Here is a 144,179-nt window from a genome sequence, read left to right as displayed (position 1 = left end):
GAGCCAGTTGGGGAGCTGCAGCGACGAGACAAGATTGAAATTGTGGCGCAAAAGGGGGTAAAATACAATATATATATATATATATATATAACAAGCTTACCATGCACTGAGGAAAGACCTTCATGCCATTTTGAGAGTCTCATTTTCATTCTCATACTGGCTCCTCCTCTAAACACAACACAACTTATTTTTCAGAGGATCATCTGAAGTGAATGAATAACAGGTATTCCCAAAGTATTTGGTTTCCATATTGATAATATTCTGGTGTATATGTGTATAGAATTTCCCCTATTATGCTAAATGTGTTTTTACTTACTCTAAATACAGTTGTTAGCACAATAGGGAGCTGTATATCCTGTTGTCACTGTAAGCTTTGGGGCATTTGTTTTTGAGCACCCAGTGTTTCGTGAGTGCATTAAATAGCACAGTATTGAACTCTCTGTTTCCTGCGTCTGACTCCACACCAACGACACCTGGAGCGTTACAGAATCACGCACCTGAAAATGAAGTCAGCAGGAGCAGCGGCCAACCCTCTCCCATCGATGGAGGAACGGGTTCTCCACTATACCATCGTCCTCCATCGGATCGGATCGGCTATTGATCAAATGATGGAGAAAATGAACCGATGGGAGAGGAGTGGTCTCCTCTCTGCACCTTCGGCACCCCCGGCTCCGGACTCCCCATCTCCTGACTCCAGCACTCTCCGTCTGACGCTCCCAAGGGCTTATGATGGAGTCGCGGCCGGGTGCCAGGGGTTTTTACTCCAACTGGAGCTATACCTGGCCACCGTTAGACCCACTCCCTCAGGAGCGGAGAGGGTGAGTGTCCTCATCTCCTGCCTCACGGGTCATGCTCTGGAGTGGGCAAACGCAGTCTGGAATGGCCCAGACTCAGCGAAGGAACACTACCCAGAGAGAACGACTATTTCATCTCAGGCAGGAGAAGAGGAGCGCCCAGGATTACGCGCTGGAGTTCCGGACCTTGGCAGCATGATCTGGGTGGAACAACAGGGCCCTTATCGACCACTACAAGTGTAGTCTCCGGGAGGACGTCCGCAGGGAGCTAGCATGTCGGGACACCGCTCTTTCCCTGGAAAGGACAATCTACTGGCTGCCTGCGGGGGTTCGGAGAGGGGCCTGTGAGTTCCACCACCCAGCCCCTCCTCTCCCATTCCGATGGAGTTGGGAGGGGTCGTGCTGAGGGGTACCGGAGTAGGAGGCCCCCCTGCACCAGCTGTGGTCGGAGAAGACACACGGCCAATCGGTGCTGGGGGGATCCGTCTGGGAGTAGAGATGGCAGGCGGAACGCTTCTCGATCACCCCAGGTGAGTCAGCATCAAACTCACCCAGAACCCCCTGTTGGCCACATGTTTGTCTTAACTTTTTTCCCTCTTCCCAGCATAGGGCGCTAGTCGATTCAGGCGCAGCTGGGAACTTTATGGATCGCGGACTCACCCATAAGTTAGGGGTTCCGCTGGTGCCGATAGATTCTCCCTTTCCCGTGCACTCCCTAGATAGCCGGCCATTAGGGTCAGGGATGGTCAGGGAGGCCACGGTTCCACTGGACATGGTGACGCAGGGGAATCATAGGGAGCGTATCAGTCTTTATATTATTGATTCGCCTGCGTTTCCAGTGGTGCTAGGGATTCCCTGGCTGGCCCGGCACAATCCTAAAATTTCGTGGAGACAGGGGGTTCTCCAGGGGTGGTCAGATGAGTGTTCTGGAAGGTGTCTGGGAGTTTCCATCGGTGCCACGTTGGTGGAAAGTCCAGACCAGGGTTCCACGGTGTGCATTCCCCCCGAGTATGCCGATTTGGCAATCGCTTTCAGTAAAAAGAAAGTGACTAAATTACCACCTTACCGACCGGGAAGAGATTGTACGATAGATCTCCAGCGATGAGAGGTAGTGGGTAACTATACCCCACTGTGATGGCATTTAGACCTCTGTAATCAATACACGGACGTAAACCTCCCTCCTTTCTCGTTGGCGATGGAGACATATGTCACGGAGTCGCTGGGACAGGGGTACATTCGGCCCTCCATCTCACCCGTCTCCTCGAGTTTATTTTTTGTGAAGAAAAAGGAGGGAGGTTTGGTTCCGTGTATTGATTACAGAGGTCTAAACGCCATCACAGTGGGGTATAGTTACACACTACCTCTCATCGCTATGGCGGTGGAATCATTTCACGGAGCGCAGTTCTTCACAAAACTGGATCTCAGGAGCGCGTATAGTCTGGTGCGTATTCGGAAGGGAGACGAGTGGAAAACCGCATTTAGTAACAAATTGGGCCACTATGAGTACCTTGTCATGCCGTATGGGTTAAAGAATGCTCCAGACGTTTTTCAATCCTTTGTAGATGAGTTTCTCAGGGACCTGTGCGGGCAGGGAGTGGTTGTTTATATCGATGACATTCTGATCTACTCAGCCACTCACACCGCGCATGTGTCTCTGGTACGCAAGGTGTTTGGTAGACTGCTGGAGCATGACCTATACGTCAAGGCTGAGAAATGTGTGTTCTCTAAACAAGCCGTCTCCTTCCTGGGTTATCGCATTTCCCACTCGGGGGTGGTGATGGAGTGTGACCGCATTAGGGCCGTGCATAATTGGCCGACTCCGACCATGGTAAAAGAGGTGCAGTGGTTTTGGGGTTTTGCCAACTACTCCCGGAGGTTTATCCCGGGTTTTGGCCAGGTAGCGGCTTCCATTACCTCACTGCTGAAGGGGGGCCCGGTGCGGTTACAGTGGTCAGCAGAGGCGGACGTAGCTTTCAACAGGTTGAAGGCGCTGTTCACGGATGCATCCGTGTTGGCGCATCCGGACCCCTCTCTAGCATTCATAGTGGAGGTGGACGCCTCCGAGGCTGGGGTGGGTGCCGTGCTATCACAGCACTCGGGTACGCCACCATAACTGCGTCCCTGCGCTTTCTTCTCAAGGAAGCTCAGCCCAGCGGAGCGTAACTATAATGTGGGGGACCGGGAGTTGCTAGCGGTGGTCAGGGCTATGAAGGTTTGGAGACACTGGCTTGGGGGGGCTAAGCACCCCTTTCTCATCTGGACCGACCACCAGAATCTGGAGTATATTCAGGCAGCTATGAGACTGAACCCACGTCAGGCAAGGTGGGCCATGTTCTTCACCCGGTTCCGGTTTACATTGTCTTATAGACCGGGCTCCCAGAACGTAAAGGCTGACGCACTGTCCAGCCTTTACGACACGGAGGATAGGTCCACCGAACCTACTCCCATCCTTCCCGCCTCGAGGCTGATAGAACCAGTCATTTGGGAGGTGGACTCAGACATAGAGCGGGTGTTACGGGTGGAACCCGCGCCTTCTCAATGTCCGGCGGAGCGAAAGTACGTGCCGCTTGGTGTTCGGGAACAACTGATTCGGTGGGCTCACATCCTACCCTCCTCGGATCACCCTGGGGTGGGGAGGACAGTGGGGAGCCTTTGGGGGAGGTATTGGTGGCCCACCTTGGCTAGGGACATTAAGGTGTATGTCTCCTCCTGTTCAGTGTGCTCCCAGAGTAAGGCTCCTAGGCACCTTCCTAGAGGGAAGTTACAACCCCTCCCTGTTCCACAACGGCCATGGTCGCATCTATCCATAGATTTCCTGACCGATCTTCCCCCGTCTAAGGGGAACACCGCGGTTCTGGTGATTTAGATCGGTTCTTGTAGTATTTCCGTCTCCTCCCGATGCCCGGTATCCCTACAGCCCTACAGACTGTGAAGGCATTATTCACCCACGTCTTTCGGCACTACGGGGTGCCAGAGGACATCGTTTCTGATCGGGGCCCCCAATTTACGTCCCGAGTATGGAGGGCGTTCATGGAGCGTTTGGGGGTCTCGGTCAGCCTGACCTCCGGTTATCACCCCGAGAGTAATGGGCAGGTGGAGAGAGTGAACCAGGAGGTGGGTAGGTTTCTGCGGTCGTATTGCCAGGATCGGCCAGGGGAGTGGGCGAGATAAATTCCCTGGGCTGAAATGGCCCAGAACTCACTACGCCACTCCTCTACTAACGTGTCCCCTTTTCAGTATGTGTTGGGGTACCAGCCGGTCCTGGCACCATGGCATCCGAGCCAGACCGAGGCTCCTGCGGTGGAGGAATGGGTACAGCGCTCCAAGGAGACCTGGAGGGCCGTCCAGGAATCTCTCCAACAAGCAAGTGGACGGCAGAAGAGGAGTGCTGACCGCCACCACAGTGAGGCCCCCGTGTGTGTACCGGGGGACAGGGTCTGGCTCTCGACCCGAAACCTGCCCCTCCGCTTGCCCTGCCGGAAGCTGGGTCCGCAGTGTGTAGGGCTCTCTAAAGTCCTGAGGAGAATGAACGAGATGTGTTATCGATTACAACTCCCTTCCTATTATCGTATTAACCCCTCGTTTTGTGTGTCTCTCCTCAGGCCGGTGGTAGCTGGTCCCCTGCAGGACAGTGAGGTGCCGGAGGTCTCCCCCGGACATCGAGGGGTCCCCGGCATATACGATACAGGCCATTCTGGACTCAAGACGCCTGCAGTACCTCGTGGACTGGGAAGGGTACGGTCCGGAGGAGAGGTGCTGGGTACCGGTGGGGAACATCTTGGATCCATCAATGTTGAGGGATTGCCATCGCCTCCATCCGGATTACCCTGCACCTCGTCCTCCGGGTCGACCTCGAGGCCCCTCCTTGTATGTTTATTGTTAGCACCTGTTAGTTTGTAATTAGTTGGGCTTTATTAGACAGCCGGCCCGCCTGTTTCTTTGTGCGGGATTAATTATTGTAACCTTCGTGTATGAAGTAGACGAACGTGTTTGTTCTTGGTCGTGTATTCTTCTGTACTGTTTTCGTCCCCCGTGTTTGTGGCATTTGTTTTTGAGCACCCAGTGTTTCGTGAGTGCATTAAATAGCACAGTATTGAACTCTCTGTTTCCTGCATCTGACTCCACACCCACGACACCGGAGAGTTACAACAGCAGAGTCAGACAGCGGGAACCTCTGGATCATCAAGGGGACTGATTTTAATACTGATGTAAATGTAATTAAATTGAGATGGGCATCGAATCTCCCCAGGAATTCAATGGTATTAACTGATCCAAAAGTCACCTGCCTCTGCATATACTTTGGGAAGTCATTAGCTCCCTGCTTGTACCAGAACAGGTACGGGTTTGTATCAAGAGTATCAAATTGACAATCCATTGTGACATGTTCTCCCTCAGTAGCGATCACATCTCCTGGTGGCTGAATGACTGAGTCTTCTTCTCTGCATTCTGGAAAATAATGTAATACACATTAGTATTAGGAGTGAATAAAAAAGTATGAAATTAATAGTATAACTATTGTACTAAAAAATATATGTTTGATAAAAGAAAGGAATGGGAGCAAAGGCAGTAAAATAATATTGTACTAAAAAATATATGTTTGATAAAAGAAAGGAATGGGAGCAAAGGCAGTAAAAGAATAAGAAAAATATTATAATACCATAACAAAATGCAGCAAGAATCAGTACATTCCTCAGCCAGGTTTCCATGTCTGTTACTGTGAGATCCGTGGGAGAAGAGTAATACCACTCTGATGTAACTAGACAATGATGAGATGATGAAATCCTTGTCTCCTCCTCTTTCTGTGTGTCGTCAAACATTGAGAAGCTTGTGGCGTTGTCTGAACAACACTGTAGCCTGAGTGTTTGTACAGTGACGGAATCTCCTGTTGTCACAGTGGGCTTCAGAGCACAGTAGTACACAGCAGAGTCAGACAGCTGCAACCTCTGAATCGTCAAGGGGACAGAGCTAGATGTGAAATTCAGCCTGGAATCAAACCTCTTCTTGAACTCATCACTATTGCTCCCTTCTGAATAACAATCTCTTCTCAGGACATACTGAGGAGAGTCCCTAGTTAACTATATGTACCAGAAGAGATCAGGAGATGTACTACTGGTAGTGTAGTTACAGCTGAGTGTTATCAGTCCTCCTTCAAGGGCAGTAACATGTCCACTCTGCTGGTCAACAGCCTCACCTTTGCATTCTGAAAAATTATATCTTCTGGTTTTATAATACATAATAGGCTAAGGTTATGAGAATGTAGAAATGACAAGCACTATACCGTACCAAAATAGCATGCAGCCAGGATAAGTAAAGTATTCCTAAGCCAAAGTTCCATTATGATTCGTGTATAGAGGAAGAATAGACTGTTATAGACTTTATGTTCCATCCACTGTAGCTGAGAAGTCTCATAATTGCGGGGTTCTGCAGTATGGGAGGAGCTTATTGAATATTCAATTGTTTAGTTTAACTGCTAGAGGGATTCCTTGTTAAATGCTGCCTTTCTCCGGTTGATTTAGTTTGATATAATATATCATTATAAGATCACATTCTAAAAAAATTAGACATGCTTCCAATTCCATTACTTGGAAGCATGATTAGAAGCATGATTAGAAGCATGATTAGAAGCATGATTAGAAGCATGATTAGAAGCATGATTAGAAGCATGAAATATCACATTTTTTAATGTTTTTTTCTCCGTGTCATTTGAAAGTTCAAATTTTCAGTTGTTTTGGGCCTTGGAGAAAAATATTTTATGTTTAGGGCAAAATTGAGCTCATCTGACAAATAAAATGAAATCATACATCCACTCATTTGAGGATTTGCAACAAAATCAGGAAGAAGGCCACAGACCACAGTAGCCTGCTATTGGGCTATGCTGCCCAATACCACAATGAGTTAACTTTAAGATGCATTTAAAACAGTAGTCAAGTCAACTGATGATCGGTTTTATGATTGAAACTAAAGATTGACAGGGGATGCAACCATGATCATCATTCCTGTCATCACAGTGTACATTAACATTAATGATGGTCAATAGCACCCCCATGTAGCCTATTACAACATGGGTTGTTGTCTCTCCATTTGGTCCATAAAATAAACCTCTCACTCCTGTCTGGAGTTAATCAAGTAGAAAACTGCCTGCCTCATAATCCTGCGTCTCCTAATGTATTTTATTATCTCCTGAAGGTGAACCTCTGAGGGCGCACTTTACTGTATCATATTAAACCGTCACTGGACAAGTGTAACATCAAAAAAGTGGCGCGCAGAATCCAGGGCAATCACAAGTGGTCGACAAAGAGTGGGGGGTGGGACCACTGACTTAACAGGACTGCGCACACCAGAACTCTGTAGGAGAGAAGTTCTTCACAAAGGTCCAGCGTTTGGGCGCAAAAGGATGGATTCTTTCAGATCGGGCTCTAGCATAGGACTGTCTCCCTCTCCCAGAGATCGACAATCACCCATGAGTTTTGATCAGGAGCACTCACAACCGGGAACAATGGCCGGAGTTCCGGCGGGAACACTTGGCTTCCCATCTGAATCGCTGTGCGTAAAGTACGGAGAATTTTTAAAACACACCGCTGCCGCCGCAGCAGCCGCGGAGAGCAGTGGCGGGGAGCAGAGTCAGGATGATGACAGTGATGGCATTGGCAGGAGTGACATGGTGCTTTTTCCTGAGGAAAGGCTCATGGCATCAATGGCCAAATGTGACGCAGGTAAGAAACACAAAGAGCAGAAAGTGCTGCGGCTGAACATTAACGCCCGTGAGAGGAGGAGGATGCATGACCTGAACGACGCGCTCGATGAACTGAGGTCGGTGATCCCCTACGCGCACAGCCCGTCCGTACGGAAGTTATCCAAAATAGCCACTTTGCTCCTCGCCAAAAACTACATCCTCATGCAAGCGCAAGCACTTGAAGAGATGAGAAGACTTGTCACTTATCTTAACCATGGACCCGGTGTTACCGCGGCGAATACATCTGGTGCACCCGGATTAGGGCTCTATGACCAGCAGACAGGATACCCGTTCTCTGCTGGGACTCCAGACCCTTTCCATAGCAATGCAAATCTCTTTAATAAACACTTCAACCATAAACCTTGAACAGTTGTGGCCGACGACACTAACAGGGGACTTCAAGCTTCATGCACACAACTGAATTGATGAATTGATGGGACCAGCGTGACTGACTGAGAAGTAACCACATTACCAAAATATGGATTCTTACTGTATATGATGTTATACATTTCATGGTGATTATGTATCGAAATAGCTGTTGTTTTTGCAACGCCAAACGAAATGACAGCTCCATAACATGGTCAAAATGGTGAGGCTAATTTGTCTTTAACAAATTACAATGCAAGTCCAGTCTATTTATTTGACCATTATGTAGGCCTTTATTCATTTTATTCAGTTTGATTCGATGATGTTCGATGAATAAATTGTATTGGTGATATAGAGATGTTATGGTCTATATTTCTGCATTATATTCCAAGTCGTGTATGTACAACCACACTTAAAATCTGAAAGTCACAATTTATCAACAATTTATTTCCATCCATTTAAGATTGTTATTAATTGTCTGGTTTAAATTCCCCCTAAATACTAAAACTCAGCCATATAGCCTAACAAACATAAATGGGGTCTTTTCAGTAGCAAGGAAGACAACATGCTCAAACAAGGATCAGCAAGTCATCGCCACAGTGAGCTTGTCAAACAAAACAATTAGTCTTTGATCATAGTTGATAACCTTGCAGACTCCAATGACCCCATTAAAAGAATATAGGTCACTTTTAGATGTAAAAAAATGTATGAATACAATTACAGCCATGTGCAGGACTGGTTTGTTTAGTTTTAATTTATTTGATTTCATGAATAGTAAATAGTAAGTATCCTGTTAGTGTCTTGAAATAGGAAAGACATTTGAATGTATAACTTTTAAAATGGTCAGTTATTGTTATTATACGAATAAATATGTCATCAGAAATGTTTCGGGACACCACCATCTAATACATAAAGCTATAATCACATTGTGCTTTACCCTGTAAAATAGTTTAACTATTTTATTCAACTACTGTACTGTAGGATACAGCTTATGTAATAATATAAGCAAGGCATAATAATAAACATTTGTATTTTATTTTAATAAAAGATATGGTAATCGTTTTTAACAGCAAAAACGGGTAACTATATCTAATTATTGGCTCATTATGTCCTATGGAATAAAACAACAAAAGGTTCCTAGCTAGCAGATTCACTAGTCTTACCCACAGCTGGAGCTTGCCTATATAATACATTGACAAATTAGCAAGTCGATAACTTATCGTGTGAATAACCATAGAGTTAACATCAGTCTATGAGAAAATAGTCAAATACATGGGTGCGTCTCAAATGGCACCCTATTCCCAATATAGAGCAGTACTTATGACCCTATGGGCCCTGGTCTAAAATAGTGCACTATGTGGGGAATAAATAGGGTACCGTTTGGGACGCAACCTATGAGAAAATAGTACAATTCCATATGAGCTGCATGGGGCTCAGCCCTCTATTCTTCCTTTATACAAAGGTCCCCCTCTTCCTCTCTGGCCTGACGTGGTCTGTAGTGGATCTGGACGTCTGTGGCAGGGAGCAGGATACCCAGGCCAGCACGGCTAGAGTCCAGGGAACACGGCTCCTGCCCCTCCACCACCTCCATGTCAAAATGAAGCAGCAGCAGAGACAGGAACTGCTTTATCTCATTCACAGCAAAGTATCTTCCTGGGCACTTAGTGGAGCCCGAGCCAAATGGCATCCGGTAGTACTTCAGCTTCTGGCCGTCCTTATAGAAGTCCGTCTTTTCCTTTCCGTCTTCGACGTATCGGTCAAACCTGTACATCTGTTGGACGGGTAATAAATAATATGTTTCTAGTGCATTATTTTCGGGATTATTATTATTTGCCTGATCCCAGATCTTGTTATGGTCTTGCCAACTCCATTGATGTCATTGTCAAGCCAAACCAAGTTCATGTTTGGCATGACAAGGAGTGACAAGGAGTTGGCATGATAACACAGACTGGCACTCAGGCTATTCTTATTTTCAACCTCCTATATTTTAAAGCTCCTTCACCCCAAAGGGGTGATATAACAACGGGTAATATTTCCTGTTTATTGCATATTCCAGGAAAGATTCCATTTTGTTCAGTCACCGATCATGGCAAGATTATCACCCATCACACCCTGATTACATTAGCATGCATGTTGTGACCTTCTGAAGGCCAGTGAGTGGATTCAATCACTCACAGTCCATGCATGCTTCTCATTAATCTAACCTGGGGACAAACACACACACATGCACGCACACACACAAATAGCAGGTGGTGTGGGTGGTGGAGGGAGGCACTACAGTAGAACATATACAACTCCCAGACTAGACTAGGCACAGTGAAGAAAGCCTACAGCTTTTCTAGAACGCCCACAGAATTCTGAGGTCTTCTTTACCTCTGGATTCTCATAGATCTCGGTGTCCATGTGCATGCTCTGGGGATACAGGGAGATGATATCTCCTTTCCTCACTCCGATGGAGCGCTCTCCCTCCAGCCGCAAGCTGAAGTCCTCCTGGGCCACACGGATGTTCATGGAGGCTGAAGACAGCCGCAGACTCTCGTTTATGGAGCTCTCTGAAAACAGAACACAGAATGGTTCAGTTAGTCACCATGGGTTTTTGTTTTATTGCTACCAACATTGGCCAGAATAAAACCCATGGCAATCTATTCTTTTTTTTTACCTTGAGTAGCCACAATACTACTGGCTCACTACATACATGTACTCACACAGAAGAGAAAGCTTGGAGACTTGAAGGCTATTAGTTAGCAATATGAACTGCTCTAGCAAAATGGCTATGGCTAAAGCACAAGCTGAGTAACCAAGTCATACATAGCTTTGTTTCCACATGTATCCATCAAGGAATCCTGACTAGCAGTGTTTCATTAAAACCATTACAATCTTAACCGAGACAAGACACTATAGGTCAAAAAAGAGAGAAGATTCCAAAATGTAACTAAGGACTCATCCATCCCCCTATCACTTATAAAAACAAACAGATGTGAAATGGATATTTGACTGTCTTCCCCTGAGGAGATGAAATTGTCAGTAGTGTGTGTGTGAGAGAGAGAGAGAGAGAGCCACAGCCAGCCTAGACTAGTGGCATTTGTCCCTGAGCATGCAGTTGTCAGAAGAGATGAGGCTACAGTCAGCATGGTGGGTGCAGCAGTGTGATCTAATGTGACAGGTACAGAGTCTGGAGGGATCCTTTGAAACTGGCTTCATTACTACAATCACAGACACTGGTTTGTTGGGGGGTGGGACAGGACGAATTGCCCTAAATTGTACACAGAGCCACACATAGAACACCTGCCACTATACAGTAGAAGTGTGATAAGAAGACATATGGGTATATATGTATGCATAGTCAGCTATACAGAGGATTGGAAGGCCCTCAAAGCCACACTACCATAGACAACTGAACTATGTCTATACTAGTTGGGGCTGAGCCAAAAAGACCACTTAGTCAACTCAAGGAGGAATACATTTATACATTCTATCAGTCATAAAATGCTGAGGACAAATTGGAAAATACGCAGACAGACCGAACAACAATACACCACAATTATAATCTACCGAGATAAAGTAGGCAACAATGATGAGCCAGATATAGCAGAATACAAGGAAACCCTACCAAGATACAGTAGGCTGTCCAGCTGTTCTCGGGTGAAGGTGACGTCTCGGTCGTGATCTGCTTCTAGTCCGGAGATCTTCAGGACACCATGGATCTCCTCACGCACTACTGCAAGGGCCTCTGGGTGTGTCAACAGGTAATACATGGCCCAGAAGGTGGCTGGGACTGTGTTTCCCACCGACGCCCATAGAATGGCAAAATGATGAGCTGTGGCAGGTACAGAGGAGAGTGTCTATTAGTTAGGTTGGGAGGTTCTGGTTGAAGTCAAAGTAGCACATGTTATGTTGTAGGTGTATAGAGATACAGCTACATGGTAATACCATATTGTTCCTACAGTTATTACTGTGTAGGTATAAGTGTATATGGTAAAGTTAAGGGTAATGTCGGTATACACTACACAATTTCGCCACAATCTTTCTGTCCCAGACAAATTTTCATGATCGGGGTGAAATCCTATGAACTTGGGCTAGGATCAGTACGTCGGCAATAATTTCCTTTATTTTAGGGAATCAGACCTGCCTAATTATTACTTGAACATCTGTTTTGTGTTTAATAGGCTAAACTACACATTCTGTTAACATATGACCCCAAAGTGATCTGTCTTGCAATTTGAGGTCTACGACATTTCAGATTTACAAATGATAATTTTTTACAAAGAAGTTTGGATGTAGTGAACTACTTTTTCAAAGTAATTTCATGTTTCTTAAGGGTAGCATTAGTGTAGCTTAACCAGTGTTGTGTATTCATGGATGACAAGGGATGCCAGGCTTCACCAAAACATTTACCAAAAAAAACAAACAAAGAAACTAACTACTAAAATAATGTATCTTTCATCTCTCTGTGTTTCGTAAATGTACTTCAATTCCCAAGACGCTGAATGTATCTCACTGGAATTAGCATCAAAACAGCACCCCTCTGTCTCAGTATGCGTAACACATCTGTCTGATGCTTTCTGGTCAAAAAGAGTATGACATTGTTGCCGCCGTAGCATTGAATGCAAGGGAAGCCAACAAGCATTTGGCCTCCTTTGATTAATTTTTTTATTTTTTATTATAGCCAATCAGCATTGAGGTAAACTGAGTGAGCGCAGCTGTGAATGGTCCTGGTGTACAAAAAAAAGTGTCAAAGGAAGCCATTTTGGATTTCTCTTCACACCAATCACATCACATCAAAAGCAAAATGTCATTGTCCCTTTCCTAAATTAGCCATGGATGTGGATAGGGATTTGGACTTGTGGTTTTACTTAATTCTCCGTACTGACCAATGATTATAACAGCAATTCTGAACCAACCATAAATTCATACATTGTGCCCCTGGTCTGAGAGGATGGAAGTTCAACATCTAGCTAGATATAGTAGCTTAATGTTAACAAGCTGGCCTGGCGCATCGTTGTCTATGAAGGGAAGTTAGGCTAGCGAGCAAGCATTTTAGCCAGGTAGCCTAGTACAACAAAAACTAAGAGCGTATACTGTACGACAGAGTCATAGACCGTTTAAGCAACATGAAAGACGAGGATGGCATTGGCGTTTTTCTACCAGTAGGGTGAGTCAACATGTTTTTTCTACTTGAAAGGGAGATACCTGAACACACACACACAGAAATCAGTGCCATGGACAGCCACATCCGAAATCAGTGCCATGGACAGCCATATCCTATTAAGCTTACGTTGAATGGACTAAAACATTTTTTTAACCATCTTTTGGTTGTCACTTTTTAGACTAATTATAGGTGAATAGATGATGTTGAAATCTTGTAGTCGAAATGGTTCTCGAATAGTGAAGACAGCGCCTGTTTTCTTTGAGACTTGCGGTAACTCTCCATGGTTCTAAATCAATAGTTGTTTAGTAGTCTGAAAATGTCAGAATCATTAACTTGCTGGACCATGCTGTAGGTCATGTAACTGTTTGTTACATGCAATATGTTTTGTGGACTTCACCGGATAGATGTTGCTCTCCAGCTTTGTGATGAAACAAAGTTTTGGTTAAATTTGCTCTGCCATTATGTCTTCTTATTGTCTCGGCCTTAGGCCTATATATCATGGTGGCAAGGCATATTACCGAGATGGATTAACATATTCAAATGTAGGAAGTAAGGTAAAGTACATCACAGAAACATAGAAATAAGCCTAGGTACGACAGTGTATCGGCTGTGTATACCTGCTTTATCTACGTCTCCCATGCAGTCATACTGTTCAAACAGTGCTGCTCTTTCCTTTATGAATCCAGACGTGTTGGACCATGTAGACATCCTCTGAGGGTGGAAGTAGTTGATGAGTTTATCCCGGATGGTCTTGGTTCCTCCCAGCAAAGAGATGGGGATCCTGGCGATGAGGAGGGGGAACATGTTGTCGAACTTGACAAAGTCCTGTCGGAGCGTCACCATTCCTCTGTGTCTGTTGGTGTGGGCAGGTTTGCCATACATGGTCAGGAAAGTAGCCTCAAACATGACCGAATTGCAGAACTGGTACATACTTTCAGTCCTCCACTCGCTCTCCCCATCCAGGTAGTCTTTATGGAACACAAGCATGAGATTTCCCATCATGCTCTCTGTCAGGTTATCGAGGTTGTCGCCCTGCAGAAGGCGGAAGGACCTCTGGATGTGCTCGTCCATTCCGGGGAACTTGCCGCTCCTGACAGGGGGGTAGCCGAACGTCACGGGGGCCACTTGGTCAGAAAACTCATGGAAGTCCAGCTGTTTGCCATGTTTGATGACGTACGGATACAGCAACGGGTTCATTATAAACGTCATGTATTTACCTGAGTGGAAATACGAGGACAGGATTGTATTTCAATAGACATGAAACACGTGTACTGTGTAAAACTTTACTGTTTTAAAAGAGCATTATCCCATAAGTCATAAGCACAATAGAATAGATAGATTTTGTCCACCATTTCAGTAACAACAAGAACATTGCTTATTTTTTAGAACTACACTATTTTAAAATGTATAATAAAACATTAGTATCCCTCACCAGCAATCAGCACAGTAAATACATCTCCATGTTTCTCCTTATGTGCTGCAAGAAATCCATGTGCATTCTTTCGAAACTCCAAAGCTTTCCCAAGGAATGGAATCCAACCATTTACAAGTGGAGGCTCCCCATCTCTCCTATAAAAAGAGATTAACAACATGTCATATCATCAACAAATATATGCATCGAAAATCTTTCAAATGAAATAAGAGATAAAGCATTGATCTACCGGTTTCAGATACAAATGAGATCTTATGGACAAAGGAACTGGTAACAGATACAAGGCGTAGGCATGTGATTGAGCGTCTCCCAAACCTTCAAGCTGGACTCGTATCAGCTATCCCCAACATCTATTCTCTTTTAAAACATACAGTATACAGTGTAACAGACAAATACAGCAGATGCTGGGTGGCAAGGTTTAAAGGAAGAATTTAAAGACAGAGAATTGAGCACAGACACGACACCATAAAATGTATTTATAAAGCCCTTTTTACATCAGCCGATGTCACAGAGTGCTATACAGAAACCCAGCCTAAAACAACAAACAGATGTACTGTAGAAGCACAGTGGCTAGGAAAAACTCCCCAAGAAAGGCAGGAACCTAGGAAGAAACCTAGAGAGGAACCAGGCTCTGAGGGGTGGCCAGTCCTCTTCTGGCTGTGCCGAGTTGAGATTATAACACAGAGCATCATCTCAGGCAAAATTTGATGACAGAGCATGAATCCCTCCCTTACAAATTGAATCCAACTCAAACAGCTATAAATAGCTGTAGGGTTGCAAAATTATTACAAATTCTGTGGTTTTCCAGAAATCCTGGTTGGATGATGCCAGATTTCCTGCTTATTCCCCCCTGATTCCAGGAAAACTCCAACTGGGATCTCGGAAAAACCAGTGATTTTGCAACCCTTAAGTGAATACAGATGGAAGACAATTACAAAGAAGGCAACATGGGAGTTCTGCATAGCAATATAATCGCTTAGTGATTACAGGAAGAGTAGGCTGGTTATTTTCCCAGGGAAATGTAACACTGTACATCTAACACTGCTCTGTTCTCTCACTGTCCATCCTACAGATCGAAATTAAATATTACCTTCTAATCCATGCGTGTGTGTGTGTGTGTGTGTGTGTGTGTGTGTGTGTGTGTGTGTGTGTGTGTGTGTGTGTGTGTGTGTGTGTGTGTGTGTGTGTGTGTGTGTGTGTGTGTGCATGCACGGGTGTGCAGTAAAAATCATCCATGCGTTAGCTTAAAGAAAGGAAGGGGCCATTTTGACCCTGTCAACAGGACAGCAACACACACACTGGGCCCTTAAAACAAACACACACACACACAGGTCCTTCAGAACACATCAAATCAAAGTGTATTGGTCACATACACAGTTAGCAGGTGTTATAGCGGTGCAGGGCAACATTTATGTACTAGCTCCTAACAATGCAGTCAAATGTACAAAACAAATACGCAGAAAAATGGCAAGAAATCAAGAATGGTGGGCAAATTAACAACCCCAATTGCACTCTAGCAGTATCAAAACGCAATCTATACATATGTACACCGGGGGAATTTACACAAGATGAACTAAGAATGACATGTACAGCAGTACATATATTAGTTTGAGCTATGTCAAGAATCCAGTATATAAATAAATATGAAGTGTGAATAAACAGTGTGACTAAAATACAAATGTACAGTATTAGATATATTATCATAAGCAATATCAGGGATAGAGTGTTTAAATACTGTGTAGCAGGATTACAAGATGTTATATTTATCAAATCGTATTAGTCACACGTGCCGAATACAACAACAGTAGACCTTACAGTGAAATGCTTACTTACAAGCCCCTAACCATGTCACGCTCGTTGTTAGAATAAACGGACCAAGGCACAGCGTGTGTAGAGTTCCACATGTTTCATTATTGAAATTCACCAAAACAATACAGACACAAACGAAACGTGAAGTAATGAGTGCTCACAGGCACTGCACAAAAACAAGATCCCACAAACAACAGGTGGGAAAAGGCTGCCTAAATATGATCCCCAATCAGAGACAACGATAGACAGCTGCCTCTGATTGGGAACCATACCAGGCCAACATAGAAACGAAAAACTAGAATGCCTACCCTAATCACACCCTGACCTAACCAAATAGAGAAATAAAAGGATCTCTAAAGGTCAAGGTGTGACAAACCAACAATGCAGTTTAAAAAACATGAATGAGAAATAAAAGTAACAAGTAGTTAAAGAGCTACAAAATAACAATAGCGAGACTATATACAAGGAGTACCGGTACAGAGTCAATGTGCGGGGGCACCGGTTAGTCAAAGTAATTGAGGTAATATGTACATGTAGGTAGAGTTATTAAAGTGACTATGCATAGATAATAAGAGACTAGCAGCGGCGTAAAAAAAAGGGCGGGCGGGATGCAAATAGTCTTGTGGCTTGGGGGTAGAAGCTGTTTTAGAAGCCTCTTGGACCTAGACTTGGCACTCCGGTACCGCTTGCCGTGCAGTAGAAGAGAGAACAGTCTATGACTAGGGTGGCTGGAGTCTTTGACAATTTTTAGGGCCTTCCTCTGACACCGCCTGGTATAGAGGTCCTGGATGGCAGGAAGCTTGGCCCCAGTGACGTACTGGACCGTACGCACTACCCTTTGTAGTGCCTTGCGGTCCGAGACCGAGCAGTTGCCGTAACAGGCAGTGATGCAACCAGTCAGGATGCTCTCGATGGTGCAGCTGTGGAACCTTTTGAGGATCTGAGGACTCATGCCAAATATTTTCAGTCTCCTGAGGGGGAATAGGTTTTGCCGTGCCTTCTTGCTTGGACCATGTTAGTTTGTTGGTGATGTGGACACCAAGGAAATTTAAGCTCTCAACCTGCTCCACTACAGCCCCGTCGATGAGAATGGGGGCGTGCTCGGTCCTCCGCTCGGTCCTCCTTTTCCTGTAGTCCACAATCATGAGGGGGCCCTGTGTTGAGGATCAGCGTGGCGGATGTGTTGTTACCTACCCTTACCACCTGGGGGCAGCCCATCAGGATCAGTCCAGGATCCAGTTGCAGAGGGAGGTGTTTAGTCCCAGGGTCCTTAGCTTATTGATGAGCTTTGAGGGCACTATGGTGTTGAATGCTGAGCTGTAGTCAATGAATAGCATTCTCACATAGGTGGTCCTTTTGTCCAGGTGGGAAAGGGCATCAAATGGTTGTTTTATGAAATATATTAAGGTTCTTAGGACTCTCTCGCTCCCTTTCTGAGTTAACTGAGAGGAGTCTTTTGAAGCTTGGGCTGGCAACTGTTAAAGAGATGGTTTCCACTCTAGCTTCCTGCAGTTAGTCTGGGCGTAGGGTGAAGGAAAATGGGTTTTGCTAGAGATAGCATGAGCTGACAATGACTTGATCGATAAAAACCTAAAAGCTGGCATTCCATAGACAAACTAAGCCGGGTTGTGGGTAAAACACCAACCTGTATAGATAACCAAGGTGGCTTATGAGAGTTGGAACCAGTCTGACTAAGCATGTTTAGGTCCTATATAACAATCGGCTTTTTCCTTATCAGTTAAGCACTCGGCAACGCACTTCAGAGTGTGGGGTCGACGGTTTCATTATTGCAATAATGAATCGATATTAAATAAAGATGATTGTTTGAAGAAATGACCAAGTCTCTCTCAGTACTGAATTTCCACAACAATACAGTGTGAAATGGGAAGTGACCAGTGGTTCAATGCCTTTACAACATCGGGGTGTGTATGTGTGTTACATTACAGACACACACTGGACACCCTTACATTATAATAACTCCACTCAAACGCTAAGCAAAGAACATCCTCTCTCCTTTTTTTGTGGAAGATCTTGCAGTAGTGGACAGAAAACTGTAATACAAACTGAGCAGATTCAGAAAGCTATTATCAAATATTTGTTCAATGATTTTTGAAGCTTAAGGATATGGTTACCAGTCAGGGTTTATTTGACCAGTTCGAGGTTGAGCTGGCGAGACATTTGCTTATATAGTCTATAGCCACGGCGTGTGTACACAAGACTATTAGCATACAGTAACTGAGTTAGGGGCACAATGTTACCCGTCATCTTCTCCCATATTTACCCTATAGACACACAATGTCAGTGGGTCATTATACTGATAAAATAGAGGCAGCATTGTAAGGTGCAGTATACAACAAAGTATTGTGTCATTGAAAACAAATACATAGACTGACTGTTACCATAGATTTCAACATCATTCCTGTCCTGTACTTGTTTTTGGAGACACAAAACGTCTTATGCAGGAAAATACTGCATCTAGAGCTGACGTGGTGCAGCACGCAGCACAGTGTCCTCTGTCACAAAAGAATGCATGAGAATCAACAAAACAATACTAATCTGTCCAATGTCAATGCTAAACTAACTCATGTGTGTGCTTATCCATCCAAGGGATACTATTCCATTTCTCCTGCTAGTGTGTGGAGAGCGCTGGTCATGAGAGACTATCTGCTATTTGTGAGGCCTCAAACTGACAAGTCTCAGCCCAGGCTTGCTTGTTGTTGTGCTTGTGCCCCCACCTAGTCCACACTGCCTGCCTGCCTGCCTGCCTGCCTGTCTGCCAGCCTCTTGTCAGAAGCAATCAGGGAGGCTGATAGTGTCTGCCAGCAGTGAGCACATTTGGAGAGGACAGCATCAGAATAAGGGCCCCATGCGTCAGTAACAATATAACAACAGATGCCCACACTGCAGCAATGAGTGTTTATCAATTAGACCTGTCATTTGTTATACTTCACATTAAACAAAATAGGATGATACTGTATGTAGAATATGGAATCCCATTTACCTTTACTGTTGAGGCCCTATTTGCTAGGAAGTTGCAACCCATTACTAAGTAATGTTGCAATCAGCTTGCAGGGACAACAAAATGCAATCCATAACATGTTCCTCTTACTCAAGATTATCAACAGCAAGGTACTTACTTCCCTTTTGCATAGATAAGAAGAGCGTGGTGGGGTGGGGAACACTGGGGATGATGACTATACTGGGTTCAAATACTAAATCATTTTAAATACTTTATCTGTGCTTGAATGAGCTTGTCTGGCACAATGTAACCAATAGAATAGTCCCAAAACTGTAAACCCCACCATCTGGCACTACAGGCAGTCTAGACTCTAGAGCAAATGCTCAAATAATTCAAAAGATTTCAAATAGTATTTGAACCCACCAGGTCTGATCCTCATTAACTGCCTCTCTGGGAGTTGACCAGCCATTGCAAACACTGCTGAAGGAAATTCCTTTAGAGACTGTGTTTGTGGCTGACCTACTTCTCACAGAAAACACAGTAGGTTTGCAGTCCTAAATGGCACCCTATTCCGTTTATTGTGCAATACTTTTGACAGGGCTCTGGTCAAAAGTAGTGCACTATAGGGGATAGGGAGCCATTTGGGACGAACGCGGAGTTTGCAGTCCCACGAACTCGCAGTAACAGCAGCAAATGGAACTTAACAAGACATTCATAAAGGTATTTAAGATCATGAAAACTATGTTTATAGAGCAAACAACACTGAAGAAAAGGTAAAGGACTGTTTGTTTGGATATAGCTAAACTCAGTGCATACATAGGCTACACTGTCATCGTATTTTTTAACAATGTAAGCCTTCAGTCTAATTGGGAAAACATTTCTCACTTATTTTGTTGCCCCTGCAAGCTGATTTTATCATTCCTAAAATAACGCATTTCATTTCAGCAAATTTGTACACGTCACATTTATGGTTGCTACATTGTTACAACATTGTCAAAACTTTTCACATGAAGATGCAGGTTATAATTTGTTGGCTACTGTAGCTGAAACTCAAATGAAGCAACAACAAGACGCTCACTCAAATCTTCATGTTCTTACACAACAGTTTGATAACCTTTGTGCAAATAATCTCCTGCATTGAACGCTACACAAATAATGTTTGTGGTTTTAAGGACCTTGAACAACTATCAGCTCAATGTGTTTAGGCGAAAGTTATATTCCTAAACAGTAACGCGAACACCACAAACTTCAAATAAACTCGGAATTCATCCACCACTTGCCTTGTTCTGCTGAACCGCACGCTGATTAAGTAGAGTGCCAAAAAGCCAAACAACAAAGGTAAAACAAACTCTAACATTTCCTAGGGAGATGAAAAGACGTTCCACAATAGGGAAAACTTCGGAAAGTTGTAATCGATAGTCGAAGTCAACTGCTCTCCTTCATATTGCCACAGTTCGGGTTTGGTCATGTGGGCGCTGTTTCTGACATGACCACTATCTAATTCTAACCAGACCTGGACGATGTGGCCTTTATTACAGGAAGTACATTAGTCCAAAGAGTTGAGTAATGAAGCAATGCTGTTGAGCAACAGTGTGAGAAAATAAATCAAACGTGACATTCAAAGCGCAGTTCAAGACATGTTCCAGATGAACTGTTTTTTGCAGTCTCTAATTGGTAGCATTCATTCCATGCACACACACCCTTCTATCTTGTTGCTGCATATGCTCAAACAATGTCTAAATAATTGTGGCTTAGGGCCCCTAACCTACCTGCCTTGCCTACTAATGTAAACAAATTTAAAAATGAGCCATAACAGAAATGTCACCATCTATGCACAGTTACTGGAGGCTTGCTATCTGATTAAAATATCCCTTCCATTTGACTCAGATGTATCTTAACTTTATATATGCTTTACTCTCGATTAACCCATAACTAAAATATTTCCTAGTTTGGTCAGATCTGTCCACAAGAGATTATACAGGCTTCAACCCTTCAACAAATACCATTGATTCACCACATACTGTGCAGTATCTCATCATTGATGTCTAAGTAATTTGTGTTGTGCTGCATGTAAAATTCTAATATCCGTTTCTCTATGAAGAAAGAATTACAGAGAATACAGAAGTGATGTCAACACCATACAGTTCAATGTATGATTAATGCATTTTGTGGCTAATACAAATAGAGAAGTATTTGCTGGAAAGGATGAGTGTATTGATGAATAGTGGAAGTCATAGTGGAATTCATAGGACAGAGACAGAGGCCATTACATTTTCCAAGACAACTAACAGAATGAACCTCCAACTGACTAAAGGCCATGGTAAACTGTAAGGGCATAAACTGTTCATTTTAACAAAGTCCACACACACCTTCCTGAAATGCTTCTCTGAAATGCTTCTCTTCTCTAGACAAACATCCTTGAAAACCTGAGAAAGAATGCTTTCCGTGCCGAAAACATAAACATATTTATTTATAACCTTTATTTAACTAGGCAAGTAAGTTAAGAACAAATTCTTATTTTCAATGACAACAGTGGGTTAACTGCCTGTTCTGGGGCAGAACGACAGATGTGTACCTTGTCAGCTCGGGGGTTTGAACTTGCAACCTTCCGGTTACTAGTCCAACACTCTAATCACTAAGCTACCCTGCCGCCCATATCAAAAGAGCCTGTTCTCCATTGTCTCAAACAAACACCTCGATACAGATTATTAGGCCAACTAATATGGCCTACTAACTACTGTAACTAATCAGGGCAGGAGGTATGTCATCAGCACACCTCATATGATTAATATAATTCAGATTAAGGTTGCAAATAGGTTGCAATAAAGAAATTCACTGGTTTCCAAGAAATCATGGTTGAAAGATTCAGGATTTCCAGTTTATTCCCTCCTAATTCTGGAAACCCAGGGAATTCATTGAAAAACTAATTGCGACCCTAATCTAGATACCCAGTCTGCCCTACAGGCTCTATATTAGCATTATAATGAAGAGCATTGATTTCAGACCATGTGCATTTATATAGTCTTATTAGAGTTAACATTTCTGTGTCCCAAATGGCACCCTATTCCCTTTGTAGGTCACTACTTTTGACTAGGACTTTGTGTCCCACTTATCATGCTGTTTCCAGTTTCCAGGAAAGTGTCTTCTGTGCTGAGGGTGGTGAGGAGGGGTGTTGATGATTTATTTCTTTTAAGAATACATTTCTCCTCATTACAATCATCAGTGATCTCGTCTCTCTAAATATAAATTATTCAATAATAGTCCTGTACAAACGTAAAACGATTGTGCAGATTCAATTTACATCTCTCTCTGTTTGCCATTTGCACAGTAGATTAAGTTAATACAAGAATAGCATGGAACATGTCCTGGCAAACAACATGACAAATCAGAACACATTCAAACACTGTTCATGTTGTTAGTGAGTAGTAATCTCTCGTCTAGTGGACAAATTCTCGTTGCCAGTGAAATGGCAAGAATCCGTCAAGAAAAAAACTATTTTTACACAACTTCAATACTGACAAAGTTACTTTATCATGGCAGGTTAGGAGAATTAGGTTAAGGTTAGGAAAAGAGTTAACATGCTGCCCCCCCGTCATGCCAACGAGCGCCTGCGTTGCCAAGCGCTAAAATAGAAGTCAGTTCTATTTGTGACGCTGAATGCGATGCAAGTCTCCTCATTGGTTTATAGAAGCAGATACCCACGTGCCATCTCCTCATTGGTTATACCCACGTGGGTGATTGAAAGATTAACTGAGTTTGGTCAGTTGTCATGGTAACTATGAAAGTTAAATGCCAATTACCATATAAAGTCCAAAGAAGAAAAAGCATGGAAGGAGGAGAGATGACTAGAAACGATTTGGTTGACCGTTTTATGTGTGGATTAATTGTCGAGTAGAGGACCTTGTGCATTTCAGGTCAAATAACAACTCAACGTTTATATCCCAAGACAAATTAGCAAGCAACTGCAAGCAAGCTAGCTAAATTGCCACAAATGTGTAATGCTTTTTGACCTGTACCCAAATTAATATAATTGGTTCAGAGTTTGTTTTGATATTTCAACCTGCGTGTCATGATCGAGTTTGGTGTTGGGGGACAAAATCAATTTGCGCACGATGGCGCACGCACGCGGCCGGTTTGGGTACGGTGTTATTAGGGTTAGCGAAAATGCACTCCAAATCTACTACGAAAATCACTTCCGGACATAGCTGTATCGAAGTGGCGTGAAAAGAGTATGTCCCAGTCTGTCAAGGCTCACATAGAATTTGAAGTCTTTTTAGAGAGTCTGAAACACAATGTTCTCTCTCGTAAAATGAGTCAGGTGTTAATAACTCTGATACCTAAGCCTAAAAAAGAAGTGCTGCTCATCGATAACTGGCGTCCAATTTGTCTTCTTAATAATGACTATAAGATATTAGCCTTACTACTTGCAAAAATAATTAAAGAAGTCCTGGATGCAATCATTGACGAAACACAGTCTGGCTTTATGAGGAACAGACATATTTCTAACAATATCAGAATAGTATTAGACATACTTGACTACTCAGACCTAATAACTGAGGATAGCTTCATATAATTTTTTGATTTTTATAAAACATTTGACACAGTAGAGCATCAGTTCTTCTTCCACTCCCTTGAGAGACTTGGCTTTGGGGGATTTTTCTGTAAGACTATACTCTCTATACAAATGGTAACAGCTCTATCAAATTGAAATATGGCACCTCACCTAGATTTGAGTTAAAGAGAGGAATTAGGCAAGGTTGTCCTATCTCTCCGTGCCTGTTTTTATTAATCACCCAACTTCTTACAAATTATTTAAATAATAGTCCTGTACAAGGTATTTCCATAGCTGGTAAAGAAATTATTATAAGTCAGCTGGCAGACGATACTACACTTTTTCTGAAAGATGCTAACCAAATTCCCATATCGATAAATGTGATACAATCCTTTTCCAGAGCATCTGGTCTATATCTTAACATTAATAAATGTGAACTCATGACTGTCAAAGATTGTGTGACACCTTCATATTATGGTATTCCAGTAAAAGAATAACTTACATATTTAGGCATAACCATTACAAATGATCAGAAATCAAGAGACTTACTAAATTTTAACCCTCATGTTTAAAAAATTCCAGAAGAAGCTAAATCAATAACTACAGAGGGACTTATCTTTAAAAGGAAGAGTCCTAATAACCAAGGCTGAAGGTATCTCTAGACTAACATATGGTGCTCTATCTTTATATCTTGACAGTAAAATAAGCACGTAGATATATCAGATGATTTTCAACTTTCTGTGGAGAAACCGTACCCATTACATTAGGAAAACTGTTGTATTGAACACTTATCAGAATGGTGGACTGAATTTTCTGGACTTTACTACCGTAAATAATACTTTTAAGCTCAATTGGATAAAACAATTCCTAAGAAGACCCACTTCTATGTGGATTTTTATTCCTCATCATGTCTTCTTTACTTTTGGTGGCCTTAACGTCATGTTTGTTTGCAATTCTAATATTGACAAAGATCCAGTGAAACTTTCTGCTTTTCATCGGCAGGTTTTCTTGTCAAGGTCCTTAATTTATAAGCATAATTTTGCTCCACACAAATATTATATATGGAATAATCGGGATATATTGTATAAAAATACTTCTTTGTTTACAGAATATTGGTTCCGAAGTAATATCCTATTGGTGAGCCAACTGGTAAATGCAGAGGGTCTTTTACTCAGTTGTAAGGTATTCTTATCACTTTACAAGGTCCCTGTAACACCTAAAGATTTTGCAATTGTTTTAGATGCCATTCCCTCAGGTGTTGCTTTATTATTCAGGAATGTGTCAAGACCTGACCCTCAGAGGCTACCTCCCGTTGTCCATTCAACAACAAAGCAATATGAACCTTGTTTCAACAGGATGTTTTATCTACACCTTATGTCATGCCTCATTGGAATGGATTTATTGATAATATCTGTTGGAAAAAAAGTTTGGATGTTGCCACACACATACCTACTTGTTAACAAAATTAGGTAAGTTTCCTTTAAAATGATTCAGAAATATTATCCTGCCAACCACTATATGAACAAGTTTAACGTTTTTGGGATAGGGGGCAGCATTTTCACTTTTGGATGAATAGCGTGCCCAGAGTGAACTGCCTCCTACTCTGTCCCAGATGCTAATATATGCACATTAGTAGTATTGGATAAAAAACACTCTGAAGTTTCTAAAACTGTTTGAATGATGTCTGTGCAAATAACAGAACTCATATGGCAGGTGAAAACCTAAGAAAAATCCAACCAGGAAGTGGGACATCTGAGGTTTGTAGTTTTTCAAAGCTTAGCCTACCGAATACACATTGAGATATGGATGAGGTTGCACTTCCTATCCTAGGGCTTCCACTAGATGTCAACCGTCTTTAGAAACTGTTTTGAGGATTCTACTATAAAGGAGGGGCTCATGAGACCTCTTTGAGTCAGTGGTCTGGCAGAGTGCCTCGGTCTCATGACGCGCGCTCCTGACAGAGTTACCTCTCGTTCCAATGCTTTTCTGAAGACAAAGGAATTCTCCGGTTGGAACATTATTGATGTTTTATGTTAAAAACATCCTAACGATTGATTCCATACATGGTTTGACATGTTTCTAAAGGACTGTAATCAAATCAAATCAAATGTATTTATATAGCCCTTCGTACATCAGCTGATATCTCAAAGTGTTGTACAGAAACCCAGCCTAAAACCCCAAACAGCAAGCAATGCAGGTGTAGAAGCACGGTGGCTAGGAAAAACTCCCTAGAAAGGCCAAAACCTAGGAAGAAACCTAGAGAGGAACCAGGCTATGTGGGGTGGCCAGTCCTCTTCTGGCTGTGCCAGGTGGAGAGTATAACAGAACATGGCAAAAATGTTCAAATGTTCATAAATGACCAGCATGGTCAAATAATAATAATCACAGGCAGAACAGTTGAAACTGGAGCAGCAGCACAGCCAGGTGGACTGGGGACAGCAAGGAGTCATCATGTCAGGTAATCCTGAGGCATGATCCTTGGGCTCAGGTCCTCCGAGACAGAGAAAGAAAGAGAGAAAGAGAGAATTAGAGAGAACATACTTAAAGTCACAAAGGACACCGGATAGGACAGGACAAGTACTCCAGATATAACAAACTGACCCTAGCCCCCCGACACATAAACTACTGCAGCATAAATACTGGAGGCTGAGACAGGAGGGGTCAGGAGACACTGTGGCCACCCCCGGACAGGGCCAAACAGGAAGCATATAACACCACCCACTTTGCCAAAGCACAGCCCCCACATCACTAGAGGGATATCTTCAACCACCAACTTACCATCCTGAGATAAGGCCGAGTATAGCCCACAAAGATCTCCGCCACGGCACAACCCAAGGGGGGGGCGCCAACCCAATGGAACTTTTCGGGGTTTTTTTCTGGACGAAATGCTCGCGCCTCATGAAGATGGATTACTGGGCTGAACACGCAAACAACATGCACACATGACTGTAAGTCGCTTTGGATAAAAGCGTCTGCTAAATGGCATATATTATTATTATTATATTATTATTTGGACATAAATGATGGAACTTTATGGAACAAATCAGTAATTTTTTGCCGAACTGGGATTCCTGGGAGTGCCTTCTGATGAAGATCATCAAAGGTAAGTGAATATTTATGGTGTTGTTTCTAACTTTGTTGATTCCAATATGGCAGATTTTCCTCTGGCTGTTTTGGGCTCTGAGCGCCGTTCTCAGATTATGATTTTTCCGTAAGGTTTTTTGAAATCTGACATAGTAGTTGCATTAAAACATCAACTCTAATTGCTCCTTTTGTAATGACCACCCAGAAACAGTGTTGCATCTTATTTGGCATTGTATTCATGTAAGAAAACTGTGACAAGACATCAGTATATTTATAATTGAACACATTTATGAAGATCTTACACTATTGTGGAGAGATGTTCTGCTTGGATTCTTTACCTATGATAGAAATAAGCTGAAACATGTTTATGTAATTAATTTCATTATTCTTTTGGCCAAATTTCATAATGTGATATTGTACCCCCTAGCCCAATTGTCTTTTGTATATTATTTATATATACTTGTGTTCCCACATGTACTTCATGTATTGATTTGTTGTTAATAAAAAATGAAAATAAAATGTAAAAGGCTCACAGAATTATGTGATTACGCGCAGCAGTAGTTCCTAGTTTGGAGTTTTCTTAATTTATTATTTGGACGAATATCTATTGGGAGAAGGTGGTGCTTAATCTGGTGCTGTGATTTTCAAGACCATGTGCTAGTTTCCACTAGATTCCACAGCCACAATGTCAAAATTGGCTATATCGTAAAAATGTATGAATGCAAAAATGTCCTTTTTGTCCATGATAAACACGGTGAAATTAGCGGAAGGGAGGGGTTTGGCCAATAGTTTCCATTTACCACGGAGGATACTTTGCTTCATTCCTTTGCAAAGGAAATGACAAACTTTCGCCAGATAATGCTACTTTTGGGTCACCGAGATTAGTGAGAGGGTAGTAAAATGAAAGTAAAAATGGTTTTCTCCAATGATGATCATAGCTTTCAGAACATGTCACATCTTTTGGTTAGAACATTCTGTCCTGATACCCCTATACATTGTTCACTGAAGTCACTAGCAGTGGGCGTGGCTTGATAGCCTTGTTCACCAGCCAGGTCCACACTGGCATAGTGTCTAGAACCACATGAGGCTTCTGGCTCCTAAATATCTTATCCAAAAAGTATAACAACATTCAGAGGGGATACCATTGCTTATTTAGTATTACATTGGGTGCCAGTGTTTGTATGTGTAAACCAACCCATAAATGGATGTGATCTCATATACAGAATAGCTGAAATCAAACAGTATAATTTGCTCCTCACATCTTCGGGCATAATTGAAAAATACATGAAGCTCACAGTTTTGACGCCAGACGTCAGATTATTCTGATTACAAAATTTCACTCAGTCAGAGATCTGACAAGATGCTCATGTCTCCGCCATAACAATGGGGGTAGTTTTCCAAAAGACGGGAAGGCAGGCGACAAGCTTAGGTCTGCCTATTAAGCCAATAGAAATGAATTGGGCTTATTCTTGTGAGATTTTGGCGAGAGTGAGCCCTCTCACTTTGCCTCTTCCTCTCTAACACAGTGCCATGTTTTGATCACTATGAAATGTTGAAGTCCGTTCTCTCCACCCCAGAAAAGTATCTGACTACAAGTTATAAGTCATTATTATGAGATTTGTAAATCATAATTATTACATAGTAAGTCTGGATCAGGGACATGGAAAAGGTCATTTTACATTTTATCATGGTTGGATGACTTACAATAGTGAAGTATTAAATTATCTCAGGGTACAGTACCAGAGACTGTAAGGATGTTGCCTGACTAGAAGTTTTCAGAAGTTATTTTTAAAATATATTATTTTCTATTAGTTTAGGGTTCATCTAATCCCAACCTGACAGTGTTCCTTTTCAACTAATCTATTTTGTTTTCCAACCCTCAGGAGACTATGAGAAGGGAGTGGGCCACCTGACCAACACCATTGCTGTGTGTGGTTAACTCCGGCCGCTCCTTTAGGTGCTCCGCAGACATAATCCTGTCTTTTAGATCCTGCTGAAACGGTCCACTGTCAGCCAGGTGAGTCTGCTCTCACATGGAAAGAAAGGGCTGTTGTGGCACCTGACAGATTGTAAATTACTGTTTTGTATTACTGTTTTATGTAGTTACTATACAAGCATAAATTGTACAGATTCAATTTACATCTCTCTCTGTTTGCTATTTGTACAATAGATTATCATTCTATCCTCTTAATTTGAATATATTGTTTATATATATTTAGAGTTTGAAAGTAGTGTTAGGTTAAAGCTCTTTGTGCATGAGAACAGTACAGTTAAAAAAGACAAATTGTTACTGGCAGCCGTCAGAATGTATGTTCCTTTTTCCTTCTTCCTTTTTGTCGGAATAGAACAGGATATAATGAGGACTAGATGAAATATGTCTCTCTGCCGATAGGCAGAGTGCATGTAATGGACAAAAATAACTGGTCTTGTGATATTTATAGGTATTTTTCTTTTCATTTCTTAAATGAGCATGAATTTATAATATTGTGCTGTTATTATTTCCTTTAATATTATCTATTATTGTTGTTAATATATATTTTTGTCTGACTTTTCCATGGTATTTGTTTGGTTCTCTCTTAAAATGCAGCCCCATAGATATACAATAGAGCTATGGGGCTTTGAATGTGTGGTGGCAGGACTTAATTATGTCATCATGGGACTGCCCATATTTCCCTCTGGCCTGCGCCAACTGGCAGACAGGGGTTGGCCTTAGGAAGCAAGTGTGCATCATGAGTCAGGGAGATGGTCTGATGGTCTTAGTGACAACAGACCTAGATATGGGGGTGGGTTAGTGGGTGGAATATTAGGACAATTGAAGGTTTACACAGTTGCAGCTACAGTATGTTTAACAGTGAAAATATTATGGTACAGCTATGTGGACACTTAATCATCATGGTACTTTTTGATGGTAGGTTTACAAACATTGGTTGTGGTAAGTATAATTGAAACTTGGGTATCATTATGGTAAGTGGTGAAATAAGAATAGCCATTTACAATTGTAATGGCTTAGCAGATCATAAAAAATATACATTTTTACCTATCTGAAAGATAAGGAATATAATATTGTTTACAATAGAAGAAGTTGGGTAGAAAAAAGGACTGAGGGAGAAATATATTTCTGTCATGGGCAAGGAAACTCAAAAGGAGTGATTATATTAATTATCAACTATTTTAATCCAATTGTGCAAACAGATCCTCAAGGAAGATGGATCCTTTTAAATATGCTATTGGACCAAAAAACAGATCTGGCTAATTCATCTGTATATGGGCCAAATAAAGACGATCGACACTCCTTTGAAAATATATAATCTATTGAGCTCACAAGCAACGAATGAATCTATTATGGTGGGAGATAATATGGTTTTAAGTACCTCATTCTTGCTGGCATCAAAAGTTTGAGTATTAATAGGAAACCGAATGATCAGACCATCATCTAATTGGCCTCCATGTAACTCTTACAGAATTTCCACGTGGATGGGGATATTGGAAATTTAATCAAAGCCTACTAGATTTGTCGATTTGTTCTTAACTAAGACTAAATCATTCATAATTGACTTTCTTCTGCATAACATAGGTACAGCATATCCCCTTATTGTATGTGACACTTTTAAATGTGCCTTTAGAGGCCATGCAATGAAATACTCATCTTTAAAGCAAAAGCAATTTAAGTCAAAGGAGATTAGACTAATAAAGGATATAGAGGAAATAACAGTGCAGGTAGATAGTAATGGAAACTGTACTATAGAGGCACAAAATAGGTTAGAGGAAAAACAAAAAGGATTGCAGGAACTTATACAAACACGATGAAGTGTAATGTTTATTTTTTAATAGAGCGAAAATTCTCCTTAATAAATAAACAGAAATGCTACCACAAATTTACAGAAACTAGTTACAAATGACAGAGTCATCCATGGTTCACCAAATTATATTTTGAAAGAGGAAGCAAAATATTTCAAACATATGTATTCTTTTAAGTCTCCTCCATCTCCATTGAATGATGTTAACTGTAAGGATTTATTTCCTAATAATAATCATGTAAAATTAACACATTTACAGAAAGACCTGTGTGAAGGCCTACTTACAGAGGAGGAACTTTTTGAGGCAATTAAATATTTTCAGTCTGGAAAAACATACAGACATACTTGGTATTCATATTTAAAAAATATAAATTAACTTACTACAATCAATTTCAATAGAAAGTTTGCAAAAATAGATAAGATTATGCAACCATGGAGAAGTAAGTACTTGCCTATTTATGCAAAAATCACATTGATTATCTCTTTGGTCCTATCACAGTTTACTTACTAATGGCACAGCCTACACCAGACAACTCATTCTTTAAATCATATGAGCAAAGCATATTTCACGTTATTTAGAATGCTAAGCCTGACAAACTCAAACATGCCTATTTATATCATGAATATGAGTTTGGGGGGCTAAAATGATTACATATTAAAGTATTAAACCTCTCACGAAAAGCTTCACTCATACATAAGTTATACTTAAACCCCAAATGGTTCTCCAGTAGATTATTAAGTAAGGTTCATCCTTTGTTTAAAAAAATGACTTTTTGTCTTTATACTGATAACAACTGCTCATTTCCGACTAATTGAAAATGACATTTTATTTAAATTATCGGCCTTACTTAAACAAACCATACAAAGCTGGTCACAATTTCAGTTTTATCTTCCAGAAGAAATAGAACAAATATTACAACAAATAGTATGGTTAAACTCAAAAATACTGATTAATTAAAAAAATTATGAAAAAAATTATGGATAAAAAAATGGTATTATAGTCATTAATGATATTATGAATTGAAACGGTGGAGTTGTGTCACATATGCAGCTATCGAAAATATATGGGAACATCTGCTCAATACAAACTTACAACCAAATGACTGCAGCATTACCACAAAAATGGAGGAGGCAAGTGGAAGAGGGAGAAGGTAGGGAATTTGTTTGTCTGCCATATATTATAGACCAAAACAGGCTGAAAGAAATTGGCATAAATAGAGAAATATATCCGTTTCAATTGAGGGCAAAAATGTTGACAGCTGCTCCATACTGTCCGGTCCTCTGGCAGTCTCTATGGGGGTGCCATAGGGTTCAATTCTCGGGCCGACTCTTTTCTCTGTATATATCAATGACGTTGCTCTTGCTGCGGGCGATTCCCTGATCCACCTCTACGCAGACGATACCATTCTGTATACTTCCGGCCCGTCCTTGGACACTGTGCTATCTAACCTCCAAACGAGCTTCAATGCCATACAACACTCCTTCCGTGGCCTCCAACTGCTCTTAAACGCTAGTAAAACCAAATGCATGCTTTTCAACCGTTCGCTGCCTGCACCGCATGCCCGACTAGCATCAACACCCTGGATGGTTCCGACCTAGAATATGTGGACATCTATAAGTACCTAGGTGTCTGGCTAGACTGTAAACTCTCCTTCCAGACTCATATCAAACATCTCCAATCTAAAATCAAATCTAGAGTTGGCTTTCTATTCCGCAACAAAGCCTCCTTCACTCACGCCGCCAAACTTACCCTAGTAAAACTGACTATCCTACCGAACCTCGACTTCGGCGATGTCATCTACAAAATAGCTTCCAACACTCTACTCAGCAAACTGGATGCAGTTTATCACAGTGCCATCCGTTTTGTTACTAAAGCACCTTATACCACCCACCACTGCGACCTGTATGCTCTAGTCGGCTGGCCCTCGCTACATATTTGTCGCCAGACCCACTGGCTCCAGGTCATCTACAAGTCCATGCTAGGTAAAGCTCCGCCTTATCTCAGTTCACTGGTCACGATGGCAACACCCACCCGTAGCACACGCTCCAGCAGGTGTATCTCACTGATCCTCCCTAAAGCCAACACCTCATTTGACCGCCTTTTGGCCGTCACAGGCAGCAGAGAACTGGAACGAATTGCAAAAATCGCTGAAGTTGGAGACTTTTATCTCCCTCACCAACTTCAAACATCTGCTATCAGAGCAACTAACAGATCGCTGCAGCTGTACATAGTCTATCGGTAAATAGCCCACCCAATTTTATCTACCTCTTCCCATACTGTTTATATTTATTTACTTTTCTGCTCTTTTGCACACCAATATCTCTACCTGTACATGACCATCTGATCATTTATCACTCCAATGTTAATCTGCAAAATTGTAATTATTCGCCTACCTCCTCATGCCTTTTGCACACAATGTATATAGACTCTCTTTTTTTTCTTTTTTTCTATTTTTTCTACTGTGTTATTGACTTGTTAATTGTTTACTCCATGTGTAACTCTGTGTTGTCTGTTCACACTGCTATGCTTTATCTTGGCCAGGTCGCAGTTGCAAATGAGAACTTGTTCTCAACTAGCCTACCTGGTTAAATAAAGGTGAAATAAAAATGTTTAAAAAAATAAAATAAACAGGTAGCAAAATACATGTGAAGAGATTTTTGATGTACCGATTCCATGGCACATGGTTTATGAACTGATAAAAAAACAACACTTGATTCAACACTTATATTTTTTTATTTTTTATTATTACACAAAATTCTTGCCACCAACAGAATGCTATACTGTATATATGGGGCATACAACAATCTCAGCTCTATAGATTGTGCTGCGAAGAAACAGAATCACTAGATCCTTAATCTGGCACTGACCCTATGTAGCTGGTTTCAGATCACAAGTTCAGAAATGGTTAAAAAAAATCATTAACTTCAAATTAACCTTACCAATAGCAGTGTTGGGCAATTTGGAAAGCCATAGTCAATCAATCAATAATATAATAATACTCATAGGAAAGGTTTTCATCTTTAGCTCACAATCTGTGGATTCTATGCGATTTAGAAAGGTTAAAAATGTAAAACATCACAGCACAATTGAAAAATATGGAAACCAAACGAGTGTGGTCTATGGTGATAGGTGGGATGGGCTGAGAGTGTCTGAGGGGTGGGATTAAAGATCTTATGTTTGGTAATGTATTACTGTTATGTGATGCTGTATATAAAAGTTACATATATGTCAAAGTATGTATATGTAGCTGAAAAGCTGTAAAAACAAAAAAAAAGTGTCCTTCGAAGAGGGATGTTAGGGCAGTGCGGGGAACAGGGACGTGACCATGGCACTTGGGTCCAAGAAAAAAAGCTGTCGGTCCAAACTACAAATGTCTGAGCTGCAGAGCTCTGGTTAGAGCTAACTACAATCTTGTGTCTGTCCCAATATAGTTTGCCCTGCATTCATGGTTGTCGGCTATCGTTGTTTTTGTAGTTTTTGCCCCAAGCACTACTCCACGTGCTTCCCTTGCTTGGTTTGATGGTGACTTCGGTAAGATATTTATTATGATTATGAAATGTAAAGTAAAGTAACTTAATGCTTTGTAGTCCAAGCTATTTAAAGTATTGATTGAGTGAAGCGCAAGCCACCATCTGGGTAGTCTTGGAAAACCAGACCAAGGCAACAGCAGTGATTCGGTTTGGGATTAATGACAGACTCTTTCAGTAACTTCAAAAAATTGTTCTGGGGAGGGTCCTCCTCAGACAGACAACTCTCCTAACAAATCACACGTTTGGGTGGGAGGGGCTTAAAATGCCGTCAGGAATTGAGGGGATTTGATTATCTGGCCCGGGTTACTCCGATGGGGAGAGTTTGCACCGAGTGAAAAGTGATTGCATTTCTTTTGGATTTGCCTCTTGGACGTAAGCCAGGTGCCCCATTCAAAGCCCATTGCAAAGTTGGCTCAAAACACAAGTGACGTAGCCTAGGCTAAATTAAGCATGTGGAGTATTGAGTAAGATTCTGTGTTTTCACATGCAAAAGTGATTGCTTTAGATAAAAACACTTTAGCTGCCTTCCCAATGAAAATGAGTTTGAACATTTTAACATATTTTATTTAATATACAGTACCAGTCAAAAGTTTGGACACACCTGCTCATTCAAGGGTTTTTCTTTCGTTTTACTATTTTCTACATTGTAGAACAATATTGAAGATATCAAAACTATGAAAGAACATATATGAAATCATGTGGTAACCAAAAATGGTTATTTATGTTATATTTGAGATTATTCAAAGTAGCCACCCTTTTGCCTTGATGACAGTTTGGCACACTCTAAATATATACAATATATTTGTATGTGTTTAACACTTTTTTGGTTACTACATGATTCCATATGTGTTATTTCATAGTTTTGATGTCTTCACTATTATCCTACAATGTAGAAAAGGGTACAAATGAAGAAAAACCCTTGAATGAGTAGGTGTGTCCAAACTTTGACCGGTACTGTAGGTATGCTTCTGGATGATGCACCATGCTGCCTTGTTGACAACATGACAGAGCAGCCCAGATTATTGTTCGATCTGAGAAGGGCACTCCTCCCTCACCATGTTTGCCTGTTAACGCCACGGGCCATAGACCCGGGCACCACAGCTCATGTTAATAGTACTCCCTCATTGTGCTGGGAAAGTGTTTCTAAACTCCGGTCCTCCAGTACCCCCAACCATACTAATGTACGTTGTAGCCCCGGACAAACACACCTCATTCAACTCATCAAGGGCTTGATGATTAGTTTACAAGTGAAACCAGGTGTGCTTGTCTGGGGCTACAATACAAATGTGTACTGTTGGGGGTACTCGAGGATTGGAGTTGGGAAACGCTTTGCTAGGACAATTGGATAAGGCAGTGACGTAGGAAGGTCAGATGTCCCAACTCCGCCCTTTCCAAACTGACGTTCTTTACGTACAGACATGTAAGCCGAAATATTGGTTAATTGTGGGAGTCAACCTGTCTGTCTAGAGCAGCCTTTCCCAAATTCGGTCCTGGGGACCCCAGAAGGTGCTCGTTTTTTGCCCTAGCACTACACAGCTGATTCAAATAATTCAAGCTTAATGATGAGTTGATCATTTGAATCAGCTGTGTAGTGCTTGGGCAAAAACTAAATGTGCACTCATTGGAGTCCCCAGGATTAAGTTTGGGAAACGCTGTTCTAGAGACTACCATGCGGGTATGTATTATTGATTGATAACTGTTGGTGCTGGCTCACAAACAAACAAAAGGTGACAGTGATTTTAATCTTGTAACTTAAAGAGAAACTTACACTGAGTGTACAAAACATTAAGGACACCTGCTCTTTCCATGACAGACTAACCAGGTGAATCCAGGTGAAAGCTATGATCCCTTATTGATGTCACTTGTTAAATCCACTTCAATCAGTGTAGATGAAGGGGCGGACACAGGTTAAAGAAGGATTTTTAAGCCTTGACAATTTCTCGGATTGTGTACTGTTTTTCATGCTCAACAGTTTCCCGTGTGCATCAAGAATGGTCCACCACCCAAAGGATATCCAGCCAACTTGACACAACTATGGTAGGCATTGGTGTCTACATGAGCCAGTGTCTCATGTAGAGTCCATGCTAAGATGAATTGATGTTGTTCTGAAAGCAAAAGGTTGGGTTGCACCTCAATATTAGGAAGGTGTTCTCAGGGTATATATTTTATGAAACATACAAATTATAACCTGTTTCTTGACCACAGGGGCTTTTTCTAGGACAATAATTACTATAACATTTAGGACAATTTCTCCATCACAGGTCCCCATGTGTACAGTAAGGGTATATAGTTAACATAACTTGTGAAGGTTTAAATGTTCTGATTAGGCATGACAAATCAATGACCTATTTACATTGTACTTCACACAAACATTTCATATGCATTGAATGTAGGATTTTCACCATTGTGTAGTAAGAAAAGTAAGAAAAGAAAAAGAAAAAGAAAAGAAAATAAAAAGTATTGACTCGAGCAAATATGATGTAACAATACTGGATGAGTAGCGCAAGCAGGTGAGCTTCCTCTATCTTTAAGGGAAACACTGAGGGTGGAATTTCAGAGTCTCCGACTAGGTCGGGGTGAAGTCAAGGATAGTACACTTAGGCTGTTTACCATTTGTCTACTTAAGAGGGTGGATCTCCCATAGACACTCAATGTGATTTCAGCTGGGTCTGGTCTACTTAGTTCATTGACATCCACTGAAACAGAAAAAATGAGGGAGTGGTATGTCCTAGGGTGCCACGTCAGTTGCTACTTAAAGGGATACTTTGGGATTTTGGCAATGAGGCCCTTTATCTACTTCCCCAGAGTCAGATGAACTCATGGATACCATTTTTCTGTCTCTGCCTGCAGTTTGAAGGAAGTTGCTAGCTAGCGCAATTGCTAACTAGCCTTAGTGCAATGACTGGAGGCTAACATTAGTTAGCATTGGCTAGCGAAACTACCTCTTAACTTTCTTCATACTTAACACCGAGACACAAAATTCATCCACAACTTCATCTGACTCTGGGTAAGTAGTTCAATTAGTTGAAAGTAACCCTTTAAAGCATAGTCTACCTTGGTCAGTAGAGCATTACTTGGCTTCTACTTTGGCGACATCACTCCCTGACCTTAGGGAACCGTTTTATTTCTCAATTTGGTTAGGTCAGTGTGTGATTTGAGTGGGCATTCTATGTTTTCAATTTCTTTGTTTTTGGCCGAGTGTGGTTCCCAATCAGAGGCAGCTAGCTGTCTATTGTTGTCTCTGATTGGGAATCATACTTAGGCAGCCTTTTTCCCACCTAATGTTGTGGGTAATTATTTATTTTCTCTGTGTGTTTGTGTGCACCACGGTTGCGTCAAGTTCGGTTTCTGTTTACCTGTTTTTTCGTGAAGGTTTCACTTTATTAAAGATGTGGAATTACATGCACGCTGCGCCTTGGCTCATCTATGACAGGGAGTTTGAAGACAGTGAACGTGATAGGCTGGCAAGACTTCTTCCTGGCCTCAGCAATGGTTGCCCCAAAGGCTGCCCCAAGAGGTGAAGGAGAGCAGTGGGATCTGATGGGTGCTCACCGCTCCTGCAATAGAAGTGTTGAATACAGAATAAAGCATCTCTCATGGTGATTGGATGTCAAAAAAATCCTTGCCAATAGTTTAGAAGAGCTTATGTTGCTAGGCTAGTCCCAAATATGTGTGTCCAATCACCCACATCTACTAATCATAGACCAGTGGGTCAATCTGAAGTTACAGAAAGGATCACTTTTTATAGCTACTGTTTACAGGCCTCCTGGGCCATATACAGCGTTTCTCACTGAGTTCCCTGAATTCCTATCAGACCTTGTAGTCATTGCAGATAATATTCTAATCTTTGGTGACTTTAATATTCACATGGAAAAGTCCACAGACCCACTCCAAAAGGCTTTTGGAGCCATCATCGACTCAGTGGGTTTTGTCCAACATGTCTCTGGACCCACTCACTCTCAGTCATACGCTGGACCTAGTTTTGTCCCATGGAATAAATGTTGTGGATCTTAATGTTTTTCCTCATAATCCTGGACTATCAGACCACCATTTTATTACGTTTGCAATTGCAACAAATAATCTGCTCAGACCCCAACCAAGGAACATCAAAAGTCGTGCTATAAATTCACAGACAACACAAAGATTCCTTGATGCCCTTCCAGACTCCCTCTGCCTACCCAAGGACGCCAGAGGACAAAAATCCGTTAACCACCTAACTGAGGATCTCAATTTAACCTTGCGCAATACCCTAGATGCAGTTGCACCCCTAAAAACTAAAAAAATGTCTCATAAGAAACTAGCTCCATGGTACACAGAAAATACCCGAGCTCTGAAGCAAGCTTCCAGAAAATTGGAACGGAAATGGCGCCACACCAAACTGGAAGTCTTCCGACTAGCTTGGAAGGATGGTACCGTGCAGTACCGAAGAGCCCTTACTGCTGCTCGATCGTCCTATTTTTCTAACTTAATTGAGGAAAATAAGAACAATCCGAAATTCCTTTTTGATACTGTGGCAAAGCTAACTAAAAAGCAGCATTCCCCAAGAGAGGATGACTTGCACTTTAGCAGTGATAAATTCATGAACTTCTTTGAGGAAAAGATTATGATTATTAGAAAGCAAATTACGGACTCCTCTTTAAACCTGCGTATTCCTCCAAACCTCAGTTGTCCTGAGTCTGCACAACTCTGCCAGGACCTAGGATCAAGAGAGACGCTCAAGTGTTTTAGTACTATATCTCTTGACACAATGATGAAAATAATCATGGCCTCTAAACCTTCAAGCTGTATACTGGACCCTATTCCAACTAAACTACTGAAAGAGCTGCTTCCTGTGCTTGGCCCTCCTATGTTGAACATAATAAACGGCTCTCTATCCACTGGATGTGTACCAAACTCACTAAAAGTGGCAGTAATAAAGCCTCTCTTGAAAAAGCCAAACCTTGACCCAGAAAATATAAAAAACTATCGGCCTATATCGAATCTTCCATTCCTCTCAAAGATTTTAGAGAAGGCTGTTGCGCAGCAACTCACTGCCTTCCTGAAGACAAACAATGTATACGAAATGCTTCAGTCTGGTTTTAGACCCCATCATAGCACTGAGACGGCACTTGTGAAGGTGGTAAATGACATTTTGATGGCATCGGACCGAGGCTCTGCATCTGTCCTCGTGCTCCTAGACCTTAGTGCTGCTTTTGATACCATCGATCACCACATTCTTTTGGAGAGATTGGAAACCCAAATTGGTCTACACGGACATGTTCTGGCCTGGTTTAGGTCTTATCTGTCGGAAAGATATCAGTTTGTCTCTGTGAATGGTTTGTCCTCTGACAAATCAACTGTACATTTCGGTGTTCCTCAAGGTTCTGTTTTAGGACCACTATTGTTTTCACTATATATTTTACCTCTTGGGGATGTTATTCGAAAACATAATGTAAACTTTCACTGCTATGCGGATGACACACAGCTGTACATTTCAATGAAACATGGTGAAGCACCAAAATTGCCCTCGCTAGAAGCATGTGTTTCAGACATAAGGAAGTGGATGGCTGCAAACTTTCTACTATTAAACTCGGACAAAACAGAGATGCTTGTTCTAGGTCCCAAGAAACAAAGAGATCTTCTGTTGAATCTGACAATTAATCTTAATGGTTGTACAGTCGTCTCAAATAAAACTGTGAAGGACCTCGGCGTTACTCTGGACCCTGATCTCTCTTTTGAAGAACATATCAAGACCATTTCGAGGACAGCTTTTTTCCATCTACGTAACATTGCAAAAATCAGAAACTTTCTGTCCAAAAATGATGCAGAAAAATTAATCCATGCTTTTGTCACTTCTAGGTTAGACTACTGCAATGCTCTATTTTCCGGCTACCCGGATAAAGCACTAAATAAACTTCAGTTAGTGCTAAATACGGCTGCTAGAATCCTGACTAGAACCAAAAAATTTGATCATATTACTCCAGTGCTAGCCTCTCTACACTGGCTTCCTGTCAAAGCAAGGGCTGATTTCAAGGTTTTACTGCTAACCTACAAAGCATTACATGGGCTTGCTCCTACCTACCTCTCTGATTTGGTCCTGCCGTACATACCTATACGTACGCTACGGTCACAAGACGCAGGCCTCCTAATTGTCCCTAGAATTTCTAAGCAAACAGCTGGAGGCAGGGCTTTCTCCTATAGAGCTCCATTTTTATGGAACGGTCTGCCTACCCATGTCAGAGACGCAAACTCGGTCTCAACCTTTAAGTCTTTACTGAAGACTCATCTCTTCAGTGGGTCATATGATTGAGTGTAGTCTGGCCCAGGAGTGGGAAGGTGAACGGAAAGGCTCTGGAGCAACGAACCGCCCTTGCTGTCTCTGCCTGGCCGGTTCCCCTTTTCCACTGGGATTCTCTGCCTCTAACCCTGTTACGGGGCTGAGTCACTGGCTTGCTGGGGCTCTCTCGTGCCGTCCCTGGGGGGATGCGTCACCTGGGTGGGTTGATTCACTGTTGTGGTCGGCCTGTCTGGGTTCCCCCCAACCGTGTCGGAGATCTTTGTGGGCTATACTCGGCCTTGTCTCAGGATGGTAAGTTGGTGGTTGAAGATTTCCCTCTAGTGGTGTGGGGGCTGTGCTTTGGCAAAGTGGGTGGGGTTATATCCTTCCTGTTTGGCCCTGTCCGGGGGTGTCCTCGGATGGGGCCACAGTGTCTCCTGACCCCTCCTGTCTCAGCCTCCAGTATTTATGCTGCAGTAGTTTGTGTCGGGGGGCTAGGGTCAGTTTGTTTATCTGGAGTACTTCTCCTGTCCTATTCGGTGTCCTGTGTAAATCTAAGTGTGCGTTCTCTAATTCTCTCCTTCTCTCTTTCTTTCTCTCTCTCGGAGGACCTGAGCCCTAGAACCATGCCCCAGGACTACCTGACATGATGACTCCTTGCTGTCCCCAGTCCACCTGGCCATGCTGCTGCTCCAGTTTCAACTGGCCTGGGCCCTAGGACCATGTCCCAGGACTACCTGACATGAGGACTCCTTGCTGTCCCCAGTCCACCTGGCCATGCTCCTGCTCCAGTTTCAACTGTTCTGCCTTACTATTATTCAACCATGCTGGTCATTTATGAACATTTGAACATCTTGGCCACGTTCTGTTATAATCTCCACCTGGCACAGCCAGAAGAGGACTGGCCACCCCACATATGCTCTCTCTAATTCTCTCTTTCTTTCTCTCTCTCGGAGGACCTGAGCCCTAGGACCGTGCCCCAGGACTACCTGACATGATGGCTCCTTGCTGTCCCCAGTCCATCTGACTGTGCTGCTGCTCCAGTTTCAACTGTTCTGCCTTATTATTATTTGACCATGCTGGTCATTTATGAACATTTGAACATCTTGGTCATGTTCTGTTATAATCTCTACCCGGCACAGCCAGAAGAGGACTGGCCACCCCACATAGCCCGGTTCCTCTCTAGGTTTCTTCCTAGGTTTTGGCCTTTCTAGGGAGTTTTTCCTAGCCACCGTGCTTTTACACCTGCATTGTTTGCTGTTTGGGGTTTTAGGCTGGGTTTCTGTACAGCACTTTGAGATATCAGCTGATGTACGAAGGGCTATATAAATAAATTTGATTTGATGAGGGGGATTGGTCATTTGTCATCAGAGTCGGGGGGGCTGATCTAGGATCAGGTCCACTCTGTCTATATAATAGTATTGTAGTATTCATTATGATCCTACCTTTTACAAATGCTTAGTCTGGATTGTTGTCTTGGGTCAAATTGGACCCTGTATATTAATAAAATATTATTAGTACTGTAAATCCATATGTACATGTACTAGCTATCATTGTAATAGTATCTAATATAGGATACATGTATTAACTGTATAGATTCATTTCATGACCATGAGCTCCTACATGCGCTCCAGTATTAAAGTTGCCATCCAGCGGTCACCACTATTCCTCCAGCCACATCTGGAACTCCAAGAAAGACAGGCTGGCGGACAGACACACGCAAAGGGCCAGCTCTAGCGTTTTGGGGACCCAAAGCGAGATTTGGTTGGAGGAGGGATCCACCCCCCCCCCACACACACACACACACACACCTCCCCACCACCAAGCGGGGGGAATTGGCCGGTCGCCAGCTGGACGGTGTTTCCTCCGACACATTGGTTCGGCCAGCTTCTGGGTTAAGCGAGCAGTGTGTCAAGAAGCAGTGCGGCTTGGCAGGGTTGTGTTTCGGAGGACACGTGGCTCTCGACCTTCTCCTCTCCCAAGTCCATAGGGGAGTTGCAGCGATGGGACAAGACTGTGACTACCAATTGGATACCAAGAAAAAGGGGTAAAAGGACAGAAAAATTAATTGCATAACCATGCTAGTTAATTGTTTCAATGGACCTTCCAAAGGTGAAATTACAAGTCCTATTGATTGTGAAGGTAAGGTAGCTAGCTAGCTAATCTCGATCCCACTCCATGGGGGTCTAGAATTTTATGAAGTAGACAACTGACTGTATTTTGGGTCACCAAAATCCCGCTTGGATGCATTTAAGATGCATTAGTTTGTATCCATGAAGCTTCCCATGTCAGCCCAATTGATCAATAAGGAATAACCCTATGTCATGATATAACCCTATGTCTTGATTCATTTGTTTTGTATGTAGAGCCTTGAAGAACACAATTATCTGCAATGTACGTATAAACACCATTTATATTGCTCAATGACACTAATAAAATATATTTCTCATCATAACGGATTATTTAGTAATAATAATAACAACTTTCTCGTTATGAACGTGATCTTTCTCATAATAACGAGGTAATGGATTATTTTGTTATACCAAGTTATTTAAATGTTTTGTAATAATGTGATCTTATCTTGTAATAAAATAATATTCAGCAATACACCACTATACTCATAACTCATTTTCAGATTATTCTTTTTTTTGGGGGGGGGGCAGGAACGGGCTTCCGTAGATCACACATCTCATCCACGATTCCTTCTACAAGAAGAAAAAAAGTCATCTTTTGAAGGGGGCCAAGGACCCATGATGCCAGTCAGAGTTTAATGAAGGTGAATTTGGTCTCCTTGGTGAGGCCGCAAGCAGCAGCGTTGCCATCTGTCACCATAATTGCATGGCAGCCGGCATCTCTGGAGAGTCATGATGGTACAGATTGGGCTCTGGCCTCCAGTCGGACCACATGCACGGAGCCAGATGGTGGTGGGCACACACACGCACACACACTCGCTTATTTTGAGTCTTTAGAGTGTACAACCATACCCCTTAGGAGCCTCACTCCTCCGTACACCCAAGCTGTTCCTCCTCCTACATACACAGACAGACAGGCCTCCTAGCTGGCACGGGTTCTGCCATGAAAGATGATTCACACATCGCTGTAATCAACGTTGTTGTTTGCTTTGCATTTCTCCCAAGGCCTGGATGTACTGAATATTTAATCTGTTGTTTATTTAATGTGAGTTTCAAATCATTTTAAATGATTGTGACTTGTTTACTACTACCTACAGATGTACACTGAGTGTACAAAACATTATGAACACCTGCTCTTTCCATGACATAGACTGACCAGGGGAATCCAGCTGAAAGCTATGATCCCTTGTTGATTTCACTTGTTAAATCCACTTCACTCAAGTGCAGATGAAGGGGAGGAGATAGGATAAAGATGATTTTTTTAAGCCTTGAGACATTTGATAAATTAACGGGGTATGGTAGTAGGTTTGTGTCAAGAACTGCGACACTGCTGGGTTTTTCACACTCAACAGTTTCCCTTGTGTATCAAGAATGGTCCACCACCCAAAGGGCATCCAGCCAACTTGGCACAACTGTGGGAAGCTTTGGAGTCAACATGGGCCAGCATCCCTGTGGAGGGAGGGTGTTCTTAATGTTTTTAAGGAAGGTGTTCTTAATGATTTGTACACTCAGTGTATACCTTCACAATAGGAGAACGCTCCGGTCATCATGTCCTAGACATTGTGTTGGAATGTGTTTGTGAGTGAAAAGGCCAAGATGTTCATATTTAACGTTGGCATTTTTTATTACAGTTCTATATGCGTCATCCCATTGTGTGAATTTAATTCATCTTAATTAATTTGAGATTTTAAGAGTTAAGTCAGTCAACTGCCTTAATGTTGCTGGACACCAGGAAGAGTAACTGCTGCCTGTCATTGTAAATAAGAATTTGTTCTTGACTGACTTGCCTAGTTAAATCAAAATAAATAATAAATAGAGAGGTGATATGTGAGAGCTGTGTTTGTTTTGATTCATATTGTTGTATTGACATTGTTTTTTTACATTTAGTTGTATTACATGTTATTGTGTAAGTTCATGTTGTAAGTTAGACCCTGGTCTCAATGGTGACCCACCCTGTATAAATAAAAGTTATTATCTGGAATGTGAAACATGTTGACAATGGCCACGGAAAGATACAGAAATCCTGGAATAGTGTCAAAAACCCTCCACACCTCTATTAGTCAGTCACAGGCTGTTAGAAAACAGCTGGCCATCACTGACAATAACTGCTTTCGAATGACTCCCACCCAAAACTACATCTTGGCTTGGCTCGTGTCCAATGACACTTATGGCCAAATTGATGAGGTTGAGAGGTATAAAGATTCTGGCCTCTAGTAAAATGGCCATGGGGGGTGGCTAGCTCTTGGAACAAAATGTAAATGTATACAAGTGATGCAATTTAATGCACAGTTTTACAGTACCATCTGCAAATATTTGCATTCCATTGTACTCTGGGTGAAATGAAGCATCAGCTTCACTAAGGCTATTCTAAGTAAGCCAAAACCAATATGTTAACTATGAACTGCCTGGATGATGGCATGGTACTATAGTCCATTAACACGCACTTACTGTAGTCACCTCAGCAGAGTCCACACTCTCTCTATAGCCTATTGACTGTCTTTGGTTCAGACACAGTAATGACTAAATAAACACACTCTGCAAGACCTGAATGGTAATCGTGTGTGTGTGTGTGTGTGTGTGTGTGTGTGTGTGTGTGTGTGTGTGTGTGTGTGTGTGTGTGTGTGTGTGTGTGTGTGTGTGTGTGTGTGTGTGTGTGTGTGTGTGTGTGTGTGTGTGTGTGTGTGTGTGTGTGTGTGCGTGCGTGCGTGCGTGCGTGTTCCATGCATGTTGCAGTGTGTTGCCGCCACACATGGCGAGCCCAGCTGGTTGTGGGAGGAGTGCCATATGGGTTGGGACTTCATTGGTCTGTTCTCTCTGCTTCTTCTACATAGGCTCCCCTCAAGATGAAACCAGGCATGAATGACCTTCAATGTGTCATGATCCTCAGTTTACAACATTAGCGTCCAACAGACAAGCTACAAAAAAAGACCTGTATGTAAATGTGGATGAATCTGCCCAACACAATAGAGGCCGGTGTTCAGTATTTGGACGTTTTGTCTCGCTTGACGTTCAGATACAGGATCGCATGTTGATCTTATCACTCAGATCTAAATGATTGTTGTAAAGAATTAACTTCGGGGGGAAAGATGTAATACTCTGAAAAACGGTTTATCGCAACAAATCTGGAGTGCAGGAGATTAAATATACAGCAAAGCTAATGAGCCATTCATTTTCCAAATAGCGATAATTACCTAATTACCTCAACTAATGATAATGACTTTAATGATTCAACATTTTGGTTAATTGATCTTGATTGATTGCATACCACCAAACATGGAAAGGGATAAACAAGGTAATTTAAGGAAGTGCAGGTCAGGGCTATGATGGCATTCATAGCATTGCTAAAACATAAATATTTCACATTTTAGGCTACTCCACCCCCTCTCATATTTGCATGGTGATATATTATTTAGATACTCTGAGCTATGTGCTCCCCATACTCTAGCCCCTCTTGAAGGACACACTTGCTGTGTCAGCAACAAATCATCTACAACCTCTATTGAGATTTCAGTATGGCCATTATAATTTGCTTGTTCCACCCACAGCAAGTTCAGACAGGCTCTGAGAGTTAATACCAATAATAGTGTTAGTGGTTCTCATTCAAAATAATGTTGCATGTACTCACGGTAAGTACTATTCTATTTAGCATAGCTATATCAACGTCCTGTGGCCTCTCTCATGCCACCTCCCTCTTGTCCCTAAAACCCCCCTGTGGTAGTTTCTGTGTTGCTAGGTAACAGCTTTCAGTAGGTCTTGGCACTGGTCTCTCTTATGCCCCTCTGATGACAAAAGTCTTCTCCTCTAGTAACTATGAATAGAGGGTACTAAGAGGAAGCCTAATACATAACAGCATTCATGCACCCAACATATTGTATTGTATGGGAATAGCTATTGTCAGGGGGTAAATTGCCACCTTCTTTAACATATCATGGCTCTGCATGTTTCTTTCTGCTCTTTTTACTGTAATATCACAAGATTAACTGAAGTATTATATTCTATTTTTATTGATGGATCATTTTGGATGACTTTTAAAACAAAATGTATTAACGTTACAAAATAAAAGAGAATATATATAGGCACAGTCTATATGATCAAGCATTTCTCAGTTCATTCACCTCAAGCGGCTTGGTGGCAAACTGCAGTGGTGATGCAACACTGACACCTTATGTCTATTTCATTGTATTTCAGACGAAGAGGTACGGTCCTGAATACAAGGGTAAAAAGCAGAGGCTTCCTTTTTGATTGTTCTTACAGTTTGCATGGAGTGTGCTGCTGAATCGTTTGCCCATTGTTGCAATGTGAATAAAAGGGTCGCTATGGGGACGACAGCAGGCAGATTCCCAAAGGGAATCCCATTGATGCTGTCACATGGGACTTTGCTTTCCTCTGCATTTCCATTGGGATTGTCAGTCAGTTACAGTCTGCCAAGACGACGACAGCATTGCTCTTTTCTGTCTGTCTTGCAACCGTTTCACATCTACTTCAATAAACTACCAACCCAACAACATCAAGACTTGTTGTGTGGACATAGCTGTCTGGAAGTGCAAGTTGAAACACGTTTGTCTTCCAGTTGAGCAGCTTCCATGAGCGCTGGGATTGCAGCAAGTCAGTGGCGAGAGCTGTAGTCTAAATCTATAAATGAGGCCCTTGGCCAAGACAGACAATAGCATAATCCTCAGTTCTGTTCTCCTATGCAGGGCCCCTCTAGTTTCAGATGTGGGAGGTTGGACATTTGCCAAGCCTATTGGGTCCAAAGTAAAAGCAAGAAGAACATGCATTATGGGGAAGGAGCTCTAAGACAAGGCCCTTTTAGTAATGTCCCAGGGGACCAACATTCTGTTTCTCTCCACTTTTATGGGAATGCAATCACAAGTGAATTATACTGTACAGTACATTAGAGGGAAGCCAAGTCAGTTGGTTTGACTCTCTTTCGATACTGATAAGAGCATTACTATACAGAACACTAACACTATATTAAAGTGATAGACACTTCTCAGAGGACACCAGTTGTCAGTAAAAGGGACATTTCATTCATTGAAACCAAACATGGTCAACATCTTACATCGTTTATTTTGTTGAATAAACGGTCATGTCCTCCATTTGAGGCAGTACCCTATCCCATCAGTGTCAATAAAATGAACAATTACATATTTCATATAATAACATTGTTTTTTAATATTATTTGATGTAACTCTTAGGAATCATAACTCACATCAAAAACACAATGGCCCACAACCCTACAGACAAACTGACAGGCAGCAAACATACCTGTGATGCACATACATACAGTACATAACATTCCTGTGTGATAGGTGTTCATTCTGTATTGGTGGAAAGAAACAACTCCAGCATAAATAGGTTGTAATGTTAAAAGAGCAATTCACTTTTCAACCTCATTCATTATCTCCAGCACCAAACCAGTGTCTACATGTCTGATAACAGTGTTTCTATTATCTGTGGTTAAAAAGATAAGGTCCTATAAAATGCTTCTTTGTGACATCACAGTGCAGGATAAAAAGGTTTTATTTATTATTTTAAGTGATTTTCAAAATCTGCAATGAGTTTCTAGCCAGAGGGAGAATATTTTATTGCCGGTAGACACTGGTACTGTGCTGGAGATAATCAAAATGAGGTTGAAAAGTAGTGGAATTACCCATTAATAGTCAGAAGGGAAAGGAAATATTTAATGTTTGGGGGTTCATTTAAAATACATGGATTATGTGATAGAAATGTCACCTGAGTCAAATAAAGCTGACAAACAAAAGACTGACTTAAATCATGATAGTTTACCTAATAATGGTTTCTGAACAAAAAGCATGTCAATGACAAGACAAATATATTTACATATTTCTTTGTGAATGACTTCATTGGCAACCAATGCACAGTATTGATGAGTGTGAACTATAGAGTATTCGCAAATAAGATGCATGCTGCCCTGGCATGATGAACACAATCTAGACAGGTGTGATTGTACGAGATGGGAGTCTTTACAGGATGAAACACAAATACATGAGTGGACAACAGGACATTGCTTGACAATTCTATACAAAGATCCCCCCCCCCTCCACAAAGGTAACCTCTTTTGAAAGTTCTCCCACTGAGAAGTTGTTAGCTGTAAAATAGGTGGTCCAAACTGAATACTTCTTACGCTGAGATTTACTTTGAACAGTAATAAGCTCATAATAATAAACATTTCCCATTCATACACTAACATGCACTGATAGCATAGCTATTTCAGAGGCTGGGCAATTGATCCACTATATAGACTGAACCAAAATATTCAGAATTCTATACTTACAGACAACCCTAAACTATGGCAGCATCCACTTGAGCTCCCTTTAATGACAGGTTAAGGACACTGCTGGCCAATCCATCTCCAATTAAATCTAACCATGTTTGTTTCCATCAACATATATTCAGAGATGATTAATGTTAGGCTTAGCCTAATCTTGGTTACACCAGAACTTAAATCTCATGTAATTTGGTCAGATGCTTAACCATTTATGTTTATGTAGTCTGTCCACGAGAGATTACGTTTAGCCTTGTATTATTTTTAACGCTGTTAAATCATACAAGACATTGGGGAAATGGCAGAGGCTGTTCCTAAAAGAGGAACAATGCTCTTCCTTAGGAAAGATATTCTAATATTGTCCTTCGAATGAGTAATACTTAACATGAAACAAGCTAATAATGCATGACACCACGTTGTTAGAGAATACCACGGTGGTCAGACTAAAATCCCCATGCTGTTTCTGGAGAGAAAACGGTCTCCACCAGCCACCCAGTCCTGTAAACATATCTCATAACTCACGACAGATTCCATTAATGATTTCAGTAGGCATTGGAATTGAAGAGTACCTAGATTGGAGTTTATCCAATGTCTACATCAGTAACCTTTGGAATATATCAAAGCAGGGAGTCTTACAGGCAGAATACATTTCAGATCTAAAGCTGACAGTCAGTCACAAGGGTCTAGATGTAAACAGAATGAAACGAAAGGCACGATAACTGAACACACGTTGATTACTGCATATTCTGGAACACCCATTGCTAAAAAAGGGGAGGATGAGTCAGTTCTTGGTCTAAAAAGTCAGATAAAAAGGTAGGGACAAAAAGACCCTTAATGCAAACACGCTTTCAGATCCTTAAAAAAAAGTGCTCTAAATACAGGAAATTATTTTTGTGGTAACGTTTGGACCCTTTCTGATGGATCAAGTCGTAATGCTGCCACAATAATGCTCCTCACAACAAGACAATTTGGTTTTCAAAACATTTACATGAAAAGAATAGTCTAGCTCTCAATCAGAACCCTAAAAATAAGAAATAAAAATCAATTCCGGAAGCCAGTCCTCTCCCTTAATGGCTTGGTGATTCTGTATGGTGCAAGGTGGGTGTGAGATTGTGAGTTTGTTGTTACACATTGCCTTTGGCAGTCCAGCTCTTTGACAGCTGGGAGCCTGATTCTGTATCTGTAGTATCTGAAGAGGTGTGGGTGATCTGGGAGTGTCACCAGTAGAACGAGCGGGACAGGAAGTTAGCTGCAGTGCCTAGCCAGCTTGCTCCATCCTGCCCTGTGCCCACACAGGTCACAGCCTTGTCTGGCTCATGGGACGGGCTCTCCTCCTCTGGAAGGTAGTCTGGAAGAGCCACATTCTGCTCCACTGCTACCGAACCAACCTCTGGGAATGGGATGATTACCTGAACAGCAAAAGGAAGTGTTCAATTCAATGTGCAGCATAACGTAGATGACATTCCTGCATACAAGGTCAAAGAGCATGGTATTTGAATTTAGATTCGAATTAGATACCCAACTCCTTTCCGTAAGCTTTATCCTTGAGATAAGATAATTCCTTGATAATATTTGTAGACCAAAACAGATCTACTCGGGGAAATCCATTGCAACAGAAAGTATATAAAACATTGATTCAACCAAGGCTGTTGTTAAGACAACAGAAACAAAACACTGGGAGTTCATTCAGAAATACAAACCTCTTCTCCATCCTCTCCCCTGACCACCTGTTGAGCTTTCATTACTTCAGTTGAGGCGATGGCAGAACCCAGAGCCTACAGAGGACGCAGAGGTTTAAATGAATACCAACAACACATCAGCCATTATTCCCTCGTCCATCCCCTCTCCAGAATGTTCTAACAGAACAGCAGGTTGTCTACCACCTTAATCTCTCGTGGACTAATCTAACGAAGCAAGCGTAAAAAAAACGCATCAGCAAAGTTGAATTCTTACTGGTCCTGGCGAGAGAAAAATAACTGTCGGGAGAGGTTCTCTTCTGCACTGTTCAACAATCCAGGAAATGTGGAGGAGTTAAGATGGAGTGTCGCCTTGTTAACGCAGAAATACTGGTTCAGGTCCAAAAGCAAAGGCACATCACAGGCTCTCTTTCATTTCCCCTGAAAACCGGATGCGTCAGGTTTCCGAGCACGCTGAGGGTGCACGTGGACAGGCATTTAACGAGGAGCAACTGCTGGATATATAATTTGGACAAATCAAGACTTTGCGGGTGTGAACCTACACCTGGCATCTTCCAGAAGGGGACTTTTGGCCCAGACACCTGCCCAAGACTTGCAGAGAGAGTTGGGTTGACCTACCAAAGGGGATCCATTCTGGTTCTGCCACTCACTCAAGGTTTATGTCTTTTTTATTGAACCTTTATTTCGACAGGGAGTCATGCTGAGACCAAGGTCTGTTTCTCAGATGAGCCCTGTATACACATCAAAACATCTATATACCCTGTGCACATCAATATATACATTAATACACTAAAAGCAAAACACAATCATAGAAAACATACATTCTTCAGTAAAAAGGTCCTCCATCAGTCTTGTTGAATTGCCCTAGAAGCACCAACTCATCCAATTTTAGAGAGCCTTGAAGATTTTTCCATAAGTAAGGTGCAAAAAAAATCTAAAAGCAGATTTACCTAACTCAGTGGAGTTCGAAGGGATCTCCAGAGTTAGCCATCCCTGAGACTGGTTCTGGTATCTCGTACGTCTATAAGTTAACAATGAAGTAAGGTACTGCGGAAGTTCATGCAGAAGGGCTTTATAAGCTAAAAGAGTACAATGCATCTATCTACGTGACTTCAAGGAAGGTGAGCCTACTTCCTGATACAGAATGCAGTGATGTGCCTTCATACCTCTCCCCCCAGAACCTAAAAGAGTAGCTGCGAGATTTTGGTTCTGGGTTGCCGAGATTAGACAGACACGCCTCTGGCCTCCATTGCCTCCCTAGAACATGCTGTTGGCTAATAGGACAGTCAGGATGCGACTCACCTCTGCCTTCAGGTCTGAGCGGATTCTGACGATGCACCGCTTAATGCCCATCTGGAATGTAAAGCTGATGACGCCTCGGATCTTCAACAAGGACTCTTCACAAAGGCTCTTCCGGCTCTGGAGGAGATTAATGGGAATAACTGTATAAACACACTTTACCCCTTATAGTGGACTACAAGAACTGTCACCTGAGCTAATAGCTACTTATTGACGCATGATGTATTACAGAACCCATAATGCTCTGTGTAACATATCCGGTTTTATCTTAGTAAATATGTTACTGGATCTAACATGACAGTGTCCCGTCTCCTTATTGATACACTTATTGGTCAGTTTTGGGGCACTCACAGAGTCATCCAAGCCATGTATGTGGAGGACCACTGTTTTGGCCCGCTTGTTGGTGGATCCCAGGAAGAACTGGTCCTTGCGTCTGCAAAAGGGCCCCTCCTCAGGCTTGTCTGTATCCTCACCGTTAGAAGCCTGGAGGAGTTCATAGATTTCTGAGGCCAGCATTTTAGTCTCTCCTGGGGTGGTTGTCCTAAAGGGGGGGGGGGGGTTTAGATGACTAAAATCTTTAGTCTCAACAGTATTAATGTACAGGAACTGAATTGTGAGACCCAATTAAATTACAAATACAGTTTTGCAGCACTTACAAAAATACCTTCTGGCTCAGAATGTTTGTTTCTCTACTTATTATTTATTTAACCTTTATTTGACTAGGCAATTCCGTTAAGAACAAATTCTTATTTATAATGACGGAAGCAAAAGGCCTCCTGCAGGGTCGGGATTAAAAATATATATATAGAACAAAACACATCACGACAAGAGTGACACCACAACAGTACATAAAGAGAGACCCAAGACGATAACATAGCGTGGCAGCAACACATGACATCACAGCATGGTAGCAACACCACATGACAACACGGTAGCAACCCAACTGGGTCTAAGAAGATGAGCTATGTAGTGTTTGACATGAGTTTAGGACCAGTTGGATTTTTGCAAAGAATAACAGTTGCAAAGAATACCAAATATGTTCTATTTGACAAAGATATCAACAGACAAGATGAGTGAGACTACACAATCATGATCTGGGCTTTAGCAAGGGTCAAATACTCACTTTTGCATGACATTCTGAAGACTTAACATCATCCCCAGCTCTGCCTTCATTTTCTCCCTGTTTTGACGACATTCTGCGAGGTAGCGAACAGCCTGAAGGGGACACAAGAAACACAAGAGAATACATTCACCAACAGCAAAATGACATCCTCACTTACAAGGTTAAGGAGCATGGTATTTGAATTAAGATTACGATTAGACACCCAACAACCATGTATTTGTTGTTGGGTGTAAGTAGCTAGTACACAGACTTCAAAGCAGCCCAGTCACTTCAGTAACCAGGTGCATTGACTTTTAGAATGCAATGCATCCACTACAGGGGGGCTTTACCAGGAGTGCTGAGTAGACAACCTGGGGATTGGGATGGTCCAGAAAAAGGATGAGTCCCGGTAAGCAACCTTGGTCTTGAACAATAGCTCTTCTGTTCATAGGATCTGCAGCAAGATCCCTCAACTGGTTCACCACAGCCAAAGCGTCTGGCTCCCGACTCATGATGTCTCTTACAGACCCACACAAGACAATCGACAGAGAGAGAGAAGATATGGAGGGGATGACATTCAGAAACATGTCATCAACTTTCGCTATTAAATGTATTAGCTAGCTCAATAGTAAGTGCAATACTATACTGTAAACACAGTATGTAGCTAACGTTAGCTAGCAACACAGCCGTTTACCTTCAAATAAATGCCTCTTCAGACCTGCACAATGTGCACACAGCGGGCAAGAAAGACAGCATGAACAAAATCCAACGGGTAAAATAACACAAATGTAGCTAGACGCTTTTATTTTCTGTTATTATTACATTACAAAATGTGGTATTCAGTTACCGACAAACTGGACAGGACTGTTCCAAGCGGCCACTCTGCAATATAAACGTCTCCGATTGGACGTTGGGGGCGACATGCCCACTTCACAAACCATTCAGCTGTATTGTTCTTAGACCTGGTGCGTGATGTCAGATGATGTCCCGGCATGCTGATTTAAGATCAGTTTTACGGTTTATATTGTAACACGGATCCTCAATGCACTGATCCTAGATCTGTATTAATGTCAGACCTCTACAAAGTGATATTTTTAAACAAAACACAGATCAGAGAGAAAGCTTAGTTATCTGTGATGTAATCATTAGTCCAAATAGTTGCAAAACGTTCTCAACTATAACGAGTTTCTTTTGGACAAATTCAGGTAGGTCCCATAGATATCTATTAAATTACTAACATTTAATTATGTTTAGGTCCCTTCTGATTTAGTTCCGTTTGATTTTGTTGAAACGTTTTGTAACAGAGTTGGCCTAATGAATACGCCCCAACATCTTTAATAAAACAAATATTTTCTCGAATTTGCAAAACACCACAGAGAATATAACATTATTTGTAGAACTGTAAAGAACGACTGAGACTGCTTAAAAGAGAGGAAAAGAAAGCAAGCACGTGTGACAAGTTGTTTTAATGAAAATGTAACTGCAACTGGCAAGTATCAAAATATCAATTTGGCAAAGCTTTTCACAAAATAGTTTGCCACGCAAGTTTCTAGCCAAAAACGTCTTACATCAAAATGGTAAACAGTTATATCAAACAGTCTTTCAGTTACCAGAAAATACATTTTTTTTTTGCCATAATGAAAAGCACCGGTTTTCATTCAATGTACTGAACGTCCAACCAGAGACACGATCGTGCCGTGTATAGAATCAAAAAAACAATACCAAAAATAAATTAAATATGGAATGTTTCATGTTGACTGAGTCACTGACCAATCTACTAATGCCTAGTAATTTCCTTCCACATCAGAGGCAAACAGTCGGACAATGCATTGAGAATACATGATCCACCTTATTAAAAAACAACTGGTTTGGTCACTTAGTTTTGTGCATAGCTTAAAAGGCATCCGTTGCCAGTCTTAAATGTTGCCTGTTTGCATTTTAGAAAGGGCTTCAACTCTCTAAAATAGCATTGTATGTCATGGCGCAGCTCTACCAGAAGCAGACCTCCCAATTTCTCTTAATAAGTAGTCATGCTGTTTATACCTTCAACACACGTAACTCTGGTCATCCGTTACTAATATGGAAGAGTGGTTATTCAAGTGTTGAAAGAATGTTAAGGTCATAGAAATAGAATCTATATTCTATTTCTATGGTTAAGGCCACACGCATGCCCCCTTTCCCCCCCCCTAACAAAACATCAGACTATGGTTAAATCCCCAACACCATATAGGTAAAGAAAGAAATTGATTTCATACCACATCCAATATACTTTTTTTTCACACAATTAGTCTCTGAGCTGACCGAGTCTTGGGTCATAAGACATGTTATAGTTCACAGTGCAAGTAGCAACAAACGGACCAAAACAGTCGTTTCAGGGCATTTGGTGTGTTGATCTGCAATCAGATGTTTGTTCAGTGTGTACAGGACAACTATTTCATGTGAGTGGTTATTCACATACAGTATGTACTTTTTTTTTTTTTTTTTTTTTTTTACAGAACCAATGTTTAATTTGTAAAATACAACACAAAGTAGATGCTTGTAAAGAGGCAGCAGTGAAGTGGGCTCTTCACATTATTTATTGTACGAGGAAGTATTACTAAGTCTGAAATAGAGAAACCCACAGAAGCTGGTCTCAATCACTCAACATGAACCTCTCTCTGAATACAAGGTTTCCTCACTTTAAAAACATTAAAACAATTTTTTTGCAGATGGCACTATAATCAGAAGGGTATTTTTAAATAATTCCCTTCAGGTCTCTATTCAATGGGTGGCATGTCAAATTAGGGATGTCAGAGCAGAACTACGCTAAAAATAAATAAAATATGAAAAGAAAATGGAAAAAAATACAGCAGAAGCAACATGAGGTATCTATGTATTGCTCTATGTTGTTAAAGTAAAGGGTCCAAATGCAATAAATTAAGTTAAATTATGTGAAAAACAAAAACAGTGGTTAACCTAGATGGGGAGCATGTGGCTGAGGTGCTGTGGTGTGGGGAGTGATGGGTAATGTAGTTTTTGTCCGGTGAGGAGATTCTCTTCGCTTCCTGACGCTTCACTTTCTTGGCGAGTCATGACAGTTTACTTCCCTGAGGTAATTCTTTGGAGTTTGAGTCCTTGGCAGCAGAAGTCCTCTGTTCCTCTGAGGCCCTACTAGTGTTAGCCTCCTGCTTGTCTCTACCCTCCTTCCAGCCTTGCTTGTTCAGGCTCAGGTGGCCCATCATGGTCTGGGACAGCCGTGTGTCGGAGAAGCGTGACCATTCCACAAACAGAGGCTCCACCACATACGTCATAAAGCCTGCAGGGGAAGGAGACATGTCTCATTCAGAGCAAGTTCTGACTAATAAATCACAAAATGCTGCTAAAGTCAGGAGGAGAAAAACCCAACCACAAGCAAATGTACAAATATTAAGTAGGACACATTTTAAATCATTACAAGTACAGTAAATAGCCTTGTCCGAGCCAGAATGGCCCAGAGGGCAGGAAGATCTATTGTTTCTGTAGCGTGAGTCAGCTTGACGTACACCCCCTGGACAGGAAACCAAATCATAATCAAATCTAAATTAATCATATGCTTATAGTGGACTTAGATTAAGAGGGGTAACTTTACCGATCTGTATATTGGCAACTGAGTTGGATTGCCTGTCACAGAGTGGGGTTACTTCAAGATGATGTTTCCTCTCAATGTCACCTGATGAAAAGAAGTATTGGTTAATACTCATTATATAAACCATACGGTCACACATAGGTGCACTCTTAATAAACACCTGGATTAATATTAAATGGGATTAGCCCAGTACAGGGTTTCATGATATAGTACCTTGATGGAAGAACTCCTCTGTCACTTTCTCGCTCCACAGTTTGCTGAGTTTCCACGGTCGGCAGGGGTTGCAGATGTCCGCACACTTCAGAGCTATCTTTACAGGGTCAATGGGGAAAACAGAGCGGAGACTCAGGAAAAGGACAACATATCGCTCAGTCTGTCTCGCTCGCTCCCTTTCCTCCATCAGCCTCAACCGCGTGGACGATTCACTTTTAGCAACACTTCATTGCCTCTGAGAGGATCTCAATGCCACACCAGTGGAAAAGGGTGATGGATAACACAGTTATGAATGCTCTTTTTGTTATTTGGCACACATTGCTCACCTGAAGGATAAAGTGACGATGTCTTCCGTTAGTGAGGCAGAGGTCTCTCTTGTCCAAGTGTGTCCTGAACTCTGACAGATAGTTATTCTGCCTGCTGATGTCCGTGGCCAGAATCAGGGATCCAAGCCGCTCCTCCATGTTCAATCTAAATGACAACAGCATCCAATCAATATTCATTAGCACATACTAATGAAGCCGAGTCATTTTCATAAACATAAAAGGTAAAGCCTTTTTATACTGCAATGTTACAATGGCAATGGGTGATTACACTGAAGTCTGAAGATGCATTTAAATGAGCTAAAATCGGGGGACTCCATAGTTAGTATTTCATGAACTAAATTTCTTAGTGGATGTAGATGTAGTTAAATATAGACGAGATCTGACAGCGAACAAGGGTTATGCCTAATGAATGGATGAAATTATACTTCGGAAAGAACCCTAGCTCTTCACTAATATACCTCACTAGATAAAATCAATGTAATAAAGTGAAAGAAAACATGATGAAAAACTCCAAGGACTTAAACCTATTCATATTTTTCTACCAAGTTGTGGCAAATGAACTGCTGCAAGAAGTACCAAACACAACAATAAGTCTATGCTAGCAGTAATCACATGGATCTGATAAAACAAAAATCAACCGCGTTACATAAAGATCCTAATCCAATCAAAATGTTTTCATGGCATGCAACAAAAAAAATCCAGAGTCACAGAGGATGTCCTGTCATTCTCCTTCTCCAGTAACAAAACAAAAACATCTCTCCTACAGGTGCAATATATACAGTGCTTTCGGAAAAACAGGTTTCTCGAAAACAGGTTTTTAGAAACTTTTCCAAATGTATTAAAAGTAAAAACAAAAATACCTTTTACATAAGTATTCAGACCCTTTGCTATGACACTCAAAATTAAGCTCAGGTGCATTCTGTTTCCATTGATCATCCTTGAGATGTTTCTACAACTTGATTGGAGTCCACCTGTGGTAAATTCAATTGATTAGAAATACTTTGGAAAAGCACATAGCTGTCTTGATAAGGTCCCACAGTTGACAGTGCATGTCAGAGGAAAAACCAAGCCAAGAAAGAATTGTCCATAGACCTCAGATACAGGACCGTGGGTCCGCAAGAACGAAGTGGCCTCCATCATTCTTAAATGGAAGAAGTTCGGAAACACAAACTATTCCTAGAGCTGGCCGCCCGTCCAAACTGAGCAATCGGGGGAGAAGGGCCTTGGTCAGGGAGGTGACCAAGAACCTGATGGCCACTCTGACAGAGCTCTAGAGTTCCTCTGTGGAGATGGGATAATCTTCCAGAAGGACAACCATCTCTGCAGCACTCCACCAATCAGGGCTTTATGGTAGTGACCAGATGTAAGCCACTCCTCAGTAAAAAGCACATGACAGCCCACATGGAGTTTGCCAAAAGGCACCTAAAGACTCTCAGACCATGAGACACAATATTCTCTGGTCTGAAGAAGATTGAACTCTTGAGCTTGAATTACCATGTGTCACATCTGGAGGAAACCTGGCACCATCCCTACGGTGAAGCATGGTGGTGTCAGCATCATTCGGTGGGGATGATTTTCAGCAACAGGGACTGGGAGACTAGTCAGGATCGAGGGAAAGATGAACAGAGCAAAGTCCAGAGATCATTGATGAAAACCTGCTCCAGAGAGGTCAGGACCTCAGATTGGAGCAAAGGTTCACCTTCCAACAGGACAACAACTCTAAGCACACAGCCAAGACATTGCAGGAGTGGCTTCGGGACAAGTCTCGGAATGTCCCGGACTCGAACATCTCTGGAGAGACCTGAAAATTGCTGTGCAGCAACGTTCCCCATTTAACCTGACAAACCTTGAGGATCTGCAGAGAAAAATGGGATAAATTCCCAAATAAATCAAATGCAATTTTATTGGTCACGTACACATACAGTACCAGTCAAAAGTTTGGACACACCTACTCATACAATGATTTTTCTTTATTTTGACTATTTTCTACATTGTAGAATAATAGTGAAGACATCAAAACTATGAAATAACACAAAAGTATTCAACAAATCAAAATATATTTTAAACTCTTCAAAGTAGCTTCCCTTTGCCTGGATGACAGGTTCAATGTCCATTGCTCGTGTTTCTTGGCCAAAGCAAGTGGTTTTATTGGTGTCCTTTAGTAGTGGTTTCTTTGCAGAAATTCAACCATGAAGGCCTGATTCAAGCGGCCTCCTCTGAACAGTTGATGTTGAGATGTGTCTGTTACTTGTATTAATGAGATAGGGTGCAGGCCAGGCAGCAGGCTGTAAGCCTGTCAGCTTAGTGGAGTCTGCCACTAGCACAGTCAGTGTAGTCAGCTCAGCTATCCCCATTGAGACCGTGGCTGTGCCTCTATTTAGGTTGGGCAAAACTAAACATGGCGGTGTTCGCCTTAGCAATCTCACTGGAATAAAGACCCCCTCCATTCCTGTCATTATTGAAAGAGATTGTGATATCTCACATCTCAAAATAGGGCTACTTAATGTTAGATCCTTCACTTCCAAGGCAGTTAAAGTCAATGAACTAATGACTGATCATAATCTTGATGTGATTGGCCTGACTGAAACATGGCTTAAACCTGATGAATTTACTGTGGTAAATGCGGCCTCTCCTCCTGGTTACACTAGTGACCATATTCCCCGCGCATCCCGCAAAGGTGGAGGTGTTGCTAACATTACGATAGCAAATTTCAATTTACCAAAAAAAAAAACGACTGCATTTTCATCTTTTGAGCTTCTAGTCATGAAATCTATGCAGCCTACTCAATCACTTTTTATAGCTACTGTTTACAGGCCTCCTGGGTCGTATACAGCGTTCCTCGCAGAGTTCTCTGAATTCTTATCGGATCTTGTAGTCATGGCAGATATTCACATTTTTGTTGACTTTAATATTCACATGGAAAAGTCCCACAGACCCACTCCAAAAGGCTTTTGGAGCCATCATCGACTCAGTGGGTTGTCCAACATGTCTCCGACCTACTCACTGCCACAGCCATACCTAGTTTTGTCCCGTGGACTAAATATTGTGGATCTTAATGTTTTCCTCATAATCCTGGACTATCGGGCCACCATTTTATTACGTTTGCAATTGCAACAAATAATCTGCTCAGACCCCAACCAAGGATCATCAACAGCTGTGCTATAAATTCTCAGACAACCCAAAGATTCCTAGATGCCCTTCCAGACTCCCTCCACCTACCCAAGGACGTTTAACCTTGCATAATACCCTAGATGCTGTCGCACCCCTAAAAACATTTGTCATAAGAAACTAGCTCCATGGTATACAGAAAATACCCGAGCCCTGAAGCAAGCTTCCAGAAAATTGGAACGGAAATGGCAAGACACCAAACTGGAAGACTTCCGACTAGCTTGGAAAGACAGTACCGTCCAGTATCGAAGAGCCCTCACTGCTGCTCAATCATCCTATTTTTCCAACTTAATTGAGGAAAATAAGAACAATCCAAAATGTATTTTTGATACTGTCGCAAAGCTAACTAAAAAGCAGCATTCCCCAAGAGAGGATGGCTTTCACTTCAGCAGTGATACATTTATTTACTAATTTGAAGAAAAGATCATGATCATTAGAAGGCAAATTACGGACTCGTCTTTAAATCTACGTATTTCTCCCAAGCTCAGTTGTCCTGAGTCTGCACAACACTGCCAGGACCCAGGATCAAGGGAGAGACTCAAGTGTTTTAATACAACATCTCTTGACACATTGATGAAAATACAGTTGAAGTCTGAAGTTTATTTACACCTTAGCCAAATACATTTAAAAACTCAGTTTTTCCTTATTCCTGATATTTAATCCTAGTAAAAATGCCCTGTCTTAGGATCACCACTTCATTTTAAGAATGTGAAATGTCAAAATAATAGTTTAGAGAATGATTTATTTCAGCTATTTTCACAGATATACATACAATTGGTAGATTTGGATAGAAGACAGTCTAGCGTTTCTAAAACTGTTTGAATAAAGTGAGTATAACAGAACTGATTTGGCAGGCGAAATCCCGTGCACAATCCATCTTGGGAAAACATTTGGAGGTCAATCTGTTTTCCATTGGTTTTCTATGGCAAGGCCGTTTTAATAGAAATATGCTTGCAGTTCCTATAGCTTCCACTAGATGTCAACAGTCTTTAGAAATTGGTTGATGTTTTTCTTTAGAGAAATGAAGTAGCCCTGTTATTTTCCTGTGTCACTCCAGGTGCACTCTAATAATTTTGTGCGCACGACTTGGAACATGCCTTCTTTGTTTTCGTCCGGTATTGAACACAGTTTATCCCGTCTTAAATGTTATTGATTATTTATGTTAAGGAATACCTACAGTTGTCTTACGAAAGTTGTTTGAAATATTTGGACAAAGATTACAGGTAATTTATGTGAGATTTTCTAGTCATGTAGCGCGAGTTGGAACCGGTGTTATTCTGGATCAAACGCGCCAAATAAATTGACATTTTGGATATATAACGACGGAATTAATCGAACAAAAGGACCATTTGTGATGTTTATGGGACATAATGGAGTGCCAACAGAAGAAGCTCATCAAAGGTAAGGCATGAATTCTATCTTTAATTCTGAGTTTTGTGTCACGCCTGGCAGGTTGAATTTTGATTGCCTGTCTTTGTTTGATGGAGTACTGTCCTCAGATAATAGCAGTTTGCTTTCGCCGTAAAGCCTTTTTTAAATCTGACACTGCCGATTAACAAGTGTAGTTTTAATTTGGTGCATTGCATGTGTGATTTCATGAAAGTTTCATATTTATAGTAATTCAATTTGAATTTTGCGCTCTGCCATTTCACCGGATGTTGTCAAACCGATTGGTCTTTTACCAAATAATGTGATCTTCTGTATACCACCCCTACCTTGTCACAACACAACTGATTTTCTCAAACGCCTTAAGAAAATAATTTCCACAAATTACCTTTTAACAAGGCACACCTGTTAATTTAAATGCATTCCAGGTGACTACCTCATGAAGCTGGTTTAGAGAAAGCCAAGAGTGTGCAAAGCTGTCATCAAGGCAAAGGGTGGCTACTTTGAAGAATATCAAATATAAAATATATTTTGATTTGTTTAACACTTTTTTGGTTACTACATGATTCCATATGTGTTATTTCATAGTTTTGATGTCTTCACTATCATTCTACCATGTAGAAAATAGTAAAAAGAAAAGAAAAACCCTTGAATGAGTAGGTGTTCAAACTTTTGGTTGGTACTGTATTTAGGTGATGTTATTGCGAGTGTAGAGATATTCTTGGGTTCCAAGCTGCAACATTGCAGTATTATCTAACAATTCACAACAATACACACAAATCTAAAAGTAAATTAATGGAATTGAAATATATATAAATATATAGAATATATATAGAATATATATAGAAATATTAGGATGAGCCATGTCGGGGTGGCATTGGACTAAAATACAGTAGAATATAATACAATATATACACATGAGATGAGTAAAGCAGTATGTAAACATTATTAAAGTGACGAGTGTTCCATTATTAACATGGCCAGTGATTTCATGTATATAGGGCAGTTGCCTCAAAGGTGCAGGGTTGAGTAACCGGGTGGAAGCCGGCTTGTGTTGGCTATTTAACAGTCTGATGGCCTTGCGATAGAAGCTGTTTTTCAATCTCTTGGTCCAAGCTTTGATGCACCTGTACTGACCTCGCCTTCTGGATGATAAGAAGGTGTACAGGCTGTGGCACGAGCGGTTGATGTCCTTGATGATCCTTTTGGCCTTCCTGTGACATCGGGTGCTGTAGGTGTCCTGGAGGGCAGGCAGTGTGCCACTGGTGAGGCGTTAGGCTTACCAAACCACCCTCTAGAGAGCGCTGCAGGTTGCTGGCGATGCAGTTGCCGTTCCAGGCGATGATACAGCCCAACAGGATGCTCTCAATTGTGCATCTGTAAAAGTTTGTGAGGGTTTTAGGTGACAAGCCACATTTCTTCAGCCTCTTGACGTTAAATAGGGGCTGTAGCGCCTTCTTCAACAAACTGTATGTATGGGTGGACCATTTCTGATTGTTAGCGATGTGTACGCTGAGGAACTTCTCCGCTTCGGTCCCGTCGATGTGGATAGGGATGTGCTCCCTCTGCTGTTTCCTGAAATCCACTATCAGCTCCTTTGTTTTGTTGATGTTGAGAGGTTATTTTCCAGAGCCTTCACCTCCTCCCTGTAGGCTGTCTCATCATTGTTGGTAATCAGGCCTACTACTGTTGTGTCTGCAAACTTGATTATTGATTTAGAGGCGTGCATGGCCACACTGTCATGGGTGAACAGGGACTACAGGAGGGGGCTGAGCACGCACCTTTGTGGGGCCCCAGTGTTGAGGATCAGCAAAGTGGAGTTGTCCAAGACCCAGTTACTTGGGGCAGGGTTCAGGCCCAGGGCCCCGAGCGTAATGATGAGCTTGGAGGGTACTATGGTGTTGAAGGCTGAGCTATAGTCAAGGAACAGCATTCTTACATAGGTATTCCTCCAGATGGGATAGGGCAGTGTGCAGTGCAATGGTGATTGCATCATCTGTGGATCTATTGGCACGGTAAGCAAACTGGGACTAGAGTGTCAGGTAAGGTAGAGGTGATATGATGCTTAACTTGCCTCTCAACGCACTTCATGATGCCAGAAGTGAGTGCTACGGGGCAATAGTCATTTAGTTCAGTTACCTTTGCTCTCTTGGGTACAGGAACAATGGTTGACATCTTGAAGCAAGTGGAGACAGCAGACTGGGATAGGGAGAGATTGAATATATCTGTAAACACTCCAACCAGCTGGTCTGCGCATGCTCTGAGGATGCAGCTAGGGATGGGCCCACAGCCTTGCGAGGGTTAACGCTTAAATGTCTTACTCACATCGGCCATGGAGAACGAGAGCCCACAGTCCTTCAGAGCGGGCTGCGTCGTTGGCAGTGTGTTATCCTCAGGGTGAAAAAGAGCAGGACGTCGGTGTCCGTGACGTGGATGGTTTCCCCTTTGTAATCCGTGATTGTCTGTAGACCCTACTACATACGTCTCGTGTCTGAGCTGTTGATTTTCGACTCTACTTCGTCTCTATACTGACGTTTTGCCTGATTGATTGCCTTAAGGAGGAAATAATTATATGGTTTGTATTCAATCATATTCCCAGTCACCTTGCCATGGTTAAATGCGGTGGTTCACACTTTCAGTTTTGCGCGAATGCTGCCATCTATCCACGGTTTCTGATTTGGATAGGTTTTTATAGTCACATTGGGAACAACATCCCCATACACTTCCTGATGAACTCAGTCACCTTGTCCATGTATACGTCAAAGTTATTCTCAGAGGCTACCCAAAATGCATTCCGATTGGTCAGACCAGTGTTAAATAGACCTTAGCACAAGTACTTCCTGTTTGAGTTTCTGCCTATAGGAAGGGAAGAGCAAAATGGAGTCGTCATCTGATTTTCCGAAGAGAGGGCGGGGAAGGGCCTTGTAGGCATCTCAAAGGGGGGAGTAGCAGTGGTCAAGTGTTTTTTCAGAGCAGGTACTACAGTCAATGTGTTGATAGAACTTCGGTAGCACTCTCCTCAAATTTGCTTGGTTAAAATCCCCAGCTACAATAAATGCGGCATAAAGTCTTTGCATAAAGTCCAGTGTAGTTCCTTGAGGGCCATCGTGGTATCGGCTTGAGGGAAAATATACATGGCTGACTATAACCAAAGAGAATTCTCTTGGGAGGTAATACGATCGCATTTGATTGTGAGGTACTCTAGGTCAGGTGAACAAAAGTACTTGAGTTTCTGTATGTTATCAATCACACCATGAGTAGTTAATCATGATACATACACCGCCGCCTTTCTTCTTCCCGGAGAGTTCTTTATTCCTGTCTGCACGATGTACTGAGAACCCAGCTGACTATATGGACGGGGACAGTATATACTGAGAGCCATGATTCCATTAAACAGAGTATGTTACAGTTCCTGATGTGTCCCGGGAAGGAGATCCTCGCCCTGAGCACATCTACTTTATTGTTCAGAGACTGAACATTAGAGAGAAATACACTCGGAAGCGGTGGATGGTGTGCACACTTCCTGAGTCTGACTAGAAGTCCACTCCAAATACCTCTCTCCGCTGGCGGTGTCTTGGAGCAGCGTCTGGGATAAGTTCTATTGCCCTGGGAGCTACGAATAAAGAATCAAATTCGGGAAAGTCATGTTCCTGGTCGTAATGCTGGTGAGTTACCACCGTTCTGATATCCAACAGTTCTTGTTGGGTTCCCGAGTGGCGCAGCAGTCTAAGGCACTGCATCTCAGTGCAAGAGGGGTCACTACATTTACATTTCCGGCTTTATGTAATAACACGTAAAAATGTTCTATGCTAATATTGTAAGAAGAAAAATACTGCAAAATTGCTGAGGAGCAAGAAGCAGTGTTGCCATGTCTGTCGGTGCCATATTGCTTGTCCAAGCATGTAGCGTTATACCCCAGAAGACTTGAGGCTTTAATCGCTGCCAAAGGTGCGTCAACAAAGTACTGAGTAAAGGCTCTGAATACTTATGTAAATGAGATATCAGGTTTTTATTTTTTATCAAATTAGCAAACATTTCGAAAAACCTGTTTTTGCTTTGTTATTATGGGGTATTGTGTGTAGATTGATGAGGGGAAAATATTTTAGAATAAGGCTGTAACCTAACAAAATGTGGAAAAAAATGTGGAAAAAGCCAAAGGGTCTGAATACTGTCCAAAGGCACTGTATAGAATGTTATAGAAGATGCCCTGTCTCTGAACTGACCTGTCTTCAGTGGGAAGGTGGGACAAGAGTGCTGACTCTCGGAGCAGGCCCACAGCAGACTTCCAGTGGTGATTCTCCAAAACTGAGCTATTCTACAATGGAAAACACAACCCAGAAAATACTCAGAGTATTAAAGAGGTAATTATATTGTACATGGGCTAGATGATGTCTGATGCCAACCATTAACATGTATTTTAAAGTCATTCAACATTTTATGGACAACTATATCAGCATCTTATCCATCAAAGAGACTAAAATAATGATGAGTAGAGAGTAGGGCTAACCACATTTAGCCGACTGGTCGATTGTTTGGTCGATAGGCTGATGGTCGGCCGAGATTTCTTTAGTCGAGCAGTCACAATGAATACATTTTTTCATGGTGCACAAGACACCCGTCTGAGTGGTCTAATAAATTGCGGAGGCCACAGGGATGGCACAGTCCATCACTCTAAGACATGTGATACTGCAATTGTATATGTCAAAATAATGGTGCAATCTAAATCAAATATAATTATTTTTTAAATGCACTTTCTTCCGGGTTAGATATGGTAGCTGCCCGCCGCTCTGAAACAGAATCTTTAGTGCGCTGTAGAATTGGCGCCTTTCCCTATGTTGCTATGTGCATAACAGCAAAATTAGCATATTGGGATTGAGACCAATGCAGCAGGGGTAGCAGCAGAGGCGAGGAAACAGCCCTTGCCTTAAGCCCTATTCGGACAGGATTAGTTTTACTGGGGTTGGTCGGGTAATGTAATTATGTGCACAAAACATCTGTTATTTTAGTCCCGCCGAATCTGCCATGTCAGTAATTTGTACATGGTAGGAGAGTAACAATTCCAACCAGAATAACCTACTGTTTTTTGGCAAACTCCAAGGTCCACTGATAATACTAGTGCCGTGTGAATCAACATCCCTGTGTGTTGCTCACGGTTTGAGCAAGAAAACAATAACTGATTTCATAAATTGAACATAGTGCTGTGTATAGCCTAAATATGAAGGGCCTACATGTATCAACGTTCACAGTGAATGACTTTGTTTATATGTTTTGTGCGTATGAATTGAATATTGCCAAATGTATCAGTAAAAAATATTGTGCCTATTTAAAATGTAACCCTTGCTGGAAATGATAAGTTCACATTCTCATCCATGGCCTTAGAACGCATCTCAAGTGCTGTAGGCTGGGGGGCATTTTGGACGTCTACTGCGGATCGCTAAAATATCCTAATGATTATGATCACACTTCCTCTATTCAAATATTATTGCGACGCTACTGTATACCAAAGACGGTTTGGTATGGTTTAGAAACTTGGGAACCAAGCTCAAGTTATCAGTGTAGCCCAATTATTGCCTAACACAGCGTGACCATCGGGCTCTTCCTTGAGTCATTTGTGTGTCTTAATTATTTAATTAATAAACAGTGTGCTTAAAGCGTCAGACAAGCTCAGCGCATATGTATGTCAAAAGAACAGGACGACTATCGTGGAGTGGAGTAGTACGTTATTGATCCCAGTTTGGAAAATTGGTTTTATCACCACAAGCGTCAACATTGAGCCCAGAGGCTATTTTCAGTATAGAGCCTTACCTTGTACAGTGCTGCTAGATAATGGTTTGTTTTTATGAGGAAAGGCTGGTTGACACCTGGATGGTCCAGATCATGGGTGGCAGCAGCCAGCAGACCCAGCAGGAGATCACAGGAAGTCATCGTCTCAGCAAGCTGCAAAACACAGAACCCTCCTCAGACTCCTCATGAAGAGGTAAAGTTGGAACAAACTTCTCCAGGTGTACTTGTAGGTTATACTTCTTTTGGTCCACACATTTTGAAGGCTACAGCACTTACAAAAACCTACACATCTTTCTACAAAATAAAACACTACAAAAAATAAACACAATTTCAAAAGAAATGTGAAAAGCTTAAGAGTATTGATCTGTTTTGAGGACATTCAGTTGTAGATGAGTTATTTGTTAGTGGTTAACAGTGTAATTTCCTCTCACCTTGGGCTCCTGCAGGTAACAATACATGGCCTGAGTCACGTCCGCAGCGTGGACTGCATTGTGGTAGGGGTTCAGGCTGCGGTAGTCCTCTTGAATCATGACTAACAACAACAACAACATTACGTATTCATTTCACTTGGGGAGAGTTTCAACTATGCATTACCACTTCATTCAAGTATACAATATTTGGTTTAAATAAACCCATGTCCCAGTGCAATACGGTGTATTTAATTTAAATACCTAAAAATCTTCTAAGTTTAACCATGTCCAACTGAAAGAGCTCAATTAACCCATAACTGTTGAATAAGTGAAAGGTCAGGTTGACGAGGCTGTTCCCTGTAAGTAAGCAGAACAGAAACAATTAATCAACAAATGCATAATAACACTGCAGTTTGTAATAACAGATAAAGGGACACATGATGTAATAGTCCTCCTTAATCTAAAGCTGAACTCTAGCCACATCTACTTAGTCTGACTAGCAAAACACCATCCACAATAAAATCACGTCATTCTCCACCCACATTTATAGAAAACTATTATGTGATTGAACATTTTCCAAATGAAAATAGAGCAATACATTTCAGGGTGAGAAAATAAAGCAGGCATGCATTGCATTTACAATTCTTAAACAGTAGAGGGCAACAATCACCTAGGAAACCACCTTACCGTTTGTAAGCCTATCAAAAAGGAACATGTCAAAGTTCCAGTTTCCAACCTTCTCCAGCATTAACTGAAATACATGAAGAATTATATTGGTTTACAATTATCACCTGACCAATTTTTACTCAGTGATACTACAATACTTACATATTTAGGAAGTATTGTGCTGGATAGATTGCCACTAACCTTGGCTTGACCTGTGTAGTCATCATCAAGGATGTAGCCTAGTGGGTTGGAGGCTGGGATGCCGCGGATGAACCGTGACGAGTGGAGGTACCGCTGAAAGCTCAGCAGCCTGCGGACATTCCTGGCAGACACAGGCCCCGCAGACTGGGGTCGGGCTGTGGAAACAAAAGCACAGGATGATTAGCTATGGTTGAAATGTACTCACTTTGCTCTAAAGCTAAGAAGAGTTTATATAGCTAACAGCTTAATTCATTTCCAGGTAAGAGTAACATGATGCTTTGTTGCATTATTTTTCAAGTAGCTTTCAAGAGATGTCCTTCTCCACAACCGCCAGAAGTTCGCTTACCACCTTTTTTTCCCATAGCTAAGTAATATTTAAAGTTGCAGTTGGCTAGCTAACTACTTCACATGCGTTGGTGTTATGATTTTAAAAATATTTTTAAAAACGAAATCAGTTGGCTTTTGGAGCTCTAGAACACTGAAAGGTTTTCAAACAGTTCTATTACAGAATTCCATTCTCCGTATGTGCACACAACTCTAATCTACACTCTGTACTAAAAGCAGAGCACAGCATATCATTCAGGACAAAGTAAAAAAACACGTAAAAAAAGTCAATAACATTAGGGTTAATACTGTATTGTAATAACCTCAATATAAAACAGATGCATTCCACGAAAGTTAGAATAAATAACCTGTTAACTGTGAAACGTTTTGAAAAGACGTGGGTAGTGTCAAGAGTCCCAAGTCAATTCAAACAGTGAGTAGCATTGACAGAGGACAAACACAAGAGAGGATTTGAGCCCGCCATGCCGTGGCCACCCCCACCACTGTGACTAGTGCAAAGAGGTGCGAGTGTGCAGACATGCTGCTGACACAGCAGCCCATTCTCCAGCCAGCTGGCAGCCCACCAGTCCGGAGTACTGCATTGTCAACGCACACTCACCAACCATGGCAGACTAGCAAGCCTCAAACGGCCTTTTGCAGCAAACCTGCATTCTAGAAAACTCTTGGAAAGATCAAGGCATTAACAAACAAAGCCAGGATTAATGTCTAATGTCTAATAGGCGATGGTCCCAAAACATTCTAAAATGCAATATTGATTGCTGGAAAGTTTTACACAGTCAGCAAACACAACACATATGATCATGTCAATAGGACAGCCAGCTGGATGGCTTCCATTGATCAATTTGTTAGAGAGACTTTGTACAATGGTCTTTTCACAGACCTTTTCAGAAGATCCAATTTGACAAGTGAATAATATCAAATGCTTTAATTTCATTAATTCAAGCACATGACCGTTTTAAATGTCATATTAGTTGAAATGATATAATCATATCCACTACAGTATGTGGATGTGAATCGTGCCTACATTTAGAGGAGGGATTGTTGAGTGTCCACTTCACATCTGCCATTTAATTCATAAGTCAAGTTATCATACAGGGTTACTTCAAATCATAAGAGTTACAAGCAACACATCATGGGTTGTAAAATGGTTCAGCTTCTTTATTGATAGAAGGGGTTTAAGTGGTGGTCACACAATGAATGGGAGTTTTTGGTTAATACTTACAGTGCAAAGTTCGGAAATCGACATACAAGTAAGGATGGGACCCTCTTGGTTCCGGTTCAAACCCCACTTGGCTTCTGACTCTCACATCTCCTAGAAGGAATGGGAAAACACGGTCCTCAAGGTACTGGCAATAAAGAGATGTTTCATTTAATAAAGCATTGGGCCTGCAGAGACTGAACTGTGTCTCAAATAACTCCTTATTCCTGGGACCCATAGGGCTCTGGTCAAAAGTAGTGCACAACATAGGGGATAGGGTGCCCTTTGGGGGGCTGAGGCAACACAGACACAGCTGAAGAGGAAGCATGGCTGTGACACATTAGTATTCACACTGGTGTCCGTGAGCTGAATAGAGAGACAGGCTTCTCTATTCAGACTAGATCAAAACAGACTCTGCAGTTATATTAGATAGAGTTGGGTAGTTATCTAGTTGGGAGACATCTTACATTCCTCGCCTGTGATATAAAACATCTTAAGAACTGTTAGCCATACTGACTAAGAAAGAGTACGTGTTAAAGATCCTGTATTCATAAGAGACAGGATCGTAAAACAGAAACGCATACCCTTTCTTAGTATATCTAAAGTACTATTAGACCTTATATTTACATTTTTAGAAGACGCTCTTGTCCAGAGCAACTTTCAGGAGCAATTAGGGTTAAGTGCCTTGCTCAAGGGCACATCGACAGAGCATTGTCGGCTCGGGGATTCTAACCAGCAACCTTTCAGTTACTGGCCCAATGCTCTAACCACTAGGCTACCAGCCACCTTGCTGGGTAAGATTACCCATAGATGTACATTACAAGATTAGACATGGGACAGCAATAGAGCTATTGCTTATCTACTAATTAACAAACATGCATCAAAACATTACTTAAATCATATGGGTGGTGAAAAGGGTCATATGATATGTTTCAATATATATATGGATTGAGAAAAATCAAGTGAATATCATACCATACGTACCGAGCATCCGAATGTAGAGAGCCGTTTGATTCTCACTATCATAAGAGATCGCCCCTCGTCTCTGAAAGGACACAAGGAAGGGATCATTAAGGCCTCAGACACACCAATAGAGTTTGCTGGCCGAGTGCGCACCGATTTTACATGTAGAATCGTGTGAAGAATTTCGCAGTCAGGCGTAAACAGTGGGTGGTCTTACAAAAGCATTTACGACACACATTTCACAGAGTTGGTTACATAATACGCAGTAAAAACAGGAACATTGAACGAACCGCCTCTCCTCCCCTAGTGACTGCTCTGCGGCACTTCTACTGTAACAGTCAGGGGAGGTGAGGGGTGCCCTTCTGCTGTGTCACATGCAGCTGTAGCCATGTGACAGTGGAGGACATTAAATCCCTCTGCAGGACCCAGTCATTCTTTACACTTCAGGGGTCATGCAGAGCTCCCTGCAGTGAGAGAGAGGACCCTGGAGCACACAGTTTCTTCCAAACACCAGCAAGTTTGGTAAATGAACAGAAATGCACTGTTATTCCTTGTTACTATTTCTTCCAACTCAACAAAACATTCAGATATTTTATTTCAACTCTGTTGTCCCAATTCAGTTATCCTTCTCGTCAAACTCTCAAGACAAACTCACAATTAAATGTGCCTCTTCTTGGTAAAGTACATATTTAAAAGGATATGTGATAGATTCCCAGTACTATTGTCCAAACCCTTGCCCAAGCTCAGTTTCAGCTAATGAAGCTAAACCACAGCTGGCCTGTTGGAAAATGCTCACCCAGAGAATGCTGTCTAATTAGCAGCAACAGGGTGGGTTTCAGTATTGGCCACTGGAAGAAAATAAATAAAATCACACAAACCACATTGAGCAAAGACAACCACTCCAATGTCACCACTCACTTTCCCACCACCCAAAGACACCTCAATGATTTTGGACATAGTCTTTAATGATAAAAGCTCTCAAATGATGGAACCCTAACATGTCCCCACTGGTGTCCTAAACCATAAACATCAAAAACTACAACATTTGACAAAACTTTTAACAGTATTTATTTATTTATGCTCCTCTCCTCCCCCTCCCCTCCTCTATTTTTCTGCTCTTCCCCTCGCCCTCTGATGCAAATGCTCTCTCAGCTCACCGGGGTGTCCCCAGATGGCATAAAATTCTAACTATGACGTCAATCTGCTCAACATATTTGCATAATTGATATTCCTCCATCAGCCAAGCCCTAGCCGCATAAGCGCTGTTGAATGCAAAGGCAGCGTAGCCTAGTGGTTAGAGCATTGGACTAGTAACCGGAAGGTTGCAAGTTCAAACCCCCGAGCTGACAAGGTACAAATCTGTCGTTCTGCCCCTGAACAGGCAGTTAACCCACTGTTCCTAGGCCGTCATTGACAATAAGAATTTGTTCTTAACTGACTTGCCTAGTTAAATAAAGGTTAAAAAAAAAAAATAATAATAATTTTTAATTAAGACATATGCTATACCGGCTTCTCTGGCCAGTGGCTGTACTTATACAGTCTTGCATGTGACTTTGCACTGAGTTTAGATTACAAGACCTGAAATGTGTGGTACTTGTAGACAATGTTCCCTAGTTTTTTTCAGCACTGAAGGTTATAAAAATTCTATGCAACTTCTGGCGTGCATTTTATGTGAACACAGACTGTACCCGCTTTAAGTTACAGTTATAACCGTGGCCAAGTAGGCTACTGTGGCTATTGGATCATAATGTAGGCCTATCAGAGTGCCCTAACATTTTTTTTAAAATGGAGAAAATGCATCCCATAACATTTTACCATGGAAATAGCTGTTCAATCATTCAGCCTACAGTAGCAGCCAATGTGTGGTGTTCAATGTAGGCCTCGATTCCGTGAGACTTTTGGAAAAAATATGCAGGGCTTGACAACCTGTTTATCCACTTGTCTTTTAGACAAGGAAGTGACTGAAGATTTGTTGTTTGATGAAAGAAACCATTTTACAAGTTAATAATAATAATAATAATAATAATAATAATAATAATATTATTCCCATAGCATTATTACAGTGAATCAGACAAACTATGCTACCCCCTGCCTATTGGCTACTTAGCTTATTCAAGCCTGTCTCAAAATACAACACTGCCCTTTTAAGACAGGTAAAGAAATGTTTTTCTAACTCGCTTTTTAAAGATGGCTAGAAATGCACACGTTAAGTGCTCTGTTCGGAAGCAACCACTCCCCCATTTATGACTAGAAATTATCTATAACTGGGCTACTAACTCACTTATTAGCAAAGAATATAAACAAATGTGCACACGTGGCTACATGCAGATCTCAAATCAAGCGCATCTACTTGTGACCACTCATGCTGTAAACACAGTCCAGTTCAAAGGAATGGCACAGATCCATATACTGTATGGCAATGGTCTATTTGCATATAGAGATACTGCAGCTCTGATTGGTTATGCTGCACTGGTCTGTAGAATCATGCCTGTCAATGCAATAGAATCCTTCTCCGGTGCGTTCAGCCTACAAGAAAATCCCTTGCATACTAACTAAGTCTTGCATAGTTAATTTTGTTTGTGTGTTTTATTGAAAGTGGCTAATGTTGGCAATTCCCACAGTAGAAGAAAACATTGTTAGGTGTTAACTAAAGGGGAAATTTAGAAGGTTGAGTGAAGTTCAATCTTGTGCAGAGCGGCCGTGGGTACTTTAAAGATATGTACATATATTTTTTAGTATCCATTAATGAATGTACAGAAATTGTATTCTTTCTCTAAACAGTACGTACAGTCCAGAGCACACAGTAAGTTTCAAATGAGACCAAAGACTGGTTTTGTAGCATCTACAGACTCATCATTGTAGTGTCTTAAAGAAGGCCTGGGTAAGGCCAAAATCGCATTTCCCAACTTTAATTTGTTATTTTTCAATAGTTATTTTGGATTCAGATTTTAAATAGGTATGCCAAATGAATCTTTCCACCAAATGACCTTTCTATGGATTTCATTTCAGGAAGATCCTAAACATCATAAATATCTTTGGGCCAACCTCGTTTGGAATGGCCCAGCTGACAGACACAAAACTGTGGTGGTGGGTCATCAAGCGCTTCTACGCTATATGAAACCAACTGACCATGAGTAGCAGGCAACCAGCACAGCAATGAACTAGAATCAACCATGTTAGTGCACGTATGGACAAGCCTGTGTTGTATGCTTAGTTTAGGGCATCACACTTACTGTAATTTGTTACTTTAACCCTTTATACTCGTGGGAATTGGCCTATATGGATAGGGCCAAATTGAAAGTATGAAAAGTATATGCATAACCATGGTAGCAATTAAAAGGCAACAGTTTGGATATAATTGGGAAATGATTAGATCAAAAGGTGAGAACACAACAGTTCAACTGACAAGACTGAATCCAAACATTAAACTGTTGATTTTATGTGCATTTTACATTTACTGTACTTTGTTGATAACGAAATCTGAGAATACTCTGGATACATTCAGTAACACGATAAGACTACACATGTAAAATGTGATCTAGGTATAACATAAGACAAAAACACGACAAGGGTTGGAGTGTGCTAAGATCCTAAGCAATTTAAATACATTTCTATGACACAAAGAAAAGTCTTCAACTATATTTTACCAAATGGGGCTCTCTTCTGTATACCACCCCCTACCTTGTCACAACACAACTGATGGTCTCAAACACATTAAGGAAAGAAAATCCACAAATTAACTTTCAACAAGGTACACCTGTTAAGTGAAAAGTACCTCATGAAGCTGGTTGAGAGAATGCCAAGTGTGTGCAAAGCTGTGATCAAATATAAAATATATTTTGATTTGTTGAACACTTTTTGGGTCACTACATGATTCCATGTGTTATTTCATAGTTTTGATGTCTTCACTATTATTCTTCATCACGCAAACACACACAGTGCATTTGGAAAGTATTCAGACCCATTGACCTGTTTCCACATTTTGTTACGTTACAGCCTTACTCTAAAAGTTATTAAATAGTTTTTTCCCTTTATCAATCTACACACAATAGCCCAGAATGACAAAGCAAAAACTGTTTCTTGAATTTTGTGCAATAAAATTAAACTGAAATACCTTATTTACATAAGTATTCAGAGCCGTTACTCAGTACTTTGTTGAAGCACCGTTGGCAGCGATTACAGCCTCCAGTCGTCTTGGGTATGACACTACAAGCTTGGCACACCTGTATTTGGAGAGTTTCTCCCATTCTGATCTGCAGATCCTCTCAAGCTCTGTGAGGTTAGATGGGGAGCGTCAATGCACAGCTATTTTCAGGTCTCTGCAGAGATGTTCGATCGGGCTCTGGCTGGGCCACTCAAGGACATTGAGACTTTTCCCGAAGCCACTCCTGCATTGTCTTGGCTGTGTGCTTAGGGTTGTTGTCCTGTCGGAAGATGCCACTGAAAAACATCACCAAATGTATGATTTTACCACCACCATGGGATGGTGCAAGGATTCCTCCAGACATGACATTCAGGCCAAAGACTTCAATCTTGTTTTCATCAGACCTGAATATTGTTTCTCATGGTCAGAGTCCTTTAGGTGCCTTTTGACTATGAAGGCCTGATTGGTGCTGAAGAGATGGTTGTCCTTCTGGAAGATTCTCCCATCTCCACAGAGGAACTCTAAAGCTCTGTCAAGAGTGACCATCGCATTCTTTGTCACCTCCCTGACAAAGGCCCTTCTTCCCCGATTGCTCAGTTTGGCAGGCAGCAGCTCTAGGAAGAGTCTTGGTGGATCCAAACTTATTCTATTTAAGTATGATGGTGGCCACTGTGTTCTTGGGGACCTTCAATGCTGCAAAACGTTTTTGGTACCCTTCCCCAGATGTGTGCCTCGACACAATCCTGTCTCTGAGCTCTATGGACAATTCCTTCGACCTCATGGCTTGGTTGTTGCTCTGACAGGCACGGTCAACTGTGGGACCTTACATAGCCTGGTGTGTTCCTTTCCAAATCATGTCCAATCAATTGAATTTACCACAGGTGGACCTATCAAGTTGTAGAAACATCTCAAGTATGATCAATGGAAACAGGATGCACCTGAGCTCAATTTCAAGTTTCATAGCAAAGGGTTTGAATACTTATGTAAATAAGGTATTTCGGATTTAATACATTTGCTAAAAATTCTAAAAACTTGTTTTTGCTTTGTTATTATGGGGTATTGTGTGTAGATTGGAGGAAAAACATTTATAAAATACATTACATTACATTTAAGTCATTTAGCAGACGCTCTTATCCAGTGGAACAGTCACTTTACAATAGTGCATCTAAAACTTAAGGGGGGGGGGTGAGAGGGATTACTTATCCTATCCTAGGTATTCATTTTATAATAAGGCTGTAACGTAACAAAATGCTGAAAAAATCTAAGGGTCTGAATACTTTCCGAAGGCACTGTGTGCGCATGTATACAGTGGGGCAAAAAAGTATTTAGTCGGCCACCAATTGTGCAAGTTCTCCTACTTAAAAAGATGAGAGAGGCCTGTAATTTTCATCATAAGGAAGCTAACTATGACAGACAAAATGATAAAGAAAAATCCAGAAAATCACATTGTAGGATTTTTTATGAATTTATTTGCAAAATATGGTGGAAAATAAGTATTTGGTCAATAACAAAAGTTTCTCAATACTTTGTTATATACCCTTTGTTGGCAATGACAGAGGTCAAACATTTTCTCTAAGTCTTCACAAGGTTTTCACACACTGGTGCTGGTATTTTGGCCCATTCCTCCATGCAGATCTCCTCTGGAGCAGTGATGTTTTGGGGCTGTTGCTGGGCAACACAGACTTTCAACTCCCTCCAAAGATTTTCTATGGGGTTGAGATCTGGAGACTGGCTAGGCCACTCCAGGACCTTGAAATGCTTCTTACGAAGCCACTCCTTCGTTGCCCGGGCGGTGTGTTTGGGATCATTGTCATGCTGAAAGACCCAGTCAAGGTTCATCTTCAATGCTCTAGCTGATGGAAGGAGGTTTTGACTCAAAATCTCACGATACATGGCCCCATTCATTCTTTCCTTTACACGGATCAGTCGCCCTGGTCCCTTTGCAGAAAAACAGCCCCAAAGCATGATGTTTCCACCCCCATGCTTCACAATAGGTATGGTGTTCTTTGGATGCAACTCAGCATTCTTTGTCCTCCAAACACAACGAGTTGAGTTTTTACCAGAAAGTTCTATTTTGGTTTCATCTGACATTCTCCCAATCATCTTCTGGATCATCCAAATGCTCTCTAGCAAATTTCAGACGGGCCTGGACATGTACTGGCTTAAGCAGGGGGACACGTCTGGCACTGCAGGATTTGAGTCCCTGGCGGCGTAGTGTGTTACTGATGGTAGGCTTTGTTACTTTGGTCCCAGCTCTCTGCAGGTCATTCACTAGGTCCCCCTGTGTGGTTCTGGGATTTTTGCTCACTGTTCTTGTGATCATTTTCACCCCACGGGGTGAGATCTTGCGTGGAGCCCAAGATCGAGGGAGATTATCAGTGGTCTTGTATGTCTTCCATTTCCTAATAATTGTTCCCACAGTTGATTTCTTCAAACCAAGCTGCTTACCGATTGCAGTTCAAACAGGTGCCATTAATACAGGTAACGAGTGGAGGACAGAGGAGCCTCTTAAAGAAGAAGTTACAGGTCTGTGAGAGCCAGAAATCTTGCTTGTTTGTAGGTGACCAAATACTTATTTTCCACCATAATTTGCAAATAAATTTATTAAAAATCCTACAATGTGATTTTCTGGATTTTTTTCTTCTCATTTTGTCTGTCATAGTTGAAGTGTACCTATGATGAAAATTACAGGACTCATCTTTTTAAGTGGGAGAACTTGCACAATTGGTGGCTGACCAAATACTTTTTTGCCCCACTGTATTCATGGCTTCATAACAATCGGTAATCTGCCTTTTTGGATGCCGATTATGGCCGATTACATTGCAATCCATGAGGAAACTGCGTGGCAGGCTGACCACCTGTTACGCGAGTGCAACGTCAAAAGGACCTTGTGGTTGCAAGGAGCCAAGGTAAGTTGCTAGCTAGCATTAAACTTATCTTACAAAAATGTTCACATAATCCCATGTTAAATACACATGGTTGATGATATTAATAGGTTAACTAGCTTGTCCTGCGTTGCATATGATCAATGCGGTGCCTGTAAATTTATCATTGAATCACAGCCTACTTCAACTTCGCCAAATGGATGATGATTTAACAAAAGCGCATTTGCAAAAAAGCACAATCGTTGCACAAATGTACCCAACCAGAAACATCAATGCCTTTCTTAAAATCAATACACAGAAGTCTATTTTTTTAAACCTGCATATTTAGTTGAAATAAATTCATGTTAGCAGGCAAAATTAACTAGGGAAATTGTGTCACTTCTCTTGCTTTCACTGCAAGCAGAGTCAGGGTATATGCAACAGTTTGGGCTGCCTGGCCCTTTGCTAACTGTGTGACCGTAATTCATTTGCCTGAATTTTACATAATTATGACATAACATTGACGGTTGTACAATGTAACAGCAATATTTAGACTTATGGATGCCACCAGTTTGATGAAATACGGAACGGTTCCATATTTCACTGAAAGAATAAAACGTTTTGTTTTCGAAATGATAGTTTCTGGATTTGACCATATTAATGATTAACGTATTTCTGTGTTTATTATAATTAAGTCTATGATTTGATATTTAATAGAGCAGTCTGACTGAGCGGTGGTAGGTAGCATGGCATATATAACATGCTCGTAAGCATTCATTCAAACAGCACTTTATTGCGTTTACCAGCAGCTCGTAGCAATGCCTGATTCACAGCGCTGTTTATGACTTCAAGCCTATCAACTCCCAAGATTAGGCTGGCAATACTAAAGTGCCTATAAGAACATCCAATAGTCAAAGGTATATGAAATACAAATGGTAGAGAGAGAAATAGTTGACGCGTCAGAATTCCTATAACTACAACGTCTTAACTGGGAATATTGAACCACCAGCTTTCATATGTTCTGAGCAAGGAACTAAACATTTGCCTTTTTACATGGCACATATTGCACTTTTACACACACACTTATTTTGTTTAACTCTCCTGGCTGAGACATTGATGAAATTGCGCAAGCACATTTGTAGTGGATTCATTTGGAGCACAACCCTGCATCCTCGCCAATCACGCAATTACTGTTGTTCATGCAATCCAAAAACAGCCCATGATAAATTGCAATCTGGGTCAGGTGGGCATGGTTTGAAAGCTTATTCTATTGCCAACATAACTAGCTAAGTTATAAAATACGATCTTACAGTGTTAGGCTTTCAAAAGGCAATTCTGACAAATAGATCATAATTATGGTGCTCATAGAAAGGGGTCATGAGTGCATTCAGTTGTGCCGCGGCACATTTTCTTCACAACAACCCATGGTATTTATGGACGCCATGTCATCTTGTAACTAACTGTATACCACACATAGTGATCATAAACATTGACACTGTATATGACATGAGTTTTATGATATGAAATGTGAAGTGCACATTTTGACTCATGGATGTTTGGCTTGCTTGTATGACATATCAAAGAGGTATTCAAGCCTCAACGTCTCTTCTTACAAAATACATAGTGATCTTAATTTATAGCATTTCCCTCATTCCCATTTAACAGAAGGGATGGTGCAAATCAGAACGGATGTCAGTCAAAACCCATACAGCGTATAGCATGTTACTGTACAGCCACCACATTCCACTTAGTACCCCAATCTTCCATTTTCAACCTGTATATGGGTAGCAGTGTAAAGGGTTCAAGTCAGTTGTATGAACTATGAGACAAGAAAACATGCCAAAGATTTTGTTGACACATCAAAGCACGTCTATTCTGCTTGATTATCTTTGAGAAGAGAAGCCTTGCCAAAGTTTGACAGTGTTATTGTTAATACTGGCTGCTCCCTGTGTCTGTTAGCGGAGTGTTATCCAATTGTGTTTATGTGGCAGCTAATGATACAGTATGCAGACACAGATTGGACATTGTACTACTTCACTATTCTTTTATTGAGTGAGAGTAATCTATTCCATCATAATGTATGAGGCTGAATCAGTGTCAAATCAAATCCAATTGTATATTTTCCACATACACATGGTTAGCAGATGTTAATGTGAGTGTAGCGAAATGCTTGTGCTTCTAGTTCCCACAGTGCAGTAATATCTAACAAGTAATCTAACAAATTCACAACGACTACCTTATATATTTTACACACACACACACACACACACACACACAATGCAAGGGGATAGAATAAGAATATGTACATATAATTATATGGATGTGTGATGGCCGTGCGGCATAGGCAAGATGCAATAGATGATATAAAATACAGTATATACACATGAGATAAGTAATGTAGGACATGTAAACATTATTAAAGTGGCATTATCTAAAGTGACTAGTGATACCATTATTAAAAACATTTATTGAAGCGGCCAGTGATTTGAGTCTACGTTAGTGATGGCTGTTTAACAGTCTGATGGCCTTGAGATAGAAGCTGTTTTTCAGTCTCTTGGTCCCAGCTTCGATGTACCTGTACTGGATGATAGCAGGGTTCACAGTGAGGGTTTTAGGTGACAAGTCATATTTCTTCAGCCTCCTGAGGTTGAAGAGGAGCTGCTGTGCCTTCTTCACCACGCTGTCTGTGTGGGTGGACCATTTCAGTTTGTCCATGATGTGTACACCGAGGAACTTAAAATGTTCCACCTTCTCCAGGACTGTCCCGTCGATGTGGATAGGGGGGGGGTGCTCACTCTGCTGGTTCCTGAAGTCCACAATCATCTCCTTTGTTTTGTTGACGTTGAGTGAGAGGTTATTTTCCTGACACCACACTCCGGAGGGCCCTCACCTCCTCCCTGTAGGCAGTCTTGTCGTTGTTGGTAATCAAGCCTACTGCTGTAGTGTAATCTGCAAACTTGATGATTGAGTTGGAGACGTGCATGGCCACGCAGTCATGGGTGACAGGGATTACAGGAGAGGGCTGAGAACACACCCTTGTGGGGCCCCAGTGTTGAGTATCAGCGGGGTGGAGATGTTGTTTCCTACCTTCACCACCTGGGGGTGGCCTGTCAGGAAGTCCAGGCCCCAGCTGCACAGGGCCGGGTCAAGACCCAGGGTCTCAAGCTTAATGATGAGTTTGGAGGGTACTATGGTGTTGAATGCTGAGCTGTAGTCAATGAACAGCATTCTTACATAGTTATTCCTCCTGTCCAGATGGGATAGGGCAGTGTGAAGTGTGACGGCGATTGCATAGTCTGTGAACCTATTGGGGCGGTAAGCAAATTGGAGTGGGTCTATGGTATCAGGTAAGGTGGAGGTGATATGATCCTTGACTATTCTCTCAAAGCACTTCATGATGACAGAAGTGAGTGCTACAGGGCGATAGTCATTTAGTTTCCTTAGTTTTCTTGGGAACAGGAACAATGGTGGCCATCTTGAAGCATGTGGGAACAGCAGACTGGGATAGGGATTCATTGAATATGTCCATAAATGCACCAGCCAGCTGGTCTGCGGATGCTCTGAGGACGCGGCTAGGGATGCCATCTGGGCCAGCAGCTTTGCAAGGGTTAACATGTTTAAATGTTTTACTCACGTCAGCCGCGTTGCAGGAGAGCCCACAGTCTTTGGAAGTGGGCCATGTCGGCGGCACTGTATTGTCCTCAAAGTGCGCAAAGAAGTTGTTTAATTTGTCTGGGATGGAGACATAGGATGAGTCGGACATCGACCTCTAGTTTATCATCCTCAATTCAAGCCAGATACTGGCAATTGCACAAACAGCAGAGTCGTAGTTTATGGGCAGACACAATACTACTACATTACATACAGCCTAGGCTTTTGTTTAAAAAAGCTAATCTAATATGAACTAAACAGACAAAGCAGTATATTAAAACCTTGGTTTGAAGGCGCCAGTGTTTACACAAACAACGCCAGTGTTCACACAAATCAGTTCTGTTTATGGCAGCCAGAGCCGGGGTCTCACAGGGAAGGAGGCTGTTAGACAACCAACCTTACCATGCCCATATGTGCTTCACACAAGCTATCCAGACAAGCAACTGGCATCTTGTCACATGGAGCTATGAGGGCTGTGTCAGGCCCAGCGTGCGTCACTACCGGCTTGCCTCGCTGCACTCCAAACACTGTGGCGTCTGTCAGGCTGGGACGGACATATGCCTCCATCCCTCATGCCACTCGCTCCTATTAAAATGCTTGACATTCAATGCTACATTCACAAGTCAACACATGACTGCTGCTCACGATTCTGGGCCCGTATCCACAAAGCATCTCAGAAAAGGTCCTATAATATTACCGTTAAATCAACACACTCGTCACTAACATTTAACAACGCTTTGGCAGTTTGGCATCCAAAACGTGCCGATAATGTTGCATAAAACATTTGAAGGGTCTATAATTTTCATTCAACACAAAGTTAACATTGGCACCTAGACGCTTTTAATTTCCCAACTTCTAGGCATATTTTTTAACAACCTGTTGTTGTGCTCCAAAGGCATAACGTATGTTCACTTGTGAATTAAATAACATGTTGGTTAATTAAATAACTGAACAAAATGTGTGGTTATAAGTATTTCGGCATATCCTGTGAAATAGGGCTAATGTGAAATCATTGTCAAAAGCATGTAGGTCGAGATTATATATGGATTGATCATATATAAAATATCAAAGCAACTGCATGTGACACAGTAGCCACTGACACCTCATGAGATCTCCTAAATATCTGTCAACTAGGTGGGACTCTTATAACCAAAGAGGCTTCATGCATAGCTTTTATTTTTACCCATAAGAGTAGGAATAAAATACTTTCTGCTCAGACGATTGCCCTCAATGAAAGTGGACTGGCTTCAGAATTCAGTAAATCTCAGCATGATCGATTCCATGGTTGTCAAAATTAAACTCAGACATTTGGTATGGATACAACATCCTTTAAAACATCACACAGTGGTACAGTGTTGTGAAAACCCAGCAAGTTTGGTGAATGAACAGAAATGCAATGGTATTCCTTGTTACCCATAATTTCTTCCAACTCAACATCACATTCAGATATTTTATTTCAACTCTGTTCCATCCATCACAAAACTCCTAAGACAAGCTACAAATGGCCTGTGCTATCAAGACCTCATCTTTTAAGCCACCAATAAAATAAGCCAAAAAAGAACTGCAATGTACACTATGTGCAGTATATGTTATGTCTTGTGAAATGGATGATATGTTTATGATTCTACTCTACTGCTAAATCCAATAAACCTATAAACCAACTACTACTTCTGCTACTGAAATTACAATAGGGTAAATCCATTTGAATTCAATAACATCTTCACAGCATCCCTTTTGATATAAACAAAACTTTCCATATATGATTGCCCATGGAAGAAGTGGTCAGAAAGTGAGTTTTCGGACCTGAATGCAAAAAGATTTCAAGAGATAAAGGTGCTCAAAGTTGACCCATTTTGCATACCCCCCCCCATTTTTTTACCTTTATTTTATTAGGAAAGTCAGTTAAGAACAAATTCTTATTTTCAATGACAGCCTAGGAACAGTAGGTTAACTGCCTGTTCAGGGGCAGATTTGTACCTTGTCAGCTCAGGGATTCGAACTTGCAACCTTTTGATTACTAGTCCAACACTCTAACCACTAGGCTACCCTGCCTCCCCTACCATACCATGGATACAAATAGAAACGGCTGAGATTGATATAATTTAAAAGCTTACAAACAGGGTTGTCAAACTGTTTTTACAATTTATGTAATTTATTAAGCTTAATTGTCAATGATCAAAAAATGCGTAAAGTCTCATTTTTCATGTTCTCATAAATTGTAGCTTAGAAATAATCTGAGGTTTTCGTTTTGTGCCCGCCATCAGTTGAGACATAACATGCTCTTGAAAACAGGGTGGGTGTCATTTCAATCATAGAAATATAATCCATAGAATGGACCTATCCCTTCAGACCACTGCAATTTGGTGCGCAAAATAGGTCAACTTTGAGCACCTTTATCTCCTGAATGTTTTGGCATTCAGGTCTAAAAGTTACTTTCTGACCACTTCATCCATGGGCAAACATGCATGGAAATGTTTGTTTAAATCAAAAAGGATGCTGTGAAGATGTTATAAATCCATATGAATTCCATCCTACTACAACTACCACTTCTTACATACTAAAATCACTGTCTTTAACTTTGACCTATAATTAAGATGGTAGTCAAACTCAATACAAACTCACATTTAAATGTGCCTCTTCTTAGTAAAGTACGTATTTAAAGGTATTTAAAAAGGATCTGTGATAGATTCCCAGTACTGTTGTCCAAACCCTTGACCGAGCTCAGTTTCAGCTAATGAAGCTAAAACACAGCTGGCCGGTGGGAAATTGATCACCCAGAGAATGCTGTCTAATTAGCAGCAACAGGATGGGTTTCAGTATTGGCCACTGGGGGGAATAAAAAGAAATAAATAAATCAAATAAAATCACACAAACCACATTGAGCAAAGAGAACCACTCCAATGTCACCACTCACTTTCCCACCACTCAAAGATGCCTCAATGATTTTGGACAGAGCTTTTGTCATAAAAAACCCAAATCATGATGGAACCTTAACAGGTCCTCACTGGTGTCCTAAACTAAAAACACTTGACAAAACTACTCATAACAATATTTTACTTCAATCCAATGTGGTATTCTGCTTACGCTGTATCATTACCAAGTCTGAACTGTTCCTGATGAAACCAGCCAAAATAAAAAACACCCTCAAACTATCAGTCCCTGAAAATAGCAGACATACTGTACACACCATCACAACGTGAGCTCATAGTAACTCACCACACCTCCTTTCCTAGTAAGGCAGTAAACAGACACACAGTCATCAGTCTGTGCTAGAGATATCCTTTTCAAAGTCAAATCAACTCAGTGTTGATAAAGAGGCAGTTTACCTAGTAGTCCAAACTGACTGTCTGCTAGTGTCAGAGGACCTACCTTGTGGGAAATCCACCTTGTTAGAATCATAACTAAGGACCAGATCAGTACAATTCCCATTGGACCGTGTGGCAGAGGATCATACTCCCTCTCCCTGGATGTACATTCGTGTTTCTGTGTCGTGGGTCCAGCCCGGATAAATATTAGCAGACAGGCAGACGAAGGACAGCTCAAGGCCCAGGCAGGCAGAAGGGGACAGACAGAGAGTAAGCAGAGCCTTGTGCAGCTGTCTTAGCTCCAGCGCTAGCTACCTATCACCTGACTGACTGCCCAGTCCTAACACTCCAGGGAGTGCCTGACAGACTGACTGGCTGGGCTGGCTGACTGACTGCCAGTCAACCGAAGGGCTGGTGTGAGGGGCACACACCACGCTCTCTCCCTTCAGCCCCATATGGACTGATGGTGTTGCACTGTGGCAACGGCCAAACACCATCATAAACACTGACACAGAGAAGGAGGGTGGGGGGGGTTAGAGAGGACAAGGTGTACCAACATTACCACACCTCAATGTCACGTTATTCATGACGTAAGGGTTTGAGAATCCAAAAAGGTCAGAAGGAGATGACTGCATAGCCTGGCTTCAACAGTATGTGTGCCTTGCTAAAGGCATGGCGGTTTGGAGAGTTGTCATACAGTACATATGAATTGTCAATATGAAACATGGGACACACAATGGCAGAGATATCCTTTTAGTCAAATCAACTGTGTTGATAAGAAGGCAGTGATACCTAGTAGTCCAAACGAACTGTGTGCTGGGGTCAAATGACCTACCTTCTAGGAAATGCCCCTTGTTAGAATCACAACCAAGGACCAGATCGGTACAATTCCCATTGGACCTCCCAGCAGAGGATCATACCAGTGTTCTTTCCCTGCACTTAAGGTACACATATTTGAGTTTGCCATAGCAACACGAGTCCTACAACGTAAAAACGTGGGTTCTGCTGCCAAGATGAAGACAAAAGGTTTGTACTATGAGAAATGATCTCTGATAATAAGCCCAAATTAAACATGAGGGGAATGAGATCACTGACGTTCCCAAGTCTTTGTTCTACTATGCACTTAACGTCATCAGAACAATGTGGCTCCTTTTGCAACATAAACTTAGAGAAAGAATCAGTTACACCATTAACATAAGTTACAATCTTACACAATACAAGTCAGTCTGGCCGATTATTGTAGGAAGAGAGACAAAGGGAAAAGTTTGAGACGCTCTGGGTCTGTAGCCTTGAATAAATGCTGTCCCAAAACAGGGTTAGGTATGCCCTCATACTCAGGCAGCGCACAGCCCGAATTAGACCCTCAACATACGTCGACATCACAGCTGATAAGTGTGGTGAACGGGGACCAGAAATAGACCACCATCAGGCATGGGCCTCAAACCAACGGCACAGGAAGTCTTGGGAAATTGTCATCCTCCATGCAGTAACAGAGTCCCTGCAAGGACAGCTTTGCAAATGATTCCACTCTAAAAATCTAGCTAATAGGACACTTGGGATGTTCCCTGATTATTCCCTCGACTTCAGTGTCATTGAGGGGCCACGAATACACTAGTGGTGAAGACGGTTCCGATTTCTCTACGATAAATGCCTACTCCTAGAGAATATTAAAATGACAAACAGACCTCAATGTTAAACATGTCATATTTCAAAAGGTTAGTTACTCTCATTTTTTATTTAAAAAAAGATTGCAGACATTTGAAAGCAGGCCTAAATATCAACCAAATGTCAGTTGTAAAGTTAACTACCTCTTTTCCATTTTGTGGAAATGGGAATATAAAAACTAAATGTGCAGTGTCCTAAAAACGGGTGCATGCAGAGCAACTGTGTAAAATAAGCTCTTTCATAGATAATCCACTTAAGAGATACAGCAGATTCAGAAAATATTTAGACCCATAGAATTTTTCCACATTGTTACGTTACAGCCTTATTCTAACAATTCCCTATAAAAACAAAGCAAAATCTGTTTTTTTAGACATTCAGACACTTTACTCAGTCCTTTGTTGAAGCACCTTTGGCAGCAATTACAGCCTTGAGTCTTCTTGGATAGGACGCTAAATGTGTATGTGACCAATAATATTTTATTTTATTTATTTGGGAAGTTTGTCCCATTCTTCTCTGCAGATCCTCTCAAGCTCTGTCAGGTTGGATGGGGAGCGTCGCTGCACAGATATTTTCAGGTCTCTCCAGAGGTGTTTGATCGGGTTCAAGTCCGGGCTCTGGCTAGGCCACTCAAGGACATTCAGAGACTTGTCCTGAAGCCACTCCTGCGTTGTCTTGGCTGTGTGCTTAGGTTTGTTGTCCTGTTGGAAGGTCAACCTTCGCCCCAGTGAGGTCCTGAGTACTCTGTACTTTGCTCTGTTCATCTTTCCCTCGATCATGACTAGTCTCCCAGTAACTGCCACTGAAAAACATCCCCACAGCATGATGCTGCCACCACCATGCTTCACCGTAGGGATGGTGCCAGGTTTCCTCCAGACGTGACGCTTGGCATTCTGGCCAAAGAGTTCAATCTTGGTTTCATAAGACCTGAGAATATTGTTTCTCATGGTCTGAGAGTCCTTTAGGTGCCTTTTGGCAAACTCCAAGCGGGCTGTCATGTGCCTTTTATTGAGGAGTGGCTGCAGTCTGGCCACTCTACCATAAAGGCCTGATTGGTGGAGTGCTGCAGAGATGGTTGTCCTTCTGGAACGTTCTCCTATCTCCACAGAGGAACTCTGGAGCTGTCAGTGACCATCGGCGCTTCTCCCCGATTGTTCAGTTTGGCTAGGAGGCCAGCTTTAGGAAGAGTCTTGGCGGTTCCAAACTTCCATTTAAAAATGGAGGCCACAGGGTTCTTGGGGACCTTCAATGCTGCAGAAATCTTTTGGTACCCTTCCCCAGATCATCTGTGCCTCAACACAATCCTGTGTTGGAGCCCAAGGACAATTCCTTTGACCTCATGGCTTGGTTTTATATAGACAGGTGTGTGCCTTTCATGTCCAAATCATGTCCAATCAATTGAACTTACCACAGGTGGATTCCAATCAAGTCGTAGAAACATCTCAAGGATGATCAATGGAAAGAGGATGCACCTGAGCTCAATTTCGAGTCTCATAGCAAAGGGTCTGAATACATATGTAAATAAGGTGTAATAAATTTGCAAACATTTCTAAAAACCTGTTTTTGCTTTATCATTATTGGGTATTTGGTGTAGATTTCTGAGGATTTGTTGTTATTTAATCCATACTTTCTGAAGGCACTGTACACATTGGAAAGCAAAACCAAATACCATCTGTGCCTAGTGGCGGTCCAGCAACTAAGGAGCCAATTAAGATTGAGTGGGCAACCTGGGCTCATAGACTAAAATTAATATAGGAAAGGTAACTCCTGGACATTCAAATTAGTATGATATGTTACGTTTAGCATGGTTACATAAGACAGAAGGTTACTTAAGGTAAAAAACGAAAGGAGGATGGTTGGTCGGGGTTGATGGTTTTTCGCTTTGTCATTATGGGGTACTGTGAGTAGATTGAGGATTTAAAAACCTTTTTTTATCCATTTTAGAATAAGGCTGTAACGTAGCAAAATGTGGAAAAAGTCAAAGGGTCTGAATACTTTCCCGAACGCAATATAGATAATATTCCACATAATACTTTCCAGTTGAATAATGTGATGACAGCAAGCTCTCTCATACTGGACATGTCTGTCTACATCCCAAATGGCACCCCTTTGCACTACTTTTGAACAGGGCCCAAAGGGCTGTGGTCAATACTGCCCTATATGGAGAACAGGGTGCCATTTTTCAACATAGCTTCTGTTCCATAGTCACGTGTGATGATGATAAAGCCATCAGAGTGCTGTAAACAGCATAACACAGGTTTGTTTTTTGTTTTTCCAGCTCATCATGTTTCTGGCGGGTTGGGGAGAGCTACAATAATACATTAAGACGTGTCCTAGGCGCTCCCATTCAAGGATTTACAAGACATTTCTTTCTGAAATCATCTGTGAGCTTTGAAGAGGAGACTAGCTTGAAAGCATGTGTGAGCTGGATTGAAAGAAGACTGGTTTGAACTGTAATTCCGGTTTGGCATGACACAAACAAGCAAATGAAACTGGTTGAAAAATAAGGTCAGAAGATAAACATTATCAAAGGACAGATTATTAGGATGAAACCTGGGCTTGCGTTTAGTATCAGTTCAACCTTCCTTTAGGCCTCAAAGCTGTCAAAATATGCAAATTCAGACTTCATGCAAACTAAAGTTGACCATATATTCAAATCTGACAGGACACTCGTCCACAAACAGTATGACAGGTAAATTTACCTGAAGCTCGAACAAGGCTATCCTATCAAGTACTGGCCCGTGGAATGCATACTGTAACATGTAGTGTACCGTCATCTCCCCCCTATTTTGCATAGAACCTTAGGATGTAGGCCGACAAAACTAAAATGATAATTGCGCTGAAAGGTGAAATAACCTATGCAAAAGCTGAAATGACCAATATCAATGTATATTTTCAAAAGAACTTAGCTCTGGGATGGGCAACTGGCAACCCTAGGGTGTTGGCCCGTGGACACATTTCCAACCATATGTTTGTTTGTTTATTTAACTCTTCCAGGCAGAGTTGCAAACGAAAAGCCATCTCTCAGACTAGCCAATAAAAATAAAAGATTAAGATGGGCAAAAGAACACAGACACTGGACAGAGGAACTCTTGCCTAGAAGGCCAGCATCCCAGAGTTGCCTCTTCACTGTTGAGACTGGAGTTTTGCAGGTACTATTTAATGAAGCTGCCAGTTGAGGACTTGTGAGACATCTGTTTCTCAAACTAGATACTCAAATGTAATTGTCCTCTTCCTCAATTGTGCACCGGGGCCTCCTACTCCTCTTTCTACTCTGGTTAGAACCAGCTGGAGCTGTTCTGTGAAGGGAATAGTACACAGCGATGTACGAGATCTTCAGTTTCTTGGCAAATTCTCGCATGGAATAGCCTTAATTTCTTAGAACAAGAAAAGACTGACGAGTTTCAGGAGAAAGTCTTTGTTTCTGGCCAATTTGAGTCTAATCGAACCCACAAATGCTGATGCTCCAGATACTCAACTAGTCTAAAGAAGGCCAGTTGTATTGCTTCTTTAAAATCAGGACAACAGTTGTTAACTGTGCTAACACAATTGCAAAAGGGTTTTCTAATGATCAACTAGCCTTTTAAAATGATAAACTTAGATAAGCTAACACAACGTGCCATTGGAACACAAGAGTGATGGTTGCTGATAATGGGCCTCTGTACGCCCATGTAGATATTCCATTTAAAAATCAAAATAATTTATCGGCCATTTCCAGCGACAATAGTCATTTACAGCACTGTCTACACTGTATATTGTACCTGTATTTCAAGGCCTACCTTCACACTCAGTGCCTCTGCTTGAAATCAAAAGAAATCAGCCAAGACATTAGAAAAAAAATTGTAGACCTCCACAAGTCTGGTTCATCTTTGGGAGCAATTTCCAAATGCCTGAAGGTACCACGTCCATCTGTAAAAAAAAATAATACGCAAATATAAACACCATGGGATCACGCAGCCGCATTCAGTCTCCTAGAGATGAACGTACTTTGATGTGAAAAGTGCAAATCAATCCCAGTACAACAGCAAAGGACCTTGTCAAGATGTTGGAGGAAACAGGTACAAAAGTATCTATTTCCACAGTAAAGCGAGTCCTACATCGACATAACCTGAGAGGCCGCTCAGCACGGAAGAAGCCACTAGTCCAAAAGCCACCATAAAAAAAGCCAGACTACGGTTTGACACTGCACATGGTGACAAAGATCGTACTTTTTGGAGAAATGTCCTCTGGTCTGATGAAACAAAAATATAGCCGTTTGGCCATAATGACTATCGTTATGTTTGGAGGATAAAGGAGGAGGCTTGTAAGTCGAAGAACATCATCTCAACCGTGACGCACAGGGGTGGCAGCATCATGTTGTGGGGGTGCTTTGCTGCAGGAAGGACTGGTGCAATTCACAAAATAGATGACATCATGAGGTCTGAAAATTATGTGGATATATTGAAGCAACATCTCAAGACATCAGTACTGCCACATAAGACAAGCATCGGAGCCGGCGTAGTATGATTCAATATTAGCCCTGTATTGACACAGGAATCAGGAGGCTAGAGTTGTGGTCGGATTTACCAAATGGAGGGCGAGGGAGAGCTTTGTACGTGTATCTGTGTGTTGAGTACAGGTGATCTAGATTTTTATTCCCTCTGGTTGCACTTATTTAAGTTTCCCTGCATTAAAGTCTTCGGCCACTAGGAGTGACGCCTCTGGGTGAGTGGTTTCCTGTTTGCTTATTTCCTTATACAGCTGACTGAGTTCGGTCTTAGTTCCAGCATGTGTCTGTGGTGGTAAATAAACAACCACGAAAAGTATAGCTGAAAATTCTCTAGGCAAGTAGTGTGGCCTGCAATTTATCCCAATATACTCTACTTCAGGCAAGCAAAATCTAGAGACTTCCTTCGATTTTGTGCACCAACTGTTGTTTACAAATATGCACAGATCACCCCCCCCCCCTCGTCTTACCGGAGTGTGCTGTTCTATCTTGCTGGTGCAGCGTATATCCCGGTAGCTGATTATCCATGTTGTCATTCAGCCACGATTCCGTGAAACATAGGATATTACAGTTTGATATCCTGTTGGTAGGATATTCGTGATCGTACCTCATCTAATTTATTGTCCAATGATTTCACATCGGTGAGTAGTATTGACGGTAACGGCAGCTTTCCACCCACCTTCTCCAGGTCCTGACCAGGCATCTAGCTCATTGTCCTCTATACCTGCATCGCTTCCTCTTGCAAATAACGGGGTTATCAGCTCTGTGGCGTGTTTGGAGAATGTCTTGTGTGTCCTCCTCCTTGTTGTAGAAAAAATCTTAGTCTAATCCGAGGTGAGTGATCCTGATATCCAGAAGTAATTTTTTGCTGTAAAATACGGTTGCAGAAACATTATGTACAAAATACATTTTTTAAATAACGCAAAAAAAAACCCACATAATAGCACAATTGGCTGCGCGCCGTAAAACTGCTGCCATTTCTTCCGGTGCCATTTTTCCTTCACATGAGGTATAGTTCACCTACTCTGCATCTCACAAAGACACGGTTGGAACCAAAAATCTCAAATTTGGACTCATCAGACCAAAGTGACAGATATCCACCAGTCTAATGTCCATTGCTCATGTTTCTTGGCCCAAGCAAGTCTCTTCTTCTGATTGGTGTCTTTTAGTAGTGGTTTCTCTGTAGCAATTTGGCAGGTAGCCTAGTGGTTAGAGATTTAGGCCAGTAACTGAAAGGTTGCTAGATCGAATCCCTGAGCTGACAAGGTAAAAATCTGTTGTTCTGCCCCTGAATAAGGCAGTTAACCCACTGTTAAGAATTTGTTCTTAACTGAATTGCCTGGTTAAATGTAAAGAAGACAATTTGACCACAAAGACCTGATTCAAGCAGTCTCCTCTGAACAGTTTATGTTGAGATGTGTCTCTTACTTGAACTCTGTGAAGCATTTATGTGGGCTGCAATCTGAGGTGCAGTTAAATTGAATGAACTTATCCTCTGCAGCAGAGGTAACTCTGGGTCTTCCTTTCCTGTGGCGGTCCTCACAAGAGCCAGTTTCATCATAGCGCTTGATGGTTTTTGGGACAGCACTTGAAGAAACTGTCAAAGTTCTTGACCTTTTCCGGATTGACTGACATTCATGTCCTAAAGTAATGATGGATTGTCGTTTCTCTTTGCATATTTGAGCTGTTCTTGCCACAATGTGAACTTGGTGTTTTACCAAATAATGCTATCTTCTATATAACATCCCTACCTTGGCACAACACAACTGATTGGGTCAAACGCATTAAAGAGGAAAGAAATTCCACAAATTAACTTCTATCAAGGCACAACTGCTAATTGAAATGCATTCCAGTGACTACCTCATGAAGCTGGTTGAGAAAACGCTAAGAGTGTGCAAAGCTGTCATCAAGGCAAATGGTGGCTACTTTGAAGAATGTTTAACACTTTTTTGGTTACTACATGATGGTGAGGGGTTCATGTGTCATGTCTACACTGTTATTCCACAATGTAGAAAATAGTAACAACATGGAATGAGTAGGTGTGTCCAAACTATTGTCTTGGACTGTAGCTTTTTTGGGGGGGTGGGGGGGGGGGGGGCTCAGTCAGGGTCTCAATTTCAAAATGTTCAATTCAGATGACTGTCAGTCAGATCAGATGCCTTTGGTGTGGTTCAACTATGGACACAGTCACACAGTCACAGGGGCTTTGGCTGTCATGTTTAAACAGGCTCCCTAGTCCTACCCACATCACTCATGCAGCATCTTGACACCTCTTGACGTCACTGGCTCATTCAACAGCAGTCTCCTTATCTCCATCTGCATCATCCTGTATTATTCATAAGGTCTAAACATCTGAGCAAAGTTTAGTATGCACACACCTTAGACAGCCATATCTATTAACTACAAGCTAGTCTGATGAGTTCATGGCTACATGACTAGACAGCTAAAACAGATTATTCACTTCCCACAGCAGATGACACATTCTGGCGTGCTTCTGAAAAAATGCATAGCATCTGCGTCACTGAGCAACTCAGGAAATACCTGGACTGTAATCTTCATTATGCTGTAGCTGTACAGTAAGTCCATTGCAGCAAATGACTCGGTGTTAGAGGTGCCTTGACATTTAAAATCTGAATTGTATCCCATCAATCAAGCAGACAGACCAATCAGGTTTATTAGTCTGGGCTATTACTCTAGGGCAAGTATACCTTGCATTGCTCAGGTTTATCCCATATCAGTTCTAGTGGGCTGGCTGACTACAGCGATGTAACTAATAAAGCTAAAAGAGGAGGAAAGTACAGGACAGATGAACTCTCCCTTAGCCTTTGTGTGGCCTGTCCCAAAAACACATTCGGTCTCTAAACTGTAAAAGAAACAAGAGCTAAAATTGTTCTAAGGTGCTTCACAAATTCAAAGTATCCCCATGAATTGTGGCACTTCAGTGTGAAAAGCAGCTTGAGCATCTCCGCATTCCTTCCAGTGTGTTACCTGTAGTAAATCCCACTTCAGAGGGTGTGTGTGTGTGTGTGTCTACACTGGATGGGCCCTTCTCTTAATGGAACAGACCATGAGGTCTGGCTCATGGAGGGCCATAAAAGACAATCAGCAATATAGGGGAAAGGCAAACAGTCTGGACTGGAGCATTGTGAGGGGTTCATAAACTAATCAGACCCTTACTGGCCTCTCACAGAACACAGAGTGTTGCAGGGGAGTTGGAGGTGAAGTGTGAGGTAAGGACCATCATGTCATATCTACCTCCTGAATAGTACCATTTGCAATCTTATTATGTAAACATATAACAATTTAACCTCACTTTGATCAAGTATGAATATGAAGAGAATATCTAACAGAAAACAACTTTACACAATGATGATGTCTTCAACTAAAAGAAGGAAACACCTCAGAAACTTTTAAAGGGATACTTCGTGATTTTGGCCATGAAGCCCTTCATCTACTTCAGAGTCATGTGAACTTGTGGATACCATTTTTATGTCTCTGTGTCCAGTATGAAGGAAGTTAGAGGTAGTTTAGCATTAGCGCTAGCATTAGCGCAATTACAGCAAGTCTATGGGTATCTACAGCAAGTCTATGGGTATCTACAGCAAGTCTATGGGTATCTGCATGTTAGCAGATGCTAACGCTAGGAAAGAAACAAATCAAGTATAGTCTGCGGTTTTCTTTCAATAAAAGTAGTAAAACAGCTGCTTGTTAATGACTAACTACATTTTACTTAATAATTAAGTGTATTAAACATCTGTGTGATGTGATGAATCCGTTTATTCCAGTTCAGAATGAAATTATTTGTTGTATTTTAACAGCAACAGTTCCAACCTAGACAGGTATGTAAGAGTGTTTTTAAATGGGGAAAAATAAACATGAAAAGATTTATGGGTATTTCAGTGTTATTTGTTTTGCATTTTTTAGGCATAAGCTTAGGTCCCAGGAAAACACCGAATTTCTCATTTGGGTCCCAGGCTGAAAAAGTTTAAGAACCCCTGGTCAAAGGTATTTGAAATACAAACGGTAGAGAGAATTAGTGCTATAATTCCTATAATAACTACAACTTCTTAACTGGGATAATTGAATTCTCATAATAAACAGAACCACTAGCAAGGAGCTAGTGTTCATGGCAGATATTGCACTTTTACTTTCTTCTCCAACACTGTGTTTTTCCATTATTTAAACCAAATTGAACATGTTTCATTATTTATTTGAGACTAAATTGATGTTATGTATTGTATTGATGTTATGTATTATGTATTATATGTATTATATTGGTCCTTCTGTAGCTCAGTTGGTAGAGCATGGCGCTTGTAACGCCAGGGTAGTGGGTTCGATCCCGGGACCACCCATACGTAGAATGTATGCACACATGACTGTAAGTCGCTTTGGATAAAAGCGTCTGCTAAATGGCATATATTATTATTATATTAAGTTCAAATGTAAAAGTGTCCATTCAGTATTGTTGTAATTGTCATTATTACAATACACAAAAATATGTATATATACATACACACACACATACAAACAGTGGGGCAAAAAAGTATTTAGTCAGCCACCAATTGTGCAAGTTCTCCCACTTAAAAATATGAGGACTGTAATTTTCATCATAGATACACTTCAACTATGACAGACAAAATGAGAAGGAAAGAAATCCAGAAAAATCACATTGTAGGATTTGTTATGAATTTATCTCATTTTGTCTGTCATAGTTGACGTGTCCCTATGATTTAAAAAATTACAGGCCTCTCGTCTTTTTAAGTGGGAGAACTTGCACAATTGGTAGCTGACTAAATATTTTTGGGCCCCACTGTATGTGTGTGTGTATGTATGTATTTCTTTTTTTATATATATTTTTTAAATTATTATTATTTTTATTTATTTATTTATTTATTAAAATAGGTATCAACTTTTGGTCCTCAAATAAATCGGTATCGGCGTTGAAAAATCATAAAATCGGTCGAACTCTATCATAAACCCTTTCAAATCAAATTGGTCACATGCACCAAATATCTTTTTTGTATCTTTACAACCACCTTAAAGTGGAACTGACAGCATTTTAGCAACATCGAATCTTATTCAAATATGTTCATATACACCCCCAGAAAGAACATTACACTTTTTATATTTTTTGACAAGCAAGCACTTCGATACGGTCATTTTATTACGTATATAGTGAGGGAAAATGTCAATGATCTCAAGGCAGTTGCGACCATTGTAACCAAGAAAACAATTGGTAACACACTACGCCGTGAAGGACTGAAATCCTGAAGCGCCCGCAAGGTCCCCCTGCTCAAGAAAGCACATATACATGCCCGTCTGAAGTTTGCCAATTAACATCTGAATGATTCAGAGGACAACTGGGTGAAAGTCTTGTGGTCAGATGAGACCAAAATGGAGCTCTTTGGCATTAACTCAATTCACCGTGTTTGGAGGAGATGGAATGCTGCCTATGACCCCAAGAACACCATCCCCACCATCAAACATGGAGGTGGGAAAATTATGCTTTGGGGGTGTTTTTCTGCTAAGGGGACATGACAACTTCACCGCATCAAAGGAATAATGGATGGGGCCATGTACCGTCAAATATTGGGTGAGAACCTCCTTCCCTCGGCCAGGGCATTGGAAATGGGTCGTGGATGGGTATTCCAGCATGACAATGACCCAAAACATTCAGCCAAGGCAACAAAAAGGAGTGGCTCAAGAAGAAGCACATTAAGGTCTTGGAGTAGCCTAGCCAGTCTCCAGACCTTAATTCCATAGAAAATCTGTGGAGGTAGCTGAAGGTTCGAGTTGCCAAACGTCAGCCTCGAAACCTTAATGACTTGGGGAAGATCTGCAAAGACGAGTGGGATAAAATCCCTCCTGAGATGTGTGCAAACCTGGTGGACAACTACAAGAAACGTCTGACATCTGATTGCCAACAAGGGTTTTGCCACCAAGCACAAAGTCATGTTTTGCAGAGGGGTCATATACTTATTTCCCTCATTAAAAAGCAAATAAATTTAACATTTTTGATATGCGTTTTTCTTACTCGCAGATACAATTGTGAGAACACCCCACTCTGACCATTTTACTCACCCTAACTGAGCTGGTTAGGCTGTTTACATGTTGTCCAGAGCATTCGTTACTAACTAGAACGTTTTTTTTGCCTGCCTTTGTTTACTGACAGTCATATTCAGCGGGTGTTGCACGTTTGTACATTCGTCAGTTATTTGTCAGTTATTCGTCAGTTATGAGCTCTGGCACATTCAGACGAGAGTACTCTGAAATCGGAGTAGCTAGATAGCCAGAGTGAATTTGCGAAGGCAAGAGATATGCTAGCTAACAGTCATTCAGGTTCTTGCTAGCTAACCAAATGACACCTGCATCTCTAGCTGTGTATAGCCACCAAAAAAAACGATGAGGGGAAAAAGTCAAGTCACTCACCCACTTCAGATCAATGACCTTGCTAGTCTGATTGTATTGACATTCCCAGCTTTTGTTCAATTTCGTTCCTTTTTGTCCAAAATATTGAGTTATTGAAACAGTGCATCACAAATGGAGGCAGCAAACAATGTACCAGGCCAGCTGTGATTTACAACCTGATGGCAATATTTTATGGACTAGCAAGAAATGTATTGGTGAATTATATGAATCATGCATTGAACTGCATCCATCTATTCTGCCCACAATGCCTTAGTGTAAGTCATGGAACGTTGAGTCAAATAGAACCTATTTTTAAAACCTCTTATAAAGTTGGTTTTGTAGCATAAACTTGGAATGTAATATTAGTCACTTGTTTCACATCTGCAAAGTAATTAAAGGGCTGTCATTTCCACTTTCAGTGTTATCCAATGTCCTTTATTATGGCTACTTAGATTGAGCAGTTTTTGATTAAAATAACAGCTTTGTGTATACTTTAAGGTTATGCTGTGGTTATTATGCATTTTTCCTTTTTCTGTAGGTTTGTTTGTCAAAGTGTCAGCAGGCTTCTACTACAGTATATCTGCCATACAGATGCAGACAGAGGTCATATGGGGCATAGAAACCTCCAGAGTACACCAGGCCATCCCAGTAGGCCAACCCAATATGTACCCCTTCTGCATGGACGGTTCAACACCAAGGAGTGGCAGTTACAGATGTTGATTCCAAAGAAAGCTAAGGAAGCTAAACTATATGATTATCGCCCTGTAGCACTCACTTCTGTCATCATGAATTGCTTTGAGAGACTAGTCAAGGATCATATCACCTCCACCCACTCCAATTTGCTTACCGCCCCAATAGGTCCACAGACGATATCCAAGATGGCGTAGCAGTCGGACCTCTTGTCGTGTCGTGTCCCTTGTATATATCGTTTTTTTTACATATTTTTCTTCGCATATCTTTTAAAACATTTTGCTAAACCTCAACTTCGAAATACTCTCCTGCAACCCGCCTCACCAAATGTAGCGCGGATCTGCTTTATTTTCTAAAGTACTTATATTTACTTCGGATCCGGAACCCCCCAACTGAAGCTAGCCAGCTAACTACCAGCAAACCATTGCCAGCGGTCATCAGCTAACTGGTCATCAGCTAACCTTTAGCTCGGAAAGCTCTCGCCAGTTCGAAAAACGAGACTCTAATCAGAGCATAACGGACCGCAAACTGAACATTTTCAGCTGGATCTTCACAACTAGCTAACTAGCTAACCGCACCCCCGGATGATTACTCCTGGCTAGCGTTTCCATCCACTTAGCTTGAAGCTAGCCCAGCCAGAGCTCCTGTGCTACCACCGAAGCATACTCCTGGGCTACAATATCCGGACCCACGACCAGTCTATCGATGTCACCACATGAAGAGGCATAAACAGACTCACCCCATCGTGACGTCCCCCAAAGACTAACTTTCTAGCCCTTGCTATCTGCTTGCTTGCTAATTCGGCCTGCTAACTGCTAGCTTGTTTAGCCCTGGTCCGCTAACTGCTACCTTGCTCAGCCCCGGCCTACTAACTGTTAGCTTGTTAGCACAGGCCTGCCAACTGTCTGAATCGCCACGTCCCCAGCCAGCCAAACCACTCACTGGACCCATATTTTACTTTCAATCTCTTTTCGATTTTTAATTTGATTATACCTTCCGGTAACCTGCCTCACCCAATGTGATACGTAATCGCTATTATTTTTAAAACACATTCAAGAACCTCCAGAAGCTAACCAGCTAACTAGCTACAAGCTATTTAGTCATTGTTAGCCACTGCTAGCGGCTTTACCTTCTGCACAGCCAGCCAGTTTTTTTTACCTGGATAATACTCGCCAGTCCCATCCACCGCTGCCCCCTGGACACTGATCGCTTGGCTACATAGCTGATGCATGCTGGACTGTCCATTAATCACGGTACTCCATTCTGCTTGTTTATGTTTTATCTGTTGGCCCCAGCTGCACTCGGGCTCTGTGTGTAGTTAATCCGACCCTCCCTGCCTAGTCAACACCATTTTACCTGCTGTTGTTGTGCTAGCTGATTAGCTGTTGTTGTCTCACCTACTGTTTAGCTAGCTCTCTCAAATGTCAATATGCCAATGTTAATATGCCTTGTATACTGTTGTTCAAGTTAGTCATCATTGTTTTAGTTTACAATGGAGCCCCTAGTTCCACTCTTCATACCCCTGATACCTCCTTTGTCCCACCTCCCACACATGCGGTGACCTCACCCATTACATCCAGCATGTCCAGAGATACAATCTCTCTCATCATCACCCAGTGCCTGGGCTTACCTCCGCTGTACCCGCACCCCACCATACCAGTCTGCACATTATGCCCTGAATGTATTCTACCATGCCCAGAAATCTGCTCCTTTTACTCTCTGTCCCCAACGCTCTAGGTGACCAGTTTTGATAGCCTTTAGCCGCACCCTCATACTACTCCTCCTCTGTTCCGCGGGTGATGTGGAGGTAAACCCAGGCCCTGCATGTCCCCAGGCACCCTCATTTGTTGACTTCTGTGATCGAAAAAGCCTTGGTTTCATGCATGTCAACATCAGAAGCCTCCTCCCCAAGTTTGTTTTTACTCACTGCTTTAGCACACTCTGCTAACCCTGATGTCCTTGCCGTGTCTGAATCCTGGCTCAGGAAGGCCACCAGACATTCTGAGATTTCCATACCCAACTATAACATTTTCCGTCAAGATAGAACTGCCCCAAGGGGAGGAGTTGCAGTCTACTGCAGAGATAGCCTGCAAAGTAATGTCATACTTTCCAGGTCCATAGCCAAACAGTTCGAACTACTAATTTTGAAAATTACTCTCTCCAGAAATAAGTCTCTCACTGTTGCTGCCTGCTACCGACCCCTCTCAGCTCCCAGCTGTGCCCTGGACACCATTTGTGAATTGATCGCCCCCCATCTAGCTTCAGAGTTTGTTCTGTTAGGGGACCTAAACTGGGATATGCTTAACACCCCGGCAGTCCTACAATCTAAGCTAGATGCCCTCAATCTCACACAAATCATCAAGGAACCCACCAGGTACAACCCTAAATCTGTAAACAAGGGCACCCTCATAGATGTCATCCTGACCAACTGGCCCTCCAAATACACCTCCGCTGTCATCAACCAGGATCTCAGCGATCACTGCCACATTGCCTGTATCCGCTACGGAGCCGCAGTCAAACGACTACCCCTCATCACTGTCAAACGCTCCCTAAAACACTTCTGTGAGCAGGCCTTTCTAATCAACCTGGCCGGGTATCCTGGAAGGACATTGGAAAGTTAAGTTCCTCGGTGTACATATCACCGACAAACAAATGATCCACGCACACAGACAGTGTGGCGAAGAAGGCACAACAGCGCCTCTTCAACCTCAGGAGGCTGAAAAAAATGTGGCTTGTCACCGAAAACCCTCACTAACTTTTACAATTGAGAGCATCCTTTCGGGCTGTATCACCGCCTGGTACGGCAACTGCACCACACACAACCGCAGGGCTCTCCAGAGGGTGGTGCGTTCTGCACAACACATCACCATGGGCAAACTACCTGCAGTCTAGGACACCTACAACACCTGATGTCACAGGAAGCCAAAAAAGATCAAAGGACAACAACCACCCGAGCCACTAGCTGTTCTCCCCACTTCCATCCAGAAGGCGAGGTCAGCACAGGTGCATCCAAGCTGGGACAGAGAGACTGAAAAACAGCTTCTATCTCAAAGCCATCAGATAGTTAAACAGCCACCACTAGCATAGAGAGGTGGCTGCCTACCTACAGACTTGATATCAATGGCCACTTCAATAAATGGATCACTAGTCATTTTAATAATGCCACTTTAAGAATGTTTACATATCTTGCATGACTCATCTCATATGTACAGTTGAAGTCAGAAGTTTACATACGCCTTAGCCAACTACATTTAAACTCATTTTTTCACAATTCCTGACATTTAATCCTAGTAAAAATGACCTGTTTTAGGTCAGTTAGGATCACCACTTCATTTTAAGAATGTGAAATGTCAGAATAATAGCAGAGAGAATGATGTATTTCAGCTTTTATTTTTTTTCCCCATTGCATTCCCAGTGGGTCAGAAGTTTACATACACTCAATTAGTATTTGGTAGCATTGCCTTTAAAATTGGTTAACTTGGGTCAAATGTTTCAGGTAGACTTCCACAAGCTTCCCACAATAAGTTGGGTGAATTTTGGCCCATTCCTCCTGACAGAGCTGGTGTCAGGTTTGTAGGCCTCCTTGCCCGCCACACTTTCAGTTCTGCCCACAAATTTTCTATAGGATTGAAGTCATGGCTTTGTGTTGGCCACTCCAATACCTTGACTTTGTTGTCCTTAAGCCATTTTGCCACAACTTTGTAAGTATGCTTGGGGTCATTGTCCATTTGGAAGATCCATTTGTGACCAAGCCTTACCTTCCTGATGGATGTCTTGAGATGTTGCGTCAATATATCTACATCATTTTCCTACCTCATGATGCCATCTATTTTGTGAAGTGCACCAGTCCCTCCTGCAGCAACGCCCCCCCACAACATGATGCTGCCACCCCCATGCTTCACAGTTAGGATAGTGTTCTTCAGCTTGCATGCCTCCCCCTTTATCCTTCAAACATAACGATGGTCATTATGGCCAAACAGTTCTATTTTTGTTTCATCAGACCAGAGGGCATTTCCCCAAAAAGTATGATCTTGTCCCCATGTGCAGTTGCAAATCGTAGTCTGGCTTTTTTATGGCAGTTTTGGAGCAGTGGCTTCTTCCTTGCTGAGCAGCTTTTCAGGTTATGCCTATATAGGACTCGTTTTATTGTGGATATTGATAATTTTTGTACCCGTTTCCTCCAGCATCTTCACCCGTTTCCTCCAGCATCTTCACAAGGTCCTTTGCTGCTGTTCTGGGATTGATTTGCACTTTTCGCACCAAAAGTACTTTCATCTCTAGGAGACAGAACGCGTCTCCTTCCTGAGCGGTATGATGGCCGAGTGGTCCCACTGTGTTTATACTTGCATACTATTGTTTGTACAGTTGAACGTGGTACCTTCAGGCATTTGGAAATTGCTCCCAAGGATGAACCAGACTTGTGGGGGGGGTCTACAATTTTTTTCTGAGGTCTTGGCTGATTTCTTTTGATTTTCCCATGACGTCAAGCAAAGAGGCACTGCGTTTGAAGGTAGGCTTTGAAATACATCCACAGGTACACCTCCAATTGACTCAAATGATGTCAATTAGCCTATCAGAAGCTTCTAAAGCCAATTTTTAAAGATGTTTAAAGGCACAGTCAACTTAGTGTATGTAAACTTCTGACCCATTGGAATTGTGAAACAGTGAATTATAAGTGAAATAATCTGCCTGTAAACAATTGTTGGGAAAATGACTAGTGTTATGCACAAAGAAGATATCCTAACAGACTTTCCAAAACTATAGCTTGTAAGAAGAAATTCATGGAGTGGTTGAAAAACAAGTTGTAATGACTCCAACCTAAGTGTATGTAAACTTCCAACTGCATATACTGTATCCTTCGGTATCTATTCTATTGTATATAGCCGCTGTCTATTGCATCTTAGCCGCTCTGTCATTGCTCATCCATATCTTTTTATATATTCTTATCCCATTTCTTTACTAGATTATGTGTATTAGGTTTCGTTGTGGAATTGTTAGATATTAGCTTTTGTTGTGAAGTTATTAGATATTACCTGTTAAATACTGCTTCACTGTCGGATCTAGAAGCATTTCGCTACACTCGCAATAACATCTGCTAACCATGTGTATTTGACCAATAAAATGTGATTTGGACTAGTTAAAAAGTTTACTGTGCCATCTTTACAAGTTATACAGAGCTGTTGGAGCCATACAGAAACACTTGTCAAAAACTGTCTTTAACGCATGTCATGAAAAACAAGGCCTCTACTGTGCAATGTTGTCAACAGTCCAGACCAGAGCACATGGAATATTGTGGTTCACTATGGGACAGATGAGCTATGTTGGTTCACTTCAATAAGCTTCAATGGATCAAAACCTCTAAGCATTACAGATAAGGGGGGGGGGGGCTTAAGACATTAGTACAATAATATCACGGTAATGTTTTCATTGGTCACATTATTAGGGATGAGGGTTTTGTCACACAGGTCAAGTCAGGCATCTCACTGATCTAAGAGACTATGATAAAGATTTATAAAGATGATAGATCAGTCCACTGTGAGCTTTCCTGTGGAAGGGTCAACTTGATCAAAATGATGCGATAACAACTGTGATAACAATTAAATTGGTGGGCCACTAAAAATGTAAACAGGTAAAGGAATATGGCTACTTTGTTTCCATCAAAATATATACCTATACAAATATTTCCTGGCAGAAAGCACAACTCCAACCTTGACTTGATAGCTGAAAATGAAAGCATCAAATTGTTTTTGTTTATTCCCCAGATCGCTATTTCCTTTGCTCTTACCTTGGCCAGCTGTCTTGGGGCAGGTCCACCAAAAAAATAAGAATTGGAGCTGAAGCTAATGGCTCCCCTGCGGCTGAGAACATGTTTAGGAACCGGCCTGTCTAGAGGCAAAACCGGTAACTGATAACATACTTCCATTGAACAGTCAAAGCTCAGTCCAGCTCAAATTGCAATAAAAAAGCAACATAAAACTAATAAAAAATTGCATTTAAGCTGCTGGCACAACTGAAAATGTGGTAATTCCAATAACAGTTCCACTTCCCTTTATTTGTGTCGAATAGAGTTATTGAGTGTAGAAGAAATGGGTTGTTCACTTTTTTTGATGCATCAAACTTGCACGTCACGTTGTCGATAGCAATCCAACTGCTCTAATATTGTGTTCCAATATCCATATTTTATCCATTTGGATTTTTCCCCATTATTCCCCTACTGAACTCAAATCCGGGCCTGAAAACGGAAAGGCCTCTTTCTTTTTGGTATCTCTGTAATAAATTGCTTCCTCATATTTAACAATGTATCCTTGTTTAATGAGGACTGTGCACGCCAAAGCAATCAAAAACAGACGATGAAAACCTAGACGGAAAAAATATTCCGAAAATAAGAGCCGTCATCTACAATGTTATATAAAAAGGAAATGTACAACTAAATGTGTATTTATTCTGTCCCTGCTTGAAGTGGTGGTGGTGGTAGGGAAAGTATTCCGCATGCATTCAGTCCATTTCACCGCGTTGCTGGCATAGATTACCGTAGCGCACAGACTGTCCATGTATCATCACGGGGTTAATATGGGTTCTTCATGACCGTACACTCCGAAAAAAATAATTTACCATGGGTCCAATAATTAACAGTAACAACAAAGGCTTCAACGCCACCGGAGTCCGTGTATTTCCTTTCGCTGACTCTACCCTCTTCCCAAACATAAATTCCCACCAGAGGTAGGTGGAGCTGTCGACTATCTGATGCGCCCTGTCTGAAACGTCCAATTGTATTTATCTATGGAATGTTACCCTCTTTGTGATTGGATGAAGAGGAACTGTTCATATAATACATATAAATCTATTGGCAGCATGGAAAGCGCAGCGCTCTCTCGTCCCACTTTGTCACTGTCGTACAGTGGTTCCCAACCAGGGGTACTATGACCCCGTATTTGATTGAGTAGGTCTTGTTTGTTTAATTACTATTTGTTTTAATTACTATCCCCAAATGACCCTGTCACATATATAATGTCTTTATACACTACATTGGTTTTCTTATATTAAAATACCAATTGTACAGTGTAAACTATTTATTTATTTAACCTTTATTTAACAAGGCAAGTCAGTTAAGAACAAATTCTTATTTACAATGACTGCCTACCCTGGCCAAACCCTAATCCGGGCGACGCAGGGCCAATTGTGCACAGCCCTAAACTACAAGTAACATGATTAGTGGATTATTGCAGAGATAACTGTTGTATCAACGGAACGGAATGTAAATGTGGCTTATATTGTCAAGATATGTGTAAACCTACTTTGAAAGAAATCTAAGTCAGTTATATGTTAGTCAGTTATATTTTAGTTGAAAACTAATGTTTTTTCTTGATGTGTGTCTTTATTGCATTGTTGTTCTACATTGTTCAGATTCTAAAGGAAGTCTAGAGGACAGCCTAGATGGAGTAGGGGTGAGGAGTATAGGCAAACCTTCTTAAAGGGGAAATCCGCAGATGAATCAATAACAAAGCAGACACCCCACCTCTGTTTTGGTAAAAAGCTGAGGGATGAGCCTGGAGAAATGTAACCATTCTTAAATTCATAGACAGAGCTATGGTTAGATTCCAGGCTGTATCACAACCGGCCGTGATTGAGAGTTCCATAGGGCACAATTGGCCAAGCATCGTCCAGGTTTTGCCGGGGTAGGCCGTCGTTGTAAATAAGAATTTGTCCTTAACTGACTTGCCTGGATAAATAAAGGTTAAGTAAATAAACAAATAATTTTACCTTTATTTAACCAGGCAAGTCAGTTAAGAACATATTCTTATTTTCAATGATGGCCTGGGAACAGTGGGTTAACTGCCTGTTCAGAACAACAGATTTGTACCTTGTCAGCTCGGGGGTTTGAACTAGCAACCTTCCGGTTACTAGTCCAACCCTCTAACCACTAGGCTACGCTGGAACCCCAATATATCAAAATTATAATCTTAAATGTGTTGAGGATATACAGGGTTTGTTTACATTTAAATTGTTTACAAACATTGGAGTAAAACAAGCTTATATTTAGGGTTCTGATGGTGTACGTCAGTTGAACTAAGCTCCACCAGGTGTATCTCACTGATCATCCCTAAAGCCAACACCTCATTTGGCCGCCTTTCGTTCCAGTTCTCTGCTGCCTGTGACTGGAACGAATTGCAAAAATCGCTGAAGTTGGAGACTTTTATCTCCCTCACCAACTTCAAACATCTGCTATCTGAGCAGCTAACCGATCGCTGCAGCTGTACATAGTCTATCGGTAAATAGCCCACCCATTTTTACCTACCTCATCCCCATACTGTTTATATGTATTTACTTTTCTGCTCTTTTGCACACCAATATCTCTACCTGTACATGACCATCTGATCATTTATCACTCCAGTGTTAATCTGCAAAATTGTAATTATTTGCCTACCTCCACATGCCTTTTGCACACAACGTATATAGACTCTCTTTTTTTCTACTGTGTTATTGACTTGTTAATTGTTTACTCCATGTGTAACTCTGTGTTGTCTGTTCACACTGCTATGCTTTATCTTGGCCAGGTCGAGTTGCAAATGAGAACTTGTTCTCAACTAGCCTACCTGGTTAAATAAGTTATATTCTTCAAGAATCCTGATTGGCGCAGCGGTCTATGGCACTGCATCTCAGTGCTAGAGGCGTCACTACAGACCCTGGTTAGATTCCAGGCTGTATCACAACCGGCCGTGATTGAGAGTTCCATAGGGCACAATTGGCCAAGCATCGTCCAGGTTTTGCCGGGGTAGGCCGTCGTTGTAAATAAGAATTTGTCCTTAACTGACTTGCCTGGATAAATAAAGGTTAAGTAAATAAACAAAAAAATCAATGAGTACATATAATTAATTCATAAATCCAGACATGGATGTGGCATCTGCAGATAGGCCCTTTAAACAAATATGTCATTTGCAGAGAGTAATTTGACTAAAGCCCTTAACACAGGAAACATGCCCGACAGAACATAAAACACGTTCTCCCCTTCCTAAATGGCACCCTATCCCCTATATAGTGTACTACTTCTGAGCCCTGGATTTGAGAGAGAGAAAAAGCCTCATCAAATTATGAGCTCTTGATAGGATAGGGGAGATATTATTTGGAAAAATAACGTTGTGCTAGTGTATGTGTGTGTGTGCGTGCCTGCCTGCGAGCGAGAGAGAGTGTTCCAGTCCAAAAGTAGGTCATGCATGGGAGCTCCAGGCCAGCAAAGGCAAGCTATTGGACAAGGATTTACATCTGCAGCCTAACTAAGTCACAGTGCTGATGCTGCAACATGAACTCACCACATACAGTACAGACCTTATGGCAGCTAGCTTGTGTCAAGACAGATAGAGGAATCAAAGAGAAAAATAACACCAACCTTGTAGGTACTCCATTTCACAAGCAAAATGTTGTTTCACATTTTTTAAGGATTCTTTTAAATGGATGTAAGATGTGTTTACACTAATACACTTTTCTACATCATTTCATGTTCTCTGTGACTGTAGCTGAAGCTTTACTACACCTATTATTCCAACGGCCAAGTAAAAGGGTATTCATTTCACTTAATGACTTCCCCGACGCAGTGTTTTCACCACAGACTAGTCCCAGTGTAGACATGCTTTTCATCAGCGGGACCCCTGAGGAGCCAGCCAGGAAGCCACTAATAGCGCACAGGTGAGTCTTCCATCAGGGTGTTTCCCAGGAGGCCTACACTTGTCTGTCTGTCTGTCTGTCTGTCTGTCTGTCTGTCTGTCTGTCTGTCTGTCTGTCTGTCTGTCTGTCTGTCTGTCTGTCTGTCTGTCTGTCTGTCTGTCTGTCTGTCTGTCTGTCTGTCTGTCTGTCTGTCTGTCTGTCTGTCTGTCTGTCTGTCTGTCTGTCTGTCTGTCTGTCTGTCTGTCTGTCTGTCTGTCTATGCGTGTGTGCGCGTACTGAATGCTCAGTCACCACCATCACATGTCATCCCACAGGGAGGAGTCAGAATAATAATTATGGCTCAGAGATTAGCAGAGGTGACCTCTAATCAGAATCAATGACAGGGTTTTTTTTTCTCCCAAAGGAAACTTTGTCAGAGGACAGTTCGTAAAACAGGAAGGACTAACTATTCACTCCTCCTGCCATATGTTCACTTTATCAGCCATATGCCTTGTGTTCTCAAATTTGAATCTTTATGTCAAATCAAATCGAAACACATTTTATTTGTCACATGCGCCAAACACCGTGAAATGCTTACTTACAAGCCCTTAACCAACAATGCAGTTTTAATACAAATAAGAGTTAAGAAAAAAAAACAAAATAAACTAAAGTAAATAAGTTACACAATAAAATAACAATAACAACAACTGGGGTACCAGGACTAAGTCAATGTGTGGGGGTACTGGTTAGTCCAGGTAATTGAGGTAATATGTACATGTAGGTAGGGCTAAAGTGACTATGTATAGATAATAAACAGAGAGTAGCAGCAGCATCACAGCAAATAGTCTGGGTAGCTATTTGATTAATTGTTCAGCAGTCTTATGGTTTTGGGGTAGGAGCTGTTAAGCTGTAACTGGCATTACATTATATGTACAACATTATATGGCATTACATTTTTTCCAAGTTCTTCAGTGCCTCCAGACTGCAGTACTGTAACAGTACATTAAACATTCCTGTGAGTTTGTCACCACCCTGCGATGAAAATATGGTATTACATAAATCAGTCACAGTAAGCTACAACAAACCTTTGCAAACTGGAAAAAGTAGTCTTCACAACTATCCTCCCCTAACCATTTCCATGAACTACTGTATGTGGCACTATTTCCTATGAAATGGTGACTGTAGGCCCTACCTTAAAATAATTTCATTTTGAACAGAAATCACAATATTTTTCCTCAATAAGAGTTACTGTCACGGCTGGCTGAAGGACTGGACCAAGGTGCCACCCCTACCCAGGAGTTGTCAAGCCTACATTCAGTCACACAATTCAAGCAGCAGACTGTGTTGGCTGAAACCTGATCAAGGCTACACAGGAGTGTATAGCAGGCCCATTGGTGGCCTGTGAAACTCAAGCCCGCTTGTTTCTGAAGGTTTTATTTCACTGCGTCTCAGGTTTAGTCTCACAAACAGTAGCTAGCGGTCCACTGCAACTCCATCATTACCATACACCTCACCAGGTAGACAGAGGACTTTAACTGAGGATTATAATACTGTAAAGAAGTAAGATGGCTACTGCAGCATAATATTAGAACCAGGAAGCCAGGTATCTATTTTGGACCTTTGGATGATAATTTCTTGATTGTGCATTTCTTTGCTGTCAAGTAAGAGTTACATGGTTTGACTGAGTGTATTTTTTGTAATAGTTGTATTGGTTTGAATCTAATTGACCCTCTTTCTCCAGCAGGTAAATGGTTGTAGGATGTCTGAACCAAGGCAGCGCTCCCTGACCACCTCGGGAGAGTCTCTGTATCAAGTTCTGGGGCTAGAGAAAGGCTGTAACCAAGATGACATCAAGAAGTCCTACAGGTGGGAATTGACAACAAAGGCACCAGCAGTTCACATTGATCTATCTATCTATCTATCTATCTATCTATCTATCTATCTATCTATCTATCTATCTATCTATCTATCTATCTATCCATCTACATCTACACTGACTGTACAAAGCATTAATTAAGAATAAAATAACATTTTTTTCACATGCGTAAAATACAACAGGTGTAGACCTTAAAATGAAATGCTTACCAACAATGAAGAAAATATTTACTAAATAAACAAACGTAAAGAATAAAATAAAAAGTAACAAAATAAAATAACAATAACGGGGCCACAAACAGGCAAATAACAGCGCAGTACAACAGTGGTGTGCAGAACGGCATCTCGAAGCGCACAACTTACCGGTCCTTGACGAAGATGGCCTAATGCAGCAGACGACCACACTGGGATCCACTCCTATCAGATGAAAACAAGAAGAGGTGGCCCCAGTGGGCACGCGATCACCAACACTTGAGAATTGAGGAGTGGAAAAACATTGCCTGGTCCGACGAATCCCATTTCCTGTTGCGTCAAGCTGATGGCAGAGTCAGGATTTGGCGTAAACTGCATAAGTCCATGGCCCCATCCTGCCTGGTGTCAATGGTACAGGCTGGTGGCGGTGATGTAATGGTGTAGTTCATGTATTCCTGGCACACGTTAGGTCCCTTGATACCAATTGAGAAACTTTTCCAACCCCCAAAGAATTCAGGATGTTCTGGAGGCAAAGGAGGGTCCAACCTAGGGTGTACCCAATAAACTATCACATCTACACTGAGTATTAAGAACACCTGCTCTTTCTATGACAGACTGACCAGGTGAATCCAGGTGAAATATATGATCCCTTATTGATGTCACTTGTTAAATCCTCTTCAATCAATGTAGATTAAGAGGAGGAGACAGATTAAAGAAGGATTTTTAAGCCCTGAGACAATATACATGGATTGTGTGAATGTGAATAGACAAAAATATGTAAGCACCATTGAATAGATTTTGGTAGTAGGTGCCAAGTGCACCGGTTTGTGACAATAACTGCAATGCTGCTGGGTTTTTCACCCTCAACAGTTTCCGTGTGTGTCAAGAATGGTCCACCACCCAAAGGGCATCCAGCCAACTTGACACAACAGTGTTCACACACACACACACACACACACACACACACACACACACACACACACACACACACACACACACACACACACACACACACACACACACACACACACACACACACACACACACACACACACACACACACACACACACACACACACTCATTGGAGTCAACATGGGCCAGCTTCCCTGTGGAATGCTGTCGAAACCTTGTAAAGTCCATGCCCCGACGAATTGAGGCTGTTCTTAGGGCAAAAGTGGGGTTGCAACTGAATATTAGGAAGGTGTTCTTAATGTTTTGTACACTCAGTTTATAGGTATCATATACTGTATTCCACATGAGATGTTGGGAAAAAATTATGTTATACTGTAGACACTCGTACCGGGAAGAATCACATTTTCCATTGCAGTGCTAGGAATATGGAACCAAATACTGCACTTTTAACTAAATGTAGTACACTAAGTGAATTTGTTCAAATACTTATGACAACTTCAAATTGGGGTCTAGATACATAAAGTTCTTCCATTTCTAAACGGTAAACATAATAAATAAAAGGTGACATTCTGTGATGTCGCTTCATAAAAAACATTTGATCTCAAATCCAAAATGCTGGAGTTTAGAGCCAAATTAAAAGTTTTATCTTCACTGTCCAAATAAATACATAGGGGAGTGTATGTGTTATGCCCCTATGACATATTTTGTTGGAAATGGTACCTGACATGATATTATTAAATGCAGACACGAATAACCCCTAATGATATTCATGTTTTATATTCTCTGAACTGTATTCATTCAGTATCTTGAATGAATTAGCCATTTTTATGAACATCACTATCTTTGAAGTAGTTTATAATACAAAAAACATCCATTTTTGTAGCATGTTCGCTCAACTCATCAGACACCACATCTCCTCTCTGTTGTCGTCTGCCAGACACTAGATGGGGCAGTGGACTTAGCTCCAGCAGAGCTGATCAAATAGTACATTAACTAACCTATACAAACAAGGGTGTGTCTAGATATGTCAATGAAATATCAGCCAACAGACAATACAATCTTTATCTTTGCACATTATCTCTCATCCAGTTTCTGAAACCACAAGCGAGAGCTTCACCAAGTTCTGCTGTCCATTTTCTACCCTGATTTTTGATATTATTGTGTGTTCATTGATTTACTTTTGAACGCCTTTCAGAAAATTAGCTCTGAGATACCACCCGGACAAGAACCCTGACAACCCAGAGACGGCAGAGAAATTCAAGGAGCTCAATAGCGCGAATTCCATTCTGTCAGACATCACAAAGAGAAACATCTATGACAGCTACGGCTCCCTTGGCCTTTACGTGGCCCAGCAGTTCGGAGAGGAGAATGTCAACACTTACTTCATGCTCTCTACCTGGTGGGCTAAGGTGAGCCGTCACAATCATACAGAGTCCCTGGATGATTTGCTGTGAGTCCCTGCATGTGTGTGTGGTTGTCTGTGTGTACGTCTGTGTGTGCATTAGTTGATGATTGCATGTTGGTTTCTTTGTGTTGTGTTAACCTATATCTCTCTCCTGTCAGGGTCTCTTTGCCCTGTGTGGCGTGATAACGGGGTGCTACTGCTGCTGCTGCCTGTGCTGCTGCTGTAACTGCTGCTGTGGGAAGCTGAAGCCCATGCCTCCTGGAGAGGGAACAGACAGCTATGTCTCCCCTGAAGACCTGGAGGAGGAGATCCAATACGACATGGAGACTGGTGAGGGGACACACTCAGTGAGGGCACACACACACACATGCACACACACACATATACACACACTCATAAGCACACACAGGGTCACACACACAAGCATTTCACACTTGAGGAGGGCAAGGGGCAAAGGGAACAACAACTCATATAGTTAAAGTGTACGGCTTGCAAGCACCAATAGACAGATGGTCCCGTTACACCACTAACACACTTCACAAGAAGGAACTGATGACCAATGCCCACATGGTAAGGTGAGCTTACTTTACACCATCCTGGAAACTCATAGCTACCCTAGCCGCTACAATTTCAACAGCACAATATTCATATAACATCCATTTAGGTATAGCTGATAGAGAAACAAATCTCTGTTTATAAATTACAATTCTCACTGTGAATGTTAGTTCATTACATGTTCAAAAATGCATGGGAAGCAGTGTAGCCGGATAAATAACTAATTGTTTTTGGACAACTCATCAATTATGGGAAGTTAAGGAGTAATTATGTACAATGTGTAAATGTCTCCCCGCAGTTTCAACAACAAGTAGATGTGCTAGATTTGTGTTGATGCGATACATCCTTCTTGTGCCAGTCAGAACCATTTCCTATAACCTCTTAGGAAAATAATAGATGAACAAATCATTTCTAAACATACCTTTACATCTTCTGCAAACAACAAACAAACTAAAACATACCGTTAAATAGTTTAACATCAAAGTGTCCCTGAACAGAATGAGAGGAAATACCACAATAAGAAGGACAAATGTATCTTTGCTGATCATCTGATATTGTAGGGATTCTCTGTGTCCTTAATTCACACTGTTGTTTAATCCTAGATGTGGACACTCCGGTTGTGCACCAGCCAACTAATGCCAGTGAGAAGACACAGTTGATTGGGGACGGCCACCGAAGCTACACCTGAACCTGGATGTCTATAATCAGTAGCGGCACTAGACTACATAAACACTACACAGCCTATTTCTATGTCAATGGCTGTTCCCACACTCAAACCCAACTGCAATGTCTGAAAATCACTGCTTTTGGTTGTCTTTATTCACTTTTCTTGATTTCAGTTTTGGGGTTTTCATTGGATGTAGTTGATGTCATTGATCCCCTGTAAAAACCAATCCATCATCTCCCATTCACTGAACTAAACACTCTGGAGGGCATTGGTTTTACTTGTCACCTACAGTAGACTGCAGACAGCTCAGCGTGGAAAGATGACGTGTCAGTATAAAATACAACTCGTGTATTTTGTCAAAAATTAAATGTATGATTTTATCTATCTATACAGTCAACATGAAATGGTATTGGATTATTTTGGTATGAGTGTGATATATATTTGTTTTAAGTCTTCATCCTGAGGAAAGGTTCTTAGTCAATGTGGGACTGCGGCATTACTTACAGTGTCTGCGTAGTGTAATTCCTTAATTTGTTCCGCAATAGATCATGTTTGTCATTGGGAGGTGGACTGGAGTCTTTCAGCATTTTGCAGATGTAGGCTAACTTGCATGTTTTCGACAAAAGCATTCTTGCATTATAGTGCAATTTTTTGAGATTGACAACTCTAAACATAAAATGAAGTCCGCTAATCAACAGTCAAAGCAGGGACTTGCCTGTGTTTGTTAGAAAGGCTCCACCCGGGGTGAAGTCTAGACACAGCTCTAGGATCATTTCCCCCTCCCCCAATCCTAACCTTAACCATTAGTGAGGGAAATGCAAAACTGACGCAAGATCAGCGGCAAGCGGCTATTTCAGCCTACTCTGTTTAGTGGAGGTATGGGCCTACCCCTTCCTGTTTCAGAGGTGGTAACAGCTGGACTCCCTAACCCTTCTCATGACATTTTCATATATGGGCAAGTAAGCATGACAACCATTGACGTGGAGGTTTCTAAAAACAGCCTGTGACACTCAGTGGATTGCCAGCTAGGGAGCAACGCGATCTGTTAGAAGAAACTTTGAGGACAGCAACGAGCGCCTGAGCAGGCCCAGCGACTCTGCATTGTTCAAAAGGAGTAGACATCTTTGATATTTGCCAAGTTACTTCTTTAGGGATTGGGGGACCATTGGGGGACCATTTGTTGGTATCCCTAAAGACCAGTAGAGTCTTTGTTTTTCCACTGTGCAATGAGTATCTCTCTGGGGTATTCACATTCCACAAAGCAAGACAGCACCATGGACAGCTTGGAGAAACAGCTCATTTGCCCTATCTGTTTGGAGATGTTTACCAAACCGGTGGTCATTCTCCCTTGTCAACACAACCTTTGTCGAAAATGTGCCCAAGATATTTTCCAGGTAGGTTGGTTATTATACAGCTGAACTTTTCACTTTTAACCTTTACTGTTGTCTCTTGGTAGGCTATGTAAAATTACAAAACAGTTATAGTGAAGGTAGTGAAGGTATTGCTCATCCTTCAATTGTCACTGTTTAATTACCACTTATTTGGTCATGTTAAAAAGAAACAAAAAGTGTTTTGTCATCATGTATACCTCTTGAAACTATACCATTTCCAGATTCACCTAGCACACAAGTTCAGTAACCAATGCAAATACTACTCACCTATATCAGACAACAGTAGGCCTATATTTTAAAAAATCCATGACCGGCTTTATCTAACTCCATTACTGCTGTCCTGATCTGTGTAGGCCTCAAACCCTTATCTATCGACCAGAGGAACCACTGTGACTTCAGGGGGGCGTTTCCGCTGCCCATCCTGCAGACATGAGGTGGTCCTGGACAGGCATGGTGTCTATGGCCTCCAGAGGAACCTGCTGGTGGAGAATATCATTGATATGTACAAACAGGAACAGGAGTCCTCAAGGTGAGGGAAAAAAGGCCTAATAAGAGAAGACAATGGGCCTAAAACAATGGGCCTAAAACAATGGGCCTAAAACAATGGGCCTAAAACAATGAGCCTAAGACAGGCAGGATATCATTGATATATACAGGAGTCCTCAAGGTTAGACACTACAGGCCTATTTAAAATGATTGCGGCAGACAATCTAGTCAAAGGCAATCAGTAGTAGTCCCATGTATGTCTGGCCCATTAGACATACAGAAACGCCCCACACCAACAAATCTGGGCTTCAAGAAGACTACATATTATCCAAAACAACATATAGAATGAATCTGAATACTACTGATGGGAAATTGAAAATGAAAGGAGAATATACAGAATGTACAAAACATTAAGAACACCTGCTCTTTCCATAACATATCTGAATCCATGTGAAAACTGTGATCCCTTATTGATGTCACTTGTTAAAATTCACTTCAATAAGTGTAGAGGAAGGGGAGGAGACAGGTTAAAGAAGAGTTTTTTAAGCCTTGAGACAATTGAGACATGGATTGTGTATTTGTGCTATTCAGAGGGTGAATGGGCAAGACAAATGTTCTAAGTGCCTGGTAGTAAGTGCCAGGTGTAGCGGTTTGCGTCAAGAACTGCAACGCTGCTGGGGTTTTCACGCTCAACAGTTTCCCCTGTGTATCAAGAATGGTCAATTTCAGTTTAATTCACCAGAAAAAAAACGGAAAAAATTATACAACAAATATTGTGGTTAAAATCAAATAGACCATTTTTTTAAAGCATTCATTTTTTATTCACTTTTTTTTTAAAGAAACAATCTTTGTAAATTATATCATGAATAGGACTGGTGGAGTTAAGTCACACATGCAGCTAACATATGGAAATGCCTGCTCTACCCGAAATTACAAGTAACTAATTGCAGCATTAGGGCAAAAATGAAAGAGGAAAGTGGAAGGAGGAAAAAGTAAGGAACTGTCGGACCTGCATTAAAGACCATAAAATCGTGATAAATAAATAAGCCGACCAGTTTCATTGAAGGACCAAAAACATGACAACTGTGCCATATACAGTTGAAGTCAGAAGTTTACATACAACTTAGCCAAATACATTTAAACTCAGTTTTTCACAATTCCTGACATTTAATCCTAGTACAATATCCCTGTTCTAGGTCAGTTAGGATCACCACTTTATTTTAAGAATGTGAAATGTCAGAATAATAGCAGAGAGAATGATTTATTTCAGCTTATATTTCTTTCATCACATTCCCAGTGGGTCAGAAGTTTACATAGACTCAATCAGTATTTGGTAGCATTGCCTTTAAATTGTTTAATTTGGGTCAAACGTTTCGGGTAGCCTTCCACAAGCTTCCCACAATAAGTTGGGTGAATTTTGGCCAATTCCTCCTGACAGAGCTGGTGTAACTGAGTCAGGTTTGTAGGCCTCCTTGCTCACACACGCTTTTTCAGTTCTGCCCATACATTTTCTATAGGATTGAGGTCAGGGCTTTGGGATGGCCACTCCAATACCTTGACTTGATGACGTCTCTGGAAAGACATCATTAGACACTCTAATCAAATAAAATAAAATAAAATGTATTTATATAGCCCTTCGTACATCAGCTGATATCTCAAAGTGCTGTACAGAAACCCAGACTAAAACCCCAAACAGCAAGCAATGCAGGTGTTGAAGCACGTTGGCAAGGAAAAACTCCATAGAAAGGCCAAAACCTAGGAAGAAACCTATAGAGGAACCAGGCTTTGAGGGGTGGCCAGTCCTCTTCTGGCTGTGCCGGGTTGAGATTATAACAGAACATGGCCAAGATGTTCAAACGTTCATAAAGGACCAGCATGGTCAAATAATAGGTCTGGGTCAGGTAGCATGTCCGGTGAACAGGTCAGGATTCCATAGCCGCAGGCAGAACAGTTGAAACTGGAGCAGCAGCACGGCCAGGTGGACTGGGGACAGCAAGGAGTCATCATGCCAGGTAGTCCTGGGGCATGGTCCTAGGGTGCAGGTCCTCCGAGAGAAAGAAAGAGAGAAAGAGAGAATTAGAGAGAGCATACTTAAATTCACACAGGACACTGGATAAGACAGGAGAAGTACTCCAGATATAGCAAACTGACCCTAGCCCCCCGACACATAAACTACTGCAGCATAAATACTAATGTACATGTCCTCTTGCTCAGTTGTGCACCGGGACCTCCCACTCCTCTTTCTATTCTGGTTAGAGCCAGTTTACGCTGTTCTGTTAAGGGAGAAGTACACAGCATTGTACGAGATCTTCAGTTTCTTGGCAATTTCTCGCATGGAATAGCCTTAATTTCTCAGAACAAGAATAGACTGATGAGTTTCAGAAGAAAGAGTCTTTGTTTCTGTCCATTTTGAGCCTGTAATCGAACCCACAAATGTTGACGCTCCAGATACTCATCTAGTCTAAAGAAGGCCAGTATTATTGCTTCTTTAATCAGGACAGTTTTCAGCTGTGCTAACATAATTGCAAAAATATTTTCTAATGATCAACTAGCCTTTTAAATTGATAAACTTGGATTAGCTAGAAGTGATGGTTGCTGATAATGGGCCTCTGTAACCCGTTTCCAGCTACAATAGTCATTTACAACATTAACAATGTCTACACTGTATTTCTGATCAATTTGATGTTATTTTAATGGACAAAAAAAATAGCTTTTCTTTAAAAAAAATGATATTTCTAAGTGACCCCAAACTTTTGAACGGCGGTGTATGTTTTCAAAATACAACTTCTGTCACTAAATATACACTGTAGACTCCCTACAGAATATGAATCTACAGTATCTACATGTAATTTACTTACTGTAACTATATTAATGGTAGTCTCTGGAAAGACGTCATCTGCTCTTGCTATTTTTGCGTAATCAACGTCATGTTATTGAGTACATTGCAGCGACAAGTTGAATAAAATTTTCACATGGACACGTTGTTTGAATCGGTGTGAAAAGCACTGCTCTGGGTACCAACAGTGTGGGAATCAATTAACAATGATTTACATAGCACAAGTGGACTATTAAAAACAGTTATTCCAAATGTTAACATACTCTTGGTTGCCAAATAAACATAAATTACAAAGTAATGGCTATTCTGACTTGCCAACATTCCACGAGGAGAAAGTCTGTCTGTACCACATTGTTTTATTTACTTTTAAGTGACATTATTATGGCTTAAAGAGAGACACTTAGTCTTTGAGTCACCAAGACATCGTTTTTGTGACTTTCCAGTGTGACGGACGTTACTGTGCTTGTTTAACAGCATAGCTTCCTCGCTCACAAACCCAGGTTAACTCGGTTAAACCAAGGCTGTTGAGTTTTTAAAAAGGTCACAGGGAAGTCTTTGCCAAATGTGTAGTGTTACACTCTTAGAAAAAAGGGTTCCAAAAGGGTTCGCAGCTGTCCCCATAGGAGAACCCTTTTTGGTTCCGGGGTAGAATCCTTTTTGGTTCCAGGTAAAAATACTTTTTTTTCCTAAGAGTGTATTAATCTGGATCCTCTAAGTATGACTGTAACCTGTACTGTAGCCCTCTGGTTCAATCTGCAGCAGCAAGCCTGAGCCTGAGCCTGCCAGGTGTGACCAGCCCATGTGTGAAGAGCATGAGGATGAGAAGATCAACATCTACTGTGTGACGTGTGGCGTGCCCACCTGCTCTCTCTGCAAGGTGTTCGGAGCCCACAAAGACTGTGATGTGGCCCCAATCAACACTGTGTTCAATAAGCAAAAGGTTAACTTATTTATTTGACATATACTGTCTATCTCTTTTTAATAACGATGCTTTACAGGTATAAACTCTTAGCATTTTTTTTTCTATCTAGAATCTAGGTAGAACCCTTTTGAGTTCCATGTAAAAACCCTTTACACAGAGGGTTCTACATGGAACCCAAAATAGTTCTACCTGGAACCAAAAAGGGTTCTTCAAATGGTTCTGCTATGAGGACAGCTGAAGAGCCCTTTTAGGTTCTCGATAGAAAAAAATGAACAGAGTATCAGAGTTGGTACATACAACGTCCTTCTTTGTGAAATAATGATGAACCTCCTGTGTGTGTGTGTTTCAGACTGAGTTGACTGACTGTATAGCCATGCTAGTGGGGAACAACGACAGGATTCAAGGCATCATGAGTCAACTGGATGAGACCTGTAAGACCGTTGAGGTGAAGCCATCAATCTTTTCTCCTTTCTTATGTTTCATCTATAACAGCATTTCCACATTGTATAAAACTGCAATAATATTGATGGTAAAAAATGTATTCTTTATTTTTACTCACCCTAATTTTGACTTCTGACAATATCTATGACCCAGTTCTCTGTCGCCTCGACCTTACAGTACAATCATGGCTGTCTTCCAGGAGAATGGCAGGAGGCAGAAATCCAATGTGTGTGAAAGTTTTGATCACCTTTATGCCATCCTGGAGGAGCGGAAAGGGGACATGACCCTGAAGATCAACGCAGAGCAACAGGAGAAACTGGACTATATAAACGGCCTCATGAGGAAGTATAGAGAGCACCTGGAGAACATGGCAAAGATCGTGGAGACAGGGATACAGACAATGGAGGAGTCAGAGATGGCTACTTTCCTGCAGGTGATGACACACTTTTTTTTGTCTGGAAGGGACAAGAATGGCCTTTATCTACAAAGATAACAAATTACTACCACATAAAATAGGCGTCTGAAATTCTGCATCAGTGACATATCAATATTATATAAAGTTATGTACCATGTCTAAATCAAAAAGTGTTAACATGCTATTACAAACATCTTGTCTTCTGAGATGTCTTCAGAGATTTCTTCCCAGAAGACATGTTGTGCAATGTATTCTAATGTTTCACATCAGAGCTTTCTGAGAAATAATTCCTTTCTCACCTTTGCTCCCACAGACTGCAAAGCCTCTTCTACAAAAGTGAGTACACATACCCGTTTGCCAGTTTTAGTCTGTAGGGCTGATCTGTAGAACAGTGTACCTTTGATCTCCCTTTGTCCACCAGGCTCATTGCAGGCACTAACATCTCCAACCTGGACAAAGTGGAGCGTGGCTATGACAACATGGATCACTACGCAGCCAACTTTGAGCGGGAGAGGAGGGCACTGCACACCATAGACTTTGTGAAAGGTAGGGAGTATAATGAGTATTATGAGTACACCACCGCCAGTACACTCTCGTCACCTCCCTTGGCATTTCAATGTTCTTTCACAATGTGACCAAAATCACTTCTTCCAGGGCCGTAGAGACTGTGTTAACTGATGACATACAGTAAATAACAAGATCAAGATCAAATAAAAACTCAGTAGAAGCACTTTCCCATTATACAATATAAACCAATCTTATTTTGAAATCAAATTATTGTTCAGATGATGAAGATGATGATGAGTTTGAGTTTGAAGATGGAGAAGAGGAAGTAGAAGTGAGTGGAGTGACAGGGGTGACCCGTACAGATGTCTCTCCTGCTGCTGCAGTGGCGGCAACGGTTGGGGCCAACCCTCCAAAGCCCCAGCTGACATCACCCCCACCCCTGCCTCAGAGACCTACTGAAACCCTAGGCGACACCGCTACACTGGCCACTCCACAGGCCCCCGTCCATGCAACAACCCCGGTACAATTCCCATCCTTAAACCCAACTCCAACTGCCAGCGCACAGGCCCGCGCCACAACCCCAGTCTACTTCCCAACTTCAACCACAACACCAGTTCAGTTCCCAAACACAGCCCCGGTCAACTTCCCATCAGCAGAGCCACCGACACAGGTGAGAGAAACATTTGTGACACACTACAGCCTAGCCGGGAGATTTACTGCAAATGTCTCAACATAATAAATTATATAATAATAATAACAATACATGAGCCGTGGCTAACTCCATTCTAGCAGCCGTCTTGTAAGGGCCTTTAAAGAGTGTGTATTTCTCAAGTAAACCCCTAGCGCAGTGACAGTCGAGGTCACATTTGAGTTCACTAACCGTATGGATATTGGGCGGCAGGTAGTCTAGTGGTTAAGAGCGTTGGGTCAGTAACCGAAAGGTCACTGGTTTGAATCCACGAGCCAAGTAGGTAAACAAATCTGCCGATGTGCCCTTGAGCAAAGCACTTAACCCGAATTGCTCCTTGTAAGTCGCTCTGGATAAGAGTGTCCACTAAAGAAAATCTAAAATGAATATTGCTTGACTTTAATCTCCTGCCCTCTGTATGAGGAAAAAAATGGTTGTTGAAACCAGTCAATAACCAGTCTGTATCAGAATATTCCAGTCATTGTTTAAAGCAGCTGTGCTCTGCTCAGCTCTGAGTTAGCCTGCATGGAACCTGGCCTGTGTTACAGAAGGGGCTTTCACCTCAGCAGGAGGCTTTAATGATGAGACACCTGCCTGCTCTGTGGTTGCCGGGGCACTGCGTGTGAGAGGTGATGCAGGGAGGGGGAGGCTGCTGTTTTCATTGGGATAATTATCAGCCACTCTGTTACATGTCATCACCATTGAGTTCATTTACATGTGGAGTGCTAATTTGAATGAGCATATAGTTCACACCAACATAATCAGGTGGATTCAAATTAGAAGTGAAAAGCCACCTGGAACAGTTTGCATTCGTTCCAGAGGGAAAAAAATAGGCTTGGATGGCCTACTGATTCATAGAGGCGATTATCATAAAGGGTCTGTGTGTGTGTGTGTGTGTGTGTGTGTGTGTGTGTGTGTGTGTGTGTGTGTGTGTGTGTGTGTGTGTGTGTGTGTGTGTGTGTGTGTGTGTGTGTGTGTGTGTGTGTGTGTGTGTGTGTGTGTGTGTGTGTGTGTGTGTGTGCGCATAACCTAAAATCATCACCTCATGTTGCATACAATAATTCTTATATTCCTGAAGAAATAAAGCTGGGTTATTTTGTTTCTTCACAGGAATGATTTGTCTTTGTCACAGTTGCGGCTTTGTTTATTGAACTGCATCAGCTTTGGAGACGGATAAAGTCTACAATTATTGAGCTTTTGGGTCGGATATGTTTATTTTTTCCTTTGGGCACTGACTAATACTTAAGCAGTCGATCTATAACACTTAAAAGGTTACCTTTAAATTGAAAACATGAGATGCTTCAATTCAGTGCAATGTTCTTTTATCAGGTCAAATTGCTGTCTGCTATTGTGTACTCTGAGGTTATTGTATTGGTATGATTATGGTAATTCAGGACATCATGTTGATTGATACAGGAAATCATGTGGCTGTGGTTGTGGGTGGCTATGTGTGTGGTGAGATAAACATATATTTTAGAGTCAATTTGTATTTCGTATCTCATAGTAGCTCTTTAGACTACAAAATATTTGATTTCCTTAATGAAATTTGTGTTAATTAGTGCTTTGGATTGTGAAAAAAACTATATTTTCCACTCAGAATGTCAGAATTGTTCCATTGTTTTCGTTCATTTGCATGGACATGTCGACATTTTATAGATTCTGTATTCTGTCCAAATAAGACTTTACTTATTCAATATACATTGCGAGTAATTTGATCCCATTTAGAATCGCCATTCTGAACAATTTACTATATATTATTTGAGTAGCTTCGCAATAGTTCAGTGACACAAGGGACATCTAATGGTTTTGCTCTATTTTTCACAGATGTCCTCTGAATCGGGATCAACTCAGCCAAACACAGATGACAAAGATGGACCCAAACACGTCTTCTCCTTTTCTTGGCTGAACAACCAGAAGTAGATTATCATTTTACCTCAAAACCGTACTGAAATTGTTGTAATACTCCATTGTCTTGATTGAGTCAGCATCCTGCTGCAGGAACGGTTTAAATAAGTACTCTGTTACCGTTGAATAACTGTAATTTATCTGTAAATGCTCTCTAGCACTTGCAGTATTCTCGTCATACTGTGAAAACAAACGTCATTGGGCTGATCTCTGACTTGAGAAAACTGTGCTTAATTTGGCACACCTTTGCGCAATAGATTTCCGCGCCAGTCAGAAGAACAGCCAGAATGTATTTATACACTCAATTTAGGCTACACAGCAAGCAATAAATGTAACTTTTCAACTTTTTTATTACAAATATAAATATTAGACGTTCTCTTGCACAACAAATGTGATTGGTTGCTCATATTGTATTTTATTATCAAACTTTAACCAGTTGTACAATGAAAGGGAATATCAGAAAGAGAGGATGAATGTGTGACTATCAGTATATACAAAACATGTTATGCTTGAATATAAATTAAGACAAAGGATATTTGTTCAGTGTCAGCATGTCAACGGGCTATGTTTGCTTCTAATCAAACAATGTAATAACTATACAGCGAATTACAACTCGATTTTACAGCTCTCGTTTAAATAAATACAAATGATAAATAAAATAACGAAAGTTAACCAATTAAAGAGTAATACAGAAATGGAATAGTACCGTACACTTTGTGCAAGATGTAAACAAATTATTTGGCAAATGTGTTTCTAACACTTTCATTTCCCGAATATGTCCATCATTTTTCGGTTACTATTTGCCTGCTGTGCTAATTGCTCGGCTCGAGCCATTTCTAGAACTTCCCTCAGCAGGTGGAACGTCAGGTCCAAAGAGATCGGTGGCTCTTCGCCCGGCCCGGACCTCTTTCCTCTTTCCATGGAATCACCCATCTGGTTAGCGTAGCTGTTCAGAAACCGATTGATGTCACCGACTTTACCTTGCAGAAGGCGCTGCGTGAGCTGAAGTTGTAAAGCCCTGTTGACCGTTGTTGAGGGCGCAGCAGCTCCAGGAGATGTGTTCGGCGAGGAGGACTGGAGGGCATTTTGATTGGAGTTGTCTAGCCGAATTAAGTACTCCTCTCCTAGTCGCAGAAGAATGGGGAGTTGCTGTTGCAGCTCTGCCTGTAGATTGTGGGATGGATGGACCGCCCAGGGGGTTTCAATAGCTCTACATTCATAGCGAGGTTGGAAGGCACCAAGTAGAGCCACGGCGAAAACGAAGACATTCACCTTCATCTCAGGAGATTGGGAGGAATCTGAGAATGAAATGTAGGTTAATGTGTATCATAATTAAAGTGAAGATGTTAAGTAGCCTAGGCTGGGAGTGTCCCTTTGACAAACAGTTGTCTTTTCATACGCCGCAAAGACTGATTTTGTATTTAACATGTATTTTATTTGCATTGAAAACAATAAAAGCGGTTGCTTATGTTGTATTTGCTTATTTAACTATAATATGTTATTTAATTACTTTTCAATTCCATTTTATGTTAACTATGTCCACCTCATCGAATAATATTATTCAATACTGTATACAAGTATTAAGTACTGCATTTTATGGTAAATATGCTACATTTCTATCAGTAATTAAATGATCTGCAAACAACACCACAACTATTTCCTTAAATTAAACAAAAAAATCAAGTGGTTGTCAAATACCTGAGTTTAACTGTGACAGAAGATGTTTCTGTGAAGTTGCTATGAAAAGGATATCTCTTCTACAATAATTGTGCCTTCCAATGAACCTGCAACAGTGCGTTTTCAAAACAGCATCGAAACAAGACTTATATATCATAGACCTGAGACCATCATCGCGCTCTGACATGAATCATGATGGTCTGCGCAAGCGCTAACGTAAAGAAGTCAAGGCAATACCTGAATATGAATGGGGAGCATCCTTCAGTCCACAATGGTCCCAGAATGGGGTTAATATCAGATGAGTCATAAAGTAATTGGGATGTGTTGTTCTCTAGAGTGCCATTGTTCAACTAACTATTGATGTGGCCTTGCTCCTGAATGAATGAAAAAATGATATGGACAGTGGTACAGGGATAATAGTCAAATGCAATCATCATCTTCACCACCACCATTATCACCACCACCAGCATCATTGTGATACCCATTATAAAGCAAGGCATTTGTTTTGAATGACTCAATACGGTTTGTTCCAAAGTGGATGCAAAATATTACATACTGAACAAATGCAACATGTTTCACGAGCAGACGTAAAATATCCCCAAAATGTTCCATGTGCACAAAAAGAAAATGTCTCTTTAAATATGTGCACAAATGTGTTTATATCCCTGCTAGTGAGCATTTCTCCTTTACCAAGATAATCCATCCACCTGACAAGTCTGGCATATCAAGAAGATGATTAAACAGCACGATCCTTACACAGGTGCACCTTGTGCTGGGGACAATAAAAGGCCACTTTAAAATGTGAAGTTTTGTCACACAAAACAATGCTATAGATTTCTCAAGTTGAGGGAACGTGCAATTGGCGTGCTGACTGCAGGAATGTCCTATGGCCTCCCAGGCCCACCCATGGCTGCGCCCCTGCCCAGTCATGTGAAATCCATTGATTACATTTACATTTAAGGCATTTAGCAGACGCTCTTATCCAGAGCGACTTACAAATTGGTGCATTCACCTTATGACATCCAGTGGAACAGCCACTTTACAATAGTGCATCTAAATATTTTAAGGGGGGTGAGAAGGATTACTTTATCCTATCCTAAGTATTCCTTAAAGAGGTGGGGTTTCAGGTGTCTCCGGAAGGTGGTGATTGACTCCGCTGTCCTGGCGTCGTGAGGGAGTTTGTTCCACCATTGGGGAGCCAGAGCAGCGAACAGTTTTGACTGGGCTGAGCGGGAACTGTACTTCCTCAATGGTAGGGAGGCAAGCAGGCCAGAGGTGGATGAACGCAGTGCCCTTATTTGGGTGTAGGGCCTGATCAGAGCCTGGAGGTACTGAGGTGCCGTTCCCCTCACAGCTCCGTAGGCAAGCACCATGGTCTTGTAGCGGATGCGAGCTTCAACTGGAAGCCAGTGGAGAGAGCGGAGGAGCGGGGTGACGTGAGAGAACTTGGGAAGGTTGAACACTAGACGGGCTGCGGCGTTCTGGATGAGTTGTAGGGGTTTAATGGCACAGGCAGGGAGCCCAGCCAACAGCGAGTTGCAGTAATCCAGACGGGAGATGACAAGTGCCTGGATTAGGACCTGCGCCGCTTCCTGTGTGAGGCAGGGTCGTACTCTGCGGATGTTGTAGAGCATGAACCTACAGGAACGGGCCACCGCCTCGATGTTAGTTGAGAACGACAGGGTGTTGTCCAGGATCACGCCAAGGTTCTTAGCGCTCTGGGAGGAGGACACAATGGAGTTGTCAACCGTGATGGCGAGATCATGGAACGGGCAGTCCTTCCCCGGGAGGAAGAGCAGCTCCGTCTTGCCGAAGTTCAGCTTGAGGTGGTGATCCGTCATCCACACTGATATGTCTGCCAGACATGCAGAGATGCGATTCGCCACCTGGTCATCAGAAGGGGGAAAGGTGATTATTAGGGCACAATTAACTTACTTCAATTGACTGATTTCCTTATATGAACTGTAACTCAGTAAAATTGTTAAAATTGTTGCATGTTGCGTTAATATTTTTGTTCAGTATATTTTAAACAGGTGATTCGATTTGGCAGGGCTCAATGCAACGGCAAGGGTCCAGGTACACGTACCAGCCTGCCAAGCTGGCAAGCGAGGTGGGTGGCTTGCACTTATAGAATACAGAAAAGACCCTTGTGGCCTTTTCCAACTGCAATTATTTGGATTGACTCATTAACATTTCACACAGGACAACCTGATATATCAGAACAGATTACGAGGTAGAAGTTGCGTTTGAGGGAGAAAATAAAGCAATTTTCCTAGTATTTCCCTGAACCATAGTATCGCCTAATAAAGAGTAGGTTATAAATATAGTTGATTCATATATAATGAAATATATGACCTTATAGCCTAGGTCTCAATCTGTTCACATCTGTATGTTTACCTGACTGCACATACAGAGGTGAGGAGATGAGCAACATCTAAGGCATTATAAAGGTATGGACGGGCCGCTCCTGTAGCCAACTGCTCCTATAGCCAAATTCACCCTTGTTTTTTTTCTGCAAAAAAAAATGCAAAGAAAACCACCTAAGAAAACCAGAACCGCAGATAACAGGGAGTTAGAAAGAAGCACTAGGCCTACTTCTTTGCTAGAAGAACAGCTACTGGGGTTAGGCTATATCAGCTGATCATTGCTAATTTACGGTAAACAGCGAGTTAGCTAGGCTATGCTGTCAAAACAGGCTAACTACTGTAGTATTTACTGACAAACAGTCAAACTGCAGCTGCCCACTTCCCTGTCCCTGACTGTGAGACAAAACATTCTAACAATTCAAAGTAACCTACTGGTGATAGTCATTTCCAACAATTAACAGCTTCTACCCCCAAGCCATAAGACTGCTGAACAATTCATCAAATAGCTAACTATTAAGGTATTTACTGACAAACAGTCAAACCGCAGTTGCCCCTTCCCCTGTCCCCAACTGTGAGACAAAACACTCAGGGACCCCTACCACTACTGCTACTAGCTGTTTATTATCTATACATAGTCACTTTACCCCTGTACCCCTGCACACTGACTCGGTACGAGGACCACCTGTATACAGGTATAGCCTCTTTACTGTTATTTTATTGTGTTACTTTTTATTATTTTTTACTTTAGTTTATTTGGTAAATATTTTATTTACTCTTCTTGAACTGCACTGTTGGTTAAGGGGTTAAGAGCCTGTAAGTAAGCATTTCACAGTAATGTCTACACTTGTTGTATTCTGCGCATGTGACAAATATAGTTTTCATGTGATGCTTGTCCAGTCGTCTGCGCACTGCTGCGCTTGTGGTGGAAGAAGGGAGGAGGAGGGGACTTTTTAAAAGATTAATACGTTCTTGAGAAATGATCTAGTTTGATAGGCAATTCCATACATTTAACATTACAAGAGAGAATTGAGACTAAAAATACAAATAAAAGTTGCCTAATTAGTTCAAAAGAGCATTTTTTAAATAGGAGGGCAAAAGGGGAGGTGCTCCAGAACCCCTAGCGCTTTATCTGCGCACATGCCTGGTTATGGGTTTAGGTCAGCCTAAAACCCTGGCATTATGCCAATAATGCACAAAGTGTAGGTGTATGAAGTTAACATTTGAATGAACAGTCCACTGGACTGTAGAAGTGGGAGAGCATGGCAAACCCTTTTCATGCTTACATAAAAAAAACATTATTTGAGCTCAGGCTATGTAAGACACATTTTCACTAAGAATTATGTTATAAAAAAATTAGGTCATACATCCCTTCAAGGGCCAAGTTTCACTGAGATCATAATTAGAGCTGTTAAATGTTTCTCTTCCTACAATAAATAGGTCCAGGGTGCGTCCCAAACGACACCTTATTATCTATACTTCTTTTGTCCGGGTTCTGGATATCCATGTTCTATTAAATAAAATAAAATGAATCATATAATATTGTATTTGTCACATGCGCTGAATACAACAGGTATTCCTTACCATGAAATGCTTACTTTACAAGCCCTTAATTAACCAACAATGCAGTTTTAAAAAATGGAGATAAGAAAATATTTACCATGACTGTTGACTACAGACTATTGATTCAGCAGTTACAGTCATATTAAAGATTAATTGGGGAAAATGACTAGAGATACAAACAGTTGTTCAAACAAAATGTTCCACTGGGTCCAGGAATGGAAATAGACAGGAATATCGTTAGTCAAGGCAAGTGTATTTGTCACAAAGCTTGGCACACCTGTATTTGGGGAGTTTCTCCCATTCTTGCTGCACAGCTAATTTCAGGTCTCTCCAACAAGAATGGGAGAAACTCCCCAAATACAGGTGTGCCAAGCTTTTTGCATCATGCCCAAGAAGACTCGAGGATGTAATCGCTGCCGAAGGTGCTTCAACAAAGTACTGAGTAAAGGGTCTGAATGCTAATGTAAAAAAATATATAAAATCCTGTTTTTGCTTTGTCATTATGGGGTATTGTGTATAGATTGATCAGGGGGGGGGGACAATTGAATCAATTTTAGAATTAGGCTGTAACCTAACAAAATGTGGAAAAAGTCAAGGGGTCTGAATACATCCCGAAGGCACTGTATGTGTAGCTAGCCTAGTGATGATTACAAGATAGATAAGACCGTGTATTTGGGTATTTCTAATCATCTCACAAGATTAACAAACAGCTTTTAAAACACTTTTAAATTGTTGAGAGATTCAACAATATATGGAAATGTATCCTTTTTTTTGCTCTGTACTATAATGTCTGAATAAATATTGATTTTATGCAACATTTACAGGCATGGTCAGAATATAAAAAATATTGCAGTCAATTCATCTTTTGTATGTTCCTCATCAACTTTTCAGTTGTGCGATTTATCCACAGGCAGTTTACATAATGTTTTATTGAATACTTTATTTTTGTCATCCGATGGCTTTAATTTCAATCATTTACATGCGATCGGAATCAGAAGTGTTGTTAACGACGAAACATACATATACATCAACAGCTGCTGGTAGGAAAATGGATGAGCCCCTAAGTCCCTGAAGAGGTCATTAGTGGAACTCATCTGTATGGTGAAATTCAAGACTACGTCCAAAATGGCACCTTATATTCCCTATTTAGTGCACTTCTTTTGACCCAGGGCCCATAGTCATGTGTGACATATCCTATGTTTGCATAAATATAGATATTTAGGGTAAACAAGGTATAGTGATTGCATGAATAGGCCTTTATGTATAGGCCTATGAATAATTTGTCCTTTTATTTAATGATCAGATTTTAATGATGGTAAAAAAAATCTATGCTTTCTGCCCGTTTCCTCTCCTGTGTCTGATGCTGTGTGTAGTGTGCTGCCTTATCCCTGCCACTCTTTGACCTTTATCGGCCAATGAGTGACTGATGATGACAAAACGCCCAAGCTCGCTCTCATTGATTTGATATTTCTAATTGTAATGGACCTCACAAGCTTAAATAGCTCCACGATTGGGTGATCAAAGACATCACTTGAGATGCAATACAGGCATTCGTGCACTTGTAACTGAGGACAGGTTTTTCCAACACAGAATACACCATACACATGTATTAACAGAGTTCCCCTATGGAATACATACAGTATAATATACACTAACGTATCCAGAACAACATATAGAATGAATCTGAAACTACTGATGGGAAATGTAATTAAAGGAGAATATACACAATGTACTAAACATTAAGAACACAAGCTCTTTCCATGACTTAGACTGACCAGGTGAATTCAAGTGAAAGCTATGGTCCCTTATTAATGTAACTTGTTAAATCCACTTCAATCAGAGTAGATCAGGGGTTCCCAAACTAGGGGTCACGGCCCCATGTGGGGGTCGCCTGATATGAAAACGGGGTCACGGGAGAATTCCAAAATCCTGGTAAAAAAAATTTTTTTATATACAGTTGAAGTCAGAAGTTAACATGCACCTTAGCCAAATACATATAAACTCAGTTTTTCATAATTCCTGATATTTAATCCAAGTAAAAATTCCTTGTCTTAGGTCAGTTAGGATCACCACTTTATTTTAAGAATGTGAAATATCTGAATAATAGCAGAGAGAATGATTTATTTCAGCTTTTATTTCTTTCATCACATTCCCAGTTGGTCAGAAGTTAACTTACACTGAATTAGTATTTGGTAGCATTGCCTTTAAATTGTTTAACTTGGGCCAATTCTTTTTTATAAAACACAAATATCACATTTACATAAGTATTCAGACCCTTACTCAGTACTTTGTTGAAGCACCTTTGGCAGTGATTGCACCCTCGAGTCATCTTCAGTATGACGCTATAAGGTTCGGCACACCTGTATTTGGGGAGTTTCTCTCATTCTTCTCTGCAGATCCTCTCAAGCTCTGTCAGGTTGGATGGGGAGCGTTGCTGCACAGCTATTTTCAGGTCTCTCCAGAGATGTTCGATCAGGTTCAAGTCCGGGCTCTGGCTGGGCCACTGAAGAACATTCAGAGACTTGTCCCGAAGCCACTCCTGCGTTGTCTTGGCTGTGTGCTTAGGGTCGTTGTCATGTTGGAAGGTCAACCTTTGCCCCTTCCAGACTAGTCTCCCAGTCCCTGCCGCTGAAAAACATCCCCACAGCATGATGCTGCCACTACCATGCTTCACCGTAGGGATGGTGCCAGGTTTCCTCCAGATGTGATGCTTGGCATTCAGGCCAAAGAGTTCAATCATAGTTTCATCAGATCAGATCATCTTGTTTCTCATGGTCTGAGAGTCCTTTAGGTGCCTTTTGGCAAACTCCGAGCATTTTGTCATGTGCCTTTTACTGAGGAGTGGCTTCTGTCTGGCCACTCTACCATAAAGGCCTGATTGGTGGAGTGCTGCAGAGATGGTTGTCCTTCTCAAAGGTTCTCCCATCTCCACAGAGGAACTCTGGAGCTCTGTCAGAGTGACCATCGGGTTCTTGTTCACCTCCCTGACCAAGGCTCTTCTCCCCCGATTGCTCAGTTTGGCTTGGTGACCAGCTCTAGGAAGAGTCTTGGTGGTTCCAAACTTTTTCCATTTAAGAATGATGGAGACCACTGTGTTCTTGGGGACATTTTTTGATACCCATCACCAGATCTGTGCCTCGACACAATCCTTCCTTGGATTGTTTCGATCTCATGGCTTGGTTTTTTCTCTGACATGCACTTTCAACTGTGGGACCTTATATCATGTCTGATCAATTGAATTTCCCCAGGTGGACTCCAATCAAGGTTCGAATACTTATGCAAATAAGGTATTTCTGTTTTTAAAATGTATAAATGAGCAAAAACCTGTTTTCGCTTCTTCATCACGGGGTATTCTGTTTAGATTAATGAGGAAAAATAATAATTGTATCTATTTTAGAATAAGGCTGTAACGTAACTTAACAGGGAAGGGAAGGGAAGGGGTCTGAATACTTTCCAAATGCACTGAGTGGAGATATGGGATCAGAGCATGGCAATGGTTATTGAGTGGGAGTGTTGGAAAGATTTTTCAAATTGAGAGAGGAGCTGTTGGAAGTTAAAAAAACAGACTTTGTTGACTTTCTGTTTAATACAAACAAAATGTGTCTCAATGCCTATGTAAACAGACATATTTGGGAAACTGAATGAACTGAACGCAAGCATGCAGGGGAAATACAAAAATATTATACAGATGAGTGACATCTGTATCTGACATGAGTTGGCATGCCGGCAAGTGAAACTGAACAGCTGATCGAGCTGTAGACAACGTCACTATGGAGGACCTTTGGTTCCTGACTCAAAGGGAATACTGTACGTTCTCCCTCCGAGCATTAAAACTCATGCTACACTGATACAGTGCTCTCGTCTGTATAAAAAAAAACAAATATCGATCCAGGTTGGATGTGACAGGAGAGATGAGGTGCACACTGTCAACCCCGCCCCCTGACTTTGAGAAGTTCTGAGGCGAGATGCATCAAGTACAACCATCTCATTAGTAGTGGTTCGATAAGAGAAAATATGTCAAAGTCATTTGCAATTGACTGTCATAGGCCCACAGTAAAAATATATTACGGTGAGTTGAGAAAACAATCAGAAATACTGTTTGAATGTTTTGCAATTGACTGATATCCCCAATTAAAAATGTAAGCATTGGCTGTTAACTACATGTTTTTTTCACATGGTTGTGGTCATGAGAATCTTCAGATATCAAAATGGGGTGGCGGGCCGTAACGTTTGGGAATCCCTGGTGTAAATGAAGGGGAGGAGACAGGTTAAAGAAGGATGGTCCATCCCAATGGACATCCAGCCAACTTGACCCAACTGTGGGAAGCATTGGAGTCAACATGGGCCAGCATCCCTGTGGAAAGCTTTTGACACCTTGTATAGTCCATGCCTCGACAAATTGAGGCTGTTCTGAGGGAAAAGGGGGGTGCAACTCAGTATTAGGAAGGTGTTTCTGATGTTTGGTATTCTCAGTGTAGGCTACAGCAATATGTAAAATAATGCTAAGCAGTACCCAATTTACTGAGCATCATAAATGTTTTAACAATCTAAGACATTCATTCTTTCTGCATTCAAATACGGTTATTTTTCTTCAATGGATAAATTAGGACGTCTCAGAAAAGTGTATTAAACCAAACACCTTGTCTTACAACCTACTTTGGCCAGGAGTCTAATTTAGATCAACACAACCAAAGGTTCCTGATGTTGGTAAATTGATGCACAGGTCCCTTCATAAGACATACAGTGGCTTGCGAAATTATTCACCCCCTTGACATTTTTCCTATTTTGTTGCCTTACAACCTGGAATTAACATAGATTTTTGGGGGGTTTGTATCATTTGATTTACACAACATGCCTACGACTTTGAAGATGCAAAATATTTTTACTTGTGAAACCAACAAGAAATAAGACACAAAAACAGAAACCTTGACACTTAGATTGCACAAAGGTGGACTTTATTTAACTAATTATGTGACTTCTGAGGGTAATTGTTTCCTTCAGATCTTATTTAGGATTCATAGCAAAGGGGGTGACACTTTTCAGTTTTTTTCTTAGTTTTTTCATTATTTTTTGAAACAAGTAATTTTTTTCATTTCACTTCACCACTATTTTGTGTATGTCCATTACATGAAATCCAAATAAAACTTAATTTAAATTACAGGTTGTAATGCAACAAAATAGGAAAAACACCTAGGGGGATAAATTATTTTGTAAGACTTGACAAAGCTAAAATTAAAGAATGTTCCGGGGAAATTATTTTTGTTATAACCCACCGTGTTGAGGTGCTGGTGGATACAGTTATCCACCAGCACGTTTCATACCCTTTTCTTATTTATTTGTTGCTCATAATTGCATTTCCAAAGGTGGCGGTGGCAATGTCAGGGGAAAACATAGGGTGAATCCCGAATGGCACCCTATTCCCTATATAGTGCACTACTTTTGATCACGTCCATAAAAATAGATGTGCATGTCTTCACCAGGGATTGGTACCCTCCGAGCGTGTGGAACCAGCTAACGATGTAGCCAGGAGGCACCCTGACAGTTAACGTTAGTGGTGAGAGAAGACTGTTCATTTCTCTGTCACTGACCTCCTGGCGATGTTCTGGTATGCACGCACGCACGCACGCACGCACGCACGCACGCACGCACGCACGCACGCACACACACACACACACACACACACACACACACACACACACACACACACAGAGTGACATGGAAGGTCACATGTTGTGTGTCACTCTATTGATCAGTGTGAATGCTGATGTTGATCTCGCTGACATTATCACTCTGTCTGTGGGGTATGTCCAACAGACTCAGGATCTTTCCCAAATGGCACCCTATTCGCTACAGAGGGTAGTGCGTACGGCCCAGTACATCACTGGAGCTGAGCTCCCTGCCATCCAGGACCTCTATACCAGGCGGTGTCAGAGGAAATCCCTAACAAAAGACTCCAGCCACCCAAGTCACAGACTGTTCTCTCTGCTACTGTACAGCAAGCAGTATCGATGCACCAAGTCTGGAACCAACAGGACCCTGAACAGCTTTTAAACTCAAGCCATAAGACTGCTAAATAGTTAACCAAATTGCTACCCAGATTATCTGCATTGACCCTTTTTGCACTAACTTTTTTTGACTCATCACATATGCTGCTGCTACTGTTTACCATCTGTCACTTTATTCCTAGTTATATGTGCATATTGTAATTACCTCATAGCCCATCTTTCTATATGTATTGTTGGGGAGGTTCTGTAAGTAACATTTCACTATTAGTCCACACCTGTTGTTTACAAAGCATGTGAAAAATTACATTTGATTTGATATAGTGTACTACTCGGAAATAGGGTGCCATTTTGGGGTCCTGGTCAAAGGTAGTGCACTAAATAGGGAATAAGGTGACATTTGGGATGCACACTCTGAGAAATACACTATGAAGTCTCAGGTGGTGGAATGGAGGCATCTGATCTCCACCTCAGTGACCCTCAAATCAAGTAGGGACCTCTTTTCCTTTTCCAATCATCATTCGCCCCACAGAATTAAATCTCAAATTAATCAGAATTCTTCCGGCTGACCTCACCTTATTGTAATTGCAACTCACATACAGGAAAATCTTGTCACATTTCCACTCGTTAGAGGTTGTCATGACGTAGGGAATATTAAAGGCAAAGCTCTGCCTTGCTCACGGCGTTCACAGTAAGGCTCCTGCATGCGTCATCGTTGCCAGGGGTCATCACACTGTTTTGGACTAAACAGTCTATGGGAAAACATTTCCAGAGGGAAGTCTTGTAGGTCTCCTTCTAGGTAGCGATTCATCCGCTACATCCATCTCCCTTTGACCTCCTGGTTCTCATGTGCTCCACTGTGACAGAGTGGAAGTGTTGCAACGACAGGTACACAACCCTCCACACTGAAACACAAGGTACTCAAGAAGCACTCAAAAATCACCATCAAGATCACTGTCAATACCACCGTCAACGCCAAGAGTGATCATCCACTCACTACATACACGAGAGTGTCAGACTTATCAATTTCTTGAGTCTATTCACTATGTCCAGGACATTGCAGGACATTTTGGTCCAAATAAAGTCCCTAGCCAATGTGACTCACACAGTGACGATAACAAAGTTTGGTTTTGAATTCAATCCGAGCCTTCATGTGTTGGGGGGCTGGACAAAACATAGCCTCTGGGCCACTTTCCATTGTGTCCAACTGCCCTGAACACTTTCTGTATATCAATCAAAACTACAAAAATAATAAATCCAACTGAATTAGAAGTACAATTATTTAATGAGGGAAGGACAGCAGTTTTGCCATTGTTTGTTTAATGTTACACCAATTACTGGCCTGTCTGAAATAAGGGTGTTAGGAGAGAGCTGGCGCTTGCAGCAAACACACACACACACACACACACGCACGCACGCACGCACGCACGCACGCACGCACGCACACACACACACACACACACACACACACACACACACACACACACACACACACACACACACACACACACACACACACACATGGCCCAGTACACGATCACTGCCATCAGATGTGCAACGCTGAAACAGTGCTTTGTACATCTGATAAGAATATATATGCATACAGTACATGCACACCTCCATTGATATGCAAAAGCGATGAGATACAGGTGGTCATTTGTATGAGAATACATGTTTATTCCTGCACGGTTTTCACAATTAAGGATCTGTAGGTTCTTGCATTATTTATGGGCAACAGTCTTAGAATTTTAGGCTGGCAGGCAAGGAAATGCTACATTTGTGCATAATGGCATTTCAGAGAGTGGTCCTGACAATTAGCAAGTACAGCACAAAGCCAAAAAGAGGGAGGTGTTCCCTCTATGAGTGTCCCAAAATGGCACCATGTTCCCTACATGGTGCACTTGTCATGTTTTGTCTTAGATTGTCTTGTCATTTTGCTTTTCCCTCTGTTCGTTTTCCCCCTGCTGGTCTTTTTAGGTTCGTTCCCCTTTTTCTCTCTCTCTTCCTCTCTCTCTTCTCTCTATCGTTCCGTTCCTGCTCCCAGCTGTGGCTTCTACTGATCCCGAGGGGATTCTTCCTTATGGGCGTGTTGTCGGGTTGACAGTCTGGGGAATTGAAAGACAGGTTAAGCAAGCACTCACGCACACTGCGTCGCCGCGCGCTTGTCCTAGTAACCTCCTTTTCGTTCCTGTTTCCACTCGTCTGGCTGTTCTTCAGTGGGCTCACTCTGCCAAGTTAGCTGGTCATCCCGGTGTTCGAGGCACTCTTGCGTCTATTCGCCAGCGCTTTTGGTGGCCGACTCAGGAGCGTGACACGCGCCGTTTCGTGGCTGCTTGTTCGGACTGCGCGCAGACTAAGTCGGGTAACTCTCCTCCTGCCGGTTGTCTCAGACCGCTCCCCATTCCTTCTCGACCATGGTCTCACATCGCCCTAGACTTCATTACCGGTCTGCCTTTGTCTGCGGGGAAGACTGTGATTCTTACGGTTGTCGATAGGTTCTCTAAGGCGGCACATTTCATTCCCCTCGCTAAACTTCCTTCCGCTAAGGAGACGGCACAAATCATCATCGAGAATGTGTTCAGAATTCATGGCCTCCCGTTAGACGCCGTTTCAGACAGAGGCCCGCAATTCACGTCACAGTTTTGGAGGGAGTTCTGTCGTTTGATTGGTGCGTCCGTCAGTCTCTCTTCCGGGTTTCATCCCCAGTCTAACGGTCAAGCAGAGAGGGCCAATCAGACGATTGGTCGCATACTACGCAGCCTTTCTTTCAGAAACCCTGCGTCTTGGGCAGAACAGCTCCCCTGGGCAGAATACGCTCACAACTCGCTTCCTTCGTCTGCTACCGGGTTATCTCCGTTTCAGAGTAGTCTGGGTTACCAGCCTCCTCTGTTCTCATCTCAGCTTGCCGAGTCCAGCGTTCCCTCCGCTCAAGCGTTTGTCCAACGTTGTGAGCGCACCTGGAGGAGGGTGAGGTCTGCACTTTGCCGTTACAGGGCACAGACTGTGAGAGCCGCCAATAAACGTAGGATTAAGAGTCCAAGGTATTGTTGCGGCCAGAGAGTGTGGCTTTCCACTCGCAACCTTCCTCTTACGACAGCTTCTCGTAAGTTGACTCCGCGGTTCAACCTCCGTGTCTCCCAGGTCGTCAATCCTGTCGCTGTGCGACTGCTTCTTCCGCGACATCTTCGTCGCGTCCATCCTGTCTTCCATGTCTCCTGTGTCAAGCCCTTTCTTCGCACCCCGTTCGTCTTCCCTCCCCCTCCCGTCCTTGTCGAGAGCGCACCTATTTACAAGGTACGTAGGATCATGGACATGCGTTCTCGGGGACGGGGTCACCAATACTTAGTGGATTGGGAGGGTTACGGTCCTGAGGAGAGGAGTTGGGTTCCGTCTCGGGACGTGCTGGACCGTTCACTTATTGATGATTTCCTCCGTTGCCGCCAGGATTCCTCTCGAGTGCGCCAGGAGGCGCTCGGTGAGTGGGGGTACTGTCATGTTTTGTCTTAGATTGTCTTGTCATTTTGCTTTTCCCTCTGTTCGTTTTCCCCTGCTGGTCTTTTTAGGTTCGTTCCCCTTTTTCTCTCTCTCTTCCTCTCTCTCTTCTCTCTATCGTTCCGTTCCTGCTCCCAGCTGTTCCTATTCCCCTAATCAATCATTTAGTCTTCCCACACCTGTTCCCTATCTTTCCCCCTGATTAGAGTCCCTATTTCTCCCCTTGTTTTCCGTTTCTGCCCTGTCGGATCCTTGTCTATTGTTCACCGTGCTGTGTCTGTGTATCGCCCTGTCGTGTCGTGTTTCCCTCAGATGCTGCGTGGTGAGCAGGTGTCTGAGTCTGCTACGTTCAAGTGCCTTCCCGAGGCAACCTGCAGTTCTTGATCGAGTCTCCAGTCTGTTCTCGTCATTACGAGTGGAATTATGTCTTATGATTGTAGATTTACTTTACTGGATTAAAGACTCTGTTTTCGCCAAGTCGCTTTTGGGTCCTCATTCACCTGCATGACAGAAGGATCCGACCAAAGAATGGACCCAGCGACTACAGACGCTCGTAACACTGCCGTCGAGATCCAAGGAGCCATGCTCGGCAGACACGAGCAGGAATTGTCTGCTGCTCGCCATGCCGTGGAGAACCTGGCCGCTCAGGTTTCCGACCTCTCTGGACAGTTCCAGAGTCTTCGTCTCGTGCCACCTGTTACTTCCTGGCCTGCCGAGCCTCCGGAACCTAGGGTTAATAACCCACCTTGCTACTCCGGGCAGCCCACGGAGTGCCGCTCCTTTCTCACCCAGTGTGATATTGTGTTCTCTCTCCAACCCAACACATACTCTAGAGAGAGAGCTCGGGTTGCTTACGTCATTTCACTCCTTACTGGCCGGGCTCGAGAGTGGGGCACAGCTATCTGGGAGGCAAGGGCTGATTGTTCAAACAATTACCAGAACTTTAAAGAGGAGATGATTCGGGTTTTTGACCGTTCAGTTTTTGGTAGGGAGGCTTCTAGGGCCCTGGCTTCCCTATGCCAAGGTGATCGATCCATAACGGATTACTCTATAGAGTTTCGCACTCTTGCTGCCTCTAGTGACTGGAACGAGCCGGCGCTGCTCGCTCGTTTTCTGGAGGGACTCCACGCAGTGGTCAAAGATGAGATTCTCTCGGGAGGTTCCTTCCAGTGTGGACTCTTTGATTGCTCTCGCCATCCGCATAGAACGACGGGTAGATCTTCGTCACCATCCTCGTGGAAGAGAGCTCGCGTCAACGGTGTTTCCCTGCTCCGCATCGCAACCATCTCCCTCCTCTGGCTCAGAGACTGAGCCCATGCAGCTGGGAGGTATTCGCATCTCGACTAAGGAGAGGGAACGGAGGATCACCAACCGCCTGTGCCTCTATTGCGGATTTGATGGACATTTTGTCAATTCATGTCCAGTAAAGGCCAGAGCTCATCAGTAAGCGGAGGGCTACTGGTGAGCGCTACTACTCAGGTCTCTTCATCTAGATCCTGTACTACTATGTCGGTCCATCTACGCTGGACCGGTTCGGGTGCTACATGCAGTGCCTTGATTGACTCTGGGGCTGAGGGTTGTTTCATGGACGAAGCATGGGCTCGGAAACATGACATTCCTTTCAGACAGTTAGACAAGCCTACGCCCATGTTTGCCTTAGATGGTAGTCATCTTCCCAGTATCAGATTTGAGACACTACCTTTAACTCTCACAGTATCTGGTAACCACAGTGAGACTATTTCTTTTTTGATTTTTCGTTCACCTTTTACACCTGTTGTTTTGGGTCATCCCTGGCTAGTATGTCATAATCCTTCTATTAATTGGTCTAGTAATTCTATCCTATCCTGGAACGTTTCTTGTCATGTGAAGTGTTTAATGTCTGCCATCCCTCCCATTTCTTCTGTCCCCACTTCTCAGGAGGAACCTGGCGATTTGACAGGAGTGCCGGAGGAATATCATGATCTGCGCACGGTCTTCAGTCGGTCCCGAGCCAACTCCCTTCCTCCTCACCGGTCGTATGATTGTAGTATTGATCTCCTTCCGGGGAACACTCCTCCTCGGGGTAGACTATACTCTCTGTCGGCTCCCGAACGTAAGGCTCTCGAGGATTATTTATCTGTGTCTCTTGACGCCGGTACCATAGTGCCTTCTTCCTCTCCGGCCGGGGCGGGGTTCTTTTTGTTAAGAAAAAGGACGGTACTCTGCGCCCCTGCGTGGATTATCGAGGGCTGAATGACATAACGGTTAAGAATCGTTATCCGCTTCCCCTTATGTCATCAGCCTTCGAGATTCTGCAGGGAGCCAGGTGCTTTACTAAGTTGGACCTTCGTAACGCTTACCATCTCGTGCGCATCAGAGAGGGGGACGAGTGGAAAACGGCGTTTAACACTCCGTTAGGGCATTTTGAGTACCGGGTTCTGCCGTTTGGTCTCGCCAATGCGCCAGCTGTTTTTCAGGCATTAGTTAATGATGTTCTGAGAGACATGCTGAACATCTTTGTTTTTGTCTATCTTGACGATATCCTGATTTTTTCACCGTCACTCGAGATTCATGTTCAGCACGTTCGACGTGTTCTACAGCGCCTTTTAGAGAATTGTCTCTACGTGAAGGCTGAGAAGTGCTCTTTTCATGTCTCCTCCGTTACTTTTCTCGGTTCCGTTATTTCCGCTGAAGGCATTCAGATGGATTCCGCTAAGGTCCAAGCTGTCAGTGATTGGCCCGTTCCAAGGTCACGTGTCGAGTTGCAGCGCTTTCTAGGTTTCGCTAATTTCTATCGGCGTTTCATTCGTAATTTCGGTCAAGTTGCTGCCCCTCTCACAGCTCTTACTTCTGTCAAGACGTGTTTTAAGTGGTCCGGTTCCGCCCAGGGAGCTTTTGATCTTCTAAAGGAACGTTTACGTCCGCTCCTATCCTCGTTACTCCTGACGTCACTAGACAATTCATTGTCGAGGTTGACGCTTCAGAGGTAGGCGTGGGAGCCATTCTATCCCAGCGCTTCCAGTCTGACGATAAGGTTCATCCTTGCGCTTATTTTTCTCATCGCCTGTCGCCATCTGAACGCAACTATGATGTGGGTAACCACGAACTGCTCGCCATCCGCTTAGCCCTAGGCGAATGGCGACAGTGGTTGGAGGGGGCGACCGTTCCTTTTGTCGTTTGGACAGACCATAAGAACCTTGAGTACATCCGTTCTGCCAAACGACTTAATGCCCGTCAAGCTCGTTGGGCGTTGTTTTTCGCTCGTTTCGAGTTTGTGATTTCTTACCGTCCGGGTAGCAAAAACACCAAGCCTGATGCCTTATCCCGTCTGTTTAGTTCTTCTGTGGCTTCTACTGATCCCGAGGGGATTCTTCCTTATGGGCGTGTTGTCGGGTTGACAGTCTGGGGAATTGAAAGACAGGTTAAGCAAGCACTCACGCACACTGCGTCGCCGCGCGCTTGTCCTAGTAACCTCCTTTTCGTTCCTGTTTCCACTCGTCTGGCTGTTCTTCAGTGGGCTCACTCTGCCAAGTTAGCTGGTCATCCCGGTGTTCGAGGCACTCTTGCGTCTATTCGCCAGCGCTTTTGGTGGCCGACTCAGGAGCGTGACACGCGCCGTTTCGTGGCTGCTTGTTCGGACTGCGCGCAGACTAAGTCGGGTAACTCTCCTCCTGCCGGTCGTCTCAGACCGCTCCCCATTCCTTCTCGACCATGGTCTCACATCGCCCTAGACTTCATTACCGGTCTGCCTTTGTCTGCGGGGAAGACTGTGATTCTTACGGTTGTCGATAGGTTCTCTAAGGCGGCACATTTCATTCCCTCGCTAAACTTCCTTCCGCTAAGGAGACGGCACAAATCATCATCGAGAATGTGTTCAGAATTCATGGCCTCCCGTTAGACGCCGTTTCAGACAGAGGCCCGCAATTCACGTCACAGTTTTGGAGGGAGTTCTGTCGTTTGATTGGTGCGTCCGTCAGTCTCTCTTCCGGGTTTCATCCCCAGTCTAACGGTCAAGCAGAGAGGGCCAATCAGACGATTGGTCGCATACTACGCAGCCTTTCTTTCAGAAACCCTGCGTCTTGGGCAGAACAGCTCCCCTGGGCAGAATACGCTCACAACTCGCTTCCTTCGTCTGCTACCGGGTTATCTCCGTTTCAGAGTAGTCTGGGTTACCAGCCTCCTCTGTTCTCATCTCAGCTTGCCGAGTCCAGCGTTCCCTCCGCTCAAGCGTTTGTCCAACGTTGTGAGCGCACCTGGAGGAGGGTGAGGTCTGCACTTTGCCATTACAGGGCACAGACTGTGAGAGCCGCCAATAAACGTAGGATTAAGAGTCCAAGGTATTGTTGCGGCCAGAGAGTGTGGCTTTCCACTCGCAACCTTCCTCTTACGACAGCTTCTCGTAAGTTGACTCCGCGGTTCATTGGTCCGTTCCGTGTCTCCCAGGTCGTCAATCCTGTCGCTGTGCGACTGCTTCTTCCGCGACATCTTCGTCGCGTCCATCCTGTCTTCCATGTCTCCTGTGTCAAGCCCTTTCTTCGCACCCCGTTCGTCTTCCCTCCCCCCTCCCGTCCTTGTCGAGAGCGCACCTATTTACAAGGTACGTAGGATCATGGACATGCGTTCTCGGGGACGGGGTCACCAATACTTAGTGGATTGGGAGGGTTACGGTCCTGAGGAGAGGAGTTGGGTTCCGTCTCGGGACGTGCTGGACCGTTCACTTATTGATGATTTCCTCCGTTGCCGCCAGGATTCCTCCTCGAGTGCGCCAGGAGGCGCTCGGTGAGTGGGGGGGTACTGTCATGTTTTGTCTTAGATTGTCTTGTCATTTTGCTTTTCCCTCTGTTCGTTTTCACCCTGCTGGTCTTTTTAGGTTCGTTCCCCTTTTTCTCTCTCTTCCTCTCTCTCTTCTCTCTATCGTTCCGTTCCTGCTCCCAGCTGTTCCTATTCCCCTAATCAATCATTTAGTCTTCCCACACCTGTTCCCTATCTTTCCCCCTGATTAGAGTCCCTATTTCTCCCCTTGTTTTCCGTTTCTGCCCTGTCGGATCCTTGTCTATTGTTCACCGTGCTGTGTCTGTGTATCGCCCTGTCGTGTCGTGTTTCCCTCAGATGCTGCGTGGTGAGCAGGTGTCTGAGTCTGCTACGTTCAAGTGCCTTCCCGAGGCAACCTGCAGTTCTTGATCGAGTCTCCAGTCTGTTCTCGTCATTACGAGTGGAATTATGTCTTATGATTGTAGATTTACTTTACTGGATTAAAGACTCTGTTTTCGCCAAGTCGCTTTTGGGTCCTCATTCACCTGCATGACAGCACTACTTTTGACCAGAACCCTATTGGCCCTGGGCAGTAGTAGTGCACTATATAGGGTCAGCCAGCCTTGATGGGGTCCTACTAGCTGATAACCTTTATTCTAATGGCTAGAATGTGTGGTGTATGGCTACTGGAGACATAATAATTGCTGAATTGTTGCCAAACCCCCATGACTGTTCGTAAAGAATTGTTAACCCCCAATACTTCCAGATTCTGCTAGACGTGGCATGCATGATACATTTATATGAAAGTAATCTAAAGTTAGAAACAATGTTTTAAGATATGCAAGGAAAAATGATGTTATTGTCTTCCAGAAAAGACTATTTGTAATGCTCCATTTCTCAATATACTTTATCATCTGATAGAAATCCTCTATTAATCAGCATAACCTTAAATTGTTCCAATGATTTTTCACAGACAAAGTTTATGACTCAAAACCTTTTAGAGCTAATTATGTCTTGTGATGTTGATAATTTAAGTTGACAGATATTTCATTCAAACAT

At 42.1% G+C, this 144,179-nt stretch overlaps 7 protein-coding genes across 15 annotated transcripts; 3 read left to right on the top strand and 4 right to left on the bottom strand.

Moving 5' to 3' along the window:
- Positions 1-7,067: 7,067 nt before the first annotated feature.
- Positions 7,068-8,247, top strand: LOC124009595 (class E basic helix-loop-helix protein 22-like). Its single transcript, XM_046321533.1, has one exon. It carries the CDS (start codon positions 7,189-7,191, stop codon positions 7,891-7,893), a length of 705 nt encoding a protein of 234 aa, XP_046177489.1. The 5' UTR covers positions 7,068-7,188; the 3' UTR covers positions 7,894-8,247.
- Positions 8,159-20,782, bottom strand: LOC124009594 (cytochrome P450 7B1). The gene is made up of 6 exons (XM_046321532.1): positions 20,523-20,782; positions 14,475-14,611; positions 13,660-14,259; positions 11,504-11,710; positions 10,267-10,445; positions 8,159-9,664 (listed from the first exon to the last, which is right to left on the bottom strand). The coding sequence occupies exons 1-6, from the start codon at positions 20,597-20,599 to the stop codon at positions 9,335-9,337; spliced, it is 1,530 nt and encodes a 509-aa protein (XP_046177488.1). The 5' UTR covers positions 20,600-20,782; the 3' UTR covers positions 8,159-9,334.
- A 26,868-nt stretch (positions 20,783-47,650) lies between these two features.
- On the bottom strand, positions 47,651-54,287 carry LOC124009269 (armadillo repeat-containing protein 1-like). The gene is made up of 8 exons (XM_046320896.1): positions 53,829-54,287; positions 53,676-53,699; positions 53,332-53,500; positions 53,003-53,094; positions 52,231-52,420; positions 51,883-51,999; positions 50,584-50,658; positions 47,651-50,292 (listed from the first exon to the last, which is right to left on the bottom strand). The coding sequence occupies exons 3-8, from the start codon at positions 53,491-53,493 to the stop codon at positions 50,101-50,103; spliced, it is 828 nt and encodes a 275-aa protein (XP_046176852.1). The 5' UTR covers positions 53,494-53,500; positions 53,676-53,699; positions 53,829-54,287; the 3' UTR covers positions 47,651-50,100.
- A 141-nt stretch (positions 54,288-54,428) lies between these two features.
- LOC124009268 (high affinity cAMP-specific 3',5'-cyclic phosphodiesterase 7A-like) lies at positions 54,429-105,157 on the bottom strand. Of its 8 annotated transcripts, none has more exons than XM_046320887.1 (13): positions 104,241-105,157; positions 71,258-71,327; positions 70,307-70,396; positions 68,740-68,894; positions 68,560-68,623; positions 68,134-68,229; positions 67,894-67,994; positions 67,484-67,615; positions 65,902-65,993; positions 57,125-57,269; positions 56,799-56,895; positions 56,589-56,669; positions 54,429-56,276 (listed from the first exon to the last, which is right to left on the bottom strand). In XM_046320887.1, the coding sequence occupies exons 1-13, from the start codon at positions 104,376-104,378 to the stop codon at positions 56,050-56,052; spliced, it is 1,488 nt and encodes a 495-aa protein (XP_046176843.1). In that variant the 5' UTR covers positions 104,379-105,157; the 3' UTR covers positions 54,429-56,049. The 8 variants fall into 8 exon arrangements, with proteins under 8 accessions (XP_046176843.1, XP_046176844.1, XP_046176845.1 ...); XM_046320888.1 differs by having other exon boundaries at positions 70,307-70,393; XM_046320889.1 differs by having other exon boundaries at positions 71,267-71,327.
- Positions 105,158-109,839: 4,682 nt separating this feature from the next.
- On the top strand, positions 109,840-114,034 carry LOC124010253 (dnaJ homolog subfamily C member 5-like). The gene is made up of 4 exons (XM_046322703.1): positions 109,840-109,960; positions 112,270-112,483; positions 112,638-112,809; positions 113,637-114,034. Exons 1-4 carry the CDS (start codon positions 109,854-109,856, stop codon positions 113,720-113,722), a joined length of 579 nt encoding a protein of 192 aa, XP_046178659.1. The 5' UTR covers positions 109,840-109,853; the 3' UTR covers positions 113,723-114,034.
- Positions 114,035-114,727: 693 nt separating this feature from the next.
- Positions 114,728-124,767, top strand: LOC124010120 (E3 ubiquitin-protein ligase TRIM63-like). 2 transcript variants are annotated; one of them, XM_046322481.1, is made up of 9 exons: positions 114,728-115,095; positions 115,446-115,621; positions 119,174-119,354; positions 119,686-119,781; positions 119,977-120,210; positions 120,506-120,528; positions 120,614-120,738; positions 121,011-121,369; positions 123,212-124,767. In XM_046322481.1, the coding sequence occupies exons 1-9, from the start codon at positions 114,928-114,930 to the stop codon at positions 123,305-123,307; spliced, it is 1,458 nt and encodes a 485-aa protein (XP_046178437.1). In that variant the 5' UTR covers positions 114,728-114,927; the 3' UTR covers positions 123,308-124,767. The 2 variants fall into 2 exon arrangements, with proteins under 2 accessions (XP_046178437.1, XP_046178436.1); XM_046322480.1 differs by having other exon boundaries at positions 120,978-121,369.
- Positions 123,400-125,100, bottom strand: LOC124010121 (corticoliberin-1-like). The gene is made up of 2 exons (XM_046322482.1): positions 124,991-125,100; positions 123,400-124,590 (listed from the first exon to the last, which is right to left on the bottom strand). Exon 2 carries the CDS (start codon positions 124,568-124,570, stop codon positions 124,055-124,057), a length of 516 nt encoding a protein of 171 aa, XP_046178438.1. The 5' UTR covers positions 124,571-124,590; positions 124,991-125,100; the 3' UTR covers positions 123,400-124,054.
- Positions 125,101-144,179: the final 19,079 nt, after the last annotated feature.

Source organism: Oncorhynchus gorbuscha, linkage group LG22 (assembly GCF_021184085.1).
Source record: "Oncorhynchus gorbuscha isolate QuinsamMale2020 ecotype Even-year linkage group LG22, OgorEven_v1.0, whole genome shotgun sequence".
Taxonomy (NCBI): domain Eukaryota; kingdom Metazoa; phylum Chordata; class Actinopteri; order Salmoniformes; family Salmonidae; genus Oncorhynchus; species Oncorhynchus gorbuscha.
The sequence above is the reverse complement of the archived record's forward strand: the minus strand, read 5'-3'. Positions and strand labels throughout refer to the sequence as shown.

Bases quoted from the DNA above. Each gene is read 5' to 3' on its own strand.
- LOC124010253 (XM_046322703.1), top strand. From the start codon at position 109,854: ATGTCTGAACCAAGGCAGCGCTCCCTGACCACCTCGGGAGAGTCTCTG. The intron at 112,484-112,637 runs GTGAGCCGTCAC...CTCTCCTGTCAG, and splicing joins TCTCTACCTGGTGGGCTAAG to GGTCTCTTTGCCCTGTGTGG. The intron at 112,810-113,636 runs GTGAGGGGACAC...GTTTAATCCTAG, and splicing joins CCAATACGACATGGAGACTG to ATGTGGACACTCCGGTTGTG.
- LOC124009268 (XM_046320887.1), bottom strand. From the start codon at position 104,378: ATGGAAGTATGTTATCAGTTACCGGTTTTGCCTCTAGACAGGCCGGTT. The intron at 71,328-104,240 runs GTAAGAGCAAAG...GTGTCCTTTCAG, and splicing joins CCCCAAGACAGCTGGCCAAG to AGACGAGGGGCGATCTCTTA. The intron at 70,397-71,257 runs GTATGATATTCA...CATTCCTTCTAG, and splicing joins TCGGATGCTCGGTACGTATG to GAGATGTGAGAGTCAGAAGC.
- LOC124009595 (XM_046321533.1), top strand. From the start codon at position 7,189: ATGGATTCTTTCAGATCGGGCTCTAGCATAGGACTGTCTCCCTCTCCC.
- LOC124009269 (XM_046320896.1), bottom strand. From the start codon at position 53,493: ATGAGTCGGGAGCCAGACGCTTTGGCTGTGGTGAACCAGTTGAGGGAT. The intron at 50,659-51,882 runs GTGAGTCGCATC...CGTCCTCTGTAG, and splicing joins GCTCAGACCTGAAGGCAGAG to GCTCTGGGTTCTGCCATCGC. The intron at 50,293-50,583 runs GTTTGTATTTCT...TTTGCTGTTCAG, and splicing joins GGGGAGAGGATGGAGAAGAG to GTAATCATCCCATTCCCAGA.
- LOC124010121 (XM_046322482.1), bottom strand. From the start codon at position 124,570: ATGAAGGTGAATGTCTTCGTTTTCGCCGTGGCTCTACTTGGTGCCTTC.
- LOC124010120 (XM_046322480.1), top strand. From the start codon at position 114,928: ATGAGTATCTCTCTGGGGTATTCACATTCCACAAAGCAAGACAGCACC. The intron at 119,355-119,685 runs GTTAACTTATTT...TGTGTGTTTCAG, and splicing joins CTGTGTTCAATAAGCAAAAG to ACTGAGTTGACTGACTGTAT. The intron at 120,211-120,505 runs GTGATGACACAC...TTGCTCCCACAG, and splicing joins AGATGGCTACTTTCCTGCAG to ACTGCAAAGCCTCTTCTACA.
- LOC124009594 (XM_046321532.1), bottom strand. From the start codon at position 20,599: ATGTTAGAGTTTGTTTTACCTTTGTTGTTTGGCTTTTTGGCACTCTAC. The intron at 14,260-14,474 runs GTGAGGGATACT...ATTTCCACTCAG, and splicing joins ATTTACTGTGCTGATTGCTG to GTAAATACATGACGTTTATA. The intron at 9,665-10,266 runs GTAAAGAAGACC...CCCGTCCAACAG, and splicing joins AGATCTATGAGAATCCAGAG to ATGTACAGGTTTGACCGATA.